At 43.5% G+C, this 144,179-nt stretch overlaps 2 pseudogenes; both read left to right on the top strand.

The window, feature by feature from the left end:
* Positions 1–33,048: 33,048 nt before the first annotated feature.
* Positions 33,049–131,292, top strand: LOC138666546 (zinc finger protein 91-like; annotated as a pseudogene).
* Positions 70,369–71,766, top strand: LOC138663744 (RNA ligase 1 pseudogene; annotated as a pseudogene).
* Positions 131,293–144,179: the final 12,887 nt, after the last annotated feature.

Below are 144,179 nucleotides of genomic sequence, written 5' to 3'. Positions count from 1 at the left end.
AGACTTTCTCCGTAAATCATCACATAACCTGAAAGACTACACAGGTGATTTACTACGCTGTATGCAGTTGCCCTAAGATATACGTAGGATTAACATCTCGTCGCTTGGGCGCACACATACGTGAGCATATACGTAACATAATGGCTGCGAGAGATGAGACGGACATGATGAAACTTAAGACCATACCACGGCACTACAAGCAGCATCATGGCTGTGACCCCAAGCCCTTTATGGCACGGGGAATTGACCACAGACAATGTGGTATTAGAGGGGGTGATGTTAGGCGTATTTTGGCCCAAAGAGAGTGCCGTTGGATTAGTATATTGGGCACCATGGCGCCCATGGACCTTAATGAAACTAATGGATTTTCTTCTTTCTTATGAAGTAGCTGTCTGAGGAGATACATTCTCGGGTTTCTTTTTCTCTACCATGTACCATCAGTTTTAATTTGGAATCTCTTAATTATTTTTAGTGTGTTTATACTTACATCCATATCTATGTGACTTCTGACGTTGGTGACGTTTGGGTGCAGAGGTCCAGGAATTGAGGAATATCGGTGGCTCGATGGAGGAACATCTTTGATCTGAAATGGAAAACCTTGAGAAATATGATATACATTATATATCATTATGTTAATTTGATGATGAAGTGCTGGACATTTCAGATGGCCTATCTGCCTACATAATTGTATGGACTTCATATTGATGAATGGTGGTATATTTGTCCCCAATGTCAGTAGTTTCACTGTTTATGATGCCAGTATATTTTATTCATGTAATTGATGTTTTTTTGCCTGTTGCTTTGTTGTGTATGCGTATTAAAGTACATTATTTATTGTCTATAATGTAGTGCTCATCCGGCTATTTATGCACTCGTCACTTTATTTTACAATTTTGTGCACTGGATAATGTATATTGCTAATAGGTATTCATGTTCTTTATTCACTAGCAGCTTGTTTTTGATCTGACTGCTAGTTAGTCATTATTACCACTAATTTTACTCACTCACACCCTCTATAGGCCTGCCCAGCAGTGGTAGTGGGCACATTAGCCGGCCGACCAATGGGCACAGAGGATTGTGATATATATACATTGAGTAGCTTTTTTGTCGCACGCGCATGCGCACCATTATATTTCCCGCAGCAGTAATCACTTATGGTCACATCGCTGCATCATTCACGCACTTTACAGGCACTGTCACTTTCAATTATTACATACGCTTGTATGTAGAACCGGCAGCGCTCTTCCTCCTTCACGGCGGCGGTCCTGGGTCACGTGGTGTGGGCGTGGCGCCTGCCCGCTCACATGATTGGGATTTACAGGCTGGGACTGAGGCTTGGAGCACAGCGCGGGGAACATCCTGCGTCTCACGCTTGTGCACTTGATAGAACACATGATCGGATGTAAACTCCTTATAAACCGGATAGAGATCCCTGTTAAACCACGCCCCCTGAGGAAGCGGTAAAGACTGAACGCGAAACGCGCGTTGGGGTACGTGATCCAGGACCCATACAGGACCCCTTTGCATACATGGGTAATTTACTTACTTGTTTTGATTTCATTTAGATCATGTTATTAATGTTTGTGGGATGTGTGGTGACCTTTAGTATACGGCCACTAGGAGTATATCATTTGGGTTGATCGCCACACATCTATATGAACTCTGCTCATGTGTGGACAGTACACGTTTTGACAATACTTTTTTTTATCTTATTGGTCCTGTTCTGTGTACCTGGATGATCGGATGTACTTGGATACAGTTGCTATTACGTTTATATACTATTGATTATTGTTCGTTATCGTATTTATGTATTTGATTTTTCAATAAATATTTTTTATGTGATTTTTTGGCCAGTTTTGACTCTTGGTTCTCCTGATATTGCTATCTGTTTAATGAGTCGCCACATGTGTTTTGATAGTACTTTTACACTGACGCTTTTTCTGTTATATGTAAGGAGGGGTATATATAATAAAAACAAGTACAATAATCTTAAACAATACAAGTCATAACTGGTACAGGAGAAGAGAGGACCCTGCCCGTGAAGGCTCACAATCTGCAAGGGATGGGTGAGAATACAGTAGGCGAGGGTAGAGCTGGTCATGCAGCGGTTTGGTCGATCGGTGGTTACTGCAGGTTATAGGCTTGCCGGAAGAGGTAGGTCTTCAGGTTGTTTTTGAAGGTTTCGATTGTAGGTGAGAGTCTGATATGTTGGGGTAGAGGGTTCCAGAGTAGGGGTAATACGCGAGAGAAATCTTGTATACGATTGTGGGAAGAGGAGATAAGAGGGGAGTAGAGAAGGAGGTCTTGTGAGGATCGGAGGTTGCGTGTAGGTAAGTACCGGGAGACGAGGTCACAGATGTATGGAGGAGACAGGTTGTGGATGGCTTTGTACGTCATGGTTAGGGTTTTGTACTGGAGTCTCTGGGCAATGGGAAGCCAGTGAAGGGATTGACAGAGGGGAGAAGCTGGGGAATAGCGGGGGGGACAGGTGGATTAGTCGGGCAGCAGAGTTTAGAATAGATTGGAGGGGTGCGAGAGTGTTAGAGGGGAGGCCACAGAGTAGGAGGTTGCAGTAGTCAAGGCGAGAGATGATGAGGGCATGGACTAGGGTTTTTGCAGATTCTTGGTTGAGGAATGAACGGATTCGTGAAATATTTTTGAGTTGAAGTCGGCAGGAAGTGGAAAGGGCTCGGATATGTGGTTTGAAGGAGAGATCAGCATCAAGGATTACCCCGAGGCAGCGAGCTTGTGGGACTGGGGAGAGTGGGCAGCCATTTACTGTAATGGATAGATTCGTTGGGGGGGTCACGTGATATGGGGCAAAGATGATGAATTCTGTTTTGTCCATGTTAACTTTCAGAAATCTAGCGGAGAAGAAGGATGAAATAGTGGACAGACATTAAGGGATTCTGGTAAGTAGGGAGGTGATATCTGGTCCAGAGATGTAGATCTGTGTGTCATCAGCATAGAGATGATACTGAAAGCCATGAGATTCTATGAGCTGTCCCAGGCCAAAGGTGTAAATGGAGAAGAGCAGGGGCCCTAGGACTGAACCTTGTGGGACTCCGACAGATAGGGGGCGAGTTGAGGAGGTGGTGTGTGAGTGGGAGACGCTGAATGTCTGGTCTGTTAGGTATGATGAGATCCAGGATAGGGCCAAGTCTGTGATGCCAAGGGATGAGAGGGTCTGTAATAATAGGGAATGGTCCACTGTGTCAAAGGCAGCCGACAGGTCGAGGAGGAGGAGGATAGAGTAATGTCGCTTGCTCTTGGCGGTTAAGAGTTCATTGGTGACCTTAGTTAGGGCAGTTTCAGTGGAGTGGTGTGACCGGAAGCCAGATTGTAAGCTGTCACAGAGGGAGCAAGAAGAGAGATGGGAGGACAGTTCAAGGTAGACGTGTTGTTCCAGTAGCTTGGAGGCATAGGGGAGAAGTGATATAGGGCGATAGCTAGATACAGAGGATGGGTGAAGAGAGGGCTTTTTGAGGATAGGTGTGATGGAGGCATGTTTAAAGCTCGAGGGGAAAACACCAGTTGTTAGTGATAGGTTGAAGAGATGGGTTAGGGTTGGGATGAAGACTGTGGGCAGGTTTGGGATGAAGTGGGATGGGATCAGGTGAAGTGCACAGGTGGTGATATGTGATCTTGAGAGTAGAGTGGAAAGTCGATCTTCTGTAATGGAGAAGTTGGTTTTGGAGGTGGAGGGCTGGGAAGTCGGGAGGAAGGGCTCTGGGGGTTGTTGACCAAAACTATCTCTGATGTTATCAATCTTCTGCTTGAAAAATTAGGCAAAGTCGTCAGCTGAGATGAGTGGCGAGGGAGGAGGTGCTGGGGGACGGAGGAGAGAATTGAAGTTGTTGAATAACTGTTTAGGGTTGTGAGACAGGGAGGATATGAGAGATGAGATGTAGGTTTGTTTAGCTGTGGCGAGTGTGGTCTTGAAAGTAGTAAGGGACTGTTTGAATGCGATGAAGTGCTCGTTGGAGAGGGATCTTTTCCATCTGCGCTCAGCACTGGAAGCTCGCCTCAGTTCTTTGGTCAGGCTGGTGTGCCAGGGCTGTCTGTTGATTTTGCAAGCTTTGGTATGTGTAAGTGGGGCAGCAGATTCCAAAGCTACAGCTATTGTGGTGTTATATAGAGCGGCAGCGTCATTCGCATTGTGTAAGGAACTTATGTCTGTGAGAGGGAGGAGGGATTCAGAGAATGAGTGTAAGTCAAGGTGTTTAAGATTTCTGCGAGGGTGTGAAAGTTTGTGGGGTGGAGATTGTAGACATGGAGTGGAGAGAGATGAGAATGTGAGAAGGTTGTGGTCAGAGAGAGGAAGAGGTGAGTTAGAGAGGTTAGACAGAGAGCAGAGGCGGGTGAAGATGAGGTCCAGTGTGTGGCCATATTTGTGGGTGGCTGTAGAAGACCATTGAGTGAGGCAGAATGAGGAAGTGAGAGATAGAAGTTTAGTGGCAGCTGAGAGGGAAGTGTCAATGGGGATGTTGAAGTCGCCCATGATGCTAGTAGGGATGTCCGTGGAGAGGAAATGAAGTAGCCAGGTGGTGAAGTGGTCAAAGAAGGTGGTGGCTGGCCCTGGGGGGCGGTAGATGACAGCCAGATGGAGGTCGGAGGGGGAGTAGATGCGCACAGAGTGCACCTCAAAGGAAGGGAGGGTAACAGAGGGTGGCAGTGGGATTGGGGTGAAGGAGCAGGTATCTGACAGGAGAAAACCAACTCCTCCACCATGTTTGCTGCTGGGGCTGGGGGGTGTGAGAAAGGTGGAAGCCACCATACGATAGGGCAGCAGGAGAGGCTGTGTCAGAAGGGGTGAGCCAGGTTTCGGTGATGGCGAGGAAGGAAAGTTTGGTAGTAACCAAAAGATCATGGATGTAGGAAAGCTTGTTGCAGACAGAGGCAGCGTTCCACAAAGCTCCTGTTAGTGGGATTGGGGAAACAGTTTTTGGTGCAGTTTTGATGCCGTTTTTGATGCAGTTTATGATGCAGTTTTTGGTGCAGTTTTGATGCAGTTTTTGGTGCAGTTTTTGATGCAGTTTTTGAAAATAAATAAATAAACGGAAAATGTGCATGATTTGAAAGGAAACATGCATGAAAAAACGGATTTGGAGGCCGGATTCATTATTTCACATCTCAGTTTCATACGTTTTTCGCTGGATCCGTGACTGCGTTTTTTCGCCGCAGGATGCGTTTTTTACCCATAGACTTGTATTAGCGCCGGATTGCGCATGATGGCCACACGTTTCATCCATTTTTTGCAGGATCCGTCGCTGTGCGTTTTTTCGCCGGACAGAAAAACCGTTCCTCTGTATGTTTTTTCCGTTCGCGGAAACAGCTTTTTTGATGGACCCGGTAAAAAACGGATGAAACGTGTGGCCATCAGGCGCAATCCGGCGCTAATACAACTCTATGAGAAAAAACGGATCCGGCGGAAAAAAAACAGATCCTGCAAATGTGCTCGCAGGATGCGTTTTTATCCATAGACTTGTATTAGCGACGGATGGCCATTGGCCACACGTCGCGTCCGTCGTGCAACGGATCCGTCGTGTTTTGGCGGACCGTCGGCACGAAAAAACATTGAAGTGAACGTTTTTTTGTCCGTCGCGTCCGCCATTTTCTACCGCGCATGCACGGCCGAAACTCCGCCCCTCCTCGCCGGACTTCAAAATGGGCAGTGGATGCGTTGAAAGACTGCATCCGCTGCCCACGTTGTGCACAAATTTCACAACGTGCATCAGTACGTCGGCCCGGCGCATAGCGACGGACCCGTACCGACGCAAGTGTGAAAGAGGCCTTAATGAGCGTTTAATTAAAAATAAAAACAGAAAAAAAAAACAGCGTGGGCTCCTGCGCAATTTTCTGCGCCAGAGGGGGATAGCCGACAGCCGGGGGCCAATATTTGTAGCCTGCTATGAATATAAGCCCGCAGCTGTCTGCATAGCCTTTACTACTGGCTATTAAAATAGGGGGACCCCCCCCAAAAAAATGACGTGGGGTCCCCCTATATTTTATAGCCAGAAAGGCTCAGCAGACAGCTGTGGGCTAATATTCTTAGCCTAGAGAGGGGCCATGGATATTGGGCCCCCCCCCCGGCTACAAATACCAGTCCGCAGCCACCCCAGAAATGGTGCATCTGCAAGATGCGCCAATTCCGGCACTTAGCCCCTCTCTTCCCACTCCCGTGTAGCGTTGGGATATGGGGTAATAAGGGGTTAAGGTCACCTTGCTATTGTAAGGTGACATTAAGCCGGGTTAATAATGGAGAGGCGTCAATAAGACGCCTCTCCATTATTAATCCAATACTAGTAAATGGTTAATAAAACACACACATTAGGAAAAAAGTATTTTAATATTCTTCATTTAACCATACTTACTGTGTCGCCCTATATATGGATCTATCGGGTGGACCCACTCGACCGCAAGTACAGCGGTTGCTGATACCAGGAAGGGAGAGCCACACTAGGAAAGCAGGTTCAAAAGCTTTATTGTACAGAAATACCAATATACTAGGAAGACTCCCCAAAGGAAGGCCACAGGACCAAAACACCAAAGAACCTCTAAGGAGTCCAAGGCTTGGAGTGACCCCTATACAGGGATTTCCCCTTGACCACCAATAGAGGGTCCGATGAGACAGTTACCTGTGTAGAACCGACCTAGGAGGCAGGAAAGAAATTTAGAGGCAAAAACAGGGCAAAACGAGGAACTTAGATGAAGGCAGAAGACTGCCGGGAGCCAAACTGGATCCGAAACTAGGGTTGTGAGACGACCAGGCTCGAACCTAGGGAAAAAGGTACACAGAGTAAGTCAGGGAAATGAGACTGGAAAGACTAGCTTAGAGCAGACCTGGAGAAGCAACTTCAGGATAGTTGCCCAGGCGGCGACCAGAAGTGACTGAGATCCTTTTATCCCTCCAGCCTCAAAGTGATAGGCCGGGAGGAGGGGCGGCGAGTAAGGTCGGGCCGGCCCTATAAGAAGCCAGAGAGCTAGCCTGCCCGCCCCCTATGCAGTCCCTAGGAGAGGGAAAGGAAGGAGGAAGTGCAGCAGACAAGGGAGCAAGGACCCGGACAGTATGTCTGCAGGGACGGACCCCGGAGCGCCGGCGGACGACCGGAGCGTGACCCTGCTGCTCAGGACAGGACCGGAGGAGGTAAGAACAGGCGGGGAAGAGAAAGTAGGCGCCCCGGACCGTGAGGTGGTGACACTTACCATACTTGAGCGTCTGCAGAAAACGTAAAATAATAAACCGTATACTACCTGTCCGCCGTAGTCCAATTAATAACGAGTGTCCCACGACAATCTCCCTTATAGAACAGTGACATCGGGTGATGTCACTGCTCTATAAGACCCTCAGTGACACACTGACAGGAGACAATGGCTCTTGCAGTGCATCACTGAGAGGTTACTAGAGTTCAAAGTCTCACTTTATGGCAATTGCTGCGTGGAAAAATTTCTCACACAGCAATGCCAAAAGTGAGACTAGGGACTATTTTTTTTACAGCAGCGTAGGAATACAGTGCGGAAGGATACCTTCCTCCCATTGTTGTATTCCTGGAGCCCCTAGAGAGCGGTCGCATCAGCTGATGCTGCCGTTCTCCACGGGAGATCGTCGTGGGACACTCGTGGATTTCTGCGGATCAGGGAGTATATTGGTTGTTTGTTGTTTTAATCTTTTTTACAGATGACACTGGCTTTGGGGATCAAAATGACAAGTGATGGTGAGTATGTACTCTGTTATATGTACTGTATGTCTGTATGTATTGTATGTAATGTATTAATGTATTGTATGTAGTATGTATGTTGTATGTATGTAGTATGTATGTAGTATGTATGTTGTATGTATGTAGTATGTATGTTGTATGTATGTAGTATGTATGTTGTATGTAGTATGTATGTATGTAGTATTTATGTTGTATATATGTATGTAGTATGTATGTATGTTGTATGTAGTATGTATGTAGTATGTATGTATGTAGTACGTATGTAGTATGTTGTATGTATGTAGTATGTATGCATGTAGTATGTATGTTGTATGTAGTATGTATGTTGTATGTATGTATGTTGCATGTATGTGTGTAGTATGTATGTAGTATATAGTATGTTGTGTGTAGTATGTATGTAGTATGCTGTATGTATGTATGTAGTATTTACGTAGTATGTATGTTGTATGTAGTATGTATGTAGTATGTATGTTGTATGTAGTATGTATGTACTATGTATTTTTTTACATTCAACACATTAGCCGGATGATGGGACTACTACTGTCCCATCATTGGCTAATGTGTCAATCACTGCCATTGTAGCAGGCATAGCCCGATGGGACTTTGAGTCCCATCGGACAATGCCTGCACAAACACAAAGACCCCTGGCAGGCCGCACAGACCCCCGAGAGGTCCGTACAGACCCCCAGCAGGCCACACAGACCCCCGAGAGGCCCGTACAGACCCCCCGGCAGGTCGCACAGACCCTGAAAGGCCCGTACAGACCCCCGGCAGGCTGCACAGACCCCCGAGAGGCCCCTACAGACCCCCGGTAGGCCGCACAGACCCCCGGCAGACCACACAGACCCCCGGCAGGCCCGCACAGACCTCCGGCAAGCCACACAGACCCCGGGCAGGCCCGTACAGACCCCCGGCAGCCCGCACAGACCCCCCCACGGTCACGCACAGACCCCACCCCCACACGCAGTCTCCGCCCACACTCCATTATAGTGCATCATTGCACTATAGGAACTTCCGATTCCGGTATCCGATATCTTAAAAGTATCGGAGCTCAGTATCGGAAATCCGATACAGCGAATATCGGCCGATACCCGAAGATTGCCTTGTGCAGGCATGTACTACGGAGGACAGAGAATGAACTTCAATCGAATATTGCAGCCAGCATGCAGGAAAGGGTGAATCAAACACCCGAAAACCCAGCCCCTATGGCTGAAAATTGTTCCTTCCAAATTCAAGTCCCTTTAAGGAATACAAATATGTAAAAAAAATTACATTAAAAATACAAGCATATAGTTATATAAAGAAAATAATAAAGAAGCGAAGCCTTGGTCCGTGCACATATGAAGACATCCTCTAGTAATGATAAAACGTTTCAATATAGGGAAAAATATAAATATAAGGTATCTATTAAAAAAGAAAGGGTTAAAACATGATAAAAAAAAGCTAAAATAAATATATACAAAACTAGAGAAAAGGGGCAAAACTGAGTATTTCATTAAGACCATTTGGTTGAACAGATCCTACCTTGTGAATCCATCGGGCTTCTAGTTGGGCAAGGGACTTTCTCCAATTACCTCCTCTTATGTCAATGTGTATCTTGTCTATGCCTATAGCTTTTAGGAGGGTGGCATCACAATTATGAGTCGGCTCAAAGTGTCTAGGCACGGATTTAAGGAGTGTTGGGTCTTCAATTTCACGTGCATTGACAATGTCATGATAATGTTCTCTGATTCTTGTTTAAAGAGGTCTGGAAGTGAGGCCTATATAAACTTTAGGACATGGACAGAAGGCATAATAGATCACACCTATAGTATTGCATGTGATATGTTGAGTGATGGAGAAGGTTGTTCTTCCATCACAAGAATTAAAAGTAGTGGCACGTAGCATATTGGGACAGGCGATGCAATCGCCACATGGAAAGAAGCCCCATTTAGGTCCTCTAGCGGAAAAAGCTTTATCCAATGTTGGTCTGGGGTAATAGCTCCGTACAAGATGATCTTTAAGGTTAGGGGATTTTCTGTAAGTAATGGAGGGATGGTAAGGCAGGTATTTGGATGTGTTTGTAATGATACATAACACAATTGCAGCAGAGATCAGTGAGGAGGACTTGATCTTTTATCCCCTGTGTGTTGCTGCCTGCCTATGATTGTTCAACCTTATGCAATGGAAGAAGTATATACCTCCAGAGAGACAAATATCTGGTATCTTTTGAATGACACCATTCATTTTACCACATAGTGTACTGGAAAATAAGAAACAAATTCCAAGGGAGGTGAAATTGTGAAAAAAGCGTAATTCTGACATTGTTTTTTGGGAATTGTGTTTACGATGTAGATCGTGTAGTAAAAATTACCATGTAATATGATTCTTCTCATCAATCTAATTACAGAGATACCAAACATGTTCATTTTTTTTATTATTTTAGTGGTGAGCAAAAAAAATAAAAAAATGTTTGGGTTGTGTCACCATTTGATGAGACATTTTATTTTTGCCTGTAAATTTCTATTTGTTATGTTCATTTGTTGAGAATATGTGGAGAATGGTAGGTCCTAGAGATCTGAATCCCTGTCTAAAATCTACCAAAGCTCCTGATTTTCCTACGTGGCACATTTGGGGCATAAGGGTCCAGTCATTTCCCATAAATTTATATTTGCTTCTAGGTTGCGTTTTTGGTGAATATATCCAGGGGTAGGTCACAGAGAGCTGAAATTTGTTCCATATCTTCTTAAGTGCCTGATTTACCGATGTGCCTAATTTGGTGCTGATAGGTCAAGTCATTTGGCTGTGCATAATGAACAGACAGCAAAATGTTACCCAATTTATACATAATATATCTGTATTGATAATCTTACACCAATGAACAAGTCTAGGGGGCACTTGTACATCCGTCTATTCTAGTAAAAAGTTTCAGATATAAATATAATAGTATGATGAAGCCACTGTTCATTATCATCGAGAAGACCCAACAGGATTATCTCAGCAGTAACTAGGACTGGAGGTCAGACCACCTCAGACATGTCCATAATTTCAGTCTAAAAGTTACATATACTGAAACAGGAAAATACTATATACATAAGTATAAGATCTCCTTGCATTTATTACATTGTGATGACTATGTGAGGTAGCATTGATGCACAATGTGTAGTGTATGAGGATTATTGTTAGTTGCAAGGGTGATGATTACATGGAATTCCAGAACTTTTTACTCTACCTTGTAAAGGACAGAATTGGAGATCTCCATCTATCGTGTTTCAATTTGCAGCATTATTATTTTATACCTGGTAAATTGCGCTTGGTTTTGCTCCTTAAAGGGAACCTGTCACTAGGATTTTGCTAAGTAAACTACAAACACTTTCAGATTGCCACTGTCATACTGATTAAAATGATACCTAAGGTGAAGAAATCCGTCTTGTGGTTCTTGTGTAATCAGTGTTTGAAGTTTTCAGGTAATGATATGCTCGTGCTCTGGGGCGGGACTGTAGGCAGAGTCTTATCTTCCTGCTCTAAGCCAGAGAAACCAAGAAAAGACCTGCCCACAGGCCTGCCCCAAAGCACAAACATGTTACTCATCATAGAGACAGACTGTTTGTGCATCGGTGCAGCCTGTGGCCAGGTCTTTCCTTGGTTTCTCTGGCCAAAGCAGGAAGATAAGACTCTGCCTACAGTCTGGCCCCGAAGCACAAGCATCTTGTTAACTGAAAACTTCTAACACTGATTACACAAAAACCACAAGATGGATTTCTTCACCCCAGTTATCATTTTTAATTTTGTAGTTTACTTAGCAAAATCCTGCTGCCAGGTTTGCTTTATATAATGTGTGCAATGATGCCAACACATCAGGGCTAAAGAGTCAGTGGATGCAAAAAGGCTGCCGCCTGTCATACGATTTGCTACTCTCCCCTGTGAAAAGTATTTGGATTGATGGACCAAAGAATTAAAGTAGAGTTTTTTGCCATTTGGTGAGCGCTCTATTTTTGTTTCTACTATTGCTGGATCCCTAATTAATTATGTTTTATTGAAATAAATTATTGATTTGATTTAAAACAAACTTAAGTTATTATTTTAATGTTTCTGTTAGCACCAGTGTGAGAGCAGACACAATCAACCTGAAACCAGCATTAATGTCTGTGAGAATACAACAAACCCCTCGCAGAGAATACTTACCCAATTCCATGGGAGTAAATAGTAACTCATTGCTGCCATGTCTGTCAGAGACCGTAGGCTGAGAAATGCTACCTTGATTTAAGGGCATGAAAATTCAAAGTTGAAAAAATGGGAAATTTTCAACATTTTTGCCAAATTTCCGTTTTTTTCCCACAAATAAATGCAAGTAATATCAAAGAAATTTTACCACTATCATGAAGTACAATATGTCACGAGAAAACAATGTCAGAATCATCGGGATCCGTTGAAGCGTTACAGTGTATAACCTCATAAAGGAACAGTGGTCAGAATTGTAAAAATTGGCCCGGTCATTAACGTGCAAACCACCCTTCGGGGTAAAAGGGGTTAAACAGTCTTTTCGGAACAAAAAGTTTTTTCGTAGGAAACCCCCGAGGGAGCAAAATAGATGGGATGCGGGTAGAAGGAAGGACAGAGGGTTTCTCTTTGGCAATTCTTCCCAGAATAAAAAATCCTCGAAGTGACGATCCTCCCAGGGTGTGGGGAAGATTAGCCTTTTTCCTTCCGGCCTGGGAAAAAATCTCCAACAGCCCTTGGATCTTAAACTTAATTAAGTTGGACTTGAGGATAGACTTTCTCTCCCCCCACAAAAATATGAAGTGACTCCCTTAAGATCCTCCATGCGAGAACAAAAGGCCCTCGAATGCGAAGTCCTAAACCTCGTACAAAAAGCAATCCTTCAGGAAGTCCCCTCCCCAGGAAATGGGGAAGGGACTCTACTCCCATTTATTTCTGGTGTCGACGCCAGACGGCACCTATTGGACAATAATAATCTTGTGGAAACTGAATGGCTATGTGAGAAATCAAATATTCAAGATGGAGTAAATAAAATCGGCCATCAAAATAATGGTTCCGAACTGTTTTATGACTTTCTTGGATCTCAGCGACGCACACTACCACGTCCCCATTCACAACAAATCCCAAGAGATTCCTCAGACTGGCTGTTTCCATAAAAGGGGAAATAAGAGAATTTAAATACAGAGCCCTCCTCTTCGGAATATCAATAGCCCCCCGTGTTTTCACCAAACTAGTAGCAGAAACGATGGTTCTTCTCAGGGAACAAAACACTTTGATAATCCCCTACTTGGACTATTTGTTAATAGCAAGCAACTCGGCCTAACACTTCAGAGAGCAGAGGGACAGAGTAATGAATACCCTAGTGAACCTAGGCTGGCTCCTAAATCTAAAGAAATCAAGGCTAGAGCCCAGCAAAGTACAGAAATTCCTGGGGTTAACTTTGGACTCTCGGAAACAAGAGTGCTGCCTCCCAGCTCACAAAAAAAAAGAGAAGATCATACACATGGTGTCAAAAGCATTACAAAATCCCTCCATGACACTAAGAAAGGCAATGTCTCTATTAGGTTCCCTTTCCGCTTGTTTACCAGCAGTCCAATGGGCACAGCTGCTTACATGGGATCTCCAGTGGGACACATTAGAAAACCAGACCACATTAAGGGGTCACTTAGAGGGCCACACAACTCTAAATTCAGTTACTATTCATTCCCAGGGATTGGTGGAAAGATACTAATAACCTATCCAAAGGGATCCCCTGGGTATCAGAAGTGTCCCGCATAGTTACCACCGATGCAAGTCCCACGGGATGGGGAGCTCACCTGGGTGACAGGGTCACGCAAGAGGTGTGGAAAAAAACATGAGCTAGAGGTTTCTTTGAACCAGAAATAACTTTGGGCAGTGGGTCACGCTCTATCAAGTTTTCTACATTCTCTACAGAGTCATCATGTCCGAGTATTCTCGGACAATCGAGTAGTAGTGGCTTACATAAATGGGTCTTAAAACAGTCCATTTTCGAGCAGATTGTAGAAATGTGGGGAACCCTGGAAATATACTTGTTTGTAGATTGCAACAACAAAAAGGTGGAGGCATTTTTTCTCTAGATCCCAGGGGGAATCCTCGGGCCGAGACACCTTAATGCTTCCATGGACTCAGAGTCTGGCATATGCCTTTCCCCAACCATCCTCATCCCAGCAGTCCTACGAAAGGTCAGGAAAGACAAATCAAGACTAATATTAATAGCCCCTTTCTGGCCAAGAAGAACTTGGTTCTCCTGGCTGAGGATGTTATCGGTCACCGATCCTTGGATTCTGCTGGAACTCCCAAACCTTCTTTCCCAAGGATCGGTGTCCCAGCCTTAGACAGCGAACCTCTATTTACCAGCATGGAATTTGAGGGGGCACTGCTGAGGGAAAGAGGGTTTTCTGAAAAGTTAGTCTCTACATTATTAAAAAAAAGTAGGAAAGCCGATACTACAAAGGCTTTTGGCAAAACCTGGAAAAAATTCTTGTCCACCTCAGGGGTAAAGGTTCAGGATGGGGTCCCAATTAACCAAAATCCTTGAATTTCTACAGAAGGGGCTAGAACTTTAAAAGTACAAGTGGCAGCTCTAGGAGCACTATAATCAGGATGTTGCAGGTAACCCATGGGTAGCACAGTTCATCAAAGCTGCCACAAGGTCTAAACAGATAGTTAGCCGGAAGTTTCCATCTTGGGATTTAAGTCTTGTCCTATCAGCCCTAACAGGTTCCCTATTTGAGCCTATAGATTCAACCCCTCTTAAGATCTTAACTTTAAAAACTGTTCTCCTGGCTCTAACGTCAGCTCGCAGAGTAAACGATATTCAGGCCCTTAATATAGTTTGCGCTATAAACACCCTTTTCACTTCATAGAAGAAAATTTTTTAGATATATTTAATAGAAATAGCGCTAAAACATAACGCCACAAGAAAAACTGAATAATCAAAAGCATCCAGAAAATCACAATATCCCCTAGATTCTGGGCATATAGTCCAAGTAATTTCCTGACACAATCATAAATATAAAAAATTCCGATTTCTGCAGAACTAAAAGTCAAGCTGCATAAAGTGCATGGCGCTGAGGTTACCTTTCTGTAGGCGATGTAAAAGTCTCAGATATGACGTTTCCGTTCGAGTCCTCCTCCGTGGAAGTGGTGATGGCAGCTCAGGAAAGAAAAGTTATCTTCAGGAGCGTAGTCCCGGTTGGTGACATACGCTCCCCGGGGCCTCCTTACCGATGGTGCGCAAGCATGATAAGCTCGCGATCAAGGTCTGCAGTGTAGCAGACAACTAGCAGGACCTTGTGTGACGTCAGTTGTCACGTGACCGGCGGGGGTAAGAAGCGCCGTAAGGACCAATTCCTACGCGTTTCGAAGCTCACGGTCTCCATAAGGGATCGTCCATTAGGAAGCAGAGCTGCTTTATATACAGTATGTTCCTTTGTATTGGCAGGGTCTTCTTTTTAATGACTCACACCAAGCATTTGACATGCAAAACGAGCGTCAGGGTCTTCTACACCTAGTCCTGGATCCTACTACCTCTGAGCTTGTTGTGAGTCATTAACTATCAATTTTATATACAGCAATTAATAGAAAGAAAAAAAAATGTCAATGAGCTATATAGGAGAAAAAAACACCACATCCTTCTCCTCATCCCCCTCCTCAGTCTCCTGGTTGGACATTTGTGTACCTGGCCGCTGGTGGTACAGGAACCTATCCTCCAAGACATATGTGGACGCCTGGACTGATAATGGTGTGAATGGTCACTGTTCCTACTTTTCTTCCTTCTGTGCTTCTGTGCTATTCTATGGCAGAGCAGGGAGAATCAATCTCCCTGCTCTGCCACCCAACTGCTATGGGGCCCTGGAGCAGGCTGGGGAGCCCGGGGCCAGTAGTGTGCTCCCCCGCTCGTTATCATCACAAGTTCAACTGTATCGGTGCATTACGCTCTCTCTCCCATCATCCCCCTCTCAGAGTGTGAAGTCCCTGACGCAGCCACTGGCAGGGGTCTCGATGATGTCACTACTCGCTGCCTGCTGTCCGAAGATGTGCGGGGGCTCAGAGCAGCAGGGGAACAAGAAGGAGAGGTGAGTATTGTACGTATTGTTTTTATGGGGTGGATTATACTATACTATATTCTGACTGTCTACCTAGGGGGGTGCATTTACTATAGAGTCTGCCTATGGCGGTGAGCCCGCATCAAAGCCAGGACATGTCAGCTGATTTGAACAGCTAACATGTACCAGCAATAGGTGCGGGCGAAATCGTCATCCGCCCGCACCTATTAACTAGTTAAATGCCGCTGTCAAACTCTGACAGCGGTATTTAAAAAGCGCTTCCGGCCATTCGGCTGGAAATGCGCGCACTGGTGACCCTATCACATGATCAGGGGACATCGGTGTGTTGGCATAACAACCAGAGGTCTCCTGCAGACCTCTATAGTTGTTGAAGCCAGATTGCTGTGAGCGCCACCCTGTGGTCGGCGCTCATAGCAATGCAAGGATTCAGCTACATAGGAGCGATCTGAGCTTCGCTCCTATTTAGCTGAGCCAATCGAGTTGTGCCAGCGTCTAGCCTCTCATGAAGGCTATTGAAGCATGGCAAAAGTAAAAAAAATGTTTTTAAAAATATGAAAAAAATAAAAGTTCAAATCACCCCTTTTGCCCCATTCAAAATAAAACAATAATAAAAAAAATCAAATATACACATATTTGGTATCGCCGCGTTCAGAATCACCTGATCTATCAATAAAAAAAGGATTAACCTGATCACTAAACGGCCTAACAAGAAAAAAATAAAAAATGCCAGAATTACGTTTTTTTGGTCGCCGCGACATTGCATTAAAATGCAATAATGGGAGATCAAAAGATCGTATCTGCACCAAAATGGTATCATTAAAAACATCAGCTTGGCAAGCAAAAAATAAGCTGTCACCCAACCCCAGATCACGGAGAATAAAGATGCTACGAGTATCGGAATACTGCGTTGTTGTTTTTTTGTTTTGTTTTTTTTCTTTAGCAAAGGTTGGATTTTTTATTTACCACTTAGATAAAAAAAACACACTAGACATGTTTGGTGTCTATGAACTCGTAATGACATGGAGAATCATAATGGCAGGAGTTTTAGCATTTAGTGAACCAAGCAAAGAAGCCAAACAAAAAAACAAGTGCACTTAGAATTTTTGCCCGTTTTCTAGTACACGACATGGTGTCGTTCAAAAGTACAACTTGTCTCGCAAAAAAATAACCCCTCACATGGCCTTATTGACGGAAAAATAAAAAAGTTATGGCTCTGGGAAGGAGGGGGTGAAAAACGAAAACGCAAAGCCGAAAAAAGCTCTGGGGGTTAAGTGGCTAAGTATTTTTCCAATCCACATTTGTTTGCAGCCCCCTAGCCCTTACTATTTGACAGCCATTTTAAGGCACCGAAGTTCAGGTTCCCATTAACTTCTATTGGATTTGGTTCGGGAATGTTCGTATACTGAACCAAACTTTGAACTACAGTTGGGCTGAACGAGACGAACCCGAAGAGCCACAGGTCCAATCATCTCTCCTCCTGACCCCACACACACTTCCCCCTCATCCAGCACAGCAGAGTCCTGCATACACTGAGGCCCCTGATCATGTGACCCCTGACTCCTCCCCTCCTGTGACCTCATCACAGGTCCTGTGCGCACAGAGCAGCCATATATGTGGAGTGCGGCTCTGCAGGTGGAGGTAGGTGCTGGAGCCCCGTTGTTCTCTATCAGGAATAGCCGCTGGTCACACTCGGCCATTTTTCCTCACCATGTAATAAATGGCCTTTACCATCTCTGTGCTGTTCCGTTTTCCCCCTGAATACACACGTTCCCTCCCAATTGCTGGTCTTTGACCTGTGACCCGGAGACCCTGAGATCGGACTCTGCAGTCCTGGGTGTCTGGGGGGTTTGTGCTCGGCCTCCATTCTTTATGGCGCAGCATTAGGGGAATCTGTCACCACATCGGACCTGTCTGAGCCGCTAATATCCGGGTTACAGACGGCTGAGGACAGTGACCCCTGTGCGCCTCATACAGTCGGGGCCATAAGTATTTGCCCCCTTGAAGATCTCCCTGAACATTATTACCATTACATGTTTTGTTATACAGGTGCTGAGCCTGGAGCTGAGCTTCACATGGGCACCGAGATGGCGATAATAGGCTGTGGGGTGACATAAGAGCGCACTATGGGGGACTGACCGGATACATGGGGCATTGGTGTGATAATCAGAAAAATGTGTATGACCCGGCAATGGAGAATCCGCTGCACCTTCAGAGGTCTTGTATTACAAAACTTCCATGTTATTGAAGAATAGATAAAAAATATAAAAGAGCACAGTTACTTGCAGTCAAATCAGCCAATGGACGTCTAGATCCAACATGTTTCGGCCTGTGACAAGGCCTTAATCATGGTCTCACTGAACAGACACAAATAGAAATTAATAGGCGATAATAGGCTGTGGGATGACAAAAGAGCGCACTATAGGGCACTGACCGGATACATGGAGCATTAGTGTGATATTGGTTCCCATTGTGGGGTTATGAAATGCACAGCTATTAAAGGGAATCTGTCACCCCCCTGGGACATTTTTAAGCTATTAATATGGGCACCACATGCTCCAAAGCCTGGAAGAAATCATTAGCATAAAACATTAAAATGCTATTTCTCCGCAACTAGACGGCAGCTATAAGGCATACAGGCAAGACTATTTTAACCATTCTATTACCTGTGTACCTATAGTAATAGCTTGAAATCTTCCAGGGGTGAGAGATTCCCTTTAAAGGGAACCTGTCATCAGTTTTGGCTGATATGAAGCAAGGCCATCTTTCGGGGCTGATATTCAGCATTGTATAATGATGTATATTGGTCCCCACTGTTATGACGCGGTGGTTTAGGAGCAACATGGAACGAGCTCTGAAGGAAGTGGTAACTGTACTGACCGCAGTCCCTAAGCTCAACTGTTGTAAATTCTGTAGCCAAGCTCCCTCCTGTGGTCGTGAGTGGTACTTCGGCTGGTTCTGTTTATGAGCTTCCTTTGGTGGATGAGAGTGGGGCTGCGGCTTCTGAGTTTCCTTCCTCAGGTGATGAGGTTAAGTCGTTAGGTGCTGCTCTATTTAACTCCACCTAGTGCTTTGATCCTGGCCTCCAGTCAATGTTCTAGTATTAGTCTTGCTTTCTCCTGGATCGTTCCTGTGGCCTGTCTTCCTGCATAAGCTAAGTTTTGCTTGTGTTATTTTTGTTTGCTATTTTTTCTGTCCAGCTTGCTATATTGGTTTTTCTTGCTTGCTGGAAGCTCTGGGACGCAGAGGGAGCACCTCCGTACCGTTAGTCGGTGCGGAGGGTCTTTTTGCCCCCTCTGCGTGGTTGTTTGTAGGGTTTTGTGTTGACCGCAAAGCAATCTTTCCTATCTTCGGTCTGTTCAGTAAGTTGGGCCTCACTTTGCTAAATCTATTTCATCTCTGCGTTTGTATTTTCATCTCAACTCATAGTCATATGTGGGGGGCTGCCTTTTCCTTTGGGGTATTTCTCTGAGGCAAGCTAGGCTTATTTTTCTTTCTTAGGGATAGCTAGTTTCTCAGGCTGTGCTCGAGGCGCATAGGTCTGGTCAGGAGCGCTCCACATCTACCTCTAGTGTGGTTGGATAGGATTAGGGATTGCGGTCAGCAGAGTTCCCACGTCTCAGAGCTCGTCCTATGTTTTTGGTAATTGTCAGGTCACTTTGTGTGCTCTGAACTTCAAGGTCCATTGTGGTTCTGAATTACCTGTTCATAACAGTATTGGAGGCCCAAAGTACTAATGCTTCTCAATAGAGGGAAAAGAGAAGTTCTGAGACCATTTTTTTTCTTTGCACTGTGTTCTGTCTTTCTTTTCCCCTTTACATCAGGGTGGTTCAGAACACAGGTGTGGACATGGACATTCAGGGTCTGTTTTCTTTGATGGATAATCTCGCTATAAATGTACAGAATATTCAAGATTTAGTGGTTCAGAATCCTATGTTAGAACCTAAAATTCCTATTCCTGAGTTATTTTCTGGAGATAGAGCTAAGTTTTTGAACTTTAAAAATAATTGTAAACTATTTCTGGCTTTGAAACCCCGCTCCTCTGGTGACCCAGTTCAACAAGTTAAGATCATTATTTCTTTATTACGTGGCGACCCTCAAGACTGGGCATTTTCCCTTGCGCCAGGAGATCCTGCATTATGTAATATTGATGCGTTTTTTCTGGCGCTCGGATTGCTGTTCGATGAACCTAATTCAGTGGATCAGGCAGAGAAAAATTTGCTGGCTCTGTGTCAGGGTCAGGATGAGATAGAGATTTATTGTCAGAAGTTTAGTCCGTGCTCACTCAATGGAATGAATGTGCGCTGGCAGCTATTTTCAGAAAGGGTCTCTCTGAAGCCCTTAACGATGTCATGGTGGGATTTCCTATGCCTGCTGGTCTGAATGAGTCTATGTCTTTGGCCATTCAGATCGGTCGACGCTTGCGTGAGCGTAAATCTGTGCACCATTTGGCGGTATTATCTGAGCATAAACCTGAGCCTATGCAGTGCGATAGGACTTTGACCAGAGCTGAAAGGCAAGAACACAGACGTCAGAATGGGCTGTGTTTCTACTGTGGTGATTCCACTCATGCTATCTCCGATTGTCCTAAGCGCACTAAGCGGTTCGCTAGGTCTGCCACCATTGGTACGTTACAGTCGAAATTTCTTTTGTCCGTTACTTTGATCTGCTCTTTGTCTTCCTATTCTGTCATGGCATTTGTGGATTCAGGCGCTGCCCTGAATTTGATGGACTTGGAGTTTGCTAGGCGCTGTGGGTTTGTCTTGGAGTCCTTACAGTGTCCTATTCCATTGAGAGGAATTGATGCTACGCCTTTGGCCAAGAATAAGCCTCAGTATTGGACCCAGCTGACCATGTGCATGGCTCCTGTGCACCAGGAAGATATTCGCTTTCTGGTGTTGCATAATCTGCATGATGTGGTCGTGTTGGGGTTGCCATGGCTACAAGTCCATAACCCAGTATTAGATTGGAAATCAATGTCTGTGTCCAGCTGTGGTTGTCAGGGGGTACATGGTGATGTTCCATTTCTGTCTATCTCATCATCCACCCCTTCTGAGGTCCCAGAGTTCTTGTCTGATTACCGGGATGTATTCGATGAGCCCAAGTCCAATGCCCTACCTCCGCATAGGGATTGTGATTGTGCTATCGATTTGATTCCTGGTAGTAAGTTTCCTAAGGGTCGACTGTTTAATTTATCTGTACCTGAGCACGCCGCTATGCGGAGTTACGTGAAGGAGTCTTTGGAGAAGGGTCATATTCGCCCGTCATCGTCGCCATTGGGAGCGGGGTTCTTTTTTGTGGCCAAGAAGGATGGTTCGCTGAGACCTTGTATTGATTACCGCCTTCTAAATAAAATTACGGTCAAATTTCAGTACCCCTTGCCGCTGCTGTCTGATTTGTTTGCTCGGATTAAGGGGGCTAGTTGGTTCACCAAGATAGATCTTCGTGGTGCATATAATCTTGTGCGTATTAAACGGGGCGATGAATGGAAAACAGCATTTAATACGCCCGAAGGCCATTTTGAGTACCTGATTATGCCATTCGGGCTTTCTAATGCTCCATCAGTATTTCAGTCCTTTATGCATGACATCTTCCGAGAGTACCTGGATAAATTCCTGATTGTATACTTGGATGATATTTTGGTCTTCTCGGATGATTGGGAGTCTCATGTGAAGCAGGTCAGAATGGTGTTCCAGGTCCTGCGTGCGAATTCTTTGTTTGTGAAGGGGTCAAAGTGTCTCTTTGGTGTTCAGAAGGTTTCATTTTTGGGGTTAATTTTTTCTCCTTCTACTATCGAGATGGACCCTGTTAAAGTTCAGGCCATTTATGATTGGACTCAGCCAACATCTCTGAAGAGTCTGCAGAAGTTCCTGGGCTTTGCTAATTTTTATCGTCGCTTCATCAATAATTTTTCTAGTATTGCTAAACCGTTGACTGATTTAACCAAGAAGGGTGCTGATGTGGTCAATTGGTCTTCTGCTGCTGTGGAAGCTTTTCAGGAGTTGAAGCGTCGTTTTTCTTCTGCCCCTGTGTTGTGCCAACCAGATGTTTCGCTTCCGTTCCAGGTCGAGGTTGATGCTTCTGAAATTGGAGCAGGGGCTGTTTTGTCGCAGAGAAGTTCTGATTGCTCGGTGATGAAACCATGCGCCTTCTTTTCCAGGAAATTTTCGCCTGCTGAGCGGGTTGCTTTTGCCCTTGCCGCTCCCGAAGAGGCCTTGGACACATATCTCTATGGATTTTATTTCGGATCTCCCCGTCTCTCAAAGAATGTCGGTCATTTGCGTGGTTTGTGATCGCTTCTCTAAGATGGTCCATTTGGTGCCCTTGTCTAAATTGCCTTCCTCCTCTGATTTGGGGCTTTTGTTTTTCCAGCATGTGGTTCGTTTACATGGCATTCCAGAGAACATCGTTTCTGACAGAGGTTCCCAGTTTGTTTCGAGGTTTTGGCGAGCCTTTTGTGCTAGGATGGGCATTGATTTGTCTTTTTCCTCGGCTTTCCATCCTCAGACAAATGGCCAGACTGAACGAACCAATCAGACCTTGGAAACATATCTGAGATGTTTTGTTTCTGCTGATCAGGATGATTGGGTGTCCTTTTTGCCTTTGGCTGAGTTCGCCCTTAATAATCGGGCCAGCTCGGCTACTTTGGTTTCGCCGTTTTTCTGCAATTCTGGGTTCCACCCTCGTTTCTCTTCAGGGCAGGTTGAGTCTTCGGACTGTCCTGGTGTGGATACTGTGGTGGATAGGTTGCAGCAGATTTGGACTCATGTAGTGGACAATTTGACTTTGTCCCAGGAGAAGGCTCAACGTTTCGCTAACCGCAGGCGCTGTGTGGGTCCCCGACTTCGTGTTGGGGATTTGGTTTGGTTGTCATCTCGTTATATTCCTATGAAGGTTTCCTCTCCTAAGTTTAAGCCTCGTTTCATTGGTCCATATAGGATTTCTGAGGTTCTTAATCCTGTGTCTTTTCGTTTGACTCTTCCAGCTTCTTTTTCCATCCATAACGTGTTCCATAGGTCATTGTTGCGGAGATACGTGGCACCTGTGGTTCCATCTATTGATCCTCCTGCTCCGGTTTTGGTTGAAGGGGAGTTGGAGTATATAGTGGAGAAGATTTTGGATTCTCGTGTTTCGAGACGGAAACTCAGGTCAGGAAGATAATTCCTGGGTCTTTGCCTCTGATGTCCATGCTGCCGATCTGGTTCGTGCATTTCATGTGGCTCATCCTGGTCGGCCTGAGGGCTCTGGTGAGGGTTCGGTGACCCCTCCTCAAGGGGGGGGGGTACTGTTGTGAATCCTGTGGCCAAGCTCCCTCCTGTGGTCGTGAGTGGTACTTCGGCTGGTTCTGTTTATGAGCTTCCTTTGGTGGATGAGAGTGGGGCTGCGGCTTCTGAGTTTCCTTCCTCAGGTGATGAGGTTAAGTCGTTAGGTGCTGCTCTATTTAACTCCACCTAGTGCTTTGATCCTGGCCTCCAGTCAGTGTTCTAGTATTGGTCTTGCTTTCTCCTGGATCGTTCCTGTGGCCTGTCTTCCTGCATAAGCTAAGTTTTGCTTGTGTTATTTTTGTTTGCTATTTTTTCTGTCCAGCTTGCTATTTTGGTTTTTCTTGCTTGCTGGAAGCTCTGGGACGCAGAGGGAGCACCTCCATACCGTTAGTCGGTGCGGAGGGTCTTTTTGCCCCCTCTGCGTGGTTGTTTGTAGGGTTTTGTGTTGACCGCAAAGCAATCTTTCCTATCTTTGGTCTGTTCAGTAAGTTGGGCCTCACTTTGCTAAATCTATTTCATCTCTGCGTTTGTATTTTCATCTCAACTCACAGTCATTATATGTGGGGGGCTGCCTTTTCCTTTGGGGTATTTCTCTGAGGCAAGCTAGACTTATTTTTCTTTCTTAGGGCTAGCTAGTTTCTCAGGCTGTGCTCGAGGCGCATAGGTCTGGTCAGGAGCGCTCCACGGCTACCTCTAGTGTGGTTGGATAGGATTAGGGATTGCGGTCAGCAGAGTTCCCACGTCTCAGAGCTCGTCCTATGTTTTTGGTAATTGTCAGCTCACTTTGTGTGCTCTGAACTTCAAGGTCCATTGTGGTTCTGAATTACCTGTTCATAACACTCAACACAACACTAGAAGCAGCCGTGGAATGCTCCTAACTCTCCCTATGCATCTCGTCACAGCCTAAGAGCTAACTACCCCTAAAGACAGAAGCAGGAAAACTATCTTGCCTCAGAGAAAATCCCCAAAGGATAGATTAGCCCCCCACAAATAATGACTGTGAGTGGAGAGGGAAAAGACATACACAGAATGAAACCAGGATGAGCACAGGAGGCCAGTCTAGCTTGATAGATAGGACAGGATGGAATACTGTGCGGTCAGTATAAAACACTACAAAAATCCACGCAGAGTTTACAAAAAATCTCCACACCTGACTAAAGGTGTGGACGGTAAATCTGCTTCCCAGAGCTTCCAGCAAGACAGAATTAATTCACACTGACAAGCTGGACAAACACAGAAAGCACCGAACGGACAAGTCCACAATCTGTGAACAGAACAGAGCAAGTAAGAACTTAGCTTTGCTGAACTGGTCAGGAAAACAGAGAAATCCAAAGAGATGTGAATCCAACCAGAAACCATTTACAAGTGGCACTGGCTGAAGGAACAGCCAGACCTAAATAGCCAAGCAGAAGAGAAGATAAGTGGAGGCAGCTGATGACAGCTAACTCCAAGGAGCAGCCACACCAATTGAAACCACGAGAGGGAGCCCAAGAGCAGAACTCACAACAGTACCCCCCCTTGAGGAGGGGTCACCGAACCCTCACCAGAGCCCCCAGGCCGATCAGGATGAGCCAAATGAAAAGCACGAACCAAATCGGCGGCATGGACATCGGAGGCAACAACCCAAGAATTATCCTCCTGGCCATAACCCCTCCACTTGACAAGATACTGAAGCCTCCGCCTCGAAAAACGAGAATCCAAAATCTTCTCAACCTCATATTCCAACTCTCCCTCAACCAACACCGTTGCAGGAGGGTCAACCGAGGGAACAACGGGCACCACATATCTCCGCAACAAAGATCTATGGAAAACATTATGAATGGCAAAAGAGGCTGGAAGAGCCAAACGAAATGACACCGGAGTAATAATTTCAGAAATTTTATAAGGACCAATAAACCGAGGCTTAAACTTAGGGGACAAAACCTTCATAGGAACATGACGAGAAGACAACCAAACCAAATCCCCCACACGAAGCCGGGGACCAACACACCGACGGCGGTTAGCAAAACGTTGAGCCCTTTCCTGAGACAACGTCAAATTGTCCACCACATGAGTCCAAATCTGCTGCAGCCTGTCCACCACAGAATCAACACCAGGACAATCAGAAGGCTCAACCTGCCCAGAAGAAAAGCGAGGATGAAAACCAAAATTACAAAAGAAAGGAGAAACCAAAGTAGCCGAACTAGCCCGATTATTAAGGGCAAACTCGGCCAAAGGCAAGAAAGACACCCAATCATCCTGATCAGCAGACACAAAGCATCTCAAATAGGTCTCCAAGGTCTGATTAGTTCGCTCAGTTTGGCCATTAGTCTGAGGATGAAACGCCGAAGAAAAAGACAAATCAATGCCCACCCTAGCACAAAAGGACCGCCAAAATCTAGAGACAAACTGAGAACCTCTGTCAGACACAATATTCTCCGGCATGCCATACAAACGAACCACATGCTGAAAAAGCAATGGGACCAGATCTGAGGAGGAAGGCAACTTAGGCAAAGGTACCAGATGGACCATTTTAAAGAACCGGTCACAAACAACCCAGATAACAGACATCTTCTGGGAAACAGGAAGATCCAAAATAAAATCCATGGAAATATGCGTCCAGGGCCTCTCAGGGACTGGCAAAGGCAAAAGCAACCCACTAGCGCGGGAACAGCAAGGCTTGGCTCAGGCGCAAGTCCCACAGGACTGCACAAAAGCACGCACATCCCGCGACAAGGAAGGCCACCAAAAGGACCTAGCAACCAAATCTCTGGTACCAAAAATCCCAGGATGACCAGCCAACACTGAACAATGAACCTCAGAAATTACCTTACTTGTCCATCTATCAGGAATAAACAGCTTCCCCACAGGACAGCGGTCAGGCCTATCACCTTGAAATTCCTGAAGCACCCGCCGCAAATCAGGAGAGATGGCAGAAAGAATCACCCCTTCCTTAAGAATGCCAACCGGCTCAAGGACTCAAGGAGAATCAGGCGAAAAACTACTAGAGAGGGCATCAGCCTTAACATTCCTAGATCCCGGAAGATACGAGACCACAAAATCAAACCGGGAGAAAAACAGGGACCATCGAGCCTGTCTAGGATTAAGCCGCTTGGCCGACTCGAGGTAAATCAGATTCTTATGATCGGTCAGGACCACAACACGGTGCTTAGCTCCCTCAAGCCAATGTCGCCACTCCTCAAACGCCCACTTCATAGCCAACAACTCCCGATTGCCGACATCATAATTGCGTTCTGCAGGCGAAAACTTTCTGGAAAAAAAGCACACGGTTTCATCAAAGAACCATCAGACTCCCTCTTAGACAAAACGGCCCCTGCCCCAATCTCAGAAGCGTCGACCTCAACCTGAAAAGGAATAGAAACATCCGGCTGACGCAACACAGGGGCAGAAGTAAATCGGCGTTTAAGCTCCTGAAAGGCCTCAACAGCCGCAGAGGACCAATTCGTCACATCCGCGCCTTTCTTCGTCAAATCAGTAAGGGGCTTAACCACACTGGAAAAGTTGGCAATGAAACGGCGATAGAAATTAGCAAAGCCCAAAAATTTTTGAAGGCCCTTCACAGATGTGGGTTGAATCCAGTCATGAATAGCTTGGACCTTAACAGGATCCATTTCTATAGACGAGGGAGAAAAAATAAAACCCAAAAAAGAGACCTTCTGAACTCCGAATAGGCACTTAGACCCCTTTACAAACAAAGCATTATCACGAAGGATCTGGAACACCATCCTGACCTGCTTCACATGAGACTCCCAATAATCGGAAAAAATCAAAATATCATCCAAATATACGACCATGAATTTATCAAGATAATTGCGGAAAATATCATGCATGAAAGACTGGAACACAGATGGAGCATTAGAGAGCCCAAATGGCATCACAAGGTATTCAAAATGGCCTTCGGGCGTATTAAATGCAGTTTTCCATTCGTCACCCTGTTTAATACGAACAAGATTATATGCCCCTCGGAGGTCAATCTTAGTAAACCAACTAGCCCCCTTAATCTGAGCAAACAAATCAGTAAGCAAAGGCAAGGGGTATTGGAATTTGACCGTGATCTTATTTAGAAGATGATAATCAATACAGGGTCTCAAGGAGCCATCCTGCTTAGCAACAAAAAAGAAACCCGCTCCCAATGGTGACGAAGAGGGCCGAATATGCCCCTTCTCCAAAGACTCCTTAACATAACTCTGCATGGCGGCATGCTCTGGCACAGACAGATTGAAAAGTCGGCCCTTAGGGAACTTGCAACCAGGAATCAAGTTAATAGCACAATCACAGTCCCGCTGCGGTGGAAGGGAACTGGACTTGGGCTCATCAAATACATCCTGGAAATCCGACAAAAACTCAGGGACCTCAGAAGAGGGGGAAGAGGAAATTGACATCAAAGTAACGTCACTATGTACCCCTTGACAACCCCAACTAGTCACAGACATAGTTTTCCAATCCAGCACCGGATTATGTTCCTGTAACCATGGAAAACCCAGTACAACAACATCATGCAGGTTATGCAACACCAGAAAACGGCAATCTTCCTGATGTGCTGGGGCCATGTACATAGTCATCTGCGTCCAGTACTGAGGTTTATCCTTGGCCAAGTGTGTAGCATCAATACGACTCAAAGGAATAGGGCTCTGCAAAGGCTGCAAGGAAAAACCACAGCGCCTGGCGAATTCTAAGTCCATTAAGTTCAGGGCAGCGCCTGAATCCACAAATGCCATGACAGAAAAGGACGACAATGAGCAAATCAGGGTCACAGATAAGATAAATTTAGGCTCTATAGTACTAATGGTAACAGACCTAGCGACTCTCTTAGTACGCTTAGGGCAATCAGAGATAACATGAGCCGAATCACCACAGTAAAAGCACAGCCTATTCTGACGTCTGAATTCCTGCCGTTCTGTTCTAGTCAAAATCCTATCACATTGCATAGGTTCAGGACTTTGCTCAGAGGACACTGCCATATGGTGCACAGCTTTGCGCTCATGCAGACACCGATCAATCTGAATGGCTAGAGACATAGATTCGCTCAAACCGGCAGGCGTAGGAAAGCCCACCATAACATCTTTAAGGGCTTCAGAAAGACCTTTTCTGAAAATAGCAGCCAGAGCCTCCTCATTCCATTTAATGAGCACAGACCATTTTCTAAATTTCTGGCAGTATAATTCTGCCGCTTCCTGACCTTGACACAAGGCCAACAGGGTTTTTTCTGCATGATCCACAGAATTAGGTTCGTCATACAATAATCCGAGCGCTTGAAAAAATGCGTCTACATTCAATAATGCCGGATCCCCTGTTTCAAGAGAAAAAGCCCAGTCTTGAGGGTCACCACGCAGCAAGGATATGATGATTTTTACTTGCTGAATGGGATCACCAGAAGAACGGGGTTTCAAAGCAAAAAACAATTTGCAGTTATTTTTAAAGTTCAAAAACTTGGATCTGTCCCCCCAAAAAACAAATCAGGAGTAGGAATTCTAGGCTCTAAATCCGGAGTCTGAACAACATAATCTTGGATATTCTGTACTCTTGCAGCAAGTTGATCCACACGAGAAAACAAACCCTGAACATCCATGCCAGAGCATATATCCTGAACCACCCAGATATCAAGAGGAAAAAAAAAGAGACAAACTAGAGCACAGAAAAAAAAATGGTTCAGAACTTTCTTTTCCTTCTTTTGAGCTGCATTTAATTCATTTTTGGCCACTTGTACTGTTATGACGCGGTGGTTTAGGAGCAACATGGAACGAGCTCTGAAGGAAGTGGTAACTGTACTGACCGCAGTCCCTAAGCTCAACACAACACTAGAAGCAGCCGTGGAATGCTCCTAACTCTCCCTATGCATCTCGTCACAGCCTAAGAGCTAACTACCCCTAAAGACAGAAGCAGGAAAACTATCTTGCCTCAGAGAAATTCCCCAAAGGATAGATTAGCCCCCCACAAATAATGACTGTGAGTGGAGAGGGAAAAGACAGAATGAATTCACACTGACAAGCTGGACAAACACAGAAAGCACCGAACGGACAAGTCCACAATCTGTGAACAGAACAGAGCAAGTAAGAACTTAGCTTTGCTGAACTGGTCAGGAAAACAGAGAAATCCAAAGAGATGTGAATCCAACCAGAAACCATTTACAAGTGGCACTGGCTGAAGGAACAGCCAGACCTAAATAGCCAAGCAGAAGAGAAGATAAGTGGAGGCAGCTGATGACAGCTAACTCCAAGGAGCAGCCATACCACTTGAAACCACAAGAGGGAGCCCAAGAGCAGAACTCACAAAAGTGCCACTTACAACCACCGGAGGGAGCCCAAGAGCGGAATTCACAACACCCCAACCTGTAACAGAAGAAAAATAACTTGTATTATTCTCACCTACAGGGCGGTCCTGTCCAAGGGTTTTCGCTGGTCTTGGTCCGGCGCCTCCCATCTCCTTGTGGCCATACTCTTTTTTTTTTTTTTTTTTTTTTTTGTTCTTGTGGATGATGCACCCTGGTCACATTACATACTTGTAACCACTCCTATAGGTGGGAGATGTGTATGTGTGGTTAGCCAGACCCGCCCAGCTCACCGACTAACCCCGCAAGCCTCCCTTTAAAGCTACACCAATACTTGTGGGACTACAGGTCCCAGAACAACCTTACTTCAGGCTTACAGTGCATAGTATCTTCCTCTGCAAGGCATACCGGTTATTTACGATAATGCCGGACTTTGTCTCATCACCACAGTTATGCCTGTGACTGCCATGCATTCCTATGGCGTCAATACTGAATCACATAACCCCTTCCCCTCTGTTCAATTCTGTGGGGTTGAACATTTGTCACAAACCAGGGGTCTCGAGAACGGATACCCAAGTCACCTTGCCATACCAGTCGAGAGGGCCCTCTCAGTCGGGTTTGAGCATCCCTCATCATCATACCTTTGTTAGGCCTTCCCCGCCCCCCGCAGTCAGTATGTAAGTCTTGCGTTTTAGTTTTCAAGTCACCATCTGTCTGTGTCATTAGACCCTTTTAAGACCCCACATTTTTCCAGTACACCCCTTTACCCGACCTTTCTCTACATGGCTGCCACCCACGGTTGGTGCCGTCATGAGACCCACGTACAGTCGAGCCTGCTGTCTGGTCTCAAGTTTATCAGCCTCGTACTGGGAATAGAACTGCCTCTTGCAGATTCTCCGCCTCCTAGTCGTGCTGAGCGTCTTTGCTTTTGGCCATTCCATTATTTGGAGGGCCCCTTCTGTTCCCTTTTCCTTGGGTTGAAGGCGGTCGCCATCTTCCATCAATTGGGCGCAGCAGTCTTGTAAGGCACAGTCTTTCAAACCTTAGCTGATCTATCTGCCTTACATACGCCACACGGTACTCCAGCAGAGTCTGTACATTTTCAAGACTCTCCACTGTACCTAGAACAAAGAATGGTACCATACACTTTTCTCTGGGTATCTGGTATTCATGTTCGCCAGGAATTCTTAAAGGGGCTCTGTCACCTGAATTTGGAGGGAATAATTTTTAGCCATAGGGGCGAGGTTTTCGGGTGTTTGATTCACCCTTTCCAAGATTGCCTTGAGCAGGCATGTACTACGGAGGACAGAGAATGAACTTCAATCCAATATTGCAGCCAGCATGCAGACAGCGGGTAAGGAAAGGGTGAATCAAACACCCAAAAACCCCGCCCCTATAGCTGAAGATTGTTCCCTCCAAATTCAGGTGACAGAGTCCCTTTAACTTCACCACTCCAGACTTATTCACCATCTCTTGCATGGCTTCACCATTCCTTCCAATGACTCTTTTCACCACAGGAATAGGCACCTGTATTACAGCTTCCCGAAGACTCCGAGCTTTGCTCATATGCTCCAGCCGCCTAGCAGCATCTGCATTCCTCAATTGGACCATCCACTTTGTACGCACATATCTCAAGTGCAAGTCACTCAGGACAGCTACTTTCTTCGCTGTGACATTCGTTGTGGACAGTACCACTAGCTGTTCAGTTTCCGGGGTCCAGTACACGCTACACGCCCCCACAGCCTTCTTGAACTCTTCATGCATAGACCCCCTAGCACACGCCTCTCTCAGGTCTTCAGGTACATCCATCATGTATTTAAACAAGGAAGTCTCCTTCTCTTCTGCTGTCTTAAGTTCACCATTTTGTTCGACTCTCGGAGCCATCTGCTTCGGCATGTCATATTCTTCCACCTGTCTGGCCACAATAGACACCTGCCATTCCATCGTCTTCAAGGCTGTTAGATTCATCAACTGGCTTTCTGCCAGACGACTTCTGAGCTCCGCCACCTCTTTCTCTAGGGCACCCACACGGCACTCAACAGCCTGTCTTCGAAGCTTCTCTTGCTTCAACCAGGCTTCTACAGTCTCCGGGATCCTCCTTGACTCGCTTCTCCCACCCTCTGGATTGGTTGGGCTTTCATAACACGAGGAGGTATCTACTTCAGGCCCCACTTCTTTGGTGGCCTCCTCCAATTCTGCACCCTCGGACTCAGCACTGTCATCGTCAACCCTCTCTCGGGTATCTGAGTACCCCAGCTCTTCCGCATCAGGTACTATGGAGCCTTCACCACACTCCTCTATTTCACCTCTCTCTGTCACCGCAGACGTGGGTCTACGGTGGTCAGTTCCTCATGACCTCCGTGTATTCTAACTCCACCAGCGTTCTCCATGTTTTTTTCTCCTACAGTGCCATCAACAGGCCAGTCATCCAACTCCAACCTAGCGGTTGCTAGGGGCAACATGAACACATCTATCTTCCTTGTACAGCCTGGAAGAGAATCCACATCTTGAACAAAAGCACAAGATACTGTTTTTCCTTTATTCCTTTCTTCACGAGGTGCAACTGGTTCAACTTCTTTGTGGCCATTGCTCCTCCGGCGACAGGAGGACTTGCGCTTCTTGTGGGGCTCTACTTTTCTGTACTCCCTTACTTTTTCAGAGTCCCAGTCACCCCCGGAGTCTGCGTCACACCCCACAGCATGGTGAACCCTCAAGTCACTCTGTATTTGGGTGTCAGCTCCACTCGTTTTATCTACAATACCACTATCAGTCATATTGTGGCACACGTCAGGTGACGTCAGGTCAGTAAGTTGGTTAGACGCATCCTTTCCAATGGTCAACCTGATGTCTGACCCGTCAACTATGGGAAGTGTTACTGCCACTGTTGTGTCACTAAGTCGGGCCCGTTCACCATTTTCCTCTGTCATGCCTAACTTAGAACTGTCGACTCTAGGGGACACATTCTCCACATTATTATCACACATATAGTACACATTAATGCTACAGACTCATTTCCCTTTATCTACCAGTCCCACAGGGCTTCCAAGTCCCGACCTATTACCATAGCATACAGTAAGTCCAGGACCATTCCTGCTTCATGATACGTGGACACCTCAGCTGTGTCAATGTAGAAGTAGGCTGTCAAAGGTCTTTTAATGTCCCCACCTGTGTCATTCACTCTTGTCCCCATCCCAGGCGACACAGTGCGTTCAGGAGGGGTCCTCAGCAAAGATGGTTTACTCCCTGGGTCTATTAGTCCCATCACACATTCTCCATCCAACCAGAAGGGGCACTGTCACGATAACTTATTAACTGAGCAATTCACAGTATAGCATGGACCTGCATAGCACAATTGCCCCTGGCGACAGCCCATCTGCAGCACCCTTTTAACTTTGGGAGGTTCCACCTCCTTTTGGGAAACTACCATGCCCCGGGACTCCTTTTGGGACAACTATCCGTGTTCGGGTTACCGCCTCCTTTTGGGACTCCACCACTTTTTGGGCATCTATCCTTGTTCGGGTTACCGCCCCCTTCTGGGACCCCACCCCTTTTTGGGCAACTATTCCTGCATGGGTTACTGCCCCCTTTTGGGATTCCACCTCTTTTTGGGCAACCATCCCTGTTTGGGTCACCGCCCACTTTTAGGGACACCACCCCTTCCCTGGGGTACACCTCGTGGACTTCCCACGGTACTCTTAGGCACCAGTTTCCACAGTACAAAGAAAACGTTTCTTTAGGTCTCACTGGCCATTTAAGAGTTTGTACGACCTGGACCAATGTCCTCTCACGATACCTCACCAGCTCCCACTGGCACTACTACATCTACTGCTGCAGCCACAAAAGCCAGCACTTCCGGGTGCTGATCACAAGCCGCTGCTGCTGCAACTGCAGCTCCTGCTGCAGAACCTCTTGCTGCACCTGCAGCTACTCTCCACAAGGCTCTGCACAGCTCTGCACCGCAGACTTTGTGGACTCGCCGATACACAGCAAAACTTCTTAACCCCACCTAGTTACAGCCAGACGCTTGTAAGCTTCGTGGACCCACCGATCCACAGCAACTTCGTAACCCCACCGAGTTACAGCAATCGCGTCCACACGTGCTTCCTGGACCGTTGCCCGCAGTCTAGCACCATATGTGATGCAGCGATCACTAACGGGGTTGGGGAACATTCGCTTGGCAGCGGTAAAACACACATCAGGGCTGTATTTTCTTCCAAAGTTCAACTGAGTTTATTACTCGATAAGCCCCAGCGGCACAAACATAAATTAACACCCTTCAGATCCGTCAAAACAAAGTAACAGTGTTCATAAGATGACTTCATATACAGCTTCATCTCACAGACACTAAACATACCGGACTTCTCACTTCGTTCAGTTATCATGGGTGACCATGCGCCGAACAGTTTATTATACCCGCAATATATACAGTCTATAACTCAATATAACTCAATGTAGACAAAACCGAACTCATCATCTTTCCCCCATCTCGCGTATCCCCCCTACCTGAACTATCTATTATAGTAAACAGCATCACGCCCTCTCCCGCACCTGAAATCCGCTGCCTCGGGGTAACTCTTGATTCTGCCCTGTCCTTCAAACCGCACGTCCAAACCATTGCCACCTCCTGTTGCCTCCAATTCAAAAATATTGCCAGAATCCGTCCCTTCCTCAGCCAGCAATCTACTAAAACTCTTGTGCATGCCCTCATCATCTCCCGCCTCGACTACTGCAACACCCTCCTCTGTGGCCTCCCCGCTAACTCTCTTGCACCACTCCAGTCTGTCCTCAATTCTGCTGCTTGGCTAATCCACCTCTCTCCTCGCTACTCCCCTGCTTCACCCCTCTGCAAATCCCTCCACTGGCTCCAAATTCCAACGAATCCAGTTCAAACTACTGACACTGATCTACAAAGCCATCCACAACCTGTCCCCTCCCTATATCTCTAAACTAATCGCACACTATCTTCCCTCATGTAATCTTCGATCCTCCCAAAACCTCCTCTCCTCCACACTTATTCGTTCCTCACACAACCGCCTCCAAGATTTCTCCCGAATATCCCCCATCCTCTGGAATTCCACGCCTCAACACGTCCGATTATCCACCACCCTTGGATCCTTCAGATGGAACCTGAAAATCCATCTCTTCAGGAAAGCCTACAGCCTGCAATAACCATTCTGCCGCCTCACCAACCGCCCGAGCTGCCGCCATGTCACCGACCACCCGAGCTGCCGCCACGTCACCGACCACCCGGGCTGTCGCCATGTCACCGACCACCCAAGCTGCTGCCACGTCACCCACCACCCGAGCTGCCGCCACGACCACCCGAGCTGCTGCCACGACCACCCAAGCTGCCGCCTCACCACCACCAGTGCTGCAGCACACCAACCTCCTGTCTCTTGCCCACTATCCTGAAGAATGTAAGTCCGCAAGGACAGGGTCCTCTCCCCTCTGTACCAGTCTGTCACTGTAAATTTGTTTACTGTTAACGATATCTGTAACCCTGTATGTAACCTCTTTTCACATGTACAGCACCATGGAATTAATGGTGCTATATAGAGTTGAGCGACTTTTACTTTTTTCGAATCGAGTCGGGTGAAATCGGCCGACTATTATTATCGGCCGATTATTGCGAAAAGTCGGGGGCCGACTGAAACATGAAACCCAATGCAAGTCAATGGGGAATCAAATTAGAAAGGTGAACGCGTGCACAGCCTGATAGTGAGGTGCCTGGGTAGATTCCAATATCATAAATAGTAGTAAAAAAACCCAGCACTCTAACTTAGCTTTTAGTCAGTGGTTTAATTGTGTCCACGTTAAACAACAGAAACGTTTCGGTCCACACACACAGGCTCCAGATTCTCCCTAAGGGCACCTTCCGGATACTTATACAAGCCCTGAGACACTGTCTGTGTCCACCATCCCCCATGAATCTACTGAGATCTCACAATCCTGGGGTCTGCCTGGTGTCAATCATATCTTATTACTGTGACTGAGGAAGGTCCGAATATTAGGACCGAAACGTTTCTGTTGTTTAACGTGGACACAATTAAACCACTGACTAAAAGCTAAGTTAGAATGGGGAATCAAAGTCGGCAGTGAGTGGAGGACAGGAAAACACCTACAGTGCCCATTTTAATGCCAAAAACATCAGTTCTTATTACTTAAGCTTGTTAATCTTAATTTACTTTATAATAATAGTTAGGCATTGAAAATTGGGGGTCATTTGGCTAAAGTTGTGGGGGGTAGGACTGGCTCAAGATTTTCATGGGCCCAGGAAACGCGGATTACGTCACGGCGGTGGAGCAGGGAGAGGTAAGTATTTCAACTTTGCAAGTGCTGTGATCCTGAGCAAGCAGGGGGAGCCCACTCGTTGGCCCTGGCACAAGGCCCCTCATAGTACGGTGGTGTGTTTGACGGTGGGTTGCGCCTCCCACTGCCAGAGACACTTTTGCGTACTATGAGGGGCCCTGTGCCAGTGATGTCGCCAACGAGTATGCCCCCCCACCTGATGAAGGAACCTGCACTTTCATCTGCACCTTCCTCTTTGTCCCCGTGTAAGGTGGTATAGTATGCGGGAAGGGGAACCTGACTTTCAGCAGGGTCAGATTCTGGCTGTGTAGAGTGCAAGGGGAATGTAGTGGTCTGGGTCAATGTACCAGCAGACTCATCTAGCAGTGGCTGGGCAATGGGCAGGATGAGGAGGAAACAGTTAGTAGGCCCAAATAATAAACTAGGCTAAATGCAGTTCAAAATTGGTAACAGGACTAAACAGGCGGCATTGCTTTGTTCATTGGAGGACAACTGTAATGAGTGGCAGACACAGTTATTTGGCCCAAATAATAAAGTAGGCTAAATGCAGTTAAAAATTGGTAACAGGACTAAACAGGCGGCATTGCTTTGTTCAGTGGATGACAACTGTAATGAGTGGCAGACACAGTTGGTAGGCCCAAATGATAAAGTAGGCTAAATGCAGTTAAAAATTGGTAACAGGACTAAACCGGTGGCATTGCTTTGTTCAGTGGATGACAACTGTAATGAGTGGTAGACAGTTAGTAGGCCCAAATAATGAAGTGGGCTAAATGTCTGCCAAAAAAATAGTTTATAAAAAAACAGGTGGCATAGCTAGGTACAGGGGTGGGCTCCTCTGCTGAGTAGCTGACAGTGGTAGTAGGCGCAAAGTATTAACTGGTCTAAATGGAGGCCAGGGCCCCTGTATATTTTAACTATCATCTATCATTTCAACAAATTTGTATTGGCAGTGCCATTGAAGGATTTAACAGCACAGACTACACAGTGGTGGAGCAGGAAGAGGTAAGTATTGCAAGTGGTAGAGCACTGTTCGAGCTGGGGGGGAACACTCTCTTGTGGGCGGCGGTACTGGCACAAGGCCCCTCATATTACGACGGTGTGTCTGACGTTGGTTGTGCACAACCACCATCAGAGACACTTAATTGTACTATGAGGGACCCTGTGCCAGTGCCGTCGCCCAAGAGTGGGCGCACCCACCTGTCCAGGCAAACGGCACTCTCACGGGTGCTTGCGCCAGGTGGTGACCATGCCCCCCCCCCTGTGGGGGGAGTCAGCCCATTTAGGGAGGTATAAAAATGGCCTATGGTGGACATTCAGCAGCTGCAAATGGAGGAATTGGAGAAGTCAGTACGAGGAGGCCAAAAGCAAGACATTTTTCAGGCAAGCTACGTGTCAGCAGGGGAAGGTGGGGCAAAATAATTTGAAATCTATGATTAGTTCATTTTAATGAAGGTTAGATCATCAACATTCTGGGTAGCCTGACGTGTCCTTTTTTCGGTCAGCATTGGACCAGCAGCACTGAAGACTCTTTCTGATAGCACACTACAAGGAGGGCAAGCGAGCTCCTGTAATGCATATTCTGACAATTCAGGCCAGGTGTCTATTTTAGATGCCCAGTAATCAAAGGGGAATGACCTGTGAGGGAGAACATCGATAAGGGAGGAAAAAAAGTTCGTAACCATACTGGACAAATGCTGTCTCCTGTCACTTTGAATCGATGCAGCAGTACCTGTCGTGTCAGCGGTCATTGCGAAATCACTCCACAAAATGGTCATAAAACCCCTCTGTCCAACGCCACTTCGGATTTGTGCACCTCTAACACCTCTGCCATGTTGCCCCCTACGGCTCGTGTGAGAACCATCACCACCGCTGTGTGCTGGGAATGCCTGAACCAAACAGTCTACAAGAGTTGCTTATTTGTTAGCCAATATTTGCTCAAGGTTCTCATGTGGCATGATATTTTGTAATTTTCCTTTATATCGTGGATCCAGGAGGCAGGCCAACCAGTAATCGTCATCGGTCATCATTTTGATAATGCAGGGGTCTCTTTTTAGGATACGCAAGGCATACTCAGCCATGTGGGCCAATGTTCCAGGTGTCAATTCACTGCTTGTGCTGGGTTGAGGAGCACTTTCTTGCAAATCAACATCACTTGTGTCCCTCAAAAACCCTGTACCTGACCTTGCAACGCCACCAGTTTCTATTGCCCCCGGAGAAGCATCCTCATCCCCTAAATATTCATCCCCATCATCCTCCTCCTCTTCTTCCGCCACCTCGTCCAGGAGAGTTCCCTGAGCAGACAATGGCTGACTGTCATCAAGGCTTCCCTCCTCCTCGGCTGCAGACGCCAGCTCCTTAATGTGCGTCAAACTTTGCATCAGCGGACGCATTAGTGGGATGCTCATGCTTATGATGGTGTCGTCTGCACTTACCAGCCGTGTGCATTCCTCAAAACACTGAAGGACTTGACAGAGGTCTTGAAACTTCGACCACTGCACACCAGACATCTCCATGTCTGCCATCCAAGTGCCTGTCCGTGTATGTGTATCCTCCCACAAATTAATAACCGCACGCCTCTGGTCGCACAGCCTCTGAACCATGTGCAGTGTGGAGTTCCACCTTGTTGCAACATCGATTATTAGGCGGTGCTGGGGAAGATTCAGCGATCGCTGATGTTTCAGCATATGGCTGGAGAGTACGGGCGACCGGCGGATGTGCGAGCAAAGTCTTCGCACCTTCATGAGCAGGGCTGGTAACTCCGGATAATTTTTGAGGAAGCACTGCACCACCAGGTTCAAGGTGTGAGCCAGGCAAGGTATGTGTTTTATTTCGGAAAGGGCTATGGCAGCCATAAAATTCCTTCCGTTATCACTGACTACCTTGCCTGCCTCAAGATGTACACTGCCCAGCGATGACTGAGTTTGTTGCTGCAAGTACTCGGCCAGTACTTCCGCAGTGTGTCTTTTGTCGCCCAAACACCTCATTTGTAACACAGCCTGCTGACGCTTACCACTAGCTGTTCGATAATGGGACACCTTGTGTGCAACACTAACAGCTGCGGATGGAGTGGTCGTGCGACTGGGCTCTGTGGACGATCTTTCGCTTCTGTAGGAGGAGGAGGGGTGGGGAACGCCTACAGCCAACTATTTGCTAGACCGTGGGCTAGGCAGAACTGTCCCACTATGGCTGTCCCCTGTGGACCCTGCATCCACCACATTAACCCAGTGCGCCCTGATGGACACGTAATGTCCCTGGCCATGCCTACTGGTCCATGCATCTGTTGTGAGATGCACCTTTCTACTGACTGATTGCCTCAGTGGATGGACAATGCGGTCTTTGACATGCTGGTGGAGGGCTGGGATGGCTTTTCTCGCAAAGAACTGCCGACTGGGTAGGTCATAGCGTGGTACTGCGTAGGCAATCAGGTCTCTGAAAGCTTCGCTTTCAACAAACTGGTAGGGCATTATCTCTAACGAGATTAGTATAGCAATGTGGGCATTCAAACCCTGTGTACATGGATGAAAGGATGAGTACTTTCTTTTCCTAACGAGAGTCTCTTGTAGGGTGAGCTGGACTGGAGATTTGCATATGGTGGAACTAGCGGTGGTGGTGGTGGACATGGCGGATTGAGAGAGGGTTGGTGATGGTATTCTTGATGTTGGCCTACATACAGTGTTTCCTACCAAAAACCTTGTGATTCCCTGACTGCTTTGGCCTCGCGACGATACCTCCACATTTGCTGCTGGTGGTGTCCTAACTGGTGGGCTTACAGTGAGGGAAGCAATGTAGCGTTGCTGACTACCTTCATTCTGTGCAGGTGCACCAACGGTACAGGACCCTTGGTAGTTAGTCCAGGCTTGCAAGTGCATGTTGGTTAAATGTCTAAGCTTGCACGTTGTATTTAAATTTTGAAGATTCTTCCCTCTGCTAAAGGTCTTTGAGCATTTCTTACAGATAACTTTTGACTGATCATTCGGATCTTGGTTAAAAAATTGCCACACTACACTCTTCCTACTATGGGATACCTTTTTAGGCATTGCACACTGTGCTACTTTCACCGGATGGCCACGCTGTCCTGCAACTGTTTTTGTTTTTGACAAACGTTTTTGGCCTGATACGGGCCTGCCAGATGGCAGCTTTTGCGATGTAGATGGCTGCTGCGGATCATCCTCCTCCGCTTCTGAGCTACTGGCAGCGGCACCCTCTTCCCCCAATGGCTGCCAATCTGGGTCTACAACTGGGTCATCTATCACCTCCTCTTCAATGTCATGTGCACCTTCCTCTGTGTCACTGTGTAAGGTGCTATAGCGTTCGGGACGGGGCACCATAGTCTCAGCAGGGTCAGATTCTGACTCGGTACACTGCAATGTAGTGATCTGAGCCAATGGAACAGCATCATAATCTAGCTGTGGCTGTGCATCAGTGCACTCCATGTCTGATTCATCTTGTAATGGGCAGTTAACAATTTCCTTTTCTAAACCAAACTGAAAAGATGGTAACAAATTGCAAGCTTTCGAGACTACACAGGTCTCTTCATCAGACAAAGACTAAAACAAATTCTGAAGAATCACATATTTATGCACAACATAGCACAGAGAAAAAAAATGCTATGCTATGTTGTGCATAAATATGTGATTCTTCAGAATTTGTTTTAGTCTTTGCCTGATGAAGAGACCTGTGTAGTCTCGAAAGCTTGCAATTTGTTACCATCTTTTCAGTTAGCCATTAAAAGGTATCAACCACTGAGGACTCTCAATTCTAAATATTTTTCTATCTACTGACTAACACGGTACCAAGATATATATCTTTCCTTTCTAACCCAGGCACGGTATGTGTAAAGAGCTCCATGGAGTAACCTGTAGTGTCGCCTGACGCATCCTTCACTTTTGGTTTGGGTGAATGACACAAGGAGACGTCTTGTTCTTGACCGGGAGCATCCAATGACGACTCGCTGCTTTTATATTTGGAACTTTCTGAAGAGGAGGCGAAAGAGCTAGAGGCTGAGTCAGCAAGGAAAGCCAAAACTTTTTCCTGTTGCTCCGGCTTTAACCCCTTCCCGACCCATGACGCCACGTAGGCGTCATGAAAGTCGGTGCCAATCCGACCCATGACGCCTATGTGGCGTCATGGAAAGATCGCGTCCCTGCAGATCGGGTGAAAGGGTTAACTCCCATTTCACCCGATCTGCAGGGACAGGGGGAGTGGTAGTTTAGCCCAGGGGGGGTGGCTTCACCCCCTCGTGGCTACGATCGCTCTGATTGGCTGTTGAAAGTGAAACTGCCAATCAGAGCGATTTGTAATATTTCACCTATTATAACTGGTGAAATATTACAATCCAGCCATGGCCGATGCTGAAATATCATCGGCCATGGCTGGAAATACTAATGTGCCCCCACCCCACCCCACCGATCGCCCCCCCCAGCCCCCCGATCTGGCCGGTACACTGCTCCGGCTCCCCTCCGTCCAGTGCTCTGCTCCCCCCCGTGCTCTTGTCCGCTCCCCCCGTGCTCCAATCACCCCCCCGTGCTGCAATCACCCCCCCTGCACTCCGATCCACCCCCCCGGTGCTCCGTTTCACCCCCCCGTGCTCCATTCCAGCCCCCCCGTGCTCCGTTCCACGCCCCCCGTGCTCCGTTCTATCCCTCCCGTGCTCCGATTCCCCCCCGTGCTCCGATCCCCCCCCCCGTAGTCCCCCCCCCACCCCATTATACTTACCGATCCAGCCGGGGTCCCGTCCGTTTTCTCCCTGGGCGCCGCCATCTTCCAAAATGGCGGGCGCATGCGCAGTGCGCCCGCCGAATCTGCCGGCAGATTCGTTCCAAAGTGCATTTTGATCACTGAGATAGATTATATCTCAGTGATCAAAATAATAAATGACCCCCCCCCCCCTTTGTCACCCCCATAGGTAGGGACAATAAAAAAATAAAGAATTTTTTTTTTCCCACTAATGTTAGAATAGGGTTAGGGTTAGGGGTAGGGTTAGGGGTAGGGTTAGGGTTAGGGGTAGGGGTAGGGGTAGGGTTAGGGGTAGGGTTAGGGGTAGGGGTAGGGGTAGGGGTAGGGGTAGGGTTAGGGTTAGGGCTAGGGTTAGGGTTTCGGTATGTGCACACGTATTCTGGTCCTCTGCGGATTTTTCCGCTGCGGATTTGATAAATCCGCAGTGCTAAACCGCTGCGGATTTATGGCGGATTTACCGCGTTTTTTTCTGCGCATTTCACTGCGGTTTTACAACTGCGATTTTCTATTGGAGCAGTTGTAAAACCGCTGCGGAATCCGCACAAAGAAGTGACATGCTGCGGAATGTAAACCGCTGCGTTTCCCTGCAGTTTTTCCGCAGCATGTGTACAGCGATTTTTGTTTCCCGTAGGTTTACATTGAACTGTAAACTCATGGGAAACTGCTGCGGATCCGCAGCGTGTGCACATACCTTTAGAATTAGGCTATGTGCACACTGTGCGGATTTGGCTGCGGATTGGCCGCTGCGGATTCGCAGCAGTGTTCCATCAGGTTTACAGTACCATGTAAACATATGAAAAACCAAATCCGCTGTGCCCATGGTGCGGAAAATACCGCGCGGAAACGCTGCGTTGTATTTTCCGCAGCATGTCAATTCTTTGTGCGGATTCCGCAGCGTTTTACACCTGTTCCTCAATAGGAATCCGCAGGTGAAATCCGCACAAAAAAACACTGGAAATCCGCGGAATATCCGCAGGTAAAACGCAGTGCCTTTTACCCGCGGATTTTTCAAAAATGGTGCAGAAATATCTCACACGAATCCGCAACGTGGGCACATAGCCTTAGGGTTAGGGTTGGAATTAGGGTTGTGGTTAGGGTTGTGATTAGGGTTATGGCTACAGTTGGGATTAGGGTTAGGGGTGTGTTGGGGTTAGTGTTGGAGTTAGAATTGAGGGGTTACCACTGTTTAGGCACATCAGGGGTCTCCAAACGCAACATGGCGCCAGCATTGATTCCAGCCAATCTCGTATTCAAAAAGTCAAATGGTGCTCCCTCACTTCCGAGCCCTGACGTGTGCCGAAACAGTGGTTTACCCCCACATATGGGGTACCAGCATACTCAGGACAAACTGCGCAACAATTACTGGGGTCCAATTTCTCCTGTTACCCTTGTGAATCTAAAAAAATGCTTGCTAAAACATCATTTTTGAGGAAAGAAAAATGATTTTTTATTTTCACGGCTCTGCGTTGTAAACGTCTGTGAAGCACTTGGGGGTTCAAAGTGCTCACCACATATCTAGATAAGTTCCTTGGGGGGTCTAGTTTCTAAAATGGGGTCACTTGTGGGGGTTTCTACTGTTTAGGCACACCAGGGGCTCTGCAAACGCAACGTGACACCCGCAGACCATTCCAACAAAGTCTGCATTTCAAAAGTCACTACTTCAATTCCAAGCCCCGGCATGTGCCCAAACAGTAGTTTACCCCCACATATGGGGCATCACCGTACTCAGGAGAAACTGGACAACAAATATTGGGGTCAAATTTCTCCTGTTACCCTTGGGAAAATTAAAAAATTCTGGGCTAAATAATTATTTTTGAGGAAAGAAAACGTATTTATTATTTTCACGGCTCTGCATTATAAACTTCTATGAAGCGCTTGGGGGTTCAAAGTGCTCACCTTACATCTAGATAAGTTCCTTTCGGGGTCTAGTTTCCAAAATGGGGTCACTTGTGGGGGGTTTCTACTGTTAAGCCACATCAGGGGCTCTGCAAACGCAACGTGACGCCCACAGAGCATTCCATCAAAGTCTGCATTTCAAAACGTCACTACTTCACTTCCGAGCCTCGGCATGTGCCCAAACAGTGGTTTACCCCCACATATGGGGTATCAGCGTACTCAGGAGAAACTGGACAACAACTTTTGGGGTCCAATTTCTTCTGTAACCCTTGGGAAAATAAAAAATTCTGGGCTAAATAATTATTTTTGAGGAAAGAAAACGTATTTATTATTTTCACGGCTCTGCATTATAAACTTCTATGAAGCGCTTGGGGGTTCAAAGTGCTCACCACACATCTAGATAAGTTCCTTTCGGGGTCTAGTTTCCAAAATGGGGTCACTTGTGGGGGGTTTCTACTGTTAAGCCACATCAGGGGCTCTGCAAACGCAACGTGACGCCCACAGAGCATTCCATCAAAGTCTGCATTTCAAAACGTCACTACTTCACTTCCGAGCCCCGGCATGTGCCCAAACAGTGATTTACCCCCACATATGGGGTATCAGCGTACTCAGGAGAAACTGGACAACAACTTTTGGGGTCAAATTTCTCCTGTTACCCTTTGGAAAATAAAAAATTGCAGGCTAAAAGATCATTTTTGAGAAAATAATAATTATTTTTTTTTTTCATGGCACTGCGTTATAAACTTCTGTGAAGCACTTGGGGGTTCAAAGTCCTCACCACACATCTAGATTAGTTCCTTTGGGGGTCTAGTTTCCAAAATGGGGTCATTTCTGGGGGATCTCCAATGTTTAGGCACACAGGGGCTCTCCAAACGTGACATGGTGTCCGCTAATGATTGGAGCTAATTTTCCATTTAAAAAGCCAAATGGCGTGCCATCCCTTCCGAGCCCTGCCGTGCGCCCAAACAGTGGTTTACCCCCACATATGGGGTATCAGCGTACTCAGGACAAACTGGACAACAATATTTGGGGTCCAATTTCTCCTATTATCCTTGGCAAAATAGGAAATTCCAGGCTAAAAAATCATTTTTGAGGAAAGAAAAATTATTTTTTATTTTCATGGCTCTGCGTTATAAACTTCTGTGAAGCACCTGGGGGTTTAAAGTGCTCAATATGCATCTAGATACGTTCCTTGGGGGGTCTAGTTTCCAAAATGGGGTCACTTGTGGGGGAGCTCCAATGCATAGGCACACAGGGGCTCTCCAAACGCGACATGGTGTCCGCTAACAATTGGAGCTAATTTTCCATTCAAAAAGTCAAATGGCGCTCCTTCCCTTCCGAGCCTTACCATGTGCCCAAACAGTGGTTTACCCCCACATGTGAGGTATTGGTGTACTCAGGAGAAATTGCCCAACACATTTTAGGATCCATTTTATCCTGTTGCCCATGTGAAAATGAAAAAATTGAGGCTAAAAGAATTTTTTTGTGAAAAAAAAGTACTTTTTCATTTTTACGGATCAATTTGTGAAGCACCTGGGGGTTCAAAGTGCTCACTATGCATCTAGATAAGTTCCTTGGGGCGTCTAGTTTCCAAAATGGGGTCACTTGTGGGGGAGCTCCAATTTTTAGGCACACGGGGGCTCTCCAAACGTGACATGGTGTCCGCTAAAGAGTGGAGCCAATTTTTGATTCAAAAAGTCAAATGGCGCTCCTTCCCTTCCAAGCCCTGCCGTGCGCCCAAACAGTGGTTTACCCCCACATATGAGGTATCAGCGTACTCAGGACAAATTGGACAACAACTATCGTGGTTCAGTTTCTCCTTTTACCATTGGGAAAATAAAAAAATTGTTGCTAAAATATAATTTTTGTGACTAAAAAGTTAAATGTTCATTTTTTCCTTCCATGTTGCTTCTGCTGCTGTGAAGCACCTGAAGGGTTAATAAACTTCTTGAATGTGGTTTTGAGTACCTTGAGGGGTGCAGTTTTTAGAATGGTGTCACTTTTGGGTATTTTCAGCCATATAGACCCCTCAAACTGACTTCAAATGTGAGGTGGTCCCTAAAAAAAATGGTTTTGTAAATTTCGTTGTAAAAATGACAAATCGCTGGTCAAATTTTAACCCTTATAACTTCCTAACAAAAAAAAATTTTGTTTCCAAAATTGTGCTGATGTAAAGTAAACATGGGGGAAATGTTATTTATTAACTATTTTGTGTCACATATCTCTCTGGTTTAACAGAATAAAAATTCAAAATGTGAAAATTGCGAAATTTTGAAAATTTTTGCCAAATTTCCGTTTTTATCACAAATAAACGCAGAATTTATTGACCTAAATTTACCACTAACATGAAGCCCAATATGTCACGAAAAAACAATCTCAGAACCGCTAGGATCCGTTGAAGCGTTCCTGAGTTATTACCTCATAAAGGGACACTGGTCAGAATTGCAAAAAACGGCAAGGTCTTTAAGGTCAAAATAGGCTGGGTCATGAAGGGGTTAAAAGCTGTTTTCCTACTCCCAGATAAGGGAGCCATCGAGACCTTGTGTAGCCAGACGATGACGCTGGCTCAACACCTCCAGCCTTAGGTGCTTTTGTGCTTTTGCCACTACCACCAGATGCACCACCACCATCAGTATCAGCTGGCAACCATCGCCCACGGACTCTTCCACGAGACTTCCTCATTGTTTGGAAAATCCAACCAAAATAACAACCGTTATATGGTACTGTAAAACAAGGTTGAAGTTGTATATAAACTTGTTGAGAATTTAAATCTCCCTTTTTTTGGGGGGAGACTGAACCAAAACTCAGGCCCTGTGCATAAAACAATGTAAGTGGCAGAAAGTGGCTGGCTAATATATGACAAACTAACAGGACTGAAGTATATCCACTTTGTGAGAATTTGAATCTCACTTATTTTTGGGAGACTGAACCAAAACTCAGGCCCAGTGTATATAACAACACAATGTAAGTGGCAGAAAGTGGCTGGCTGATATATGACAAACTAGCAGGACTGAAGTATATCCACTTTGTGAGAATTTAAATCTCACCTTTTTTTGGGGGAGACTGAACCAAAACTCGGGCCCAGTGTATAAAACAACATAATGTAAGTGGCAGAAAGTGGCTGGAAGATATATGAAAAAATACAAGGACTGTAGTACAATTTCAATCTCCCTACAATGATCTCAGGAAACGTATGGCAGCAATAAAAAGGACTGCTGCACACAAAAGTGTGGACAAATAAACAAGATAACTGTGCAGAAAGGAGCAACAGGATTTTTGCTTTTAAAAAAAGCTGTTGGTTTGCAATGCAGCTATCAGGGAGCCTTATAAGGCAGCCTAATAAGCTACAGAGCTGATGCACAAAAATATAGCCTCCACTGTCCCTGCAAACAAATGGCGGTGTTGGACAGTGGAAATCGCTACAGCACAAGCAGTTTGGGGGTTAATCTTCCCTCCCTAACTATATCCCTTCTGATGAAGCTGCAGCAACCTCTCCCTATGCTAAGATCGGCAGAAGTAAGATGGCGGTCGGCATGCACGCCCCTTTATAGCCCCTGTGACGCCGCAGTAAGCAAGCCAATCACTGTCATGCCCTTCTCTAAGATGGTGGGGACCGAGACCTATGTCATCACGCTGCCCACACTCTGCATCCTCCTTCATTGGCTGAAAAAATGGTGCTGAAAGCGTCTTACGAAACGCGACTTTTGTGCGCATATCGGCAACCTCATGGCCGAACCCACACTAGGATCGGGTCGGGTTTCATGAAACCCGACTTTACCGAAAGTCAGCGATTTTTGAATTTGTCCGATCCGTTTCGCTCAACCCTAGTGCTATATAAATAAATAATAATAATATCCACTAGAGAAGCACCCTTTATTGGAGTCACCAACTTGCCTGACAGGCATATACCAGTCGTTTCCAGACCCACCAAAGGACGGTAGCTTCCCCAACACAGTAGCCGTCACTGGCTCTGCAGATCCATGGCCTCACCTCGTTCTCTTCAGGGATTCGGCCCACACACCGGATCTCCCAACACAGAGGCCACTCGGGATAACGGCCTAACCAGGTTCTCTTCAGGGAAGCGGTCCCCACTCTGGACATCCCAACACCCAGGCCTCTCAGGATCACGGCCTCACCAGGTGCTCTTCAGGGATCCGGTCCCCACTCTGGACCTCCCAACACCCAGGCCTTTCCTCACACAGGACCTTACAGCCAAGAATCATTCAGGTCCATACACTCAGAACCATGTGACCCACACCCTGGTCACATTACATGTAATTACTCCCATAGGTGGGAGGTGTGTATGTGTGGTTAGCCAGACCCGCCCAGCTCTAACCCTGCAAGCCTCCCTTTAAAGCTACACCAATACTTGTGGGACTACAGGTCCCAGAACAACCTTACTTCAGGCTTACAGCACAGAGTATCTTCCTCTGCGATGCATGCCGGCCATTTACGATAATGCCGGACTTTGTCTCAACACCACAGTTATGCCTGTAACTGCCATGCATTCCTATGGCCTCAATACGCCTCCGTGCGTATTCTGAGGAGACCATGCAGCGCCCCCTGCCTGTAACAGGGGTCACTGCATCACAAACCATAGAAACTTCATCCTAGAGGGCTCAGAATGTTTTTTTTTTTTTTTTTTTAATTTTTAAGATCCAAAATTTAATCTACCACCAAAACGAGAGGTACAGCTATGGGGACACTGGTGGCATCTACGTATGCCAACTTTTTCATGGCAGTATTCGAAAGTATCTACATTTCTAATTCCAAACATGTAGAGAATATGAGAATTGAACAACAAGATTTACCATATCACACTTTTGGAATATTTATTTAACAGCAGCGCAGCAGATTATTCTCCCGAACCAAGACTGCACCATTTAAATACCAGCGTTGGAAAAACAGAAGCGATAAGACTGTGTTTTCAGTCCCAGTGCGGTTTATAAAATAGTGGACCACACTCGGATGAATGTCATACAATGCGGCAGTGCAGATGAGTGATTTTATTTCATTTTTTACTGAGTTTGTGAATTTTTTTTTATTTTCACTGAATATTTATGAAAGTACTGACAGTACCTCAGTCTCATCCAGTCTGCTTGTATAATAGGCACCGTAGCAGAAAATATAGATCAAAATTCTTCATTTTCTTTTCTTTTTTTTTTTAAAGTTGCCTTTCTTTTTTTTTATGCTTTATGGTATTTATTGAATCTTTCTACCCCAAATTCTTCAAAATGGCCTAAGAGGTTCATTATTTTTGCACAATAGAAAAATACTCTTGGGGGGAAAAAATCTCAAGTTTTATTAAAGTGATGAAAAATGTGGACATTTTCGCTCTGTTGATGAGTAGATTGTAGATCCAAAGCCAGAAGTTAGTGTAAACTTGTTTTTTTTAATCTACACGTTTCGAAGCACACACAATTCTTCTTTATGCTATAAACATATCTGGAGTACATTTGTGACAAATATTGTGAAGTTGCAGTTAATGTTTTAGCCAAAATCATCTTAAATCACAGTTTAATTGGTGAACATTAAAAAAACACTGGTGAACACTTATAAAATAGTCATGCTCCGTACATGTCAACCTCCTTTCTGTGTTTGTGATTGGATATAAAGTCTTCAGTAATTGTATTATTACATGGGATTCTTTATGATGTTACTTCGGCTCATCTTCTCCCCATTCAGGTCCCTACAATATCAGATTTTCTCAGAGGAAATCTATATGAGACAATTTTCCTGACTGACCCATCAAGGATGGAACAGAGCAGTGACAAGATGGTGGAGAGGATATTACACCTCACCCTAGAGATCCTCTTCCGGCTTACTGGAGAGGTGAGAGATTGTGATGATGTCACATTGCATCATTCTTATCTATGGGAATAACAGACAGAACTGGAGAGGTGAGGACTCTGGAAATGTCTGTAGTGAGATTTATTAATGTGTCTCTCCATAACCAGGATTACACAGTAGTGAAGAAGACCTCTAGTGAGCACTGTCAGGACCCTGTGTCTGAGGGAGGGGGAAGACCCCTGAGCCCAGTCATAGGGACTCCACCTCACCCCCTGATGCATGAGGACATCAATGACCTGAAGATCCTAGAACTCGTCTACAAGATGATTGAGCTGCTGACTGGAGAGGTGACACTGCTGGGAATGCTGGGCATTATACAGTAATGCTATGAAGGGATCGGTGGGTGACGGTATCATTGTATGTGTCAGATTCCTGTAAGGTACCAGGATGTCGCTGTCTATTTCTCCATGGAGGAGTGGGAGTATTTAGAAAGACACAAAAATCTGTACAAGGAAGTCATGATGGAGGTTCCCCAGCCCCTCACATCGCCAGGTAATAGACAGGACTAAATACACACTGCCTATAACAATCTGTATGTAAAGAATTAATTCAGTCCCTGCATGTATTCCTCCAGTTCTATCCAGTAAGAGGACAACACCAGAGAGATGTCCCCTTCCCCTTCTTCCACAGGACTGTAAACAAGAAAATCCAGATGTTCCTCAGGATCATCAGGTAGATGGAGAGAAGATGCCATGAGATCTCTATGATGTGTAGACGGCTGTAAACTTCTTGTGTTTGGTCTTGTTTTATCCACCATAATTACCGTATTTTTAGGACTATAAGATGCACTTTTTCCCAAAAAAATGTGCAAGAAAAATGGGGGAGCATCTCATAGTCTGTATGTAGCTTACCTGGGAGATAACTGCGGAGAAGAGTCACCAGAGATAGGGTTGCGTTTGCAGGAAGCCAGCTGCAAGAGTGGAGTTTGTCTTTGAGCCGAGATCTAAATCTGAGGATGCACCAGCTCCAACTACCATTTTCATTAACCCCACTGCTGGGAAATAAATGGACTCCGCCCTTACCTCATCACCAACATTTTCTTGAAGCCCAGGTCCCACAGTCTTGGGCACCCCCTCCTCCCAGCCCATGGCCCACAGCATCACCCCACTCCTGCCGTCTCCGCCGGCTTCCTGGAGCAGCAGGGACCCTTCCTGTTGTGACCCAGCTCCACTGGCCTCCAGTAAGCTAAATTCGAACAATAAGATGGATGGACCCCCATTTTAACATTAAAAAATGTTTTTTTTTCTATTTTGTTCCCCAAAATTTGAGGTACATCTTATAATCTTAAAAATACGGTATATGTTTTATACTTGTGTAATGAGAGCGGTGGAGATGGCAGGATTAGTGCTGATCATAGATTTGACTTCTCCATCTGTCGGTGACTTTTACAATATTTGTTTCAGAGTGAAGATCTGACCCATATTAATACTACAGAGGTATGTGTGAGGGGTGATGAGCGATGTAAAGAGGCGATTCCTGCTGATAACAGCCCAGGTTAGTAGTGTCCTCTATATTTACTTTCTATTGAATCCGTATTTTGAGTTGTGCACCTACCTCACAAGCTATGCAGTTCACTTCAGGGTGTTAAGCAATTGGTGTGAGTCTCAGGACCTGGACATCCACCGATCTGCTGGCAGTTGGACAGGACCTTTCTTAACATTTTTAGTTTAAACTGTATATATCATTAAAAAAGGGCAGAGGGGCTGATTACTACAGTTTGTTTTCACCACTGAATTGTGGAGATATGGGCTATTAAAGTTTAGGTTGCCCAATATATACTTTTTCCCATCAGCCAAATCTCCCCTTCAACAATAGGGGTGTTAATTGAGACTCCACTTGTGGAAGCGCTTACTTTTTTTCTCTCTCAAACATTACCCAATCATGCAAGTCATAAAAGGGAAAAAACACAAGCTCAGAGAATGTCTAAACAAGCATTTTTAGTTTGATTTTGCCGAGAATTCTTCACCTACGTTGCTTCATGTTATTACATTGCTGGGAGAGGAGGAGAGCTGCTATGTGGGGAGCATGCAGCATTGAAGATCATCATGCGAGCAGCATTTGTCATATACAGCACTCCAAACCTACTACAGATATGGGTACAGCAGGTCCAGGGTGTTTTATGGTACAAATGCTGCTCCCACTGTGATCTTCACTCCATTGGCTGTAATGTGTGTTTTTATATTATTTTTACCAATGTCTGGTCATTTCTTTCTCTTCAAGTAGCAGAACAGTATTCCAAATGAAGAAGCAATGCCTAATTTTAGCCATGAAAATACAATTTTGAGTGGGCAACTGTTTAATATTTTGGTACATTTTTTCCCGTGAAGTGTAGGCATCTCTTTGGAGAAATAAAGAAGCAATAGCTCCTTTTATTGCTTACTGTTATTTAACGGCCTTCAGCTTTTTCTAAAGCCATGGCGAGTTGATGGATATGAACGCTCTGTAGAAAGATCCATGTTGTGTAAGTTTAGATTGGTTCATCAGGGTCTTCTCTACTATTATCTTGATAGTGTCAAGCCATCAGGTTGCTTGTCTTCCTCTTCTTCTTGTTCCTTGTAGTCTTCCGACAATAATGTCCTTCTCCATTGATTGCTGTCTCCGTCTGATGTGTCAAAAGTAGGCAAGTTGTAGCTTGGTTATCTTTGCTTCAAGTGGCATTTCTGGCTTGATTTGTTCCAAAATTGATTTCTTGCCATCCATGGTATTGATAGCATCCTTCTCCAGCACCTCATTTCAAAGTCATTGATTCTTCTGTCTTATTTCTTTATCGTCCAGGTTTCACATTTGTATGTTACCACAGAAAAGGCCAAACTATGTACATTCATGTCATTGTCGCCAGTGAAATGTTCCTTGATTTGAAGACCTTGTCCATTATCTTCTTGGTTGAATTGCCCATAGCTATTCTTTTTTTGACTTCTGGTGTTGTTGCTGCATCTTGAGTCAACATCGATTCTAGTAGGTTGAAGTCCTTAACCCTAGAACGCATACCCATAGAAATCTACACATTCACGCACCTGGGGCCTTTTAGGCCTGTTTACAATTATCATGGAATAACTAAAATAAAAATACTTTTCAAAGTTTATTGCAAAGTAAGGATGCATTCCCACTAGCGCAGGGGTCCGCCAGGACGGGATTCCGTAATGGATCTGACCTCCTGGTGACCCCAGCTAAGGCTGGCGGACGCATACCTGGGGCCTCGCAGGCCTGCCAGGTTACTTGTTTTCTATTTTATGTAAAATTACTTTAGTTAGAATTTTGAAACTCTAGGTATTCCTCAGGTATATAGTTGTTAGTAACACGGAATAACTCAAATAAAAATACTTTTCAAAATGTATTTTACAATTGCAAGGTAAGGATGCATTCCAACTAGCGCTGGGGTCCGACAGGAGGGGATCCGTAATGGATCTGACCTCCTGGTGACCCCAGCTAAGGCTGGCGGAATCCCACCATTCCGGCAGCCTTAGCTGGAGTTACCAGGAGGTCAGATCCATTATGGATCCCCTTCTGGCGAACCCCAGCGCTACTGGGAACACAGCCTAAGATGTGTATATTTCAAAACATAATTATGTGCATAAAACAACAAAAAAGTAAGTAAACGGGCACGCCAAATATAGGCATTCTATATGCAATTTTGCTATGAAAACATTTTTTGGTTGTAGCAAACTTGGTGCAGGAATATTTATTTGTAACTTTACATATTCCCCCGACAATTCTCGCATATTATTTTTTCGGCTGAATGTTCCTTGCATACAATTTGTCCGCAAGTAGAACAGAAACGCTCCGATTTTCTTTCCTTCTTTGCTGGACAAATATAGCAGTGCTTTCTTTTTTTTTCTCTTTGTTCTGGATGTTCCAGAAAGCGTATTCCACATCGGATCATTGCCTCCGTAATTTGCCTTGATAAGCATATCATGCTGCTTCTCTCCATCATAGTAGCATCAAAAGTTCATAACAAAATTCTGTCAAAAATAGACGTCTCTTGTCTTTCCTGTTGGCATGGAATTCTGGATTAGTTTGACAATAAACAATGTAGCTATGGAGGGCTGACACATCAAGGATATCGGAAAAAAGGGCAACAGGCCAACGTTCAGTCTGCCTTTTGCATGAATATTCTCCAATCATTTCGTCCATCTTGTCGACACTTCCTTTTGTCTTATTATAATGCAGTATGATTTCAGGGTTTTTTTCCTGTCATTGGTGTCAATACTTCCATCATGATGCATTGTACTCAGTAATATCACAGATTTTTCTTTCTTGGCTTTATAAGACACCATTGTTGCTTGATTGCAGAAACCGAATACACTCTCGTAGATTGTTCGCTGTGCATTGTGCTTCAAGATTGGAGGAATTTTGCGGTGGTTTGGCCTCATAGTACCAACAAGTGTAAGTTGCTTTTGAAGCAAAAAGTTGGCCATTTCAAAATTGGTAAAGTAATTACCCATTGTAATATTTTTTCCTGAATTGAAAATTGGTAGAGCAAGTGTTTTTACTATGTCGGAACATAGGTCTTTCTGGACTGGAGCATCAGCTTCTTTGCCACAGTAAATCACATGACCATGTTGTCATGCAGAATCCACACTCTTCCCAGCAATAGCAGGGTCATAAAAGTTCTTCCCCAGCAACAATACAGACAAAAAGACTGAGTATCACATGTAAACCTAGTACAGGCCTAAAAGGCCCCAGGTGCGTCAATATGGGGTAGTCCTAAAAAAAGGTTGTTATACCGAAATGTCTGTAACATAAAAATATATGAATAACTGGAAATTACTAACAACTATATACCTGAGGATTACCTAGATTTTCAAAATTCTAACTAAAGTACTTTTACAGAAAATAGAAAACAAGTAACCTAGCAGGCCTGCGAGGCCCCAGGTATGCTTTCTAGGGTTAACAACATGCAGTTCGTCGCCATTTATCTCAATTGTGTCCCGGTCATACCTTGTAGTATTCTATATCTTTGTCTTCTTTGAGTTGAGTATCAGTACCATATGTGAGCTCCCTATCTTGACACACTTTAATAAGTCTTACATTCCATCTACGCTTTTTGCTATCAATGTTGTATCGTCTGCGTATTCAAGATTATTGATGATTTGTAATACAACTTTGTTTCTTCCTTCTTTTTTCGGCAAGAACAAGTATAGCATTTGCATATAAATTGAAGAGCAATGGTGTCCGGTCATTGGCCTTGTCTGACACTTTGCTCTACTTTGAACCATACCGTGTCACCTTGTTCCATAAGGTTGAAGTAAAGGTTCATAATGAGGGCAATCAGATGGTTCCGCACACCCATATCCTCCATGGTATTCCAAAAATTTTAGTGAAGAACACAGTCCAAAGCTTTTCTGTAGTTGACGAAGCCAAAATAGATCTCCTTGTCATATTCTTTGGTCTTTTCACATATCCATCTAATGTTATCAATCACATGTCTTGTTCCTCTGCCTTTTCTGAATCATTCTTGCAACTCTGGCATCGCTTTATCAAGTGAGGTTGTAATCATCTTTGTAGGATCTTCAGCAGTATTTTGCTGGCTTGAGGTATGAGCTTAATAATACGATACTACCGATTGTGGAAACTATCTCCCTTCTTTGGAATAGGGATAAACACAGATCTTGTCCAGTCCTTGGGCCATTTACCAGTTATCCATCTCTGTTGACACTGGCACGTGATGATATCAACTGCTGCTTCAAAAGACTTTATTAGGTAGCTCTATTGGAATACTTTAACATCCAGGCGCTTTGTTGTTTGACAGAAGTTTTATTGCAGCAACGACTTCGTCTTTCAGGATCTTCGGTTCTCTATTATTTCCAGACTCAGTTTGTTCCTGAATCACTGAGTCAATCTTGTAGAGGTGCTCCGTATAGTCTTTCCATCTTTCCTTGATCTGTTTGTACCCGTTGGTGTCTTTCAACATGCCCCGTCTTGGTTGATACTTTTCGTCAGATCTCGTCGATCTTTAGGAATGCTTTCCTCATATGTTCTCATTCTATCTCTGTACATATCTTTTGGTACTAAATTTATTTGTCTGCTGGCATGACTCTCTTTAGTGTTTTACTTATGTCTGCATCCTGCTTGTTACCTTTTGCTTTTCCTATTAGTCTTTATTTGATGATCTTTATGGTCTCTTCTGTTAACCATGACTGTAAGAGTCTCTTCTGTATCGTGTTTATTATCTTACTGGTTTCTTCAGTAATAATAGTGTTTATATGTGTACATCATTTCTCAGGATTTATTTCATTAGTCTCCAGTGAAACCATTGAAAAAACTTCAGGTATGTTGGTCAAATCAAAGTTGGAAACAGCCTGTTGTCTAGTCTGTTTGTGCAACTGGACCCCAATCTCTGCTGTCAAAAGTTTGTGATCCGTTCCGCAGTCAGCTTCTGGTCTTTTTTTTCATGGTAATGATCAATGACCTCCATCTTTGGTGAACACATACCGTACAGACCAAAAGTTTGAACACACCTTCGCATTTAAAGATTTTTCTGTTTTTTCATGACTATGAAAATTGTACATTCACACTGAAGGAATCAAAAACTATGAATTAACACATGTGGAATTATATACTTAGCAAAAAAGTGTGAAACAACTGAAAATATGTCTTATATTCTAGGTTCTTCAAGTAGCCACCTTTTGCTTTGATGACTGCTTTGCACACTCTTGGCATTCTCTTGATGAGCTTCAAGAGGTAGTCACCGGGAATGGTCTTCCAACAATCTTGAAGGAATTCCCAGAGATGCTTAGCACTTGTTGGCCCTTTTGCCTTCACTCTGCGGTCCAGCTCACCCCAAACCATCTCGATTGGGTTCAGGTCTGGTGACTGTGGAGGCCAGGTCAGCATCCCATCACTCTCCTTCTTGGTGAAATAACCCTTACACAAACCGGAGGTGTGTTTGGGGTCATTGTCCTGTTGAAAAATAAATGATGGTCCAACTAAACGCAAACCGGATGTAATAGCATGCCGCTACAAGATGCTGTGGTAGCCATGCTGGTTCAGTATGCCTTCAATTTTGAATAAATCCCCAACAGTGTCACCAGCAAAGCACCCCCACACCACACCTCCTCCTCCATGCTTCACGGTGGGAACCAGGCATGTAGAGTCCATCCGATCACCTTTTCTGCGTTGCACAAAGACACGGTGGTTGGAACCAAAGATCTCAAAGTTGGACTAATCAGACCAAAGCACAGATTTCCACTGGTCTAATGTCCATTCCTTGTGTTCTTTAGCCCAAACAAGTCCCTTCTGCTTGTTGCCTGTCCTTAGCAGTGGTTTCCTAGCAGCTATTTTACCATGAAGGCCTACTGCACAAAGTCTCCTCTTAACAGTTGTTGTAGAGATGTGTCTGCTGCTAGAACTCTGTGTGGCATTGACTTGGTCTCTAATCTGAGCTGCTGTTAACCTGCGATTTCTGAGGCTGGTGAATCAGATAAACTTATCCTCAGAAGCAGAGGTGTCTCTTGGTGTTCCTTTCCTGGGGCGGTCCTCATGTGAGCCAGTCTCTTTGTTGTGCTTGATGGTTTTTGCAACTGCACTTGGGGACACTTTCAAAGTTTTCCCAATTTTTCGGACTGACTGACCTTCATTTCTTAAAGTAATGATGGCCACTTGTTTTTCTTTACTTAGAATTTGTATTATGGCAAGAAAAAATAAGCTAACAGTCTATTCAGTAGGACTATCAGCTGTGTATCCACCAGACGTCTGCTCAACACAACTGATAATCCCAACCCCATTTATAAGGCAAGAAATCCCACTTATTAAACCTGACAAGGCACACCTGTGAAGTGAAAACCATTTCCGGTGACTACCTCTTGAAGCTCATCAAGAGAATGCCAAGAGTGTGCAAAGCAGTCATCAAAGCAAAAGGTGACTACCTTGAAGAACCTAGAATATAAGGCATATTTTCAGGTGTTTCACACTTTTTTGTTAAGTATATAATTCCACATGTGTTAATTCATAGTTTTGATGCCTTCAGTGTGAATGTACAATTTTCATAGTCATGAAAATACAGAAAAATCTTTAAATGAGAAGGTGTGTCCAAACTTTTGGTCTGTACTGTATCTCTTATTTAAGGGCATAAAAATTCAAAGTTTGAAAATTGCAAAATTTAAAAAATTTTCTCCATATTTCCATTTTTTTGGAAATCTTCACATACCTGGCAGATCCCCAGACACCATGCTTAGGGCTCGCACACTCCACATCTCTTAAAGAGACAGCGCTCACCGTATTACACTATCCACAGCCAATTACTGGGGGACTTATTGTTTAAGGAACCTCCACCTGTTGAGAATTGCCTGAGTCTGAGCATGCCTGTTGTCTGCATGCTTGCTAGTTCTCAGATCCCCATTGCTCGTTTCTCAGTGCACCTGTCCTGTCCATCTGTGCTTGCCGTGCCTGCCTGTATTGCAGTTGTATTTTCCAGTATAGCTGGCCTGTCTACCAGTGTCTGCACCAGACATATACCTGCCTGCACCTGCCTTGGGGGGCCAGCTGCTGTGTGTCCGAGGTCTGTCCTGGAGTAGCACCTGGCGTCCATCTGGAGCCAAGTCTAATCACACTTTCAGGGTCTTTTTTTAAAATCTGATAAATTTTTATTAACTGTATTCAAATTGACAAACAGGCACAATTGTGTCAAAAAGGAAATAGACATGTTTGCCCCTTCCCCCCACCCTTAATACTATATGAACAGCAATAGGACAATAACTTACAGTGCCTACATACTAAAACAACACCCCATTGGGATCAGCTCCTCTCCATCCACGGTTTCCATAGGGTTTCAAAGGTTTTCACATTTTTCCTTTTTTCGTAAATATCCTTTTCCATATTAACAACCATATCAGACTGTCTATAGAATTCTCGCAGCGTCGGCGGTACCTCACTCAACCAGTGTCCGGAAATTACCTTTTGCGCAACTTACAATAATCTGACTATAGCCAGTTTCTGATAATTTTGCACACGAATCTCTTCCACGTAACCCAAAATACATATCAAAGGATCCCTTTCATTTTTGCAGCCATATGTTTTCTCGATTGCTTCCCCTTCATCTAGCCAATACGGATTCAGCCTCGGACATTGCCATAACATATGCAGAATCCCTGCCCCCTCGGACTGACACCTTGGACACTCAGAGGTCTGTCTCAGCCCAGCTTTATACAGCCCTTTGTTTTGTTCTATGCCAGGAGCGGACACAAGCAGCAATAGGCCCCTGTGCAGGAGATACATCGGGGGTCCCCTCATGCATGTACAATGTATATAAAATACCTGTAATAACATATGTGTATACACAGCAGAAAATACACACACACTAGCCTTACATACACACAGCAGTACACACACACACACACACACACACACTAGCTTTATATACACACAGCAGTATACACACACACTAACCCTATATACACAGCAGTATACACACACACACACACACACTAGCTTTATATACACACAGCAGTATACACACACACACTAACCCTATATACACAGCAGTATACACACACACTAGCCCTATATACACAGCAGTATACACACCCTAGTCCTATATACAGCAGTATACACACACACTAGCCCTATATACACAGCAGTATACACACACCCTAGTCCTATATACAGCAGTATACACACACACTAGCCCTATATACACAGCAGTATAGACACACTATCCCTATATACACAGCAGTATACACACACTAGCCCTATATACACACAGCAGTACACACCAGCCCTATATACACAGCAGTATACACACACCCTAGTCCTCTATACAGCAGTATACACATACACTAGCCCTATATACACAGCAGTATAGACACACTATCCCTATATACACAGCAGTATACACACACTAGCCCCCCCCCCCCCTCCCCACACACACACACACACACACACAAGACAGATCAACAATATAAATCACATGGAATATGTACCTACAGTGAGTGCACTGCAGGGAGCTGGTCCGTTCCAGAGGAACACAGGAAATAAGCAGGGGAGACATGGAGCCTGTCTAGACTGACAGCTCTCAGCCCTGCAGATTTTATTCCCGGTGGGCCTCCTACGTAGACTAGTGATTCCTCCTCACCCTATTTTCATGTGTATCCCAGTCCCGCAGATCACTGTGAGACTTTGGGAAGAATGCGTATGCGCACAGCTGCAGCAGAGAGTCACAAGCAGAGCCGCAGCTTCAATGACTTACTGATAGTCCCTCCCCCTCCTCCGTCACTCTTCTCTTCCCGCGTCTGCCACTCATCACCGCGCCACACCAGTGACAGCCGGACAGCAGCATAATGTATGCCAACAGGTGAGGTGAGGAAGGGGGCCTGTTTGACCGTCATATCACATTTGCAGCAGAGCGGTCCCCCCTGCTTCTCCTGTTAGCAGTAATACTGCCGCCGGCTGTCATTCACCTCATTGCTTTGTATGTCCGTCAGGGGCCCCCTCCCGCTGTGGGCCCCATTGCAGTTGAACCGGCAGTGTGTCCGCCCCTGTTCTATGCTATAGTTTCTGTAGGTGTCGGGGAGTGTATGAGACAGCCCCCTCTTAATAGCTCGGACTTACAGGTGTGTTTATGATTCTCCATTGAACATTTCATGCGAAAAATTTTATTTCTGGCACAGTGAAAACTAATGTAAAGCTATAAAAAAAACTAGTGTCTGGAAACCAGCTGAGGAATCATGCCGATATCCCATGGCTGTTACCAATTGTCACAGCAGCTGGGGGGAATCTCACAGATATCCCACTGCTGCCACCAATTTGTAACAGACAGCACTCCACTGCTTCCAATTGTCAGGACAATTGCGTAATTGACTAACATTAGATGGATGAGACCACGACTGCTTTGACTACTAGGCTATTTATTGGGAAACTCACAGTGAACGTATAGTATACACATCCATTTCCAACGTGTGAAATATATATATTGCCAAACTCCACAACAACCCAAAATAAACAGCTGACACCACCAATCATTTATACAGGCCGATTGGACACCCGTTAGCAAGAGGAACAGAGTTATTCAATTTTATATATTTAGTCCAAAAAGTAGGCAGTGTGTATAAAAAATATACAACAGATATTGCAAAAGGGAACAAAACAATACAGTATACACAATTACATAAAATAAAAAGCGATAACAAAATAAAAGATATAAACTTTAGTCTCGGAAATGGTGCAGATCTTAGCAGAGGGAAGCTCTCCTTTTTGAAAAATGGTACAGAACTACAGCGAACTGTTTAATCCAGGTTTGACCATGACAATAATCCAAATTCTGCTTTTAAAAGTCAGGCCCACATACCTTCCCTGGGTGACCTCAGATTGAGGCAGGTTTATGGGATTCTGCTTGGTGCCAAAAAATAAGATCCACAATTTTTAGAGCATCTGACCATCTGGTAGTCCCAGGCAGGAGATATTAATGCAAGTTTTCCTATCATAATTTAAGCTTTCCATAGATAGGAAACATTGTCTATATGTCGTGACTCATCTGTCCAATATTAATCGAGCTCCACAAAGTCTGCTGTAATACCTTTGAAGACCACAACAGTTACCTCCGGAGGTGTTAGTTTTGTGGCCTGCCAACCTCTGGTAAAGACTTCTCTGCTCTGCATCAGATAACCCACTTCAATTCTTGTCTACAGCAGGGGATCATAGTTAAATAGGGATTGGAATGAAGTGAAAGTTCTTTTTCCATTTCCAAGTTATAATTAAGCCATGCTTCAATGCTCAATATGGGTTTTGGTCTCCTTTTACCACTTCATCTATGACAGATAGCGTTAGTAGAGAAAGTAAAAATTGAAAGAGCACAACCTTTTGTCTTAATATCATAACTTATTAGTTCTTACATTGAAGTTACCTAGTAATTCATTTTTAATAAAATTTGTTTAAAAAGGGCAGTATTTATGAAAAATATACTTTTTTCACTATTTTTTATCTTGGCAGATGACTGTGCGTCAGAGGGACATTCGACATTTACTGATTTTGAAGCAGCTGATTATGGTATCACACCATATATATATGAGGAGAATCACAGTATTCCAGATAAACCGCCAGCCCTTCACAGCGAAAATCTATCTATTCCTTATCAACAGGTTACATCTTCAAATTCAATACAGACTGTTAAGCAAAATGAAAATAACAAAAGGAATGCTGAGCATGAAAACGCTCATACAGGAGATAAGCCATTTTCATGTTCAGAATGTGAGAAATGTTTTACTCAAAAAGGAGATCTTGTTAGACATAAGAGAACTCACACAGGGGAGAAGCCGTTTTCATGTTCTGAATGTGGGAAATATTTTACATATAAAACAAATCTTGTTGTACATAAGAAAATTCACACAGGGGAGAAGCCATTTCCATGTCCAGAATGTGGGAAATGTTTTACTTGCAAAGGACATCTCCTTACACATATAAGAACTCACACAGGTGAGAAGCCATTTTCATGTTCAGAATGTGGGAAATGCTTTACCAGTAAAGTAAATCTTACTGTACATCAGAGAATTCACACAAGGGAAAAGCCATTTACATGTATTGAATGTGGGAAATGTTTTGCCAAGAAAGAAAATCTTAGGGTACATCAGAGAATTCACACTGGGGAGAAGCCATTTTCATGTCCAGAATGTGGGAAATATTTTACAAATAAAACAAATCTTGCTTCACATAAGAAAATTCATACCGGGGAGAAGCCATTTTCTTGTTCGGACTGTGGGAAATGCTTTACCCATAAAGTAAATCTTACTGCACATCAGAGAAGTCACACAGAGAAGTCATTTTCATGTCACGAATGTGGAAAATGTTTCACTTGCAAAAGAGATCTTCTTAAACACAACAAAGATCACGCCGGGGAGACACCATTTTCATGTCCAGAGTGTGGGAAAAGTTTTGCATACAAAAAAAATCTTGTTGCCCACAAGAGAATTCATACAGGGGAGAAGCCATTTTCATGTCATGAATGTGGGAAATGTTTTACTCAAAAGGGAGATCTTGTTAGACATCTGAGAATTCACACACGGGAGAAGCCATTTTCATGTTCAGAATGTGGAAAAGGTTTTGGCACAAAATCAAATCTTGCTGCACATCTGAGAATTCACACAGTATAATCCATTTTCATGTTCAGAATCGGGGAATTATTGTTCCTGTAAATCCGCTCTTTTTATGAATCAAAGAATACACGCAGAGGAGCAGCCATTTTCATATTGAGAATAGGAAAATATTTAAAGAAGAAATTATATTTGCCTAAACATCAGAGAAATTAAACAGGGAACTAGAATTTTCACATTTTATGAAATGATTTTATTGAGGAAATGTACAAGAAAAGTTACAGTGAAAGATAGCCACAAGTCAGAAAGGTAAAGCAATTTAGAACACCAAATGATAATGATAAGAAAATGTATGGTATGTAGTGACAAATAACCATCAGCAAGTAGAATGCATATAACAATCCTAAATATTTCACCATTTATTTAGAATAACCGTTATGTGAACAAAAGATGACCAGCACTTCTTTTGTATACATGATCGGGACAGTTGCTGAGGCAAACATGCAACACCAAGCATAGAAAATGTATAATTTATGGTGTCTTATTAATCAGATGAGACCAGCTGGGGATTGGATGGTTTCCTCTTCAACGGTCCTAATCAAGTACAACAGCATTTACCCTGCATCTGAAACCAGCGCACATAGAAGAGTGAGGCTTCTGAACACCTCTTTAGAACTTGTAACCTAAGATTAATAAACATCTACTTTTAATACTAATATCCACCTGAGCCTATATTTTTTACTGTTTAAATGTTAATATGTCAAGATATCGCCCTAGAATCTGTATAGTTGAGGAAGAGCTGGTAGCAGTTAAACTTAGCTTTATATTTTAATTTATCTTCTCATTATATATATACTGTGTGTGTGTGTATATATATATATATATATATATATATAATCAAAATTTTCGGGTATTATTAAAACTTCTGATAAAGCTACCATCACACATAACGATATCGTTAACGATATCGTTGCTTTTTGTGACGTAGCAACGATATCGTTAAGGAAATCGTTATGTGTGACAGCGACCAACGATCAGGCCCCTGCTGGGAGATCGTTGGTCGCTGGGGAAAGTCCAGAACTTTATTTTGTCACTGGATCTCCCGCTGACATCGCTGAATCGGCGTGTGTGACGCCGATCCAGCGATGTCTTCACTGGTAACCAGGGTAAACATCGGGTTACTAAACGCGGCCCTGCGCTTAGTAATCCGATGTTTACCCTGGTTACTGGGGACTTCGGGATCGTTGGTCGCTGGAGAGCTGTCTGTGTGACAGCTCTCCAGCGACCAAACAGCGACGCTGCAGCGATCAACATCGTTGTCGGTATCGCTGCTGCGTCGCTTAGTGTGACGGTACCTATAAGGGGCACTCAGCGGTAGTGATGAATGAAGGAGACTGTCATCACCATTGAACAAATGTCTGATATTAACACTCTCTTATCCAATGGTTCCACTAAATCTTTGCAGTCACTATGTCAGTGCATTGTTCATGAAGGTTTGGATTAGCTCATTTTGGAAAAATACAATTCCTATAATGCACTCTCTTCCCAAAACACACAGACAATATGTCCCCCACCAATGTGTCCCATAGTGTTTGGCATTGGCTCCCGGAGAGCATTTGGGTCAATGGCTGGATTTGGCTCTATAGCCTCTGGTCCAGTGCATTCAAGGCTTATTACATGATTCAAAGGATGGATTGGAAATGTTTCAGGACACATGCTGAGATGCCAGCTGGTCACGGCTCACTTGTGAGCTTTATACCAGCATACCACATCACATAGCTTTCCACACTGTTAGTCAACACTTATCCAAATATAATTCCTACACTATGCACCTTCAGAATTTCATTAAATCAATATTATAATTTCTGTAAACACACAACTATTTTATGTTAAAAAAAAATGTCATCAAAATAGTGGAGTTTCCATAACTGTAAAATTTCCCCATAAGTAGCTAATTTAGTCATGGCATGGTGGGAGGAATACCATATTTATAACATTAAAGGGAACCTGTCACCCCCAAAATCGAAGGTGAGCTAAGCCCATGCTGTAGATAAACCCCCGATGTATCCTGAAAGATGAGAAAAAGAGGTTAGATTATACTCGCGCAGGGGCGGTTCCGCTGCGGTCCAGTCCGATGGGCATCGCAGTCCGGTCCGGGGCCTCCTATCTTCTTACAATGATGCCCTCTTCTTGTCTTCACGCTGCGGCTCCGCCGTACTTTGTCTGCCCTGTTGAGGGCAGAGCAAAGTACTGCAGTGCGCAGGTGCTGGGCCTCTCTGACCTTTCGCAGTGATGGGATAGTATGTCAAGTGCGATCAGCCGTGCTCACTGGGGGGAGCACGGCCGGGTGTCAGCTGATTATAACAGCTGACATCCGGCACTATGTGCCAGGAGCGGTCACGGACCGCTCCTGGCACAATAACCCCTGGAACACTGTGATCAAACATGATCGCAGCGTTCCGGCGGCATAGGGAAGCATTGCGCAGGGAGGGGGCTCCCTGCATGCTTCCGTGAGACCCTCAGAGCAACCCGATGTAACGGCGTTGCTCCGAGGGTCTCCTCCTCCCTGCAGGCCCGGATCCAAAATGGCCGCAGGGGGCCTTCTGGGTCCTGCAGGGATGTGCCTTGCAAGCGCCTGCTCTGAGCAGGCACCGGCAAGCCTCCTGCAGTGCCTGTGTTGTCGCTGATCTGTCACTATAATGTGATGTCCCAAAACACACACACACACCCCCCCCCCCCCCCCGCCCGGGGCAATGTAAGACAAGTAAAAAAAAATATTTACATGTGTAAAAAAAAAATCCTAAATAAAGAAAAAATAAATATTGCTCCAATAAATACATTTCTTTATCTAAATAATAATAAAGAAAACAATAAAAGTACACATATTTAGCATCACCACGTCCGTAATGACCCGACCTGTGAAAACGTCCCACTAGTCAACTCCTTCAGTGAACACCGTAAAAAAAAAAACGACGCTTTACACACGATCAAAAAGACTGATATAACTAACCATGGTACCGCTGAAAACGTCATCTTGTTCTGCAAAAAAAGAGCTGCCATACAGCGTCATCAACGAAAAAATAAAAAGTTATAGTCCTCAGAATAAAGCGATCAAAAAATAATTATTTTTTATATAAAATTGTTTTTTTTATCGTATAAAAGCGCCAAAACATAAAAAAAAAAAAAATGAGTTATCGCTGTAATCGTTCTGACCCGAAGAATAAAACTACTTTATCAATTTTACCAAACGTGGAGCGGTATAGGCGCCCCCCAAAAGAAATTCATGGATAGCTGGTTTTTGTTCATTCTACTTCACAAAAATTGGAATAAAAATCGATAAAAACATGTCACGTTCCCGAAAATGGTACCAATAAAATTGTCAACTCGTCCCGCAAAAAACAAGACCTTACATGACTCTGAGGACCAAAATATGGAAAAATTGTAGCTCTAAATGTGGAGACGCAAAAACTATTTTTTGCAATAAAAAGCGTCTTTTAGTGTGTGACGGCTGACAATCATAAAAATCCGCTAAAAACCCGTTATCAAAGTAAATCAAACCCCCCTTCATCACCCCCTTAGTTATGGAAAAATAATAAAATTTTAAGAAATGTATTTATTTCCATTTTCCCACTAGGGTTGGCGTTGAGGCTAAAGTTAGGGTTGGGGCTAAAGTTAGAGTTAGGGTTGGGGCTAAAGTTAGGGTTGGGGCTAAAGTTAGGGTTGGAGCTAAAGTTAGGGTTTGGATTACATTTACGGTTGGGATTAGGGTTAGGGGTGTGGTTAGGGTTATGGTTGGGATTAGGGTTAGGGGTGTGTTTGGGTTAGGGTTTCAGTTAGAATTGGGGGGTTTCCACTGTTTAGGCACATCAGGGCCTCTCCAAACATGACATGGCATCCGATCTCAATTCCAGCAAATTCTGCGTTAAAAAAGTAAAACAGTGCTCCTTCCCTTCTGAGCTCTCCCGTACGCCCAAACAGGAGTTTACCCCAACATATGGGGTATCAACGTACTCAGGACAAATTGGACAACAACCTTTCGGGTCCAATTTCTCCTGTTACCCTTGGAAAAATACAAAAAGCGGGGGCTAAAAAATTATTTTTGTGGAAAAAAAGATTTTTTTTTCACGGCTCTGCGTTATAAACTGTAGTGAAACACTTGGAGGTTCAAAGTTTTCACAACACATCTAGATAAGTTCCTTAGGGGGTCTTCTTTCCAAAATGGTGTCACTTGTGGGGGGGTTTCAATGTTTAGGCACATCAGGGGCTCTCCAAACACGACATGGTGTCCTATCTCAATTCCAGTCAATTTTGCAGTGCAGTGGTTTACCCCCACATATGGGGTATCAGCGTACTCAGGACAAATTTTACAACAACTTTTGGGGTCATTTTTTTAACATTCCGAAAATTGGGGGCGAAAAGATCATTTTTGTGAAAAAATATGATTTTTATTTTTATGGCTTCACATTATATACTTCTGTGAAGCACTTGGGTCAAAGTGCTCACCACACATCTATATCAGTTCCTCAGGGGGTCTATTTTCCAAAATGATGTCAATTGTGGGGGGTTTCAATGTTTAGGCACATCAAGGGCTCTCCAAATGCAACATGGCATCCGATCTCAATTCCAGTCAATTTTGCTTTGAAAAGTCAAATGGCGCTCCTTCCCTTCCGAGCTCTGCTATGCACCCAAACATTGGTTTACCCCCACATATGGGGTATTGGCATTCTCATGACAAATTGTACAACAACTTTTGGGGTCCAATTTCTCCTGTTACCCTTGGTAAAATAAAACTTATTCGAGCTGAAATAATTTTTTTGCGAAAAAAAGTCAAATGTTCATTTTTTTTTAAACATTCCAAAAGTTTCTATGAAACACCTGAAGGGTTAATAAACTTCTTGAATGTGGTTTTGAGCACCTTGAGGGGTTCAGGTTTTAGAATGGTGTCACCCTTGGTTATTTTATGTCATATAGACCCCTCAAAGTGACTTCAAATGTGATGTGGTCCCTAAAAAAATGGTGTTGTAAAAATAAGAAATTGCTGGTCAACTTTTAACCCTTATAACGCCCTAACAAAAAAAATGTTGGTTCCAAAATTGTGCTGATGTAAAGTAGACATGTGGGAAATGTTACTTAAGTATTTTGTGTAACGTATCTCTGTGATTTAAGGGCATAAAAATTTAAAGTTGGAAAATTGCGAAATTTTCAAAATTTTCGCCAAATTTCCCCTTTTTTAATGTCAAAGAAATGTTACCACCATCATGAAGTACAATATGTCACGAGAAAACAATGTCAGAATCATCAGGATCCGTTGAAGCATTCCAGACTTATAAATTGACAGTGGTCAGAATTGTAAAAATTGGCCCTGTCATTAACGTGCAAAACACCCTTGGGGGTTAAGGTATGAAATGGTATGCAAGATACATAGATACATAGATTATTTGCTTCTTGTTTCTGATAATCGAGTTTCTGATATACCTCTTTTTCTTGGCTATTTAAACAAGAATCAATTCAATCTTTTTACTGGTTTTTTTTCACCCGGATTCCATTACTTTTCTGGACCCTCATTTGATGGAAAAGCATAGTTTTCCAGTCGATAGTAGAATGCGCAATAAAGCATATGTGGGGAATACAATTTTACATACCCACAGTTTTCATCCCCCACATACTATCAATTCTATTCCTGTTGGCGAATCAGGGCCAAGAGAAGCTGCAGTAACACATCTTCTTTTCAAAAGGAATCTAGTTCAATACAGCAGCATTTAAAAAATATAAATTATCCCACATGATCCCTAAATCGTGCAGTCAATATCGTAAACTCAAAGACTAGATTGGATCTAATGAATAAAACTCCTACCAATAATAATACTACTTCATCCCATAAACCTACTTTACTTTTAACTTCTAGTATTCATTTCAAAGTCATCTCCAATACTGAAATTGTAACTTGCATATCCTGAGAGATGATAACGTCATGGATTCAAGTTTGCAGGATGTATCAAAATTGTTTCCCAACGTGTACTTACTACTGGAAACTCTCGTTCACCTAGAATCTTGTTCTGTTCAAAAAGGGAATAAACTGCTCCCATAATTGGCTCTACTTAAAGTATCACTTTAAATATGGCCAGTCCTCATGTAAGACGTGTTTTAAGTCTACATGCAATCGTTCAACAACTATGATGCCACTAAAACCTTTACTTTTTTTAATCAGATAATTTTTTATTGTGAAAATCTCAAGATATATTCACATTTTAATTTTGTTTTTAGAAACAAAAACGAAATAAAACAAACACACAAATAAAAAAAAAAGTTAACTGATTACGAACTTAATAAAAATGTAAACCTTTACCATAAAAATTTTTTAATTGTATTTCGGATCACATTGTCCATGTCATAGAATGTCGCTCTTGTAATACATCGGTTCCACCATTCTAAAATTAAAAATCAAGAATAAGGGAACATCTCTAGAACATTGTTAAAAACATTAACAGGCAATGTTTGTGACGCCTCCAACCATTTCATTACTGAACACAGCAGGAACATCTTCAGTTTTGTTACTTATGCAATAGAATTTGTACCCAAACATTTACATGGTGGTGATATAGAAAAAACTATCCGTAACAGGGAAGCTTTTTGTACTTTTTTTTTCATTATTAGATATACAAGTTCCCAAAGGGTTAAAATTGAAATGGGAGGAGCTCGTGTTACATTATTGATTTTATTTTTGTTACTTGTATTCATTTTTTGCCATTTATTTTGTATGATAATTGTATTATTTTATTCCTGAGGTCATTGATTGTTTTCACTTTATGCTTTGTCATGTGTATTTCACCTACCATTTTGTCTGTCCCATTCACCTGTTTTGTGCCCCTTGCATCTTAATTAATCATTCATGAGAAGATTTAAACTCCCATTCTCCTTACTTACTTTCACTTCATTCTGACCGAGTTTTTTTTATTCTCCTCTGAACTCCTCATCCCCAATTGAACCTATGCCAGTGTGCAATATAGTGTTGCCTTTATATGTACATTTTTAATTATTACAGAAAGAAAGAGAATAAATTTTACTTCTATGCGTCTCCATATGAAGTTGGATGGTTTTTTTTCTGCATATTTATCTGATGTTCATCAGCAACGTGATCCTGTTCTTTATTCTGCCGGAACTTCTCTAGATTATTCTCAAGGGTGAGCTGATTTCTTTTTTTTTCTTTTATTAAGCATCTTACACCACTGAGCCAGGCTAGCAAGCACCTATACATCCATCTATTCTATTAAAAATATTCAGATTTAAATAAACCAGTAGGGTTGAGCGACCTTTACTTTTATAGGATCGGGTCGGGTTTCACGAAACCCGACTTTTTCAAAAGTCGGATCGAGTGAAATCGGCCGATCCTATAAAAAAGTCGGGGTCGGCCGAAACTCGAAACCCAATGCAGTGCATTGGGTTTCCAATGGTTCCCAGGGTCTGAAGGAGTGGAGTTTAAAGAATTAAAATAAAAAATATCGCTATACTCACCCTCTGACGCGCCCTGGTACTAACCGGGAACCTTCCTTCCTTCGAATCAGCGCTTCCAGGACCTTGCGGTGACTTCACGGTGACGTCGCGGCTTGTGATTGGTCGCGCGGCCGCCCATGTGACCGCTCGCGCGACCAATCACAAGCCGCGACGTCACCGCGACGTCACGCAAGGTCCTGCAAGCACTGATTCTTAGGAAGGAAGGCTGCCGGAAAGAAGCAGGGCGCGTCTGAGGGTGAGTATATTCCTAATAGGAATAGGAATATACTCACCCTCGGACGCGCCCTGCTTCTTTCCGGCAGCCTTCCTTCCTAAGAATCAGCGCTTGCAGGACCTTGTGTGTCGCGGCTTGTGATTGGTCGTGCGAGCGGTCACATGGGCGGCCGCGCGACCAATCACAAGCCGCGACGTCACCGCGACCTCACCGCAAGGTCCTGGAAGCGCTGATTCGAAGGAAGGAAGGTTCCCGGTTAGTACCAGGGCGCGTCAGAGGGTGAGTATAGCGATATTTTTTATTTTAATTCTTTATTTTACACTTAAATATGGATCCCAGGGCCTGAAAGAGAGTTTCCGCTCCTTTAGACCCTGGGAACCATTGGAAACCCAATGCACTGCATTGGGTTTCGAGTTTCGGCCGACCCCGACTTTTTTATAGGATCGGCCGATTTCACTCGACCCGACTTTTGTGAAACCCGACCCGATCCTATAAAAGTAAAGGTCGCTCAACCCTAGAAGCCACTGCTCATATATCATCGGGAAGACCCAACAGGATTGTCTCAAACACGTCTATCATTTAAGTATAACACTTAAGAGGGCGGAAGTGCTTTGGCTAGCTGTGAGCAGCGGGGGAGCAGGATGCAGCGGGGGTCGGTGCAGCAGAAGATCTCCTGTGTGTTCCTCACTGAGGTGAAGGATGAGCCGTCCGCCAAGCGGGAGCACCAGATGTACAAAGTGCTGGCTACAGAAACACTAAGCCCCCTGGCAGTGAGTGCCGCTATTGACAATGCACTGGCTACAGAGAAGGTAGATGGCACGTGCTGCTATGTGACGGCACACAAAGGTCTCCCATACCTGTGGGCGCGGTATGATAGGAAGCCAACAAAACAGGCAGAAAAGAGGTTTAGAAAATATATCTATTCAAAAGAAAACTCCAAAGATTTTGTTTGGAATATTGATGACGATTTCAAAGTTGTTCCAGATTTTTGGATTCCAGCAAAGGGTGTGAGCCATTCTAATGGCAAACCATACCCTGATGAAAATGGCCATATACCAGGTTGGGTGTCTGTGGAAAATGGCAATAAGCAGTATTGCTGGCATTCTTGTGTAGTAAATTATGCATTCGGAGTAGCCATAGTATTAAAACCCAAGACAGAGGATCCTGGATCTTTAGAAATTTGTCTGGTACATTTGTCAGATCTTCTTGAACAAACACTGGAACTCATTGGAACCAATATAAATGGAAACCCATATGGTATTGGTAATAAGAAAAATCCACTTCATCTCCTTGTTCCTCATGGCACTTTTCTCATAAAGAATCTAGAAACTCTCGATCATAACAGCCTCATGTCTTGGTTTGAACATTCTCAAGAGGGGAAAGTAGAAGGGATGGTGAGGCACTGCAAGGATGGAGCTCTATTCAAGCTTCATCGCCATCATCTTGGATTACAATGCCAACTCAACAGCACGCGTCTAAATTCCAAGTCCGTTTCCATTAGACTGGATTTATGCAAATATGAAGCAGATTCAAGCACATTATTGGGTCAACTTTCAAAAAAAGACACTTGGTGTTATGGCAAGTTAAAAGACATCTTGTTAGACTGAAAACAGCACCGATTTAAGTATAACAGGTACAAATACGGGAACTGGAAAATATTAGATTTATAGAATCTGCTCTCCTGGCATTTCTTACATTGTGATGACTATGTGAGGTAGCATTGATGCGCAATGTATAGTGTATGAGGACTATTGTTATCTGCATGGTAGACGGTTACTTGGTATTCCAGAACCTCTGTTCCTTCTACTTTATAAAGGACATGGTGGGAGTCTTCCATCTATCGTGCTCCAGTGGAATTTGCAACATGATTTTCATATACTTGGTATATCGCGCTTGGTTTTGCTCATTAACTACTGAGCTATTATGAGTGCACTGATGCCATCATGCAGGGCTAGAGCTAGAGTCAGTTGGCATCAAACGGCTGTTGCTCATCATACACTTTGCTACTCTCCCTTGAGGATGTCTTTGGATTTATGGATTACGAAATAAAATTAGATTTTTTTTGCCATATTGTGATTGCTGTGTTTTATTTTTATTATTGCTGAATCGTTAAAGGGAAACTGTCAGCAGGATTGTGCTGAGTAACCTACAGACAGTGTCAGGTCAGCACCGTTATACTGATTAAAATGACTATAAATGATTAAAATCTGTCATGTGGTTGTTGTTTAATCTTTATTTGTAGTTTTCAGTTAATGACATTCTCATGATCCGGGGCGGCCTGTGGCGGAGCATTATGTGGTGCTCTGCTTACATATTCATCTGTATGGTTTATGACCGCTCACTGATCCCTCAGTAACCTGCCCCCTAATTGTTTAAAAAAAATTACATTTATCATGCAGGCATTGGCAGCGCAACGTGCACTTTAGCATGATTGGATCTTTAAATTTCCATATTTTCTTTTTATTTAGTGATATAAATTTCTTCAGAAAAACATTCTTTCTCAAAATGGCGCCGGCTGCGCCTGCATGGCAGCATCTATCGGCAATCCAGTATTCCAACCAATAGGGGCAGCATCGGCAGGTTGCGTATTCAGGATTAGCTAGGGGTCGGTACATGGTAACAGCCGTATAATCTTGGATGAAGCATCAGGTGAAAGGAGAGCTTGACTAAAGGCTGGGAGCTCAATAATCTCACAAGGAAGGAAGTGCAATGTCAGGTTAAAGTAGGGTGTTCAATCAGGAGATTACAGGATGGAGACACTCAGGAACAACACAGGTACTAGTATCTGGGTTAGCAAAGAACTTGCCAGTGAGCTGAATAGTTCAGAGGCAAGAGCCTGGTGTACAAGAGCTGCTGGGTTCTAATCCTGACAGTACTTCCCTCCTTCCAGGATGGCCTCTAGACATCTCAGGCGCTGACTTCTCTGGATGTTTGTTATGAAAGGCTCTTATAAGCCTGGGTGCATGGATGTGGCCCTCCGGTTTTCATGAATTTTATTCTGTTCCGTAACCCGTCCATTGCACTAAATACTGTAATCTTCCTCTAAATCTTATAGAGTCCAGAATTTCATCCACAATGTACTCTTCTTCACAATGGACTTTTTCTCGTGGAGGGGGCGGCTGGTTCTTCTTGGAAAACGGTTCTCACTGAATGGTTTGAGCAACGATACATGGAAAACGGGGTGAATTTTCAGGCTCTTAGGAAGTTTTAAACAAAAATCAACTGGGTTAGTTTGTTCAGAAATTTGAAAAGGTCTTATGAATTTTTACTCAATTTATAAGAAAGTACATTAGTTTTCAGATTTTTTTGTAGAAAGCCAAACCTTGTTACCGACCTGAAGAGTAGGAGGGGCTTTGCAATGTTTATCTGGTGTTTCTTTGTAATTTAATTATTTTTTTTGTAATATCTCAATTAGTTGTTTATGAGCTATCAGCAACACTGTAAGTCTGTGAGTAACAGCAGGAACCGAAGTCTTAAATGGAAGATTTGGAATAAATACTGGATGCAAGCCATAGTTAGCAAAAAATGGACTTTGGGATGTAGAACTGTGTTTGGAGTTATTATAGGCAAATTCTGCTGTTGATAAATAGTCCACCTAGTCATCCTGTAAGTAAGAAATAAAATAGCACAGGTATTGTTTGAGAGTTTGGTTAGTTCTTTCAGTCTGGCCATTGGATTGTGGGTGGAAGGCAAATTGACGTAACTCCTAAAGCTGTACAGAAGCTTTTCCTAAATCTTGATGTAAACTGGTCACCTCTATCAGAAATTACATTGCCAAGAATTCCATGCAGCTTAAATATTTCTTTGTTAATTAATTTTGCAGTTTGTTCAACGGAAGAAATCCCTTTAGTTGGAATAAAATGTGCCATCTTTGTGAGCCAATCCACCACAACAAGCATAATAGTTATTTCTTTAGAGGAAGGTAGGTCCACGATAACATTAATTGAGATTTATCTCCAAGGCCTGGATGGAATTGAAAGAGGTTGAAGGAGTCCTAGAGGACAATGTAGTGGTGTTTTGTTCCATGCACATGTTAAACAGGAGAAAACATATTTTCTCACATCATTCCTACAATTAGGCCACCAAAAAGAACAAAACAGTAGATCTTGCTTTTTCATGACTGTAGGGTGTCCAAGTTTAGAATCATGTACAAGTTTCAGAACTTCAAGTCGGAACAGATTCGGGGACATATATTTGGTGGTTCTGCATCCAAGCCCCCCCTTAAAAGAAAGATCAACGTTTTTAGAAGGATAGTTACAAAAAAAAGTCAGTTTGGTATCCATCTTTAATCTTCATTAAAAATTCTTTGGTGTCCAGTATTCCAGAAAAAAATTTTGGAAGTAGAATGGTACAGTCAGTGTTAGACCTCTGCTGAGCTCCTGGTTTAGTAAATATCTTGGACAAAGCATCAGCCTTGCCGTTTCTTCAACCAGTCACAGGAATATTAGTCCTTTCCAAAAGATGTTTCCAGTCAGAGAAGGCGACTTTAAAAGCTAAAAGTAGTTTATTTCCAATATTTTAGTTCTTTTCTGCAGATGACATGGTATGAGAAAGGAATGCACATGAATGAAGCTGCATTTTGTCTCCAACTTGCTGTGACAAAATGACCCCCACCTCAGAGTGTGAGGCATCTACCTTGACAACAAATGGCAGTTCAGGATTTGGATGGGCTAGTAGTGCAGAAATAAAAAAGAGTTTTTAGTTTGTCAAAAGCCACTTGCGTCTCTGGAGACCAGGAACACACTTAGGTTTTCTTTGGAAGTGAAGTAATTGGTATAATGATTTTTGAAAAGTTTGTAATGAATCTTTTGAAGAAATATGCAAATCCTACAAAGCGCTATACATCTTTTAAATTTCTTGGGGTAGGCCAGTCAACTACTGATTTGATTTTACTGGGATCCATGCTCAGACCTTCTGGGGAGATGATATATCCCAGGAATTGAGTCCTGGTTTGTTCAAATTCACATCTTTTGAGTATAATGTAGAGATGGTTCTCCTGTAGACGTTCCAGAACTAACTAGATATGCCTGCGATGCTCCTCCAAGGAATCTGAAAATATCAGAATGTCATCTAGATAAACAACAACAAATCGATTCAAGAAATCTCAAAAAGTATAATTAATGAAGTGCTGAAAGGTATCAGGGCCGTTGCTAATGCCGAAACGTCCGTATCAAGTTCTAAAGGCAGTTCTCATCTATCAGGCAAAACTGTATGACATAAGCCTTTATAAGATCAAGTTAGGGAAAAATCTTGGCAGAACGCAATCTCCGACAACTCAGAAATTAAGGGGAGTGGGTAGTGTTTTTTAATGGTTATCTTATTTATTTCTCTGTAAACAATACATGGTCGCAGGGTTGAGTTCTTCTTTTCTACAAAAAAACAAGGGTGCTCCAGCTGGTGAAGAAGAAGGTTGAATTTTCATCTAGATATTCTTTTAGTACTTTCAATTCTGGCTCAGAATGATTGTAAATTCGCCCAAATTGAAAGGATGCTTCAGGAAGCAATTAGATGGGACAGTCGTAAGAACGATGAGGAGGCAGTTGATCGGCTTTTTTCTTACTACAGACCTCAATGAACTGCTGATACTTAAGTGGTAGTTTTTCATAATTCTGATGAGAAATCTCGGATACTTGAATTTGCTTGAAAACAGATAAATTAGGATGGCAATTGTTCTTATAGTACAAAGAGGGAAAGGTAATGTCCTCGATGCCCAGTTAATAGAAATGTTATGGATTGAAAACCTTGGAATTCCTAGAATAACTTGAAATTTTGGGAAGGAATTAAGATGAAAACTAACCTCTTCATGATGATTCAATTCAATGCAGCTTTCAAGTTTGTGTCTCATGAGTAAGGGTACCGTCACACAGTGGCATTTTGATCGCTACGATGGCACGATCCGTGACGCTCCAGCATCGTATCAATATCGCTCCAGCGTCGTAGACTGCTGTCACTTTGCAATGTACGACGCTGGAGCGATAATGTCATGACGTATGTGCGATGTAGAATCTGTTGGTTACTATGCGCACATCGTATACACTATCGTGCACACCTTTGTTACACCATGCGATCATGCCGCCACAGCGGGACACTAGACGACGAAAGAAAGTTTCAAACGATCTGCTACGACGTACGATTCTCAGCGGGGTCCCTGATCGCAGGAGCGTGTCAGACACAGCGAGATCGCTGGAACGTCACGGATATATCGCTGGAACGTCACAAATCGTGCCGTCGTAGCGATCAAAATGCCACTGTGTGACGGTACCCTAACAGGCCCAGAATATAAAGGTAATCTATCCACAGTGTAATGGATTTAGTCCTACTTGCAATCTTATTATCAAGTGTGAATTGTAAGTCCATGAAATTCTCTGCTCTAGCTTGGCTCCCAATTATAACCAATTTGCATATCTTCAGGAACACTTTCCATTTCTTGATTTTTTTTTTTAATACTGATTGAGTAAAAGAGTAGTTAGCCTCGCAGTCTTTCCTTTCTTCGTTCGGTGAATCTCTGATCAATTTCTATACATAATTTAGAAGACTTTATTCAATTATCAGGGGTCTCGACCCTTGCTAGTTCATTCTTTATGAGCTCAGATAATCCTCGTCGAAATTGACTCCTCTGGGCAGCTACATGCCTTATGGTGTTTGCCACACAACGGTGGAATTCGGAGGTATATTCAGCTGCAGAGCGCTGCCCTTGACAAAGGATATGCAACTTGGTTTCAGCTGTATCTCAACAATTTAGGTCATCAAATACTTGATCAATAGCTGTGATGAAGGAAAGTCATTAAGGAGGTCACAATTCTTTTCCACATAATGTGAGGCCTATGCAAGAGCCTCATCAGTCTGGAGATTAATGATGAACAGAACCTTTTTCATGTTAATAGAAAACGGAGAAGGTTGCATCTGAAAATAGATACTCCATTGACTAAGGAATCAACGCGTGTGTATGATTCCACGCTTGAGTTGTAGAAATCCAGAAATTGCCTTTGTAACGCAATAATTTATTTTTGCTGACCCACCACCTGTGTTTGCAACTTAGAAAGTTTTCTTGGTATGTGGCAACAAAATTCTGAAGTTCAGCAACTTGTTGCCTCGTTGTGGCTGCAATATTTTGCATGAGAGATTATTCTATTATGGACTGACCTGGGTTGGAGTAGTGGTATTGCAACCACTAATGGCAGAATCGGTTGGTTTCATAGTAAGGAACAGCCAGGAGTCGGTAAATGGTAGCAGCAGTATAATCTTGAATGAAGCATCAGGTGAAAGGAGCTTGACTAAAGGCTGGGAGCTCAATAATCTCACAAGGAAGGACGTGCAATGCCTGGTTTAAGTAGGGTGTTCAATCAGGAGATTTGTGAAGGACTGACCTGCGTTAGAGTAGTGATATTGCAACCACTAGGGGCAGCACGAGTAGGTAGCATTGCAGGATATAGCCAGAGGTCGGTACACTGAGCAGCAGTGCAGTTGGATGGAAGGATAAGCAGGAATCGTAGTCAGTATATAGACAGAGGATGGAGCAGCAGTAGGATCTTGAGGATAAGTGTGAAACGTAGTTGAGATGTAGCTAGAGGTTGGTACACAGAGCAGCACTAGGATCTCGCGTATAATCAGCAGGTGTGAAGAAGCTAGACTAAAGGCTGGAGCTCAATAATATCGCAATGAAGGAAGTGCAGTGCCCGGTTTAAGTAGGGTGCTCAATCAGCAGATGACAAGGGGAGCCAATCAGGAACTTGTGGTGGAGACATCAGGAACTCAGGTTGGAGGCATCAGGAACAACATAGGTACTAGTATCCGAGTTAGCAAGGACCTGTCCAGAGGCTGAATAGCTCAGAGGGAAGAACTGCCACCTGGTGCACAAGAGCTGCTGGGTTTGAATCTTGACAAGATTACAGGATGGAGCAAATCAGAAACAGCACAGGTACTGGTATCTACAGTACAGACCAAAAGTGTGGACACACCTTCTCATTTAAAGATTTTTCTGTATTTTCATAACTATGAAAATTGTAAATTCACACTGAAGGCATCAAAACTATGAATTAACAAAAAAGTGTAGCCATGCTGATTCAGTATGCCTTCAATTTTGAATAAATCCCCCACAGTGTCACCAGCAAAGCACCCCCACACCATCACACCTCCTCCTTCATGCTTCACGGTGGGAACCAGGCATGTAGAGTCAATCTATTCACCTTTCCTGTGTCGCACAAAGACACAGTGGTTGGAACCAAAGATCTCAAATTTGGACTCACCAGACCAAAGCGCAGACTTCCACTGGTCTAATGTCCATTCCTTGTGTTCTTTAGCCCAAACAAGTCTCTTTTGCTTGTTGCCTGTCCTTAGCAGTGGTTTCCTAGCAGCTATTTTACCATGAAGGCCTGCTGCACAAAGTCTCCTCTTCAGGGCTCTTCTCCATTTGCGAGAAACACGTCCGTGTCTCACATGTGAAAACCAAGCTCTGGCGCCGGCACTTGGGAGCGGAGCGTGCTGCTCCACGTATTGCTATGCAGCCGCACTCTCCGCTCTGGAGTGCCGGCGCCACAACTTGGTTTTCACATGCGAGACACGGACGTGTTTCTCGCAAATGGAAAAGAGCCCTAACAGTTGTTGTAGAGATGTGCCTGCTGCTAGAACTCTGTGTGGCATTGACCTGGTCTCTAATCTGAGCTGCTTTTAGCCTGCGATTTCTGAGGCTGGTGACTCAGATAAACTTATCCTCAGAAGCAGAGGTGTCTCTTGGTGTTCCTTTCCTGGGGCGGTCCTCATGTGAGCCAGTCTCTTTGTTGTGCTTGATGGTTTTTGCAACTGCACTTGGGGACACTTTCAAAGTTTTCCCAATTTTTCGGACTGACTGACCTTCATTTCTTAAAGTAATGATGGCCACTTGTTTTTCTTTACTTAGCTTATTTTTTCTTGCCATAATACAAATTCTAACAGTCTATTCAGTAGGACTATGAGCTGTGTATCCACCAGAATTCTGCTCAACACAACTGATGGTCCCAACCCCATTTATAAGGCAAGAAATCCCACTTATTAAACCTGACAGGGCACACCTGTGAAGTGAAAACCATTTCCGGTGACTACCTCTTGAAGCTCATCAAGAGAATGCCAAGAGTGTGCAAAGCAGTCATCAAAACAAAAGGTGGCTACTTTGAAGAACCTAGAATATAAGACATATTCTCAGTTGTTTCACACTTTTTGTTAAGTATATAATTCCACATGTGTTAATTCATAGTTTTGATGGCTTCAGTGTGAATTTACAATTTTCATAGTCATGAAAATACAGAAAAATCTTTAAATGAGAAGGTGTCCAAACTTTTTGTCTATACTGTAAGTTAGCAAGGAACTGTCCAGCGAGTAACTGAGTTGCTGACCTTGGTTATTGCAAAACATCTGTGTTTCTGGACTCACCAAGTATGATGTTGCCCTCTGAACTCCCTCTGATAAAGTTCTTACAACCAGAGGTCACCAGAACACATCTTCTGACTTTGCTGTTCACAGCCTGTAGTTAGGCAAAGTTTGTATCTAGTAACAAAGACCCTGGGACAGTCTGCAGGAAGTAGGGGGTATCGCTCATTAGCTGAAAATAAAATTTTCCCCGTGGGAGAAATAAAATAGTATACTTGTAGTTATGAGAGATTTTAACTGCTAAAAACAATAAAGTAAGTAGTTACACTGTAGCTTTCCAAACTGCTTAGGTGTCATCATCAGGCATGTATAACATGCATGGGAGATGGGTGGTCTCGTAGGGTGTCTTGCATTGAAATCTGCTGCAATAATCTGGGTACTGCATTCACTAGACATCAACACAATTTCTACCAGCTCCTCATGCGTTAACCTCTGCGACATGTAAATGGCTATAAACAAAGAAAAACTTGTAAATAACTCATGAAATAATAAAGTTACGTTAAAACCAAGCACACTGTTAGGGCTGGCGGAACCCACCGAGTATATTTAGATATAATTATTGGTTCGCAGCCCGGGGTCCACAGTGCAGGAGACGAACCTGCTGCTAGCAAATGGCACAATATGGCGGTATAAGCGAACTCTGTTACTTCACAGAATCGCACAGAAGGGAAAACGCTGCCTAACAGAGCAAAAGCAATCAGTGGTCAGGGAGTAGCAAGCACACAAACACCTCCTCTCCGGTCGAGCCGGAATTCTAATGGCTTTACGCCAGCCCTGAATTCACCATACAAAACTCCTCACCAGAGGTGCCGGTATTCTAGTGGCTTATTTCAGCCGGACCCTGACCACAAGCAGACAAGACCACTGAATAGCAAAAGCTCATGACATAAGCTGATCCTAGCACATGGCCGTGTGGCAATGCAAACCTTTTATAGCTGCAGCAACTTCAGGACCTTCCTAGAGGACCAATGGGGGCTGCCACAGTACCCGAGCAACTTCAGGGCCTTCCTAGAGGACTAATGGGAGCTGCTGCAGTACCTGATCATGTGACCCCTGACCTCCAATGAGAGGTCTTACCTTGGGCATGCTCAGAAGGGGAAAAGCAGGACTTAGTCCCAGAGACGTTTGTTCTCCGCTGACCAGTACTGGCTACAATGGCTGAGCCTGGAAAGACAGCAGTAACCATCCGCACAGTATCAGGCCAAGCCAGACGCTGAGACCAACGTCTCCACTGCGGCTGGAGAAGATGGTTCGAGATTTCCCCTGTGCAGAGGCAGGAACTCGACCCCTAACACACACCATTGTTTTTCTTGTGAATTCTCAATAAGTTTGAAGTGTCATGTGTCATATATTGAAAAACATAAAGTTGGATCCAAAATGGCCGACTTCAAAATGGCCGCCATGGTCACCACCCATCTTGAAAAGTTTTCCTCCTCCCATATATATAAACCACAATAGAAACTACAATATAAAGTGCCAGTTAAAACTATCTTTTATTAAAGCATATTAAAAACATAATAATCTTGCAATATACTAATATAATATTAATATACTAATGTGCCGCAAACAGGAAGTTGATATCACCAACCATTCCCATTTTATTTAGGTGTTTCCATATAAATGGCCCACCCTGTAGAAACAAGATTAAGTACACCCCTGTGGAAGAGGAACATGGGAATGTTCCAGGAATTTATATTCCTGTTTTCTGTTGGGGATCTGTATCCTGTCTGTGGTCATTACATGAGTGCAGGTTCTGCAGCTCCTCACACTGCAAGAATAAGTTCCTCTTGGGGATCAGAGGGCACTGAGCTTCTGAGATTACTTAAGTTTGGAGGCTGTCTGTACTCTTGGAGGGTCTTTGAATAGTATTTTCAGCCAGTCAAGTTTTTTAGCAGTTTTTCTCAGCACTTCAAATACACGTCATACACACAGCTCTGTACTCATCTTACACACATGGCTACATTTCCCACAAGTTGGCTGTGCACATTGTACACACACGTCATAGACACAAGCTTTGTACATATCATATACGCCTGGCTCTGTACACATGCGGCTCCGTTCCGTACGCCTTGTACACACACGGCTCCGCTCTGTATACCCCGTGTACACACGTGGCTCCGCTCCGTACACCTCGTATACACGCGGCTCTGCTCTGTACACCTCATACACATGCGGCTCCACTCTGTACACCTCGTACACACGCGGCTCCGCTCCTTACAACTTGTACACATGGCTCTGCTCCGTACACCTCGTACACACACGGCTCCGCTCTGTACACCTCATACACACACGGCTCCGCTCCTTACACTTAGTACACACGTGGCTCCGCTCCATACACCTCGTATACACGCGGCTCTGCTCTGTACACCTCATACACATGCGGCTCCACTCTGTACACCTCGTACACACACGGCTCCGCTCTGTACACATCGTACACACGGCTCCGCTCCTTACACTTAGTACACACGTGGCTCCGCTCCGTACACCTCGTATACACGCGGCTCTGCTCTGTACACCTCATACACATGCGGCTCCACTCTGTACACATCGTACACACACGGCTCCGCTCTGTACACATCGTACACACGGCTCCGCTCCTTACACTTAGTACACACGTGGCTCCGCTCCGTACACCTCGTATACACGCGGCTCTGCTCTGTACACCTCATACACATGCGGCTCCACTCTGTACACATCGTACACACGCGGCTCCGCTCCTTACAACTTGTACACAAGGCTCTGCTCCGTACACCTCGTACACACACGGCTCCGCTCTGTACACATCGTACACACGCGGCTCCGTTCCTTACAACTCGTACACACACGGCTCCGCTCCGTACACCTCATACACACACACTCGGCTCTGCTCCGTACACCTCGTACACATGGCTCCGCTTTGAACACACAGCTCTGCTACATCCACACTGTAAACCCCTCCTGACCCCACACATAAACTTCCCCTCATCCAGCTCCATGACAACCAGCACAGCAGAGTCCTGCATACACTGAGGCCCCTAATCATGTGACCCCTGACTCCTCCCCTCCTGTGACCTCATCACAGGTCCTGTGCACACAGAGCAGCCATATATGTGGAGTGCGGCTCTGCAGGTGGAGGTAGGTGCTGGAGATTCCCCATTATTCTCTATCAGGATTAGCCGCTGGTCACACTCGGCCATTTTTCCTCACCATGTAATAAATGGCCTTTACCATCTCTATGATGTTCCGTTTTCCATGTTTCCCCCCTGCAGGGCCGGCTCCAGGTTTTCATGGGCCCTGGGAAAAAGTGTCCCGGTGGGCCTTTTTAACACATACCACAATTCATAATGCACGGTCCGGATACGGCAGAGAAATATAGGTATAGTACAATGCCAAAGATTTCACTTACTTCTTACATTACATGAGTGATATCTATTGTGCAGTCTACATTAGCTCAGAAACCGGACAGTATAGTCCTCTATACAGAATAATGAGCCCCATATATTGCCCCATAAAGTATAATGGCCCCATATAGTGCTCCATGCAGTATAATTGGCAAATAGTCACAAAGAGAAAAGGAGTTTGTAGCCAGCTCACCGGTAAATCACCGCAGGTGCACGGAACTCCGCTGCAGGAAGACGATCCAATCATCAGAGAAAAAAAAAAAAAAAGTTGAATTCCAGCTCCTTAAAACATGACGTTTATTGTATCCAAATAAAAAATCCAAATGTCCATGGTGTGCAACCTCCCACCGGTAAGTGCCTGGGATGACAGAGATAAACGGCTACGCGTTTCGATCGGAGTGATCTTTATCAAAGCCATACCTGGATCAGGCAGCTTCTCCTACTTATAAGGAGGCTCACCCAACCAGATCATTAATTTGAGTCACATGGCAATTTGACAGGTCCTTTCATCTAAAATCATTGTTCTATATGTAACAACATAACAAAAATAAAGGATTAAAATCACATTCAGCAATAATGTAACATAACTTCATGTCTTTTATTCAATCCTGTTGGGACACAGGTGTTCAATTGGAAAATCCAATATGCTTCTCGTGTGAGAAGCCGGCGTCTAATGTCACCACCCCGACTAGGGGTATTAACCCGTTCTATGCCCTGAACCTGAAGAGTGACAGTGCTGCGTGCATGGTGCCTAACAAAATGTTTGGATGCTGCTGATATATTCCTGTCATTATTCTGAGTGTTACCTATGTCATATAAGTGTTCCCTAATGCGTGTTTTCAATTTTCTGGACGTACAGCCCACATACGACAGGTTACACTCTATACATTTGATTTTGTATACCACATTGCAAGAATTACAATTGATGTACTGCTTTATATCAAATTTGATAGTTTCATCCGCATTATAAAATGTCTTTTCAATACTGGCGAATTTACATGTGCTACAATTTCGTGTGCCACACCTGAAAAATCCTGGATAATTTAACCAGGTTCTGATGGATTTATTTTTGGAGCAGAACAAGCTAGGGGCTATTTTATTACCAATGGTCGGGGCTCTTCTCGACACCACATTAATGCCAGAATTTAGTATGTTATACAGCTGCGGATCTTCATATAAAATAGGTAAATATCTGTTGACAATATCTCTAATTCTAGCGAACTGCGGGCTATATTGAAAGCATATGTATGGCTTTTGTTCCATTTGTAAATTTCTATGCTTTTGTGCTGTAACTAGTTCTTTACGATCTTTTCCTGCTACTATTTTTTTGGCCCGATTAATTGTCCATTGAGGGTATTGTCGATATGTTAATTTATTTGCTATTTGCTCGATTTCACCCTTGAGATCTTTTTCTGAGCTGCAATTCCTTTTAATCCTGGTGAACTCACCCACCGGAATTGATTTAATTGTATGCCTGCTATGGCTGCTTTTGGCATGCAGTATTGTGTTACCCCTCACTGGCTTGTGATGTGTTCTGGTGACGATATTTGAATCTATTTGCCCCATGAGCTCCAGATCTAGAAATGATATACTTTTGCTATCTGCCCTATGCGTGAATCTAATATTGTACTCATTCTGATTCAGGTACTCCATGAAGCGCGGTATGGCAGACACATCACCCTCCCATATCATGAGCGTATCATCAATGTATCTGCCATACCACGCCACATATTCCAAATACGGATTGTTCACGGAAAAAACGCACTCCATCTCCCAAAAGGACATAACCAAATTAGCAAGGGAGGGAGAGTATTTCGCACCCATGGCCACTCCAGCTTGCTGCATATAAAATTGATTATCAAATGCAAAAAAGTTACTAGTGAGCAAAAAATGTATTACCATCAGCAGATATTCAATCAAATCCTCAGAATACTGACTGAATTTGACAAGGTGATATTGGATCGCTCTTATTGCTAGATCGTGCGGGATGCATGTATATAAAGATATAACGTCGCAGCAGAGCCAGGAATAATTTTTTTGCCATATCTTACCATCAAAAATACGTAATACCTCCTTAGAGTCTTTTATATATCCAGGGGAACGTTTTACAAGTGGCTGGAGGAGAGAGTCTACCCATTGACAGAGTCTTTCATTGCAGGACCCGATTCCAGATACTATGGGTCGCATTGGGGGAATCCCCTCTTTTTATGTATTTTAGGGACCCCATATATTATAGGAGTGACTGGACATTCAACTATTAGATATTCCATTTGTGTTTTAGTTAATACCCCCAGATCGAATCCCTCCTTGATAATGACATCTCTCTTTTTAATAATTTCTTGTGAGGGATTATTTGTTAGTTTCTTATACGTGATTTGATCAGATAATAGTTCCAGCATTTTTTTCTGATAGTCCACTGTGTCCAATACCACTACCACCCCTCCCTTATCTGACATTTTAATTGTAAGATCTGGCATATTTTGTAGCTCTCTTATAGCGTTACGTTTTTTTATAGATATATTCTTAGGGTTGTATTTATTATTAGTTTTTATTTCCTTGTTTAATTGTCTGAGTTCCCTTTCTATGTTTTCTTGAAATTTGTCCATACACTCAGATCTGGCCTGGATTGGATAATAGTAGGGATTTTTTGTAGTAAAATTCTTGGAAACATGCACCCGATCACTATCCAGCAATGTATCTGAGCTGAGATCTTGTAGCGCAATTAGTGCTACTTGTTCTTTAAAGTCCATCTGTGAGTACTCATTATCCACCATAGGTGGTGCTACAGATCCTTCCTGACTTAATTCCTCTTCAGTATTTTGCTCCTGATAAAAATGTTTTCTGATGGTCAGGTTGCGGATAAATTTATTAGTGTCCATAATTGTTGCAAATAGGTCAAAATCCTGGTCAGGAACAAAATTTAATCCCAAGGATAAAACTTGGACCTGTTCTGATGATAAACTTCTGGATGACAGGTTAAGTACATTCGTATATTCATTTATCTTTTGTGCAGTTTCTTGTTGCGTGTAGTCATTCCCCCGTCGTTTGTGTTTTCTCCCCCCCCGCCTGCTGCGTTTTTTGGCTGGCGGTAGTTATTTCTTGGGGTGTATACTCTGTTTTCATTCAGGGAAATGTCTGACGCACTGGCCTGATTGTCTGATGAGTCAGGGTCTGACGAAGTGAAATATACATGCGATTTTTCTTTGCTCTTAGCGTTTTTTCGTTTATGGCGAGATTGACTATACTTCAGTATCGATTTCGGGGTTTTATTTATATTAGTTCAGTTACCCCAATCATACACTTTATTAGTCGCATAATCGTCAGAGTCTCTAGTAAATTTTCTTTTTTTCCGATCCATGATTTGTTCCTCCAAACCCATTATTTTTTCTTTGGTTTGTGTCATAAGTGCATCAAACTGTGCACCTGTTTTATAATCATTCAAAAGAAGATTTACTTCATCTATTTCCTGCTGTATATTTTTCAATTTGTCCTCCTCGTGTTTAATAATAAGATTCATCAAATCCTTCGAACATTTGCTTAGAATAGAATTCCACTCCTCCAAGAATTCTGCTGAGTATACGGTTGTGGGTATTTTTCTAATTCGCAGACCTCTTGGGATCATGTTCTTAGCCACATAATTATTCAATGTGGTTTGATCCCACCACACTTTTGTTTCCTGCATCATAAGTGTTTCCAATTTACTCATATTTTCATTCAGAGTGGATATACCCACATCTTCATTTTCATGAGTAGAGAACACCTGAGCAGCTTTACGCAATCTGTCCATAGCCATGCTGATATGTGAGTAATGATAAAAGAAAAAAGGCTCTTAAGGTATAATTGGCACCACATAGTCCTCTATACAGAATAATGAGCCCCATATATTGCTCCAAACAGAATAATGAGCCAAATATTATGCTCCATACAGAATAATCAGCCTCATATAATGCTCCATATAGAATAATGGGCACCACAGAGTGCTCCATACAGAATGAGCCGCATATATTGCTCCATACGGAATTGATCCCATATAATGCTCCATACAGTATAGTGAGCCACACATAATTTTCCATATAGTATACGATGGTCCCCATCTATTGCTCCATATATAATGGGCCTCATATAATGCTCCATACAGTATATGATCGGCCCCATACAGTATACCGAGTCTCATATATTGCTCCATACAGAATGGGCCCCATATGATGCTCCATACAGAATGGGCCCATATAATACTCCTTATAGAATGGGTCCCATGTAATGCTCCAAAAATAATTGGCCCCATAAGATGCTCCATGTATAATGGGCCCCATATAATGCTCCATATATAATTGGCCATATAAAATGCTCCATATATAATTAGTCCCATAAGATGCTTCATATATTATTGGCCCCATATACTGCTCCATATGTAATTGGCCCCATATACTGCTCCGTATTGAATTGTACCCATATAATGCTCCCTATAGAATTGGCTTCATAAGATGCCCCCTATATTAATGGCCCCTGTCATGATCTGGTAATTCAGTACCACAATGGACATAGGAGTCAGAGCACATACAGTGACCTGACAATAACCCAAAAACATAGAACGAGCTCTGAGACGTGGAAACTCTGCTGACCGCAATCCCTAATCCTCTCCAACACAACTAGAGGCAGCCGTGGATTGCGCCTAACGCTCCCTATGCAACTCGGCACAGCCTGAGAAACTAGCTAGCCTGAAGATAGAAAATAAGCCTACCTTGCCTCAGAGAAATACCCCAAAGGGAAAGGCAGCCCCCACATATAATGACTGTGAGTTAAGATGAAAAGACAAACGTAGAGATGAAATAGATTTAGCAAAGTGAGGCCCGACTTTCTGAACAGAGCGAGGATAGGAAAGGTAACTTTGCGGTCAACACAAAACCCTACAAACAACCACGCAAAGGGGGCAAAAAGACCCTCCGTACCGAACTAACGGCACGGAGGTACACCCTCTGCGTCCCAGAGCTCCCAGCAAGCACGAGAAAACAAATAAGCAAGCTGGACAGAAAAAAACAGCAAACAAAAAGCAAAAGCGGAACTTAGCTATGCAGAGCAGCAGGCCACAGGAACGATCCAGGAGGAAACAGGTCCAATACTAGAACATTGACTGGAAGCCAGGATCAAAGCACTAGGTGGAGTTAAATAGAGCAGCACCTAACAACTTCACCACATCACCTGAGGAAGGAAACTCAGAAGCCGCAGTACCACTTTCCTCCACCAACGGAAGCTCACAGAGAGAATCAGCCGAAGTACCACTTGTGACCACAGGAGGGAGCTCTGCCACAGAATTCACAACAGTACCCCCCCCCTTGAGGAGGGGTCACCGAACCCTCACCAGAGCCCCCAGGACGACCTGGATGAGCCATATGAAAGGCACGAACAAGATCGGGAGCATGGACATCAGAGGCAAAGACCCAGGAATTATCTTCCTGAGCATAACCCTTCCACTTAACCAGATACTGGAGTTTCCGTCTTGAAACACGAGAATCCAAAATCTTCTCCACAATATGCTCCAACTCCCCCTCCACCAAAACCGGGGCAGGAGGATCAACAGATGGAACCATAGGTGCCACGTATCTCCGCAACAATAACCTATGGAATACGTTATGTATGGAAAAAGAATCTGGAAGGGTCAGACGAAAAGACACAGGATTAAGAACCTCAGAAATCCTATACGGACCAATGAAACGAGGTTTAAACTTAGGAGAGGAAACCTTCATAGGAATATGACGAGAAGACAACCAAACCAAATCCCCAACACGAAGTCGGGGACCCACACAGCGTCTGCGATTAGCGAAACGTTGAGCCTTCTCCTGGGACAAGGTCAAATTGTCCACTACATGAGTCCAAATCTGCTGCAACCTGTCCACCACAGTATCCACACAAGGACAGTCCGAAGACTCAACCTGCCCTGAAGAGAAACGAGGATGGAACCCAGAGTTGCAGAAAAACGGCGAAACCAAGGTAGCCGAGCTGGCCCGGTTATTAAGGGCGAACTCAGCCAAAGGCAAAAAGGACACCCAGTCATCCTGATCAGCAGAAACAAAGCATCTCAGATATGTTTCTAAGGTCTGATTGGTTCGTTCGGTCTGGCCATTAGTCTGAGGATGGAAAGCCGAGGAAAAAGACAAGTCAATACCCATCCTACCACAAAAGGCTCGCCAAAACCTCGAAACAAACTGGGAACCTCTGTCAGAAACGATATTCTCTGGAATGCCATGTAAACAAACCACATGCTGGAAGAACAATGGCACCAAATCAGAGGAGGAAGGTAATTTAGACAAGGGTACCAAATGGACCATCTTAGAGAAGCGATCACAGACCACCCAAATGACTGACATCTTTTGAGAGACGGGAAGATCTGAAATAAAATCCATAGAGATATGTGTCCAAGGCCTCTTCGGGACCGGCAAGGGCAAAAGCAACCCACTGGCACGAGAACAGCAGGGCTTAGCCCGAGCACAAATCCCACAAAACTCCTAGACAGAGCATCCGCCTTCACATTTTTAGAGCCCGGGAGGTACGAAATCACAAAGTCAAAACGGGCAAAAAACAGCGACCAACGAGCCTGTCTAGGATTCAACCGCTTGGTAGACTCAAGATAAGTCAAGTTCTTATGATCAGTCAAGACCACCACACGATGTTTAGCTCCTTCAAGCCAATGACGCCACTCCTCGAATGCCCACTTCATGGCCAGCAACTCTCGATTACCCACATCATAATTTCGCTCATCAGGCGAAAACTTCCTGGAAAAGAAGGCGCATGGTTTCATCACCGAGCAATCAGAACTTCTCTGCGACAAAACAGCCCCTGCTCCAATCTCAGAAGCATCAACCTCGACCTGGAACGGAAGCGAAACATCTGGTTGACACAACACAGGGGCAGAAGAAAAACGACACTTCAACTCTTGAAAAGCTTCCACAGCAGCAGAAGACCAATTGACCACATCAGCACCCTTCTTGGTTAAATCGGTCAATGGTTTAGCAATACTAGAAAAATTGCAGATGAAGCGACGATAAAAATGAGCAAAGCCCAGAAACTTTTGCAGACTTTTCAGAGATGTCGGCTGAGTCCAATCATGGATGGCTTGGACCTTAACAGGGGAAAAGATGAACCCCAAAAATGAAACCTTCTGAACACCAAAGAGACACTTTGATCCCTTCACAAACAAAGAATTAGCACGCAGGACCTGGAACACCGTTCTGACCTGTTTCACATGAGACTCCCAATCATCCGAAAAGATCAAAATGTCATCCAAGTACACAATCAGGAATTTATCCAGGTACTCTCGGAAGATGTCATGCATAAAGGACTGAAACACTGATGGAGCATTGGCAAGTCCGAATGGCATTACTAAGTACTCAAAATGGCCCTCGGGCGTATTAAATGCAGTTTTCCATTCATCGCCTCGCTTAATACGCACAAGATTATACGCACCATGAAGATCTATCTTGGTGAACCAACTAGCCCCCTTAATCCGAGCAAACAAATCAGATAACAACGGCAAGGGGTACTGAAATTTAACCGTGATCTTATTTAGAAGGCGGTAATCTATACAAGGTCTCAGTGAACCATCCTTCTTGGCTAGAAAAAAGAACCCTGTTCCTAATGGCGACGATGACGGGCGAATATGCCCCTTCTCCAAGGACTCCTTCACATAACTCCGCATAGCGGCGTGCTCAGGCACAGATAAATAAAACAGTCGACCTTTTGGGAATTTACTACCAGGAATCAAATCGATAGCACAATCACAATCCCTATGCGGAGGTAGGGTATCGGACTTGGGCTCATCAAATACATCCCGGTAATCAGACAAGAACTCTGGAACCTCAGAAGGGGTGGATGACGAAATAGTCAGAAATGGGACATCACCATGTACCCCCTGACAACCCCAGCTGGGCACAGACATGGATTTCCAATCTAATACTGGATTATGAACTTGTAGCCATGGCAACCCCAACACGACCACATCATGCAGATTATGCAACACCAGAAAGCGAATAACCTCCTGATGTGCAGGAGCCATGCACATGGTCAGCTGGGTCCAGTACTGAGGCTTATTCTTGGCCAAAGGCGTAGCATCAATTCCTCTCAATGGGATAGGACACTGCAAGGGCTCCAAGAAAAACCCACAACGCCTAGCATACTCCAAGTCCATCAAATTCAGGGCAGCGCCTGAATCAACAAATGCCATGACAGAATACGATGACAAGGAGCAGATCAAGGTAACGGACAGAAGAAATTTTGACTGTACCGTACCAATGGTGGCAGACCTAGCAAACCGCTTAGTGCGCTTAGGACAATCAGAGATAGCATGAGTGGAATAACCACAGTAGAAACACAGCCCATTCAGACGTCTGTGTTCTTGCCGTTCAACTCTGGTCAAAGTCCTATCGCACTGCATAGGCTCAGGTTTAAGCTCAGGTAATACCGCCAAATGGTGCACAGATTTACGCTCACGCAAGCGTCGACCGATCTGAATGGCCAAAGACATAGACTCATTCAGACCAGCAGGCATAGGAAATCCCACCATGACATCCTTAAGGGCTTCAGAGAGACCTTTTCTGAAAATAGCTGCAAGCGCACCTTCATTCCATTGAGTGAGTACGGACCACTTTCTAAATTTCTGACAATATACCTCTATCTCATCCTGACCCTGACACAGAGCCAGCAAATTTTTCTCTGCCTGATCCACTGAATTAGGCTCATCGTACAGCAATCTGAGCGCCAGGAAAAACGCATCAACATTACTCAATGCAGGATCTCCTGGCGCAAGGGAAAATGCCCAGTCTTGAGGGTCGCAACGCAAAAAAGAAATAATAATTCTCACTTGTTGAACTGGGTCACCAGAGGAGCGAGGTTTCAAAGCCAGAAATAGTTTACAATTATTTTTGAAATTCACAAACTTGGCTCTATCACCATAAAACAAATCAGGAATAGGAATTCTTGGTTCTAACATAGGCTTCTGAACCACCAAATCTTGTTTCTTTTGTACATTTATAACGAGATTATCCATTGAAGAGCACAGACCCTGAGTGTCCATGTCCACACCTGTGTCCTGAACCACCCAAATGTCTAGGGGAAAAAAAAGGCAAAACACAGTGCAGAGAAAAAAAAATGGTCTCAGAACTTCTTTTTTCCCTCTATTGAGAATCATTAGTACTTTTGGCTTCCAGTACTGTCATGATCTGGTAATTCAGTACCACAATGGACATAGGAGTCAGAGCACATACAGTGACCTGACAATAACCCAAAAACATAGAACGAGCTCTGAGACGTGGAAACTCTGCTGACCGCAATCCCTAATCCTCTCCAACACAACTAGAGGCAGCCGTGGATTGCGCCTAACGCTCCCTATGCAACTCGGCACAGCCTGAGAAACTAGCTAGCCTGAAGATAGAAAATAAGCCTACCTTGCCTCAGAGAAATACCCCAAAGGGAAAGGCAGCCCCCACATATAATGACTGTGAGTTAAGATGAAAAGACAAACGTAGAGATGAAATAGATTTAGCAAAGTGAGGCCCGACTTTCTGAACAGAGCGAGGATAGGAAAGGTAACTTTGCGGTCAACACAAAACCCTACAAACAACCACGCAAAGGGGGCAAAAAGACCCTCCGTACCGAACTAACGGCACGGAGGTACACCCTCTGCGTCCCAGAGCTCCCAGCAAGCACGAGAAAACAAATAAGCAAGCTGGACAGAAAAAAACAGCAAACAAAAAGCAAAAGCGGAACTTAGCTATGCAGAGCAGCAGGCCACAGGAACGATCCAGGAGGAAACAGGTCCAATACTAGAACATTGACTGGAAGCCAGGATCAAAGCACTAGGTGGAGTTAAATAGAGCAGCACCTAACGACTTCACCACATCACCTGAGGAAGGAAACTCAGAAGCCGCAGTACCACTTTCCTCCACCAACGGAAGCTCACAGAGAGAATCAGCCGAAGTACCACTTGTGACCACAGGAGGGAGCTCTGCCACAGAATTCACAACAGGCCCCATAAGATGCTCCATATAGAATTAGCCCCATATAATGCTCCATATATTGCTCCAAAAATAAAATAAAAAAATGAAATACTCACCTCTCGTTGCTTGACGCTGCTCTGCTCTGGACTCCTCACCGTTGGCGTCTTCCTGCTCTCTATGCTGCGACTGCTCAGGCAGAGGGCGCGCACTGGTGACGTCATCAAGCCCTCTGACCTGAACGTCACAGTCAGAGGATGGAAGACGCTGCCGCGCTGGAACCGGGAGAGGTAAGTATCGCAAGTGCCGGGGCCCGGCGCAGGCGGGGGTCCACTCATGGGGGCCGGCACTATAGCGCACCAGTGTCCCCAATGGCAAGTGGGCCCCCTGCCTGCTCAGGGCCCCGGCACTTGCCCGGGTGCGCCAGGTGTTGACGCCGGCCCTGCCCCCCTGAATACACACGTTCCCCCCCAGTTGCTGGTCGCTGGGGTCTGACCTGTGACCCGGAGACCCTGAGATCGGGCTCTGCAGTCCTGGGTGTCTGGGAGGTTTGTGCTCGGCCTCCATTCATTATGGCGCAGCATTAGGGGAATCTGTCACCACATCGGACCTGTCTGAGCCGCTAATATCTGGGTTACAAACGGCTGAGGACAGTGACCCCTGTGCGCCTCATACAGTCAGGGCCATAAGTATTTGCCCCCTTGAAGATCTCCCAGAACATTATTACTATTACATGTTGACCTGCTGAGCCTGGAGCTGAGCTTCACATGGGCCCTGAGATGGCGATAATAGGCTGTGGGGTGACATAAGAGCGCACTATGGGGCACTGACCGGATACATGGGGCATTGGTGTTGTGATATTCGCTCACATTGTAGGGTTGTGAAACACACAAAAAGAGGCTGATAACTTCCCGCTGCTGCTCCGAGAATAAAATATATCTAAAGGAAGAAGGAAAATCACATTATCTGCTGTTCTGCGGGTAAAAAAAAATAAAATGTGATCGGGAATAGCGCCACCCGGAGGCCACAACTATTGTAGGTTTTAAGACGGTTAGGGAAAATTAATCCCTTACATACCGCTGTCAAGTAATTGGTTGCAAAGAAGTCAAAAGACCCTCTTAGTAACTGTTGAACCCCCGTGATAAGAATTGTGGGTCCCGATGGTTACCATGGTTACCTGAGGTCATGTGATGACCCCAGGGTATGGTGGCCTGTGAGAAGCAGCTATAGGCCGGGGTCAGACTAGCGTATGGCATCCAATGTGAGAGCGTCGGATGTGATATGCTAATGACCCTCGGCTCCTGTTCTGCTGCGAGTGGGAGCAGAGTGTCATGCGTCTGTCCTCCGAGTCTCTTGCACAGAGAGGATAGGAGCACAGCTACGGAGGAGGCGGAGAAATGAATTTCTCCATCTCCTCCATTGCTGGGGTCAGCGTATATCGCACATCACTCAGATAATATCCGAGTGATGTGCGTTGTCTCACTCGCACCCATAGGCTTACATGGGTGCGAGTAAGCAGAGACTCGGCCAAATGTTGGTGACAATCGCCGCAGCAGGGATTTCACTCGCACATTGAAAACGGACGAGAAAAAAATGCTGATGTGGGCTGCCCCATAGATGAATACTGGTCCGAGTGCTATGATGTTTTATCGCATCGCACTCGTCCGTATTCATCGCTAGTGTGACTCCGGCCATAAGCTGAGTCTCACGGGCACAGTCAGTGAGGCACTGACAGTCTCTTGCACTGCGGTACGCGAGTACAGCAATGTGTGAGACAAGTAATAAAAATAAAAATTATACATGTCCCACATTGGGACTAAGATCGAACGTAAAATAAAATATATATTAAAAACCCCCCACAAAGCTCATTCATCATGAAAAACCATTGCCACTTAAAACGCAGTGTTTGTGATAAAACAAAAAAAAAGTACACATAAGCTGTATAGCCGCATCCGGAACAAACTGCTCTATGAAACTGGCTTGTTATTTATTCCTTATGGAAAGCACCATAAAAAAACACACAACCAAAATGAAAGTCATTTTTTCATCATTCTGACTTACAAAGAAGTGACTAAAAAGCGAGTAAAAAGTAAACAAATGGTGTAAATGAAAACACCAAATTGTCCCACGAAAAACAAGCCCTAACATGGCTTATTCGGCAAAAAAATAAAAAAGTTACAGCCTTTTGTAAAATATAGTCTTTAGTGTCTAAAAAGAGAAAAGCATAAAAAAAATGAGTGGTTTCGCTGTAATTGTATCGACCCGACTAACAAATCAGTCTTATCTCTTTTACCGCACAGTGGACGGCATAAAAAGTAAAAATACTAACTGAATTGCTATTTTTTCTTCATTCTGTGTCTGAAAAATCTAAATAATGAGGATGCATTCAGATGCAAGTAAATCTCCAGACCACACCTTTTTCCAGTCAGTACTCGAGCGCATGGACAAGCTATCTCCTGATCAGCAGATGCATGTAATGCAAGTGTGCCAGTTTGCTCCCAAGCCCCTCCACCCGCCCCTGTAGTTCCTTCCGCACCTGCCCCCCCTCCAGCCACTGTTCCTCCTCCCCCTCCTATACAATACCAGCATCCTGCCCCGTACCAGCATTCTGCCCTGTACCAGTTCACAACCACATCACCTGCTCCTCCACGACCTGCCCAACCTCTACTCCCTGCCCACTATCACCTGTCTGCTTCCACTCCCATCATGCCCCAAACACAGCCCTCTTCTTCACCCACCACCTCTTCTACCTCCCAATCCCTCCACTCCACCCCTCAAACCTTCCAAAATCCCAACACTACTCCCGCTTTTATGTCCACATGTTCTATTTCTTTCTCCACCCCTTCACCTGTTTTACCTACTGATCCGTCACCACCACCACCACCACATTCCTCTCTCCACACTCCCACTGTCGAAGTGTCCCAATCTGACAGCCCCTCCAGTATTATCTCCACCCCACACTTTTTAAATTTATGAAACTTTTGTTAATTTGTAAATAAAACAGTTTTTTTGTTTTAAAATTATTGTCTTTAACTTATTACATTATAATGTTAAATACTTTGGGTAAAACCAAACCAGATACAATACTTTGGGTTAAAAAGGTACATTACAACCAAACAGGTACATTACATTGGGTAAAACAGGTGAAAAACATTGGGTAAATCCCAACCAGGTACAATACAACCAAACAGGTACAATACATTGTGTTAAACATGTTAAAAACTTTGGGTAAATCCCAACCAGGTACAATACTTTGGGTAAAAAAAAGGTCAAATACTTTGGGTAATAAGGTCCAAGACAAATTTTTCACACTCTCTCATCTTGCCAGTCTACTCTTCCTTGAGATGAAATAAAGTATTCAGCAAATTTGTCCCTCATTCTGGAAACTGACACAGAACTTCTATAAGTAATGTTCTGATAATCAGGCAAGGTGGTTTCTTCTAAGTTGTCATCAATGGAAATCTGTTTCTTGCATATAACAAAATTCTGCAGGACCACACAAGCTTTCACCACCTCGTCAACAGTGTCAGTCTTCAGGTTGACAGCGGGTTAACAGAACTCGCCATTTTGCTGTTAGAATCCCAAAAGCGCACTCCACCATTCTCCGTGCTTGTGTTAGTCGGTAGTTTAAAAATTCTTTTATTTGGCATCAATCCACTACTTGAGTAAGGCTTAAGGAGGTGTTCTGACAGGTGAAAGGCTTCATTTCCAAATTCCAACACATACGAAAGGCATTGGCGGCCCCGAGGTTTCAGGCAGTGGTTTTGGTGGTGGAAATTGGAATGTGTTTCCATAGAGATGATGCCCCATTGCAGATACTTTAAAGACTTAGGAATCATTGGAGCGGCAATAGGCCCCAATATCGACCGCTATAAATTTGTATTCTGCATCGGCGATGGCCATGAGCACATGGAGAAATATTTTTTGTAGTTAATAAATTCCAATACAAATGCAGCAGGTTTCACAACGCGGATACGTTTCTCATACATTGCACCCAAGCAATTGGGAAACTGACAAATTTGTTGGAAATTTTTGGCAATCTCCAGCCAACTCTCCGTTGTGGGATGTGGTATAAATTCGTCATGTAAAGAGTCCCACAATGCACTGCAGGTGTGCTTTACAATTCCCAATATTGTAGAAATCCCAAGTCTGAACTGAAAATGTAGTGACGAAAGGGATTCTCCAGTTGCAAGGAATCTGAAAAAAAGGAAGACAAAAATTTGTACAAAATACCAGCAATAACATTACAGTTATACAGTCATGGCCAAAAGTATTGACACCCCTGCAATTCTGTCAGATAATACTCATTTTCTTCCTGAAAATGATTGCAAACACAAATTGTTTGGTATTATTATCTTCAATTAATTTGTCTTAAATAAAAAAAAAACACAAAAAGAATTGTCCTAAAGCCAAATTGGATATAATTCCACACCAAACATAAAAAAGGGGGTGGACAAAAGTATTGACACTGTTCGAATAATCATGTGATGCTTCTCTAATTTGTGTAATTAACAGCACCTGTAACTTACCTGTGGCACCTAACAGGTGTTGGCAATAACTAAATCACACTTGCAGCCAGTTGACATGGATTAAAGGTGACTCAACCTCTGTCCTGTGTCCTTGTGTGTACCACATTGAGCATGGAGAAAAGAAAGAAGACAAAAGAACTGTCTGAGGACTTGAGAAACCAAATTGTGAGGAAGCATGAACAATCTCAAGGCTACAAGTCCATCTCCAAAGACCTGAATGTTCCCGTGTCTACCGTGCGCAGTGTCATCAAGAAGTTTAAAGCCCATGGCACTGTGGCTAACCTTCCTAGATGTGGACGGAAAAGAAAAATTGACAAGAGATTTCAACGCAAAATTGTGCGGATGTTGGATAAAGAACCTCGACTAACATCCAAACAAGTTCAAGCTGCCCTGCAGTCCGAGGGTACAACAGTGTCAACCCGTACTTTCCGTCAGCGTCTGAATGAAAATGGACTGTATGGTAGGAGACCCAGGAAGACCCCACTTCTTACCCCAAGACATAAAAAAGCCAGGCTGGAGTTTGCCAACGCTTACCTGAAAAAGCCTAAAACGTTTTGGAAGAAAGTCCTCTGGTCAGATGAGACAAAAATAGAGCTTTTTGGGCAAAGGCATCAACATAGAGTTTACAGGAGAAAAAAAGAGGCATTCAAAGAAAAGAACACGGTCCCTACAGTCAAACATGGAGGAGGTTCCCTGATGTTTTGGGGTTGCTTTGCTGCCTCTGGCACTGGACTGCTTGACCGTGTGCATGGCATTATGAAGTCTGAAGACTACCAACAAATTTGGCAGCATAATGTAGGGCCCAGTGTGAGAAAGCTGGGTCTCCCTCAGAGGTCATGGGTCTTCCAGCAGGACAATGACCCAAAACACACTTCAAAAAGCACTAGAGAATGGTTTGAGAGAAAGCACTGAAGACTTCTAAGGTGGCCAGCAATGAGTCCAGACCTGAATCCCATAGAACACCTGTGGAGAGATCTAAAAATGGCAGTTTGGAGAAGGCACCCTTCAAATATCAGGGACCTGGAGCAGTTTGCCAAAGAAGAATGGTCTAAAATTCCAGCAGAGCATTGTAAGAAACTCATTGATGGTTACCGGAAGCGGTTGGTCGCAGTTATTTTTGCTAAAGGTTGTGCAACCAAGTATTAAGCTGAGGGTGCCAATACTTTTGTCTGGCCCATTTTTGGAGTTTTGTGTGAAATGATCAATGTTTTGCTTTTTGCTTCATTCTCTTTTGGGTTTTTCATTTAAGACAAATTAAATGAAGATAATAATACCAAATAATTTGTGTTTGCAATCATTTTCAGGAAGAAACTGAGTATTATCTGACAGAATTGCAGGGGTGTCAATACTTTTGGCCATGACTGTAAGTCTGCTTCAACAGTTGGAGATACAACAAAAATAATTCTTAAAAAATACCAGCAACAACATTACAGTTATAAGTGTGATGTAACAGTAGGAGATACCGTAAAAATGGTTTACCTAAGAGTCACCATCAGACACTCCGCCGGTGAAACTGAAAAGCGGCAACATGTCGAAGTTCTCCGCTTTCATCCGCAAGTATCTGAAAAACTTCTCAGGGTTTCCTCGTAACTCTATGTATAAAGTAGAAAAAAACACCACTCGTTATTTTCTGTGCTGTTATTGGGTGAATCCAAAAACGCCGCTGACGCATGATGCGCTGTCTCTCTCGCTCCTTCTCCAGAACAATCGCTTTCAAACGATGCACCTCAAAAGTAAAATCCACAGTAATCTTCAGAATGTTTGCCATCACTGCTTCCATCTTTGCCAGCCACTTGCTCTACTACAACCTGTCAAAGATGGGCTGTAGGAACACTGTATATATAGGTTTTCAATAATTGCGTTTGGGAGCCTCCCATGGGCGTTTTTAAAAACCAGATCCTTCGTAAAATGGATAAAAAAACGGATGGGACGGATCCGGTTATTAGCCGATCCGCTAGACTGTTTCGGCAAAATTCTGGATCGGGCGCATCAGTTTTCCACAATTTATGCCAGATCCGCTGCTCTGGCGCAACGCTGGATTTAGCCTGACGGCGAAAACCTGAAGTGTGAAATAGGCCTAAAAAGTGTGCACTCCTAAAAAGATGGATACCACCGGAGCAGATGCCAAACTGAGTACCAAGTGTCTCCATCTGCATTACTATGGTGGGTGGTTTCATCTGGATCACATTTTTATGGAATTTATATGGAAACTCCAAAATTTGTGGCAAATTTTGTGAATTTTTAAAAAGTTGTAGTTGGTAATTCAGCCAAAAACACCTGAAACCATGGCCTTATTGGTGAACATTAAAACAAACACAAATTAACACTTCACACATCATTTCTGCTGTAGGTAATTGGATATAAGGTGTTCAGTAATTCTATTGTTATGTGGGATTCTTTATGCTGTTACATTGGCTCATCTTCTTCCCATCTCATTCATCTTTAGGTCCCTATGATATCGGATCCTCCCAGTGGAGATCTTCTGTATAAGAGAACTTACCTGATTGACCCGTCAAGGATGGCTAGAGATAGAGACAAGATGGTGGAAAGAATATTACACCTCACCCTAGAGATCCTCTTCCGGCTTACTGGAGAGGTGAGAGATTCTGATGACGTCACATTACATCATTCTTATCTTTTGGAATAACAGATGGACAGAACTGGAGAGGTGAGGACTCTGGAAATGTCTATAGTGAGATTTATTAATGTGTCTCTTCATAATCAGGATTGCACAGTAGTGAAGAAGACCTCTTTTGACCGCTGTCAGGCCCCTGTGTGTCAGAAATGGGGAAGACCCCTGAGACCAATCACAGGGCCTCCACCTCACCCACTGATACATGAGGATATCAATGACCAAAAGATCCTAGAACTCACCAACAGGATGATTGAGTGGCTGACTAGAGAGGTGACACTTCTGGGATTGCTGGGACATTATACATTAACGCTATGAAGGGATTGGGGGATGACTGTATCATTGTATGTGTCAGGTTGCTATAAGGTGTCAGGATGTCGCTGTCTATTTCTCCATGGAGGAGTGGGAGTATTTAAAAGGTCACAAAGATCTATACAAGGACGTCATGATGGAGGTTCCCAAGCCCCTCACATCACCAGGTAATAGGACTAAATACGCACAGCCTATAATTATCTGTATGTAAAGAATTAATTCAGTCCCTGTATGTGTTTCCTTCAGTTCTATCCAGTAAGGGGACAACACCAGAGAGATGTCTCCATCCTCTTCATCAACAAGACTGTAAACCAGAAGATACCAATGTTCCTCAGGATCATCAGGTAGATGGAGAGAAGGTTATCAAGAGATCTCCCCTATGATGTGTAGATGGCTATAAAGGTCTTGTGCTCAGTCTTGTTTTATCCACCAGTATTACCGTATTTTTCGGACTATAAGACGCACTTTTTCCCCCCAAAATTTTGGGGGGAAATCGGGGGGCGTCTTATAGTCCGAATGTAGATTACCAGGGAGGGGGACAGTGGTAGAGCGGGGTCACAGGAGACAGGGTAGGTGCTGCAGGAAGCCGGCGGCAGGTGTGGAGCTCGTCATTCAGCCGAGATATAAATTTGCACCTGTACTGTCTCCGGCTGCCATTGTCATAATTCCCATTGCTAGAAAATCAATGTACATAGCAGGGACTCTGCTACTGCCTCATCGCTGACATTTTCTTGAAGCCCAGGGCCCATTACACTGCTGGTACACCTCCTCCCAGCCCAGGGCCCACCGCATCACCCCACTCCTGCCCAGGGCTGTGGAGTCGTTAAGCCAGACTTTTGACTCCTCAATTTCCCCAACTCCATGACTCTGACTCCACAGCACTGCACAGCACTTTCGATTCCAGACATTTTTCCGTTCAAAAAGTCGAACAGTGCTCCTTCTCATCCAAGCTTTGCTGTGTGCCAAAGCAATAATTTTCCCCCACAATTTCCCCCCTGCATACTGAGGAGAAATTGCACAACAAATTTTGGGGTCTATTTTCTTCTGCTACCCTTGTAAAAATATTTTTTTTTCAGAACGGTGTCACTTTTAGGTATTTTCTGTCATATAGGCTCCCCAAAGTCACTTGAAATGTAATGTGTTCCCTAAAAAATGGTTTTGTAAATATTGTTGGAAAAATGATAAATTGCGGTTGAACTTTTAACTTTTCTAACTTCCTAACAATAATTATGCTTCAAAAATGATGCAGATATAAAGTAGTCATGTGGGAAATGTTATTTATGAACTATTGTCTGTGACATGATTCTTTGTTTTAAGTGCATAAGAATTAAAAGTTTAAAAATTGTGAAATGTTCAGAATTTTTGCCACTTTTCCAATATTTTTTTTTATATTAAAGTTTTATTGAAAATTTTTCATGAACAAACAAGGGAAACAGAAAGAATAGGTAATTCCATCAAGATTACAATAAGATGTAACTGTACAAGTATTGAAAGAGCCTAGTATGTAATCCGGTAAAAGGCAACATACTGATGGCATAAAAAGATGAAGGGAAATAGTCATAACATGGAAAACTCATGGAAGAACATGAAAGGGGAGGGGAGTGAGAGAGAGAAGTGTTATGACCTGGTGGTTAGGAGCACCCGGCATGACCTGATAGTTAAACTCACACAGGACAAGCTCTGGGATGTGGGAGCTCTGCTGACCGCAGGCCCTAATCCTATCACACACAGTAGAAATAGCTGTGGAGCGTTCCTGACTCTCCCTAGACGCCTCTTCACAGCCTAAGAGATAGCTAGCCCTAGAGATAGAAAATAAAGCCTACCTTGCCTCAGAGAAATTCCCCAAAGGAAAAGGCAGCCCCCCACATATATTGACTGTGAGTAAAGATGAAAGTCACAAACGCAGAAATGAAACAGGTTTCAGCAAAGGGAGGCCAGACTTACTAAACAGACAGAGGATAGGAAAGGTAACTTTGCGGTCAGCACAAAAAACTACAAAAGACCATGCAGAGTGTGCAAAAAGACCTCCGCACCGACTAGCGGTGCGGAGATGCCACTCTGCATCCCAGAGCTTCCAGCTAGCAAGACAAAATCATGAAACCAGCTGGACAAGGAAACAATGAACAAATAATAACTATCAGGAACTTAGCTTCTGCTGGAGAAGACAGGTCACCAGAAAGATCCAAGAGCGAACTGAACCAATGCAGGAACATTGACAGCTGGCATGGAGTAACGATCTGAGTGGAGTTAAATAGAGCAGCCAACCAAAGGATAAACCACGTCACCTGTGTAAGGAACCTCAGAAGCAGCAGCTTCACTCACAGCCACCAGAGGGAGTCCATGGACAGAACTCGCAGAAGTACCATTCACGACCACTGGAGGGATTTCGACAACAGAATTCACAACAGAGAAGTAAGCAAGGGAAGAAGATTTTAGTAGAAGAATTAGGACCTGGGGAACAGGAAGCACCAAACCATTCCTCCAAAGGTGGGGGGAGGGGGAGGAGGTCGATTTTTCAGGGACGTGGAATAACCGTTTTAGCAACTTGTAAGAGCTGACGTAATAAAGATTTTTTTATAAGAAGATGTGGACATGGAAAATGTATACGAGAGTGTTGCTTCTGGAGTAGAAGGGATCAGTACTCCAGTAATTTCTATGATAATTTTGATAACTCAAATTTCTGATATTTTAACAAATAAGCGCAAGTCATATCAAAAATTTTTTACTACTATCATGAAATACACCAAAAAGACGTCCCATATAGAAACAGGGGCACTTCCAATCATAATATACACCAAAACTTCCATATTAAATAATATTAAATGGAAACATGAAGAGATCCCACAAATGATGCGACTAAAATACAAATTTTATTATACCATATTAAAAACAATACTAAAAAAGCAAAAATACCATATAGTGGAAACCGAACAGGAAAAAACCGGTGAACAAATATAAACCGGTATTATAAGCTAGCAACAATCATATATCATGACATAAACTCCGGCACAAAGTATATATAATATTCCAACATGAATATATGCCAGGATTTCAATCAATACCGCCCATGTCCTAATGCATAACAAAGTATAAATACAAATTTACTCAGCCATGGAGGGGGTAGCAAGGAAAATTCCTAAGCCTATTATATGCCACCAAAGCTACACCCTAGATATAGAAAAGTCATGTAAGCCAGCCTAACGAATAAAAGTTAATGGTGCTTACCGCATCTCATTTGTACACCCGTTCGGCGTCCACTCACCCCGACGTACGTTTTGCCACCTGCTTCTTCCGGGGGCGTGTCAGGGTGAGCGGTAGCCGGGCTTAAATATAATGCTCCACCAATCAGGAGATACTCTGCGGGTAGAGTCCAGCGCAGCCGTAGTGCGTGCATTGCGCATATGCCCGCCTCCTCTAATGGACACTTCCCTGGTAACGCTCAGTGGCACGCAAGCACAAAGCCTGCGTGTCAAAATAAGAACGCCCAGCAAAGATCCGGGAGGTCCGGGAACAAGCGCATGCGCAAAGGCTCGCTGACAGAACTTATAAGTCTATGGTAACATACGGAGGATAGAAGAATAAGAGAATGCCTGGACAGACGCAAGTGAAGTACATTTCAAAACAATACACCCAGTGAAGGAAAAAACCTAATAATGTATAAATGTGCAAGTGATATTTATTAGAATAAATATAAAGTGTCCATAATAAATGCGAATATCGCATAAAAGTGAATGGTCACCAACAACAGGATGACCACATAAAAATATATCTATATGTTCTACCTCATAAAATATATAAGTATAAAAAAGTGATACATATTTACCCACTCATACAAAAATGAATAAAATAAAAATAAATATAAAATGAAAAAAAGAAAAAAATAATACGAAAAATAATCCCAAAATAACATAAATAATAAAAATAATGATAATCAATGGACCCTATAAATGCGCTAATACAGACACCTAATGACCATAATATCTGTATTTATACTACCCCCTCCATAGTGAACACCATATATTAACAAAATAATATTTTAAATATTTTAAATACCACGTATCCCACATAATTGTGAGTATAAATTATTCCTCGCAAGAACACCTAATCAGTCCTGCATAATAGTGAATACATAATAATACAAAATGCAAATATACATTATAAATTACATAACAACAATATACATATACAAAACATAGTATAAATACAGCGTCCAAAAATTTATGACATTACAAAAATATAAAAATATATAAATAATTCTGTCCCAAAACACATCCATGTCCAGAAAATTCAAATCCTTCCGTAGCAAAGATGGTATTGACGACAACCTCTCCCACCATATGTAAGAAGTACTAAAATGAAAAAATAAATGTTAAAATCAACATAAAAACACATATAAAATATAACCGGACACCTCCCACCCCATAAAAAGAAGCACCTGTTTTTATAAGAATGCTGAAAATCCCATTGTCTCATTGAGACCAAATGGCCTAATTGTCCTCAAACGGTATATCCAACGGCATTCAAGTCTAGCCAAATTTTTGCCTACGTCGCCACCCCGTGAACCAAGATCCACTTGATCTATGGCCTTGATCCTGAGACGAGGAATACAATCATGGTATTTCTTAAAATGACGAACTAATGTTTTTAATGTAGTCTCATCCGTTACATTTTTGGCCTTTTCAATGTCCAAAATGTGCTCTCTAACGCGGATTTTGAGTTCCTGTGTGGTAAGGCCTATATAGACCTTACCGCAGGGACACTCAGCATGGTATATAACCGCCCTCGAGACGCATGTCGGGTGTTTACGGATCTCATACACTCTTGACCCATCAAAGTTTTTAAAGGTTTTCCCTTTTATCAAGTTGGCACACGCCTTACACAGACCACACGGGAAAAACCCTTTTACCAAACTACGGCATGTACTACTTTTTTTAGGATCATAATGACCAAAAGGTCCATAGTCATTATGATCCTAAAAAAAGTAGTACATCTCGTCCTTTGGTAAAAGGTTTTTTCCTTCACTGGGTGTATTGTTTTGAAATGTACTTCACTTGCGTCTGTCCAGGCATTCTCTTATTCTTCTATCCTCCGTATGTTACCATAGACTTATAAGTTCTGTCAGCGAGCCTTTGCGCATGCGCTTGTTCCCGGACCTCCCGGATCTTTGCTGGGCGTTCTTATTTTGACACGCAGGCTTTGTGCTTGCGTGCCATTGAGCGTTACCAGGGAAGTGTCCATTAGAGGAGGCGGGCATATGCGCAATGCGCGCACTACGGCTGCGCTGGACTCTACCCGCAGAGTATCTCCTGATTGGTGGAGCATTATATTTAAGCCCGGCTACCGCTCACCCTGACACGTCCCCGGAAGAAGCAGGTGGCGAAACGTACGTCGGGGTGAGTGGACGCCGAACGGGTGTACAGATGAGATGCGGTAAGCACCATTAACTTTTATTCGTTAGGCTGGCTTACATGACTTTTCTATATCTAGGGTGTAGCTTTGGTGGCATATAATAGGCTTAGGAATTTTCCTTGCTACCCCCTCCATGGCTGAGTAAATTTGTATTTATACTTTGTTATGCATTAGGACATGGGCGGTATTGATTGAAATCCTGGCATATATTCATGTTGGAATATTATATATACTTTGTGCCGGAGTTTATGTCATGATATAAGATTGTTGCTAGCTTATAATACCGGTTTATATTTGTTCACCGGTTTTTTCGTGTTCGGTTTCCACTATACGGTATTTTTGCTTTTTTAGTATTGTTTTTAATATGGTATAATAAAATTTGTATTTTAGTCGCATCATTTGTGGGATCTCTTCATGTTTCCATTTAATATTATTTAATATGGAAGTTTTGGTGTATACTATCATGAAATGCAATATGTTACGAAAAAACAATCTCTGAAGAACCAGGATCCGTTAAAGTGTTCCAGAGTTATTACCTCATAAAGTGACAGTGGTCATTGTAAAATTTGTCCTGGCCATTAAGGGGTTAATTTCAGTGATAAATTCCCTAACTAGTAACCATAGAAGCTTCACTCTAGAGGGATCAGAATTTAATTTTAAAAACTATTTTTTTAAATGTCAGAATGTTATCTACCACCAAAACGAGAGGTACAACTATGGGGACACTGGTGGCACCTATGTTTGCCAACTTTTTCATGGGCATTTTCGAAAGCATCTACAATTATGATCCGAAGTACTGTATGTAGAGAATATGAGAACTAAACGGCATGATGTACCATACCACACTGTTAAAATATTGATTTACCAGCAGTGCAGAAGATAATCCCCTTTTCCGTACTTCTTTGGCTTAATAGAAGCCTTCAGCAGGACCCAGGCGACCATAGCAATCAATCAGTACCCCACAATCGTGTCATATAGGAGGAACGATAAGCCACACCAGGATTGCAGCATTTAAATGCCACAGTCAGATACTGAGAGTAGTATTTATGCTGGTTAAACAGGAGAGATGACAGCAAGCTCTGATAAACTAAAAATGCTCTCAGGGCAAAAAGCCTCAAGCTTTGCTAAATGGCACAAAATTTGCTCCATGATATCTAGAATACATTTTCTGACAAATTTTGTGAATTTTTAAAAAGTTACAGTTGATAATTCAGCCAAAAATATCTGAATCTACGGCTTTATTGGTGAAAATAAAAAAACACAGATAATCACTATTTTTACGTGGGATTCTTAGTTATATCGACTCATCTTCCCGTTCAGGTCCCTACAATATCGGATCCTCTCATTGGAGATCTTCTACATAACAGAATTTTCCTAATTTACCCATCACAGATTATGTACAGAGACAAGATGGCAGAGAGGATATTACACCTCACCCTAGAGATCCTCTTCCGGCTTACTGGAGAGGTGAGAGATTCTGATGACGTCACATTACATCATTCTTATCTATGGGAATAACAGATGGACAGAACTGGAGAGGTGAGGACTCTGGAAATGTCTGTAGTGAGATTTATTAATGTGTCTCTTCATAACCAGGATTATACAGTAGTGAAGACCTCTAGTGAGCGCTGTCAGGACCCTTTGTCTGAAGGATGGGGAAGACCCCTGAACCCAATTACAGGGCCACCTCACCCGCTAATACATGAGGACATCAATGGCCAGAAGATCCTAGAACTCGCCTACAAGATGATTGAGCTGCTGACTGGAGAGGTGACACTGCTGGGAATGCTTGGACATTGTATAGTAACACTATGAAGGGATTGAGGGAATGATGTATCATTGTATGTGTCAGGTTCCTATAAGGTGCCAGGATGTCGCCGTCTATTTCTCCATGGAGGAGTGGGAGTATTTAGAAGGACACAAAGATCTATACAAGGATGTCATTATGACTGTTCCCCAGCCCCTCACATCACCAGGTAATAGACAGGACTAAATACACACGGTCTATAATTATCTGTATGTAAAGAATGAATTCACTCCCTGTATGTGTTCCCTCCAGTTCTACCCAGTAAGAGGACAACACCAGAGAGATGTCCCCATCCTCTTCTTCCACAGGACTGTAAACAAGAAAGTCCTGATGTTCCTCAGGATTATCAGGTAGATGGAGAGAAGGTGTCATGAGACTTCTCCTATGAAGTGTAGACGTCTGTGAAGCTCTTGTGCTCAGTCCCCCGGTATTACCGTATTTTTTGGACTATAAGACACACTTTTTCCCCATAAAAAGTGGGAGAAAAATGGGGGTACATCTTATAATCCGAATGTATCTTACTGGGGAGGGGCAGTGGCGGAGCTGGGTTACAGATGCAGTAAGCCGGCGGCTGGAGTGGGGCTCGTCATTGAGCCGAGATCTAAATCTGTGCATGACCCACCTTTGGCGGCCATTTTCCTTAAGCCCACCTCCGGGAAAACAGTGTACAGAGCAGGGACTCCGCTCCTGCCTCTTCAACATTTTCTTGAAGCCCAGGGCCTGCAGCCTTGCACCGCCGGGACATCCCCTCCTCCCAGCTCAGGGCCCGCCACATCACTCCACTCCTGCTCAGAGGTGTGGAAGCGGTAAGCCAAACCTCTGCCTCTTGACTCATCAATTTCCCTGAATCCCAACTCCACGACTGACTACAAAGCACTGAATCACTACTGAGCATGTACATAAATTGCAGCACAGCTTCACCTCAACTAAAAGCCTAAATCCTTAGATCAAGAATAGAACAGACATTTATAGGACATTTCATATCTTTCCCAAATTTTTCGGACAAATTGACAGCACATTCTTCATTGAACTACTGTACCCAATTTTTTTTTTTAAATCAAGTACTTTTTATTAAAGCATAAATCCAAATTGTATCACAGTCTGACACGAACTCCAGTCAGATACAAAATGTTCAAAGCAGATTAATACATTTTCCATTAACATGAACTGGCCCCTTTGCCCAATAACTCCCCATCTCGTTATCCTTTATTATCAGCCTGATTCATCACATCTTGATAAAAGTACACACAGCTTTACAGATGTTCAACTGTGCATGTAGAAATTCCTTCAGAAGCAATTAAACGACTCCCAGCCTACTCTGCCACAGCTCAGCAGACGCCACACCCGGGTAATCCAATACTGTACCCAATTTATTATACATTTTCGGAGTCGGTCCATTTTATACCAGTTCTGACATCACCAAAATGGACACCGACTCCACAGCCCTGCTCCTGCCACCTTCGTCTTCTTGTAGCGATCCTGCCGCCACCTCCCAGTAAGCTAAATTCAGACAATAAGACGGACCCTTATTTTTGCATTACATTTTTTCCTATTTTCTTCCGCAAAATTTGGGGTGCGAAAAACACAATATCTACTATATAATTGTCTAAGGGTCACTTCCGTCTGTCTGTCCTTCTGTCTGTCACGGATATTCATTGGTCACGGCCTCTGTCTGCCATGGAATCCAAGTCGCTGATTGGTCTCGCCAGCTGCCTGTCATGGCTGCCGCGACCAATCAGCGATGGCCACAGTCCGATTAGTCCCTCCCTACTCCCCTGCAGTCTGCGCCCGCTCCATACTCCCCGCAGTCACCGCTCACACAGGGTTAATGCCAGCGGTAACTCCGTTACCGCCGCTATTAACCCTGTTTTTACTATTCATGCTGCCTATGCAGCGTCAATAGTAAAAAGATCTAATGTTAAAAAATAAAAAATCATCATATACTCACACTCCGGCGCCTTTCCCGCTCCTCGCGACGCTCCGGTGCTGAGAATAGTATGCGACAAGGACCTTCCATGACGTCACAGTCATGTGACCGCGACGTCATCACAGGTCCTGCGCAACAAGGACCTTCCATGATGTCACGGTCATGGGACCGCGACGTCATCACGGGCCCTGCGTGAGAAGGACCTGCCATGACGTCACGGTCATGTGATCGAACTACAACTGGCCCTCGGAAGGTGAGTGTATGTATATTTTTTTTAACCTGTGACAAACGTGACTGGGCAATATACGACGTGGCTCTGTGCTGTATACTACGTGACTGGGCAATATACTATGTGGGTGGGCAATATACTACGTGGCTGGGCAATATACTATGTGGCTGGGCAATATACTATGTGACTGGGCAATATACTTCGTGGCTCTGTGCTGTATACTACGTGACTGGGCAATATACTACGTGGCTGGGCAATATCCTACGTGGCTCTGTGCTGTATACTATGTGGCTGGGCAATATACTATGTGGCTGGGCAATATACTACGTGGCTGGGCAATATACTACGTGACTGGACAATATACTGTGTGACTGGGCAATATACTACATGGCTGGGCAATATACTACGTGGCTCTGTGCTGTATTCTGCGTGACTGGGCAATATACTACGTGGCTGGGCAATATACTACGTGGTTTGGCAATATACTACGTGGCTGGGCAATATACTACGTGACTGGGCAATATACTACGTGACTGGGCAATATACTACGTGACTGGGCAATATACTACGTGGCTGGGCAATATACTACGTCGCTGGGCAATATACTACGTGACTGGGCAATATACTACATGGCTGGGCAATATACTACGTGGCTGGGCAATATACTACGTGGCTCTGTGCTGTATACTACGTGGCTGGGCAATATACTACGTGGCTGGGCAATATACTACGTGGTTCTGTGCTGTATACTACGTCACTGGGCAATATACTACGTGGCTGGGCAATATACTACATGGCTGGGCAATATACTATGTGGCTGGGCAATATACTACGTGGGCTGTGCAATATACTACATGGACATGCATATTCTAGAATACTCGATGCGTTAGAATCGGGCCACCATCTAGTATGTTTTATACTTGTGTAATGAGAACGGTGGAGATGGCAGGATTAGAGCTGATCATAGATGTGACTTCTCCATCTGTCTGTGACTTTTACAATATTTGTTTCAGGGTGAAGATCTGACCCATATTTATACTACAGAGACATATGTGAGGGGTGATGAGCAATGTAAAGAGGAGATTCCTACAGATAACCACCCAGGTGAGTATTAGCCTCTCTTATTTTTTATTAACTGGTTGGTACAATTATATGTTCAGTTTTGTAGACTTTCTATTGAATCTGTACTATGTTTTGTGCACATACCTCACAAGCTATGTATTTTTCATCAGTTTATTAAGCAATTGGTGCAGGTCTCAGGACCTGGACATCCATCGATCTGTCAATTGAAGAGGACCTTACATAATATTTTTTTTTTTTTTTTTTTTTAGTCAAGTACTTTTTAAGGTATATATCAAAAATATAATACAGTCTGACACAAACTTCAGACAGATACCAAAATTACAACGCAGATTGATACATTTTTATTTAAAGGGCCACTGTCACCCCCTCCAGCCATTATAAACTAAAAGAGCCACCTTGTGCAGCAGTAATGCTGCATTCTAACAAGGTGGCTCTTTTAATTTTTGGTTAATGTATTCCCAAAATAAAGCGTTTTGAAACTTATCCAAAATACCTGTCTTTATCCAGGGAGGCAGGTCCTCACCCCCCTGCTTGACCCGCCACTCTGCTGTCACTCAAATCTTCAGGGGCTCTGTGCACCGCCCCCTCCACTCTGTTTTCGCTTGAAATCCGGCACCTGCGCTGTGTTGTTCTTTCTTGTGCAGGCGCAGTAAGCTCTGGCCATCTGACGTCCCAGCCAGGCTTGCAGACTGCGCCTGTGCTGGCAGTGCGGCCACCCACCTTGGTAATCCCTGCCCCGCAGTGTGTTATGCATTAGGCACAGTGCGGGGCTGGGATTCCTGGGCATGCGCACTGCGCGTGTCAGCCTGTCACCCAGGTCCCCCGCCTTACAGCGTCTGTATATTCAGCTGATCGTGCCTCCTCCTAGCAATCGCCGGGAATATACATTGCTATACACGCACAGTGCGCATGCCCAGGAATCCCAGCCCCGCACTGTGCCTAATGCATAACACACTGCGGGGCTGGGATTACCAAGGTGGGTGGCTGCACCGCACAGGCACAGTCTGCAAGCCTGGCTGGGACGTCAGATGGCCAGAGCTTACTGCGCCTGCACAAGAAAGAACAACACAGCGCAGGCGCCGGATTTCAAGCGAAAACAGAGCGGAGGGGGCGGTGCACAGAGCCCCTGAAGATTTGAGTGACGGCAGAGTAGCGGGTCATGCAGGGGGGTGAGGACCTGCCTCCCTGGATAAAGACAGGTATTTTGGATAAGTTTCAAAACGCTTTATTTTTGGAATGCATTAACCAAAAACTAAAAGAGCCACCTTGTTAGAATGCAGCATTACTGCTGCACAAGGTGGCTCTTTTAGTTTATAAAGGCTGGAGGGGGTGACAGTGTCCCTTTAACATGAACTAGCCCCTTTACCCTGCGCTTCTTTCAACCTTTCCTGTGCCTCCGGGGACTGATGATTGATTATTGTCTCCTCTGCTTCCTCCAATTCTCTAATCAATATTTGATCCTTCCTGACAGTTTCTGCTTTTACCCGGGATATCTCCTTAATGCAGAGCCTTCTAAAATAAGCCTTCATAGCTTCCCAAACCATCAAAACCGAGGCTGTCCCAGCATTAGTTCTAAAGTACTCTCTAATATCGCCCCCTATGTGTCAGTCCAGATTAATAAGTTGTAACCAGAATGGGTTCAGCCTCCACATGCACCCTCTAGCAGGTACAGATCCCACTCCCTCAAGTGTCACAGTCATGGGGGAATGATCCGATCTCGTTCTAACCATGTATGTTACTTCCCCAACAAGGCTAAGCATCTGAGTATTGCCCAATGCCAGGTCAATTCTCAACAAAGATGCAAAGGAGGACAAGAAGCAGGAATACTCATACACAACCGGACTTGAAATCCTCCATAAATCGTGCAGAGCAGTTTCCTTCAGGACTGCTCCAAATGGTCTCAACGGCTCCCGTCTGCCCCGGTCCCAATGTGTGTCTGGAATGTTGTTAAAATCGCCCATAATTAGAAATGGTACCCCTGGGGTTTCTTCCATTATCTCTAGTACTCCGTAGAGCAGTCTCCCACAATATGGCGGTGGAATATATATTGAGACCAGCCACACCAAGGATCCATACAATTTACAAAGTAGGCATACAAATCTACCTATCTGGTCAATAATCACTTTGTGATACTCAAAAGGTACCCCAACACAAATGAGAATACTGACCCCCCTAGAATATGTTGAATGTGTGGCATGATATCCCGCCTGTACCCATCTCTTAGCCAGAAAATGTGTTCTCTCTTTAACCATATGAGTTTCCTGCAAGCAAATCACTGCTGGCTTGGCATCACAGAAAAACTTAAACACCGCTTGCCATTTCACACCAGACGCCAAACCCCTGACATTCCAACTCACCACTCTCATTCTTCCCGACATTTTCCCTTCTCAGTACATATTGCCCTGCATTCTTTCATCCAAGTACAGCTGAAGCCATAACAGCAGTGATTAGAGTGACGTACATTATATCAATGTTTTCTTCCCTCTCCTCTAAATAACAAAAAACTTCCCCCAACAAATCCCTATCCCATCTTTCCATCTACTCCATGGATTTATCCAAAACAGTCTACTAACCCCGTCCAAACGTCCCGCCACTCATCCCAATCTGTTGGGACTTCCACATGACTTGTAGAGTGTAGCCAAGTAAGTCACCACAGTTTCCAATTCTTCCAAAAAGGACTCACGACCAACAGAGATCCATAAACTCGTTCCCAAAAAACCTGAAAATGAAAGTATCAATACCAAGGAGGAAAAAAGAGCCATCTGATCACGAAAAATGCAGCAGTAGGAATAGGAACCTGCTGAGTCGTTTGATTTTGCCTGGTGCAGTTGTTGCTCGTTGCTGTCCAGCCATCTAAGTGCCTCCTTATTCTCCGTGAAAAATTGTACTGCCCCCTCAGTGACCACTCTCAATTTGGCCGGGTACAACATCGAGTAGGGGACACCCAGCTCCCTCAGCCTCCTCTTGATATTCACAAATTTGGCCCTTTGTTTCTGCACTTCTATGGAAAAGTCAGGAAATATAGAGATCCTGGAGCCATTTATCTTGAGATCGGATGCTCTCTGGCATGTCTAAGAATTGCATCTCTGTCACGGTAGTGCAGGACCTTAGCCAGCACTTGTCTTGGAGGGAGTCCAGGGGGGAGAATATTTTGTAATTTAAACTGTATATATCACTAAAAGGGGGCAGATGGGATATATACAAAAAAAAATTTCACCACTAAATTGATGAGAGCTAGGCTATCATAGTTTAGGGTACCCAATATATAAATTTCCCCTTCAGCCAAATCTCCCCTTCAATAAAAATGGTGTTAAAGGGAACCTGTCACCCCGAAAATCACGGGTGAGGTAAGCCCACCGGCATCAGGGGCTTATTTACAGCATTCTGTAATGCTGTAGATAAGCCCCTGATGTTACCTGAAAGAGGAGAAAAAGACGTTATATTATACTCACCCAGGGGCGGTCCCGCTGCTGGTCAGGTCGGATGGGCGTCTCCGGTCCGCTGCGGCGCCTCCTATCTTCATTACAAGACGTCCTCTTCTGATCTTCAGCCACAGCTCCGGCGCAGGCGTACTTTGCTCTGCCCTCTTGAGGACAGAGGATAGTACTGTAGTGCGCAGGCGCCGGAAAGGTCAGAGGCCCGGCGCCTGCGCACTGCAGTACTTTGTCTGCCCTCAACAGGGCAGAGCAAAGAACGCCTGCGCCGGAGCCGTGGCTGAAGATCAGAAGAGGACGTCTTGTAATGAAGATGGGAGGCGCCGCAGCGGACCGGAGACACCCATCCGACCTGACCAGCAGCAGGACCGCCCCTGGGTGAGTAAAATATAACGTCTTTTTCTCCTCTTTCAGGTAACATCGGGGGCTTATCTACAGCATTACAGAATGCTGTAGATAAGCCCCTGATGCTGGTGGGCTTACCTCACCCGCGATTTTCGGGGTGACAGGTTCCCTTTAACAGAAATTCCACTGGGGGAGGGGCTTACTTTTATCCCCCCCCCATATGTCATTAGCCAATCATGTGAAGGCAGAATCATAGAGGGGAAAAGCATACAAAAGTTCAGAGAATGTCAAAACAGACATTTATAGTTTGATTTAGCTGAGAACTATTCACCTGCCTTGCTTCCTGCCACTACAAACGGGGAGAGGAGAAGAGCTGCTGTGTGGAGAGCCTGCAGCATTAAGTATTATTATGCGAGCAGCATTTGTCATATATAGCACTGCGAACCTACTTCAGGTATCGGTGCAGCAGGTCCAGGGTGTTTTATGGGACAAATGCTGCTCCCACAATGATCTTCGTTACATTGGCAGCAATGTGTGTTTTTACTTTTTTCTTCCAGTGCATGGTAATTTCCTTGCCTACAAGGAGCAGAACAGTACTCCAAATGAAGAAGCAATTCCAAATTTTAGCTATGAAAAATTACATTTTTGATGGGAATCTGTTCAGTATTATGGTATATATTTTTGCCTTAGAAGTGTAGGCATCTCTTTCAGGAGAAAGACTTTAGGAGCCGTGAAGAAGCAATGGCTCCTTGTATTCGTTATTATTATTATTTAATGGCCTTCAGTTCGATCTCAACCCATGGCTACTTGATACATGACCGCTTTGTAGGAAGATCAATCTTGTGAAAGCCTAGATAGGTCCACCAGCTGTGAAGGAGCAATGGTTCCTTTTATTCACTATTGCCATTCAAAGGCCTTCCACTTTATCTCAAACCACTTGATGGATGAACGCTTTGTAGGAAGGTCGATCTTGTGTAAGCCCAGACAGGTCCACCAGGCTCTTCTCCATTGTCATCTTGATAGTTTCAAACCATCGGGTTGCTGGTCTTCCTCTTCTTCTTGTTCTTTCTATTCTTCCGACCATGATGTCCTTCTTAAGTGATTGCTTTCTTCCTATGAAGTGTCCAAAGTAGGCAAGTCATAGTTTGATGATCCTTGCTTCGAGTGACATATCTAGTTTTATTTTGTTCCAAAATTGATTTCTTTCCTTCCATGCTATTGATGGCATCCTTCTATAGCACCACATTCAAAGCCATCAGTTTTTCTTTTGTTTCTTTATCGTCCAGATTTTGCATCCTTATGTTACCACAGAAAAGCTTCAATTATGTACAAGCCATGTCTTCAACGTCAGTGAAACGTTCCTTGATTTGAAGAACTTGTCCAGTAACTTCATTCTTGATTTTCCGATAGCAATTCTCCTATTAACTTCCTCTGTTGTCGCTGCATTTTGAGTGGTCATTGATTCGAGTAGGTTAAAATCCTTTACGACTTCCTGCTTATCGGCATGCATCTTAAATGTGTTCCGGTCGTATCTGGCAGTAGTGAATATCTTTTGTCTTTTTTGTCTTGAGTAGCAGTCATATATGCAAGCTCTCCTTCTTGACACTCCTTGATAAGTCTTTCGTTCCATCTATGCTTGTTGCTATCAATGATATATCATCTGCGTATTTAAGATTGTTGATGATTAGTCCAGCAATTTTGATTCCTTCTTTTTCGGCAAGTCCAGCCTTCCTGAAAATAGCTCATGCATATAAATTAAATAGAAGTGGTGACAGGATGCAGCCTTGTCTGATGCCTCGCTCTACTTTGAACCATGCTGTGTCGCTGTGTTTCTATTCCAGCTATTGCTTCTTGGTCGATGTAAAGGTTGAAATGAGGCTCATCATATGGTTTGGCACACCCATGCCCTTCATGGTATTCTAAAGTTTCTGTTCATCAACACAATCAAAGGTTTTGCTGTAGTCATTGTAGCAAAAATAGATCTCCTTGTATTCTTTGGCCTTTTCCAGTATCCTTCTAATATTAGCAATTACATCTCTTCTTCCTCTGCCTCTTCTGAATCCTGCTTGTTTCTCTGGCAGCTCTTTATCAATGCAAGGTTGTATCCATCTTTGTAGGATCTTCAGTAGTATTCTGCTGGCATGAGGTATGAGCGCAATAGTCCTATAGATTCCAATGTTTGTAGCATCTGCCTTCTTCGGAATAGGCAATGATATTGTCCAGTCCTTGGGCCTTTTACCACTTGTTCATACCTCTTGACACAGACGCGTGATGATATCAACTTTTGCTTCAGAAGACTTTATTAGCTGTTTTGGAATATTGTCACATCCAAGTTTTTTGTGTTATGTGCTATGCAGAGAGTCCTAGCAAAAGTGGCACAAAACCAGTAAAGGCAAAGCCACAGGCTCACTAGGTGCAAGTTGCCTAGCTAGATGGACCCTTGAGGGCCAGGAATACTCATCCCCCAGCTCCCAGAGATGGAAGGGGGATTTTGGCAGAGCATTTCACCTGTCTTTCACTAGGGGGACTTGTCAGGGAGTCACAAAAACATTGAACTTTAGGAAGGCAAAGTTTGAACAGCTTAGAGATGCCCTTAATCTGGTAGACTGGGACAATATCCTCAGAAATGAGAATACAGATAATAAATGGGAAATGTTTAAGAACATCCTAAATAGGCAGTGTAAGCGGTTTATACCTTGTGGGAATAAAAGGACTAGAAATAGGAAAAACCCAATGTGGCTAAACAAAGAAGTAAGACAGGCAATTAACAGTAAAAAGAAAGCATTTGCACTACTAAAGCAGGATGGCACCATTGAAGCTCTAAAAAACTATAGGGAGAAAAATACTTTATCTAAAAAACTAATTAAAGCTGCCAAAAAGGAAACAGAGAAGCACATTGCTAAGGAGAGTAAAACTAATCCCAAACTGTTCTTCAACTATATCAATAGTAAAAGAATAAAAACTGAAAATGTAGGCCCCTTAAAAAATAGTGAGGAAAGAATGGTTGTAGATGACGAGGAAAAAGCTAACATATTAAACACCTTCTTCTCCACGGTATTCACGGTGGAAAATGAAATGCTAGGTGAAATCCCAAGAAACAATGAAAACCCTATATTAAGAGTCACCAATCTAACCCAAGAAGAGGTGCGAAACCGGCTAAATAAGATTAAAATAGATAAATCTCCGGGTCCGGATGGCATACACCCACGAGTACTAAGAGAACTAAGTAATGTAATAGATAAACCATTATTTCTAATTTTTAGTGACTCTATAGCGACAGGGTCTGTTCCGCAGGACTGGCGCATAGCAAATGTGGTGCCAATATTCAAAAAGGGCTCTAAAAGTGAACCTGGAAATTATAGGCCAGTAAGTCTAACCTCTATTGTTGGTAAAATATTTGAAGGGTTTCTGAGGGATGTTATTCTGGATTATCTCAATGAGAATAACTGTTTAACTCCATATCAGCATGGGTTTATGAGAAATCGCTCCTGTCAAACCAATCTAATCAGTTTTTATGAAGAGGTAAGCTATAGACTGGACCACGGTGAGTCATTGGACGTGGTATATCTCGATTTTTCCAAAGCGTTTGATACCGTGCCGCACAAGAGGTTGGTACACAAAATGAGAATGCTTGGTCTGGGGGAAAATGTGTGTAAATGGGTTAGTAACTGGCTTAGTGATAGAAAGCAGAGGGTGGTTATAAATGGTATAGTCTCTAACTGGGTCGCTGTGACCAGTGGGGTACCGCAGGGGTCAGTATTGGGACCTGTTCTCTTCAACATATTCATTAATGATCTGGTAGAAGGTTTACACAGTAAAATATCGATATTTGCAGATGATACAAAACTATGTAAAGCAGTTAATACAAGAGAAGATAGTATTCTGCTACAGATGGATCTGGATAAGTTGGAAACTTGGGCTGAAAGGTGGCAGATGAGGTTTAACAATGATAAATGTAAGGTTATACACATGGGAAGAGGGAATCAATATCACCATTACACACTGAACGGGAAACCACTGGGTAAATCTGACAGGGAGAAGGACTTGGGGATCCTAGTTAATGATAAACTTACCTGGAGCAGCCAGTGCCAGGCAGCAGCTGCCAAGGCAAACAGGATCATGGGGTGCATTAAAAGAGGTCTGGATACACATGATGAGAGCATTATACTGCCTCTGTACAAATCCCTAGTTAGACCGCACATGGAGTACTGTGTCCAGTTTTGGGCACCGGTGCTCAGGAAGGATATAATGGAACTAGAGAGAGTACAAAGGAGGGCAACAAAATTAATAAAGGGGATGGGAGAACTACAATACCCAGATAGATTAGCGAAATTAGGATTATTTAGTCTAGAAAAAAGACGACTGAGGGGCGATCTAATAACCATGTATAAGTATATAAGGGGACAATACAAATATCTCGCTGAGGATCTGTTTATACCAAGGAAGGTGACGGGCACAAGGGGGCATTCTTTGCGTCTGGAGGAGAGAAGGTTTTTCCACCAACATAGAAGAGGATTCTTTACTGTTAGGGCAGTGAGAATCTGGAATTACTTGCCTGAGGAGGTGGTGATGGCGAACTCAGTCGAGGGGTTCAAGAGAGGCCTGGATGTCTTCCTGGAGCAGAACAATATTGTATCATACAATTATTAGGTTCTGTAGAAGGACATAGATCTGGGGATTTATTATGATGGAATATAGGCTGAACTGGATGGACAAATGTCTTTTTTCGGCCTTACTAACTATGTTACTATGTTACTATGTTACTATTTCCCAGGCCCACTGTCGTCTGGCAGCTTGCATCTGGTGATGCAGCTGGTGCCTAGTAAAGATCTAGGTGGGTACAACTGTAAGAACCCCTGCCTGGGAGTGAAGCACCAAGAGACAAGGGGAAGAACCCTGGCTAAAACCCTGAAAAGATAGCGAATAGTGATGAGCAAGTATATTTGTTACTCGAGATTTCCTGAGCATGCTTGGGTGGTCTCCAAGTATTTGGATGATAACCAGAATTTGCCAAAGGGCAACTAATTCCCAACTAAGGGTTAAAGTAAAACATAACTTTTAATTCTACTACTAAAGATTAAATTTAAAATTTTTTATACTGGTGGATGTAATTATTAGGATATTGCCAGTTGCTCTCTCATCCCTTGGATTTCAAATATCCTATCTATTAATTCATTTAACTCCTAAAGCATGACGCGGCCGCTACCACTTTTGGGGAGGTCCAGTTATTTTAGTATCTAACTTGTGGAATGTGTATAATTACCTAGAAGAGCAGTGATAGCGGCCGCGTCATGCTTTAGGAGTTAAATGAATTAATAGATAGGATATTATAAATCCAAGGGATGAGAGCGCAATTGGCAATATCCTAATAATTACATCCACCAGTATAGCAAATTTTAAATTTAATCTTTAATAGTAGAATTAAAAGTTATGTTTTACTTTAACCTTTAGTTGGGAATTAGTTGCCTTTTGGCAAATTGTGGTTATTGTATTTATCCCACGCTGGTTTCTTCAACCAGCAATTGGTGTTGACAAGTATTTGGATGTGCTCTGAGATTTAGTTGTTGTCATCGCAGCTGCATGATTTGCTGCTGCTAGACAGCCTGAAAACATGCAGGGATTGCCTGTTTGTTAGTATGCTCGGGAAATCTTGAATAATGAGTATACTCGCTCATCACTAATAAACAATATTGCCAGCACCACTCACCTCTAAAGTATATAGAGGAACTGCAAAAAACAGCAAAGGCCTGACCAGTGAGCAGGGTTAAATAGCCCACCAGATACTAAATGAACTGATCAGATGTTGAATACCTTCCAGTCATCCCCAGATAACCACTAACTGCTAACCTGCACAGCAGAATGGAAACCATCCCACCAGTGCCTAGTACCAGACACGGCAACGTCCTGCATTGCCTGGCATTTGGGGAACGGAGAGTCCCACGTCCCCCTGGAAGAGAAATATGTGGGAGATGCAGCTTTCCACATCCGCACACATACAACTACTCCAGAACTCAACACTCCCAGGAGATTAGAAAAATTTCAACTGTGAGAGAATCAAAAAATATGAACCAGAAAATCACATTTATGATTTTTAAATAATTAAATTGTATTTTATTGCATGAAATAAGAATTTGATACAATAGAAAAACAGAACTTAATATTTGGTACAGAAACCTGTGTTTGCAATTACCGAAGTCAGACATTTCCTGTAGTTCTTGACTAAGTTTGCACGCACTGCAGTAGTGATTTTGGCCCACTCCTCCATACAGATCTTCTCCAGATCTTTCAGGTTTCAGGGCTGTCGCTGGGCAACACTGAGTTTCAGCTCCCTCCAAAGATTTTATTTTGGGTTCTGGTCTGGAGACTGGCTAGGCCACTCTAGGATCTTGAAATGCTTCTTGCGGAGCCACTCCTTAGTTGCCCTGGCTATGTGTTTCAGGTGATTGTAATGCTGGAAGATGCAGCAATGACCCATCTTCAATGCTCTTACTTAGGGTAGGAAGTTGTTGGCCAAAATCTTGCGATACATGACTCCATCCATCCTTCCTTCAATTCAGTATAGTCGCCTGTCCCCTTTGCAGTAAAGCACCCCCACAGTATCATGTTTCCCCCACCATGATTCACAGTTGGGACTGTGTTCTTGGGGTTGTAGTTATCCTTCTTTCTCCAAACACGGTGAATGTAGTTGATACCAAAAAGTTCTATTTTGATCTCATCTGACCACATGATCTTCTCCCATGTCTCCTCTTGATCATCCAGATGGTGATTGGTGAACTTCAAACGGTCCTGGACATGTTACTAACATTAATCTTAGCCTCGATGCAAGATCTTGCATGGAACCCCAGACCGAGGAAGATTGACAGTCATCTTGTGTTTCTTCCATTTTCTAGTAATTATGCTGACAGTTCTTGCCTTCTCACTAAGCTGCTTGTCTATTGTACAGTAGCCCATCTCAGTCTTGTGCAGGTCTACAATTTTGCCCCTGGTGTCTTTAGACAGCGCTTTGGTCTTGGCCATGGCAGAGAGGTTGGAGTGTGATTGATTGTGTGGACAGGTGTCTTTTATACAGGTAACAAGTTCTAACAGGTGTAATTAATAAAGGAAATGAGTGCAGAGTAGGAAAGCTTCTTAAAGAAAAATTAACAGGTCTGTGAGAGCCAGAATTGTTGCTGGTTGGTAGGTGATCAAATACTTTTTTCATGCAATAAAATGCAATTTAATTATTTATAAATCATACAATGTGATTTTCTCCTTCGCCTCATTGGGAAACACAGACCATGGGTGTTATGCTACTGCCACCAGGAGGCTGACACTAAGTAATACAAAGAAAGTTAGCTCCTCCTTTGCAGTGTACACCCTCATGCTGGCTCCCAAAGAACCAGTTCATGGTTAGTGTCCGTAAGAGGCACACGGGTCTGGTCTTCAGACCAAAAATCCTTTTTTATTTTAATTTTTCACTTTTTTATTTTTAAGAATTTTCATCGGATGACAGGGGCAACGGATCCTTTCAAGGCTCCGATCTCCCCAAACCAACAACAGGCGGGAATGTGGAGTGTCGCCTCCACGTACCCCCTCCTGTGACGTGGGACGCCATGTGTTATGATCTGATGGTTTAGGAACAACATGAGACAAGCTCTGAAGGAGGTGGTATCTGTACTGACCGCAGACCCTGAACCTAGCAGCGCAACTAGAAATAGCCGTGGGGGGTACCTGACGCTCCCTAGACCCCTCGGCACAGCCTAAGATCTAACTTCCCCTAAAGATGGAAACAGGAAACCTATCTTGCCTCAGAGAAAATCCCCAAAGGAAAGATAGCCCCCCACAAATATTGACGGTGAGAGGAGGGGAAAATAACATACGCAGAGATGAAATCAGATTTTAGCATAGGAGGCCAGTCTAGCTTGATAGATAGGACAGGAAAGGATACTGTGCGGTCAGTATAAAAACTACAAAAATCCACACAGAGTTTACAAAATCTCCACACCTGACTAAAGGTGTGGAGGGTAAATCTGCTTCCCAGAGCTTCCAGCTAACAGAAAAAATCCATAATGACAAGCTGGACAAAAATAGAATGCACAGAACAATAAGTACACCACATGTGGACTGAAATGAGCAAAGCCAGAACTTATCTTTGCAGAACTGGTCAGGAAACCAGGAGAATCCAAGCAGAGATGTGAATCCAGCAGAAAACATTGACAAGTGGCATAGGCAGAAGACTAGAGCCAGGTTAAATAGCAGAGCCAGGAGAGACGATTAGTGAAAGCAGCTGCTAAAGCTAAACCCAAGGAGCGGCAGTTCCACTCAAAACCACCAGAGGGAGCCCAAGGGCAGAATTAACAAAAGTGCCATTTACAACCACCGGAGGGAGCCCAAGAACGGAATTCACAACAGCCATGCCTGTGCAGATCTTAGGGGCGACGAGTCCCTTGAAGAGCACCGATCTCCCCGCACTATCAACAGACAAGCACATGGAGTGTTGCCTCCATGTATCCTCTTCTGCAGCCAGGCCTAATGCCGGACAACTAGCCCTGTCCACTCGGGGGCTTGAACACCGTGGATGTACAGAGGCACCCTTTTGGCATCCGAGCAGCCCCATCTGCATCACCACTGTTTAGCGAATGATGCAAGGAGGCAGACGGTCCCTCTCCACCTCCCTGTTAAGGGGATGGTGGATCGAGGGTTTCCCACTTTAACCCTGCACGTCCAAAGACAGCAGCAACAGCAGGAGAAGGTTTATCCTGACCTGCTGGATACAGCTGCACATTCTGCCACCCTGCAGCTTCTCCGGGTAAGTCCCGGGGCTGGAGGGCTCTGAACAGGTGGTCCGGGGCTGCACTGGTACCGGCGGTCCCGTTCTGGCAGCGTCTTTGAGTGTCTACTGCTATGAGGGATACCCGCCAGCTGCGGTTGGCTGGCCATGTGAAGATGAAGCAAACTATGTTTGAGGCATCATGTCTAGCCCTTTCCTCAAATGAGGTGAGCAAAGTGATCCTAAATAGGGCTGCTCAGACACCCAGAGGGCTGCCGAACTCCACTGATGCTTCGGTCCAGTGGGGAGCAACCCTATGACCTGAGCCGCCTGTATGCAGATCATGCCTACAGCTTCCAGTGATTCCACACCTGCTGATTCACCTCTCCCCCATCGCCACAGAACTTTGAAGAGCAGTGATTGAAGTTATGACTTGCTCTTGACATGGACTTAAGTGAACAAGAGATGTGCAGCTTGTCAGCCTTCCTCTCTCATCCGTGCCTATCGAGCCTTAGTCACAAGAGCTAGTCAAGATTACTTTGAGATACGCCAGGATGCAATGGATGGCCAGCAGTGTCCTATGTGTTCCTCGCTGCATCCTCTCCTTTCTCCATAGCGCTTTGCTGGGATCTCCTTTTCTTTTTTTTTGAAAATCTGTTTATTAGAGTTTTATGAAACAGTACAAATCATACATTTCCAATGTTGATAATACAGTAATGTAACAATATTAATGATATTGTATCCCAAAACCCTCCTTCCCCTACATAAACCAAAACATGAACCTCCAGACTCTGGGGAACTCCTTTTCTGTTCGCTGAATCCTGCCTTCACATGCATGGGTAGGCAAATCTTTTGTCACTGTAAGCCTTAAAACCAACGGCTACACTCACCTGGTTTGGCCCGCCTGCCGAGACAGTGTTCCAGGGTGTACCCACTGCTGCCTGCTAGCAGTTACTTTTAGGTACAGGTCAGAGTTGAGTATCAGATGAAGACAAAAGATAGGCAAGCTGTCATAAAAGGACATGGCAAGCCCTCCATCAGAGGTGCTATCTTTATCTGGACACCCCATACACTCCAAGAATAATAATAATGGTGATGTACAGTGTCCATATAATACCAACAAAACAAATACCAACGTAAGATTGCCCAAATAATAACAATATATGGTCTCCAAATAATACCAATTAACAGAGCTTAAGTATTAGAAACCAAATAATGACAACATACAGTGTCCAAATACATATACATACAGTGTCCAAACCAGCAAAATAGTACAAATATGCAATACCCAAATTATACCAACATACAGTGCCCAAGTAATTCCGTTCAAGTAATAAAACATCCTCTCTCTTCCATCCTAGTTAATGTAAAACTCCATTTTGATTCACCTGGATCTCTCTGCAGCATTCAACACTTTGGATCATCAGTGTCGCTATGGTACAGAACTACATTGAACTCTGTCTTCCAGGACTGTCAATGACAATAATTCAAAATCTGCTTTTATTAGATAAGTCACGCGCACATACTGTACCTCCGCTGCGTGACCTCTGATTGGGGCTTGTCAATAGGATGTGGCTTGGTACCAAATAATTATAAGATCCCCAATTTTTAGGATATCTGCCCACTTGTATGTACCAGGCAGGAGATATTAATGCTATTTTTCCCATCATAAATTTAGCTTTCCATAGATATGGAACATGTCCTATGTGCCGTTATCTGTCAAATATTAATCCGGCTCCACAAAGTCTGCTAAAATTTCTGTGAGGATTAGAACCGTTACCCACTTCAGTTCCTGTTTACATCAGGGAGTCATAGTTGAATGAAATGAAGGGAAAACTCTTTTTCCCTTCCCAAGTTGTAATTAAGACATGTTTCAATGTTCAATATGAAGATGACATGTCTCCTCTTACGAGATGACTTTATGGATTTTGATCCCATTTTACCATTACATCTATGACAGCTAGCATTAGAAGAGAAACTAAAAATTTAAAGCGCACAACCTTTTATTATTATTAATAATAATAATAATAAAAATCTTTATTTATATAGCGCCAACATATTCTGCAGCGCTTTACAGTTTACCAGTTTCAAACACAACAGTCATAAGTAACAACGTTATAAATACAATAATTAAAGCAAAACAAGACGACCCTTCTTGTGAGAGTCTACAATGAGGTGGGGGAGATACAAAGTACGGGTGTGTATTTACAATGATGTATTTACAATGACGGTCCAGCCATCTTCAGGGGGTGGGGGATAGATGGAGATAGTGAATGGGCTACACACAAACATAAAATGACTTTGATTAGTAAACGTGGTAGGCCGCTCTGAACAAATGTGTTTTGAGCGAGCCCCTAAAACTATGCAAATTGTGGATGGTCCTAATATCTTGGGGAAGAGCATTCCAGAGGATTGGCGCATCACGGGAGAAGTCTTAAAGTCAGGAGTGGGAGGTACGGATTAGTGCAGAGGTTAGTCGAAAGTAATTTGCAGAGCGAAGCGGTCGGTTACGCCAATAGACCGAAATGAGGGAGGAGATGTATGGGGGTGCCGTACTGTGGGGAGCTTTGTGGGTGAGAACAAGTACTTTGAATTGTATCTTGTAATGAATGGGCAGCCAGTGTAATGACTGACGAAGAGCGGACACGTCCGAGTAACCATTAGCTAGATGGACAACCCAGGCTGCTGCATTAAGGATAGACTGGAGAGGGGAAAGTCGAGTAAGGGGGAGGCCAATTAATAGAGCACTGCAGTAGTCCAGGCGGGAGTGGATCAAGGGGACAGTGAGGGTTTATGTTGTTTCCATGGTGAGAAAAGGGCGGATTCTAGAGATGTTCTTTAGGTGCAAGCGGCACGAGCGGGCAAGAGATTGTATATGGGAGGTGAAGGAGAGATCGGAGTCAAAATAACACCCAGACAGCGTGCCTGCTGCCGGGGTGTTATTATGGTGCCACCCACAGAGAGGGAAATGTCAGATTGAGGGAGGCTAGTAGATGGCGGGAGCAGAAGAAGTTCAGTTTTGGAGAGGTTGAATTTCAGATAGAGAGCGGACATGATGTTGGAGACTAACTGCAGACAGACAGTCAGTGGCTTAATATCATAATTTATTAGTCCTTGCATTGATGTCAGCTAGTAATTGATTTTTAATACAATTTATTTCAAAATACAGCATTCATAACAAAAAATACTGTTTCTATTTTTGTCCTTGGCAGATCACTGTGCGTTAGAGGGACATCTGACATTTACTGATTTTGAAGCAGCCGATTATGGTATCACACCATATATATATGAAGAGCATCACATTATTCCAGATAAAACGCCAGCCCTTCACAGCAAAAATCTGTGGTCTATTCCTTATCAACAGGTCCTATTTTCTGATTCATTACAGACAGCTACACAAAGTGAAAATAACAAAAAGGATGCTGAACATGAAAAAAATCATATAGTGGAGAAACTATTTTCATGTTCAGAATGTGGGAAATGTTTTACTAATAAAACAAACCTTACTGTACATCAGAGAATTCATACAGGGGAAAAGCCATTTTCATGTCATGAATGTAGGAAATGTTTTACCAAGAAAGAAAATCTTACAGTACATGAGAGAGTTCATACAGGGGAGAAGCCATTTTCATGTCCAGAATGTGGGAAATATTTTACTTACAAACGAGATCTCATTAAACATAAAAGCACTCACACAGTGGAGAAGCCGTTTTCATGTCCCAAACATGGAAAATATTTTACCTACAAAACAAATCTTGATGCACATAAAAAAATTCACACAGGGGAGAAGCTTTTTTCATGTCCAGAATGTGGGAAATACTTTACATATAAAAGAAGTCTTGATGCACATAAGAAAATTCACACAGGGGAAAAGCCATTTTCATGTTCGGTATGTGGGAAATGTTTTAACAAGAAAGCTAATGTTTCTGCACATCAGAGAAGTCACACTGGGGAAAAACCATTTTCATGTCCAGAATGTGGGAAATATTTTACATATAAAAGAAGTCTTGATGCACATAACAAAATTCACACAGGAGAGAAGCCATTTTCATGTTCGGAATGTGGGAAATGTTTTAACAAGAAAGAAAATCTTACTGTACATCAGAGATGTCACACAGGGGAGAAACCATTTTCATGTCCAGAATGTGGGAAATGTTTTACTTACAAACGAGATTTTGTTAATCATAAAAGCACTCACACGGGGGAGAATCCATTTACATGTTCAGAATGTGGGAAATGTTTTACCAAGAAAGAAAATCTAACTGTACATCAGAGAATTCATACAGGAGAGAAGCCATTTTCATGTCTAGAATGTGGGAAATCTTTTACATATAAAAGAAGTCTTGATGCACATAAGAAAATTCATACAGGGGAGAAGCCATTTTCATGTCCAGAATGTGAGAAATATTTTACATATAAAAGAAGTCTTGATGCACATAAGAAAATTCATACAGGGGAGAAGCCATTTTCATGTCCAGAGTGCGAGAAATGTTTTACCAAGAAAGAAAATCTTAGCATACATCAGAGAACTCACACAGGGGAGAAGCCATTTTCATGTCCAAAATGTGGGAAATATTTTACATATAAAAGAGGTCTTGACGCACATGCAAAAATTCACACGGGAGAGAAGCCATTTTCATGTACAGAATGTGGGAAATGTTTTACTTGCAAAGGACATCTTGTTAAACATATAAGAACTCACACGGGGGAGAAGCCATTTTCATGTTCAGAATGCAAGAAATGTTTTACCAAAAAAGAAAGTCTTACTGCACATCAGAGAAATCACACAGGGGAGAAATCTTTTTCATGTCATGAATGTGGGAAATGTTTCACTTGCAAAAGAGTTCTTCTTATACACAACAGAGATCATACAGGGGAGAAGCCATTTTGAAGTCCAGAGTGTGGGAAATATTTTACCTACAAAACAAGTCTTGTTGCACATAAGAAATTTCATACAGGAGAGAAGCCATGTTCATCTCACAAATGTGGGAAATGGTTTTCTCAACAAGAAGATCTCATTAGGCATAAAAGTACTCACACAGGAGAGAAAAAGTTTTCACGTTTAGAATGTGGAAAATGTTTTACTAGAAAATCAAATCTTTTTGCACATCTGAGAATTCACACAGTATAATCCATTTTCATGTTCAGAATATGGGAATCGTTCCTGTAAATAAGCTCTTGTTATGAATCAATGAATACACACAGAGGAGAAGCCATTTTCGTATTGAGAATAGGAAAGTTTTTAACAAAGAAATTAAATCTTCTTAACCATCAGAGAAATTACGCAGGGAAGTAACCATTTCATATTTTATAAAATTATTTTATTGCTAAAATGTACAAGAAAAGTTACAGCAAAAGTTAAGTCACAAGTCTGAAAGGGAAAACAATTTAGAACATTAAATGACGATAAAAACAAAATGTATTGTATGCAATGACCAATAAGCAACAGCAAGTAGAATATATAGAACAGTCCTAAATATTTCACCATTTCCATAGAATACTTTACTGTTATGTGAACAAAAGATGACCATAACTTCTCTGGTATACATCATTTGGACAGTTTCTGAGGCAAATTTAATCAGATGAGACTAACTGGGGACTGAATCATTCCCTCTTGAACTGCCTTAATCAAGTACAACAGCATTTACCCACAACTGATAGCAGACCACATAAAACAGAGAGGCTTCTGACCACCTCTTTAGAACTTGTAACCTAAGATTAATAAACATCTAACTATAACATAGTAACATAGTAACATAGTTAGTAAGGCCGAAAAAAGACATTTGTCCATCCAGTTCAGCCTATATTCCATCATAATAAATCCCCAGATCTACGTCCTTCTACAGAACCTAATAATTGTATGATACAATATTGTTCTGCTCCAGGAAGACATCCAGGCCTCTCTTGAACCCCTCGACTGATTTCGCCATCACCACCTCCTCAGGCAAGCAATTCTAGATTTTCACTGCCCTAACAGTAAAGAATCCTCTTCTATGTTGGTGGAAAAACCTTCTCTCCTCCAGACGCAAAGAATGCCCCCTTGTGCCCGTCACCTTCCTTGGTATAAACAGATCCTCAGCGAGATATTTGTATTGTCCCCTTATATAATAATTATATAATAATAATAATTTTTATTTATATAGCGCCAACATATTCCGCAGCGCTTTACAAATTATAGAGGGGACTTGCACAGACAATAGACATTACAGCATAACAGGAATACAGTTCAAAACAGATACCAGGAGGAATGAGGGCCCTGCTCGCAAGCTTACAAACTATGAGGAAAAGGGGAGACACGAGAGGTGGATGGTAACAAATGCTATAGTTATTCGGACCAGCCATAGTGTAAGGCTCGGGTGTTCATGTAAAGCTGCATGAACCAGTTAACTGCCTAAGTATGTAACAGTACAGACACAAAGGGCTATTAACTGCATAAAGTGAATGAGAACATTTTTTTTTTTTTTTTAAATAGGCCACACAGGGATCCTTACATTAATGCATTGAGGCGGTAGGCCAGTCTGAACAAATCAGTTTTTAGGGCACGCTTAAAACTGTGGGGATTGGGGATTAATCGCATTAACCTAGGTAGTGCATTCCAAAGAATCGGCGCAGCACGTGTAAAGTCTTGGAGACGGGAGTGGGAGGTTCTGATTATTGAGGATGCTAACCTGAGGTCATACTTATATACTTATACATGGTTATTATATCGCCCCTCAGTCGTCTTTTTTCTAGACTAAATAATCCTAATTTCGCTAATCTATCTGGGTATTGTAGTTCTCCCATCCCCTTTATTAATTTTGTTGCCCTCCTTTGTACTCTCTCTAGTTCCATTATATCCTTCCTGAGCACCGGTGCCCAAAACTGGACACAGTACTCCATGTGCGGTCTAACTAGGGATTTGAACAGAGGCAGTATAATGCTCTCATCATGTGTATCCAGACTATAAATACTAATATCCACCTGTACCTACAGTTATTATTATTTATATGTTAAGAAATTGCCCTAGAACCTGTATAGTTGAGGGAAATGTGGTATCAGTGAAATTTTAGTTTATTTTTAATTTATCTTCTCATTTCATAATTTATATATGTATATACAATAAATTATATTAATCATAACCATTCTTCCAAAAAATCTCAATCTAATTACTGTAAGAAACCACGAAAATGCAATAAATATTTACATACTCAGAACCTTGATAAAGGACTTCTTGGTTGATGGTGCAATGCTGCTGAGAATACATTATGTTTAATGTTCTATTTTACTTATTTTATTTGTTTGTTTTGTCATTGAAAGTATGATTTTATCATTGATATTCTGAATGATGATTTGTTGGATTACTCTGATTGTACACTGCAATGTCACATGCCCGTTATATTATTTTGTCGAATCTTTCAATAAAAAAAAGAATTTAAAAAAAGAATAATACTACGTCCCATAAACCTACTTTACTTTTAACTTCTAGTGTTCATTTCCAAACCATCTCCAATATTGTAAATTGTAACTTGCATATCCTGAGAGATAACATCATGGATTCAATTTTGCAGGAAGGTATCAGAAATGTTTCTCCACGTGCACCTACTACTGTAAACTCTCTTTCACCTAGATTGTACTGTTCAGAAAGGGAATCAACTGTTCCTTAATTAGCTCTACTTAAAGGATTACTTTAAATGTGGCCAGTCCTCATGTAAAATGTGTTCACACTCAGTCAAAATGTAATTGTTCTACAACTTTGATGGCACTAAAACCTTTACCATTAAAAACGTTCTTAATTCTAGTTCGATCCATGCCATAGCGTGTTGCACTGTTATACATTGGTTCCACCATGACAAAATTACAAATAAGAATAAGGGAACATCTCTATGACATTATTCAACCCATTTATGTGTCTACCTCCTCAAACCATTTCATTACTGAACACAGCAGGAACATCTTCAGTTTTGTTACTTATGCCATAGAATTTGTTCCCAAACATACATGTTGGTGATATACAAAATAAATGGCGGAGAGTTTTTTCTATAATTGTGTTATTTTATTTCTGATGTCATTGGTTGTTTTCGCTTTATGCTTTGTCATGTGTATTTCACTTAGCTTTTTGTCCATCCCATCCACCTGTTTTGTCCCCCCCCCCGTGCTTCTTAATTAATGATTCATGAGAACATTTAAACTCCCATTCTCCTTACTTTCACTTCATTCAGACCGAGTCTAAAGGTACCTTCACACTAAACGACGCTGCAGCAATCCAGACAACGATCCGGATCGCTGCAGCGTCGCTGTTTGGTCGCTGGAGAGCTGTCACACAGACCGCTCTCCAGCGACCAACGATGCCGGTAACCAGGGTAAACATCGGGTTACTAAGCGCAGGGCCGCGCTTAGTAACCCGATGTTTACCCTGGTTACCATCCTAAAAGTAAAAAAAACGCTACATACTTACCTACCGCTGTCTGTCCCCGGCGCTTTGCTTCTCTGCTCTGGCTGTGAGCGCCGGGCAGCCGGAAAGCAGAGCGGTGACGTCACCGCTCTGCTTTCCGGCCGCTGTGCTCACAGCCAGAGCAGGAGGAGTGCAGAGAAGCTGAGCGCCGGGGACAGACAGCGGTAGGTAAGTATGTAGCGTTTGTTTTTTTTTACTTTTAGGATGGTAACCAGGGTAAACATCGGGTTACTAAGCGCGGCCCTGCGCATAGTAACCCGATGTTTACCCTGGTTACCAGCGAAGACATCGCTGAATCGGTGTCACACACGCCGATTCAGCGATGTCAGCGGGAGAGCCAGCGACCAAAGAAAGGTCTGGCCCTCTAGCCCCGACCAACGACATCACAGCAGGATTCTGATCGCTGCTGCGTGTCAAACTAAACGATATCGCTAGCGAGGACGCTGCAACGTCACGGATTGCTAGCGATATCGTTTAGTGTGAAGGTACCTTAAGAATGCATATAGCGTTTGAAACGCTTTTTTTTTTAATTCTCCTCTGTACCCCTCATCCCCAATTGAACCTATGCCAGTGTGCCATATAGGGTTGTCTTTATATATACATTTTTAATAATTAAATAAAAGAAGACATTTTAATTCTATGCGTCTCTATATGAAGCTGGATGTTTTCTTTCTGCATATTTACCTGACGTTCATCAACAACTTGATCCTGTTCTTCATTTTGCCAGGACTTCTCTGGATGATACTCAAGGGTGAGCTGATTTTTTTGTTTTTTCCTCTATTAATCATCTTGCATCACTGAGCCAAGCTTGTGGGCACCTATACATCCATCTATTCTAGTAAAAAGTTTCAGATATCAATTACCAGTATGATGAAGCCACTGCACATTATCATCGAGAAGACCCAACAGGATTATCTCAGTAGTAACTAGAACTTGAATTTGGACCACCTCTCACAGATCCTTCATTTCAGTCTAAAAGCTACAAATACTGAGCAAAATACTAGATGCATAAGAATCAGATCTGGCATTTATTACAATGTGATGACTTTGTGAGGTAGCATTGACGCACAATGTATGATGTAGGAGGCTTATTGTTCCAATTGTGCTGATTACATGATATTCTGGAAGTTCTTTCCATTCAACTTTATAAAGGACAGGATGGGAGTACTCCATCTATCGTGCTCTCGTCACATTTGCAACATAATTATCTGATACTTGGTATTTAGCAATCAGTAACTTTTGCTCATTAACTACTGATCTATTATGAGCGCAATGATGCCATCACGCAGGGCTGGAGAAAGAGTCGGTGGACATGAAATGCCTGTTGTGCATCATATGCTTCGCTACTATCCAGTGAGGATGTATTTGGATTTATGGATTAAGAAATTAAAGAGTTTTTTTGCCATGTGGTGATTCTGTGTTTTCTTATTATTATTGCTGAATTGTTAAAGTGAACCTCTCAACAGGATTGTGCTGAGTAACCTACAGACCCTGTCAGGTTGACTCCGTTATAGTGATTAAAATGATGATAAATGATTAAAATCTGGCTTGTGCTTGTTTAATCTTTATATTTTTCAGGTCATGGATTTCAAGTTATTATTTTAATCAGTTTAAAGAGGCCCATCACTGATTGTCATCCGGTTGTAGGTTACACACATACCCCACACGTGAAAAAATGTCCCATTAGTCCCAATCACTGTATTCAGCCTGGGAGGCATATGCCTTCCTTGCCACCGACACTGATAGTGAGGGAGAGGATGCCACCTTCTTTTAGTTTACCCCCCCAGTCTTCCTCAAGTGATACTGAACCACCACATACATACCCCAGAACAGCAAATGACCTACACCCACCATTAGAGAATCCCTATGGACCACACCTCCCAAAGATTATGAGCCACAGATTCCTGATTTTGTTGCACAATTAAGAATTTAATTTTACACTTCTGACCTCACAGAAATAGACTTTTTCAAAGTACGTCTTTTTTTCCAAGAATTTTGTAAACCTCATGGTGGCAGATACAAATGTGTATGCCCAACAATTTGGGCCCAAAACCCCACTTCATCATTTTCTAGCTGGACTCCCACATAAAGTGACTGTAATGGACTGACCTGGGTGGAGTAGTGGTATTGCAACCACTAGGGGCAGCATCGGAAGTTTGCGTAATCAGTAATACCCAGGGTTCGTTACACGGCAGCTGCAGTATAATCTTGGATGAAGCAACAAGTAAAAGGAGAGGTTGACAAAAGGCAGGGAGCTCAATAATCTTGCAAGTAAGGAAGTGCAATGCCAGGTTTAAGTAGGCAAATCAAAAATAAACTTGGCACTCAAATTGATGAAAGAAGAGGAAATTTCATTTATTTTGCATCCAGACAAAAACAGAAGAAATTACTGAACGTTTTCGGACTCACATTGGACCTTCATCAGAGTATCTTGCTGGTTCAGAAGGATAAGACAGTGTGCCCGCCAGCTGGCACCCGGAAGATCTTTGGGGTCTCGGCTGCCGGCAGTAGCCGAGACCCCAAAGAACATGATAGGAGTTGGTTTTTACCGACCCCTGTTTTGCGATCGTCGGTAATTAACTGTTTACCAGCTGCCACAAAAAAAAAGGCGATGTGTCATTCTCTGTCCTCTGATGTGATCGCACATCAGAGGACAGAGAAATAGGTGGATTCTTGGACCCTGTTATACTTACCGGTGCCCCTGGATCCTCCTGGCCGCTGGCTTCTTCATCCGGTAAGAAAATGGTGGGCGCATGCGCAGTGCGCCCGCCATGATCTGCCGGCCAGCAGCTAGAGGAGTTGGGCTAAAGCTAGGGTTAGGGTTGGGGCTAAAGTTAGGGCTAGGGTTGGGGCTAAAGTTAGGGCTAGGGTTAGGTTTGGGGCTAAAGTAAGGGTTGGGGCTAAAGTTAGGGTTAGGATTGGGGCTAAATTTAGGGTTAGGGTTAGGGTTGGGGCTAAAGTTAGGGCTAGGGTTGTGGCTAAAGTTAGGGTTAGAGTTGGGAATAGGGTTTGGATTAGGGTTGGGGTTAGGGTTGGCATTAGGGTTACGTTTGGGATTAGGGTTAGTGGTGTATTGGGATTAGGGTTAGGTTTGAGGTTAGGGTTGATTAGGATTATGGGTGTGTTGGATTTAGGGTTTTGATTAGGGTTATGGTTAGGATTGAGATTAGGGTTTTGGGGTTAGGGTTGTGATTATCGTTAGGGTTGTGATTAGGATTATGGATCGGGTTGGGATTAGGGTTAGGGGTGTGTTTGGGTTAGGGTTGGAGTTAGAATTGGGGGGTTTCCACTGTTTAGGTACATCAGGGGGTCTCCAAACGCGACAGCCAATTTTGCGCTCAAAAAGTCAAATGGTGGCATGGGGCATCAGCGTACTCGGGATAGATTGGACAACAACTTTTGGGGTCCAATTTCTCCTGTTACCCTTGTGAAAATAAATACTTGAGGGCTAAGATATCTTTATTGTGGAAAAAAAAATATTTTTATTTTCACGACTCTGCATTATAAACTTTTGTGAAGCACTTGGGCATTGAAAGTTCTCACCAAACATCTAGATAAGTTCCTTGGGGGGTCTAGTTTCCAAAATGGGGTCACTTGTTGGGGGTTTCTACTATTTAGGTACATCAGGGGCTCTGCAAGCGCAACATAACGCCCGCAGACCATTCTATCAAAGTCTGCATTCCAAAACGGCGCTCCTTCCCTTCCGAGCTCTGCCATCCGCCCAAACAGTGGTCCCCCCCACATATGGGGTATCAGACTACTCAGCATAAATTGCACAATAAATTTTGGGGTCCAATTCTCCTGTTACCCTTGTGAAAGTAAAAATTTGGGGGTGAAAAGATCATTTTTGTGGTTCTGAAGTAAAATGGTTGCAAAAAAAGTTAAATGTTCATTTTTTCCTTCCACATTGTTTCAGTTCCTGTGAATCACGTAAAGGGTTAATAAACTTCTTGAATGTGGTTTTGAGCACCTTGAGGGGTGCAGTTTTTAGAATGGTGTCACACTTGGTTATTATCTATCATATAGCCCCTCAAAATGACTTCAAATATGATGTGATCCCTAAAAAAAATGGTGTTGTAATAAAAATTTGAATTTGCTGGTCAAATTTTAACCCTTATAACTCCCTAACCAAAAAAAATTTTGTTTCCAAAATTGTGCTTATGTAAAGTAGACATGTGGGAAATGTTATTTATTAACTATTTTTGTGACATATCTCTCTGATTTAAGGGCATAAAAATACAAAGTTTGAAAATTGCAAAATTTTAAAAATTTTCGCCATATTTCCATTTTTTTCATAAATAATCGCAAGTAATATCGAAGAAATGTTACCACTAACATGAAGTACAATATGTCGTGAAAAAAACAAACTCTGAATTAGTGGGATCTGTTAAAGCGTTCCAGAGTTATAACCGCATAAAGTGACAGTGGTCAGAATTGTAAAAATTGGCCCGGTCATTAAGTACCAAATTCGCTCTGTCACTAAGGGGTTAATTGCACAATAACCATGCGATTATGTTGCAGTGCAGGTGCCACCTGCCTGCAGAAGCATTTGTTTTTATTCAGTATGTGATGGTATCCATTATGCAAACTAGGGGGCAGGTCAGTGAGGGATCAGTGACCTGTCAGCAGTCTGCATTATGAATATCTAATCAGAGCACCACATACATGAACCCCGCCTTAGGACATGGGCATATCATTGACACAAAGCTGAAAATAAAGATTAAGAAACAACAACACGATGGATTTCATCAACCAAGGTATCATTTTAATCAGTATAACGGCGCCGACCTGACACTGTGTGTAGGTTACTATGCACAACCATGCTGACAGGTTCCCTTTTAAAGAAAGATTGACGTCTTTAGAAGGATGGATAATAAAAAAAAGTCAGTTTGGTATCCATCTTTAAGCTTAGTAAAAAATTCCTTGGTGTCCCGTATTCCCCCCAAAAAAAATTTCGACAGACATAGAAAGGTACAGTCAGTGTTACACCTCTCCTGAGCTCCTGGACAGAGCATCAGCCTTGCCATTTATGGAACCACGTTGATAAATTATAAAATTAATCCTGGAGAAAGATAAAGCCCAAAATACATGTCTTGCAGATAACCTCTTAGGCCGGCCTCACACTCAGCGTATAAAAATACGGTCCGTTATTTGTGGCCGTAATATGCAGAAAAGTCCCCAAAATAGTGATCCATATGTCATCCGTAGGCAGGGTGTGTCAGCGTATTTTGTGCATGGCATCCTCCGTATGTAATCCGTATGGCATCCGTACTGCGAGATTTTCTCGCAGGCTTGCAAAACCGACATACGGACATACAATGGATCCATGGGCTCAAATAATCGTAAAAACATATATACTGTCTATATATATATATATATATATATATATATATATATATAATCATACAGCGCTAGATAGCTTAAAAGCCAGTAGTTCAATTGCTGGCTTTTCCTATCTCCTTCTCAAACCCGACATGATATGAGATGATGATGATTTTTTTTGTGCATATTCCACACTACTAATGTTAGTAGTGTGTATGTGCAAAATTTGGGCGCTCTAGCTAATAAATTAAAGTGTTAAATCACGGAAAAAATTAGCGAGGGCTCCCGCGCAATTTTCTCCGCCAGAGTGGGAAAGCCAGTGACTGAGGGCAGATATTAATAGCCTGGAGAGGATACATGGTTATTGCCCCCCCCCCCCCCCGGCTAAAAACATCTGCCCCCAGCCACCCCAGAAAAGGCACATCTGTAAGATGCGCCTATTCTGGCACTTGACCACTCTCTTCCCATTCCCGTGTAGCGGTGGGATATTGGGTAATGAAGCGTTAATGTCACCTTGCTATTGTAAGGTGACATTAAGCCAGATTAATAATGGAGAGGCGTTAATTATGACACCTATCCATTATTAATCCAATAGTATGAAATGGTTAATAAAACACACATTATTACAAAGTATTTTAATTAAATAAATACACAGGTTGTTGCAATATGTTATTATACTGGTAATCCACCTGAAGACCCTTGTCACCTGGAACAAATGTAAAAAAAAACCAAACAACAATATTCATATCTTCCGACAATCAGTCTCGTCCCACGCTGTAAATCCATCTGAAAGGGTTAACTAATTTTACAAGCAGAAGCCTGCTAATGCAGCCACCCCTGCCTGTAAAACCCCGGCGAATGAATGGAATGTAGGTGAATGACATGTAGTTACCACGAGTTGCGGTGATGCGCCCTCTGCTGGATGTCCTCATATGAACTCGAGCGTGGGAAAATATTCTGAAAAGGTGACATTAACCCTTCATTACCCCATATCCCACCGCTACACAGGAATGGGAAGAGAGTGGCCAAGTTCAAGAATAGGCGCATCTTACAGATGTGCCTTTTCTGGGGTGGTTGGGGGCAGATGTTTTTAGCCAGGAAAGGGCCAATAACCATGGACCCTCTCCAGGCTATTAATATCTGCCCTCAGTCACTGGCTTTACCACTCTGGCGGAGAAAATTGCGCGGGAGCCCACGCCAATTTTTTCTGCGATTTAACCCTTTAATTTAATAGCTAGAGTGCCCAAATTTTGCACATACACACTACTAACAGTAGTGCGGAATATGCAAAGAACAAAGGGATATGAGATGGTTTACTGTATGTAAACCATGTCTCATATCATGTCGGGTTTGAGAAGGAGATAGGAAAAGCCGGCAATTGAATAAGCGGCTTTTAAGCTATGTAGCGCTGTATGAAATATTAATATATACAGGTCCTTCTCAAAAAATTAGCATATAGTGTTAAATTTCATTATTTACCATAATGTAATGATTACAATTAAACTTTCATATATTATAGATTCATTATCCACCAACTGAAATTTGTCAGGTCTTTTATTGTTTTAATACTGATGATTTTGGCATACAACTCCTGATAACCCAAAAAACCTGTCTCAATAAATTAGCATATTTCACCCATCCAATCAAATAAAAGTGTTTTTTAATAACAAACAAAAAAAAACAACAAATAATAATGTTCAGTTATGCACTCAATGCTTGGTCGGGAATCCTTTGGCAGAAATGACTGCTTCAATGCGGCGTGGCATGGAGGCAATCAGCCTGTGACACTGCTGAGATGTTATGGAGGCCCAGGATGCTTCAATAGCGGCCTTAAGCTCATCCAGAGTGTTGGGTCTTGCGTCTCTCAACTTTCTCTTCACAATATCCCACAGATTCTCTATGGGGTTCAGGTCAGGAGAGTTGGCAGGCCAATTGAGCACAGTAATACCATGGTCAGTAAACCATTTACCAGTGGTTTTGGCACTGTGAGCAGGTGCCAGGTCGTGCTGAAAAATGAAATCTTCATCTCCATAAAGCATTTCAGCCGATGGAAGCATGAAGTGCTCCAAAATCTCCTGATAGCTAGCTGCATTGACCCTGCCCTTGATGAAACACAGTGGACCAACACCAGCAGCTGACATGGCACCCCACACCATCACTGACTGTGGGTACTTGACACTGGACTTCAGGCATTTTGGCATTTCCTTCTCCCCAGTCTTCCTCCAGACTCTGGCACCTTGATTTCCGAATGACATGCAAAATTTGCTTTCATCAGAAAAAAGTACTTGGGACCACTTAGCAACAGTCCAGTGCTGCTTCTCTGTAGCCCAGGTCAGGCGCCTCTGCCGCTGTTTATGGTTCAAAAGTGGCTTTACCTGGGGAATGCGGCACCTGTAGCCCATTTCCTGCACACGCCTGTGCACGGTGGCTCTGGATGTTTCCACACCAGACTCAGTCCACTGCTTCCTCAGGTTCCCCAAGGTCTGGAATCGGTCCTTCTCCACAATCTTCCTCAGGGTCCGGTCTCCTCTTCTCGTTGTACAGCGTTTTCTGCCACATTGTTTCCTTCCAACAGACTTACCATTGAGGTGCCTTGATACAGCACTCTGGGAACAGCCTATTTGTTGAGAAATTTCTTTCTGGGTCTTACCCTCTTGCTTGAGGGTGTCAATGATGGCCTTCTTGACATCTGTCAGGTCGCTAGTCTAAAGGCCCCTTCACATTAAGCGACGCTGCAGCGATACCGACAACGATCCGGATCGCTGCAGTGTCGCTGTTTGGTCGCTGGAGAGCTGTCACACAGACCGCTCTCCAGCGACCAACGATGCCGGTAACCAGGGTAAACATCGGGTAACTAAGCGCAGGGCCGCGCTTAGTAACCCGATGTTTACCCTGGATACCATGCTAAAAGTTAAAAAAAACAAACACTAGATACTTACCTACCGCTGTCTGTCCTCCAGCGCTGCGCTCTGCTTCTCTGCTCTCCTCCTGTACTGTCTGTGAGCCGGAAAGCAGAGCGGTGACGTCACCGCTCTGCTTTCTGGCTCACAGACAGTGCAGGAGGAGAGCAGAGCACAGCGCTGGAGGACAGACAGCGGTAGGTAAGTATCTAGTGTTTGTTTTTTTTAACTTTTAGCATGGTATCCAGGGTAAACATCGGGTTACTAAGCGCGGCCCTGCGCTTAGTTACCCGATGTTTACCCTGGTTACCAGTGAAGACATCGCTGGATCGGTGTCACACACGCCGATCCAGCGATGTCAGCAGGAGTCCAGCGACGAAATAAAGTTCTGGACTTTATTCAGCGACCAACGATCTCCCAGCAGGGGCCTGATCGTTGGTCGCTGTCACACAGAACGATTTCATTAACGATATCGTTGGTACGTCACAAATAGCAACGATATCGTTAACAATATCGTTATGTGTGAAGGTACCTTTACCCATGATGGGGGTTTTGAGTAATGAACCAGGCAGGGAGTTTATAAAAGCCTCAGGTATCTTTTGCATGTGTTTAGAGTTAATTAGTTGATTCAGAAGATTAGGGTAATAGGACGTTTAGAGAACCTTTTCTTGATATGCTAATTTATTGAGACAGGTTTTTTGGGTTATCAGGAGTTGTATGCCAAAATCATCAGTATTAAAACAATAAAAGACCTGACAAATTTCAGTTGGTGGATAATGAATCTATAATATATGAAAGTTTAATTGTAATCATTACATTATGGTAAATAATGAAATTTAACACTATATGCTAATTTTTTGAGAAGGACCTGTATACATATATGTGTCTCACTGACATATATATACTGTCATGGCCAAAAGTATTGACACCCCTGCAATTCTGTCAGATAATACTAATTTCCTTCCTGAAAATGATTGCAATCACAAATTCTTTGGTATTATTATGTTCATTTAATTTGTCTTAAATGAAAAAACACGAAAGAGAATGAAGCAAAAAGCAAAACATTGATCATTTCACACAAAATTCCAAAAATGGGCCAGACAAAAGTATTGGCACCCTCAGCCTAATACTTGGTTGCACAACCTTTAGCCAAAATAACTGCGACCAACCTCTTCCGGTAACCATCAATGAGTTTCTTACAATGCTCTGCTGGAATTTTAGACCATTCTTCTTTGGCAAACTGCTCCAGGTCCCTGATATTTGAAGGGTGCCTTCTCCAAACTGCCATTTTTTGATCTCTCCACAGGTGTTCTATGGGATTCAGGTCTGGACTCATTGCTGGCCACCTTAGAAGTCTCCAAGGCTTTCTCTCAAACCATTTTCTAGTGCTTTTTGAAGTGTGTTTTGGGTCATTGTCCTGCTGGAAGACCCATTACCTCTGAGGGAGACCCAGCTTTCTCACACTGGGCCCTACATTATGCTGCAAAATTTGTTGGTAGTCTTCAGACTTCATAATGCCATGCACACGGTCCAGCAGTCCAGTGCCAGAGGCAGCAAAGCAACCCCAAAACATCAGGGAACCTCCGCCATGTTTGACTGTAGGGACTGTGTTCTTTTCTTTGAATGCCTCTTTTATTCTCCTGTAAAATCTATGTTGATGCCTTTGCCCAAAAAGCTCTATTTTTGTCTCATCTGACCAGAGAACATTCTTCCAAAATGTTTTAGGCTTTTTCAGGTAAGTTTTGGCAAACTCCAGCCTGGCTTTTTTAAGTCTCGGGGTAAGAAGTGGGGTCTTCCTGGATCTCCTACCATACAGTCCCTTTTCATTCAGATGCCGACGGATAGTACGGGTTGACACTGTTGTACCCTCAGACTGCAGGGCAGCTTGAACTTGTTTGGATGTTAGTCGAGGTTCTTTATGCAACAAACGCATAATCTTGCGTTGAAATCTCTTGTCAATTTTTCTTTTCCGTCCACATCTAGGGAAGTTAGCCACAGTGCCATGGGCTTTAAACTTCTTGATGACACTGCGCACGGTAGACACAGGAACATTCAGGTCTTTGGACATGGACTTGTAGCCTTGAGATTGCTCATGCTTCCTCACAATTTGGTTTCTCAAGTCCTCAGACAGTTCTTTGGTCTCCTTTCTTTTCTCCATGCTCAATGTGGTACACACAAGGACACAGGACAGAGGTTGAGTCAACTTTAATCCATGTCAACTGGCTGGATTTAGTTATTGCCAACACCTGTTAGGTGCCACAGGTAAGTTACAGGTGCTGTTAATTACACAAATAAGAGAAGCATCACATGATTTTTCGAACAGTACCAATACTTTTGTCCACCCCCTTTTTTATGTTTGGTGTGGAATTATATCCAATTTGAATTTAGGACAATTCTTTTTGTGTTTTTTCATTTGAGACAAATTAAATGAAGATAATAATACCAAATAATTTGTGTTTGCAATCATTTTCAGGAAGAAACTGAGTATTATCTGACAGAATTACAGGGGTGTCAATACTTTTGGCCATGACTGTATATATATATACTATGTGTAGACATTAATTTTATCTGTTCTATTCTAACCTGTCAGTGTGATTTTACTGTACACCGCACTGAATTGCCGGCTTTTCTATAGAACACCGTTGCGTATTTCTCGCAAGTCACACTGCTGGTCCGTGTGTAATCCGTATTTTTCTCGCCCCCATAGACTTTCATTTGGCGTATTTTTTGCGCAATACGGTAACAAACGCAGCATACTGCGATTTTCTATGGCCGTAGAAGACCATATAATACAGATCAGTAAAATACGGCAGATAGGAGCTGGGCCATAGAGAATCATTGTACCGTGTGCAATCCGTATTTTCTACACCTCTCATACGTCCGCAAACTCGCTAGTGTGAAGCCGGCCTTAGATGTACGGATTAATTCTATATTTTTGTGGTCAGTAAGGACAGTTACCAGATAATTGGCCCCTTACAAAAGATGTCTCCATTCAGAGAAGATGACTTTAACCCCTTCCCGCTGCGGCCCTTTTTCGTTTTTGCGTTTTAGTTTTTCGATCCCCTCCTTCCCAGAGCCATAACGTTTTTATTTTTCCGTCAATATGGCCATGTGAGGGCTTATTTTTTGCAGGATGAGTTGTAGTTTTGAACGACACCAATGGTTTTACCATGTCTTGTACTAGAAAACAGGAAAAAAATTCCAAGTGTGGTGAAATTGCAAAAAAAGTGCAATCCCACACTTGTTTTTTGTTTGGCTTTTTTGCTAGATTCACTAAATGCTAAAACTGACCTGCCATTATGACTCTCCAGGTCATTAGGAGTTCATAGACACCTAACATGTCTAGGTTATCTTTTTTTTGGGGGGTGAAAAAAATTCAAAACTTTGCTAAAAAAAAAGCGCTATTTTCCGATACCCGTAGCGTCTCCATTTTTCGTCATCTGGGGTCGGGTGAGGGCTTATTTTTTGCGTGCCGAGCTGACATTTTTAGTGATACCACTTTTGTGCAGATACGTTCTTTTGATCGCCCGTTATTGTATTTTAATGCAATGTCGTGGCGACCAAAAAAAGTAATTCTGGCGGTTTGAATTTTTTTCTCGCTACGCTGTTTAGCGATCTGGTTAATGCTTTTTTTTATTGATAGATCGGGCGATTCTGAACGCGGCGATACTAAATATGTGTAGGTTTGATTTTTTTTTATTGTTTTATTTTGGATGGCGAGAAAGGGGAGTGATTTCAACTTTTAGATTTTTTTGTTATTTTTTCATATTTTTAAAAACATTTTTTTTTTACTTTTGCCATGCTTCAATAGCTGGAATACCCATGACCTAGGACACAAATCCAGCTTTCTGACACTGGGCAATACATTGCAACCCAAAATTCTTTGCTAATCTTCAGATTTCCTGATGCCTCGCACACAGTCAAGGCACCCAGTGCCAGATGCAACAAAACAGCCCAAAAACATCTTTGAACCTCTACCATATTTTACTGTAAGTACTGTGTTCTTTTCTTTATAGGCCTCATCTGTTTTTGGTACACAGTAGAATGATTTGCTTTACCAAAAAGCACTATCTTGGCCTCTTTTTCCAACAAGACGCTTTTCAGAAGAATCTTGGCTTACATACATTTTAGCAAACAGCAGTCTAGCTTTTTTACATCTGTGTCAGCAGTGGGGTCATCTTGGGTCTCCTGCCGAAATGTTTAATTTTATTAAAATGGTGGAAAGTTTTTGTTGACATTGATGTTCCCTGACCCTACAGGACAGCTTGAATTTCTTTGGAACTTGACTGGGGCTGTTTATCCACCATCCTGTGCTGCAACACTTTATCAATTTTTCTCTGCCATGCACATCCAGGGAGATTAGCTACAGTACCATGGGTTGTAAATTTCTTGATTATGTTGCGCACCGTGGGTAAAAGGAGCCTCAAGATCTCTGGAGATAGACTTTTA

Source organism: Ranitomeya imitator, chromosome 2, assembly GCF_032444005.1.
Source record: "Ranitomeya imitator isolate aRanImi1 chromosome 2, aRanImi1.pri, whole genome shotgun sequence".
Lineage (NCBI taxonomy): Eukaryota > Metazoa > Chordata > Amphibia > Anura > Dendrobatidae > Ranitomeya > Ranitomeya imitator.
This window is presented reverse-complemented; position numbering and strand designations above follow the sequence as displayed.